The 144,179-nt window shown below is 46.1% G+C and overlaps 4 protein-coding genes across 4 annotated transcripts; all 4 read left to right on the forward strand.

Annotated features, from left to right (window-relative positions):
- Positions 1–4,197: 4,197 nt before the first annotated feature.
- PASD1 (PAS domain containing repressor 1) lies at positions 4,198–70,480 on the forward strand (the record flags this gene model as incomplete). Its single annotated transcript, XM_082646923.1, has 11 exons — positions 4,198–4,229; positions 5,172–5,326; positions 8,632–8,720; positions 10,460–10,549; positions 18,008–18,107; positions 18,486–18,599; positions 58,377–58,558; positions 65,674–65,856; positions 66,209–66,406; positions 68,394–68,558; positions 70,355–70,480. The coding sequence occupies 11 exons, from the start codon at positions 4,198–4,200 to the stop codon at positions 70,478–70,480; spliced, it is 1,434 nt and encodes a 477-aa protein (XP_082503049.1).
- Positions 70,481–93,722: 23,242 nt separating this feature from the next.
- Positions 93,723–98,355, forward strand: PRRG3 (proline rich and Gla domain 3; the record flags this gene model as incomplete). Its single annotated transcript, XM_082680992.1, has 4 exons — positions 93,723–93,842; positions 96,139–96,176; positions 97,272–97,432; positions 97,828–98,355. Exons 2-4 carry the CDS (start codon positions 96,170–96,172, stop codon positions 98,353–98,355), a joined length of 696 nt encoding a protein of 231 aa, XP_082537118.1. The 5' UTR covers positions 93,723–93,842; positions 96,139–96,169.
- Positions 98,356–113,903: 15,548 nt separating this feature from the next.
- FATE1 (fetal and adult testis expressed 1) lies at positions 113,904–119,930 on the forward strand (the record flags this gene model as incomplete). The annotated part of the gene is given in 5 exon segments (XM_082646924.1): positions 113,904–113,987; positions 113,991–114,009; positions 115,021–115,139; positions 119,619–119,752; positions 119,840–119,930. Coding segments are annotated over 5 exon segments (447 nt in total).
- Positions 119,931–130,306: 10,376 nt separating this feature from the next.
- On the forward strand, positions 130,307–136,073 carry CNGA2 (cyclic nucleotide gated channel subunit alpha 2; the record flags this gene model as incomplete). Its single annotated transcript, XM_082681678.1, is given in 8 exon segments — positions 130,307–130,416; positions 130,618–130,689; positions 131,227–131,397; positions 132,391–132,442; positions 132,446–132,498; positions 134,278–134,378; positions 134,678–135,532; positions 135,535–136,073. Coding segments are annotated over 8 exon segments (1,953 nt in total).
- Positions 136,074–144,179: the final 8,106 nt, after the last annotated feature.

Raw genomic sequence — 144,179 nt, forward strand, 5'->3', positions numbered from 1 at the left:
GAATATATGAGTTTATATTTTTCATCCAGTATAGGAAAAAGATTGGCCATTATTCAAATATTATTTTTCTTGCCCCTTCTGGGAATCTAGTTACATATATTTTAGATTGCCTGATATTACCCCATACCAAAGCTCTGTTAATTTTTTCAGTCTTTTTCCTACACTCTGCTGGATGAAACTCAAATGACTTCCAGCCATGTGTAAGCTGTGATTGTTATTTAGTTTTGAATTTATGGTATTTGTTCCTGGTAGTTATTCTTTGACTGGTCTTGTAGAGTGTCACCTTGCACAGGCAAGCTTAGTATTCAGCCAAAGATTCAAGAGAATGTGTATTCAGATTTCTGGAGGATTCTACCCCACCCTGATCCCCACAGGTTCTTTCTTTCTGGTGTTCTGCTCCACAAATTCCCTCCATCTTGGCCTTCCTGAACTCTTATTTCTGTCTCCTAATTTTAGTGAGACTGCTGTGCTCTGCTTAGGATTCTGCTCCCTGAACCATGGTCTGGATGTAACTTTAGGTAGGGCTGCTCTCATTTTTGTTCTTATCTCAGTGATCACAGTCTTGAGCTGCCTACTGTACAGTGTATCCAAATAGGTATTTCCTATGATTTGTCCAGTTTCCTAGTTGTTCATGGTAAGAAGACTAGTCCCATATCAGTTATTTTGTGGCCATAAGCAGTAGTCCCTATAAATTTTGGTTGCTATTGTATCTTTAAGAATATTTTCTAATTTTGGTTGCCAGTATATAGAAACAAAATTAATTTTTAAATATTTTTCTTGTATACAGTAACCTTGCTGAACTATTATTTCTAGTAAATTGCAGAATCTCTTGGATTTTCTATGTAGATAATTATAGTATTCATGACTGAGGACAGTTTTATTTTTCCTTTCCAAGAGTAATTCACTTTATTTTTTTATATTAATGCATTCGTTTGTACCTTCAGCACTATATATTAAATATTTTAGCAACCACTCTTGTTTTTTTCCCCTGAATGTAAAGAAATCTTTAATGTTCCACCTTTAAGTATGTTTTTAGTTGATTCCCTTTACTGGGTTAAGAAAGTTCCTGTCTATACCTAATCTGTTAAGAAAAATTTTTAAAGTCATATATGTATGTTGAATTATATCAAATGCATTTTCTGCATCTACTGAGGTGATCACATTCTTTTTCTCTTTTTGTCTGATATGTTGAATTATATTTTTTCTAATGTGAAATTATCCTGGTATTTCTGGAATTAGTCCAAATTTTTAAATACTATGCTGATTTGGGTTTGATAATTTTACTTAGAATTTTGAATATGAATCACAAATAAAATTGGCTTATAACATTTTCCCTTTTTCCCATTTTCCCTTCCCAGTTTCCCTTTTCTGGTTTGGTATAAAGAATATACTAGCATTATAAAATGAGTTGGGTGGGTAGTTTCCCTCTTTATCTGTTTTCTGGCATAATTTGCATGTAATAGGAGATACCTGTTATTTAAATATTTGGAAGCATCCATCTGTGAAAACATTGGGGCTTTTTGTTTGAGTTTGGTTAGGTTGTTATTCTGTGGATACATTTTTAATTACTAAATTTCTTTACATTTATAGGATTTATTCAAATTTTCCTTGTATTATTAAATAGGTTTGGGTAAAATACATTTTTTTCTAGGAAAAACTCCATTCTGTCTCTGTTTCCAAATGTGTGGGCACAGAGTTGATAATACTGCTCTTTTATTCATAGGTATGCATTTTTCATTCCAAAATGTATCTTCTCCCTTATTTCTTGATCTGGTTATAACAATGTTTTTGGAAAATTTTATTTTAGAAACAGATTTTAAAAGTCTATTATATCTTTATTTTTTATTGCATCATTTTTTTGGTCCTATGTTTATTATTTCCTTGCTTCTCCTTTCTTTAGCTTTACCCTTATTTTTACAATTTGTTTTGATGAGTGTTTAGCTCATTTACTTTTATTTTTATTTTCTGATAAGCATTTATGCATATAAATTCCTCAGTACTGCTTTAGGTGCATTTTAATATGTAGTATTCTTGCAGATCCTCAGTTCTGAATATTTTCTGATTTCTAAAGCTATTTAGGAAATGTTGTTGTCGTTGCTATTGTTTTAAGTATTCAAGTGTAGAGCATTTTATATTATCTTTTTATTCTTGATGTCTAATGCAGTTGTATTAGGGCCAGAGCAGATGGTCTGTATGATACTATTCTTTGGTATTGATCTGTTTTATTGCCTAGAATGGCCTAGCTGTCTGTCTTTTGTGTTCTGAAATTTTGCTATGATATTTCTAAATGTGGTTTTATTTTAGTTTATCCAAATTGGGTTGCATTTTACATTCTGGAAAAATTTCAGCTATTGGCTCTTTACTGCCTGTCTCCCATTCTTGCTAGTCTTTTCATATGGAATTCCTATTAGATATATTAGGCCTTTCTATTCTGTCCTTCTTGTTTCATATTTTCCATTTCATTATCTCTCTGTTAAGGCAATATGGTAAATTTCCTCATATCTGTATTTCACTGACTAATTTTCTCATCTGGTTTGTCTTAATATATTGCTTAATCCATTCTTTTGAAATTAAATTCATTGAACATGTCTTTACAGAATTTCTCTTTTATTCTTTTTTACATTACCTGGTCTTTTCCCATATTTTCAGTACCATCTATTTTGTTTTAAATATTTTTAAACAATTATTTTATAATGGCTTTCAGATATTTTAATTATCTGAAGTTCTTGGAGATCTCATACTGCTGGAGGGGAAGGGGGTATATGTGTGTGTCCTAATTCTAGCATATGGTAGATTGGTTTCTTCCTTTCTTTTCTTTTCTTTTTTATTGAAATATGGTTGATTTACAATGTTGTGTTAGTTTCAGGTGTACAACAAAGTGACTCAGTTTATATATATGTGTGTATATATATATTCTTCTCAGATTCATTTTCCTTATAGGTTATTCCAAAATATTGAGTACAGTTCCCTGTGCTATATAGTAGGTCCCTTTTGGCTATCTATTTTATATATAGTAATGCATATATGTTAATCCCAAACTCCTAATTTCTCCCTTGGTAGATTGTTTTCTTATGTATTTTCTAATTTTGGATGGTGAGCTCATCTTCAGCTGGTGCCTTATCTGTGGAAATTCTGTGGAACCTGGCTTTAGAGAGTCTCTCTCAGAATGGGTTTGTCTTTGCTTCTCCTGGAACCCTGAGGTTTACCCAGTCTAATAACACCCCATTTTTTTCCCACCCCGAGAATATGCTGAGACAGACAAACTTTCTTGTTTTCTTCCTTTGTTGGTGGGACAATTCTTTAAATGAAATTGTAGCCCCTGGGAGTCTGGGCTATACCTAGGGATGGGGCGGTGAATTTTAGTTTCAATTCCCTGCTTGGACTCTCCTTCACCAAAGAGGGCATTTAATGCCCAAGCTCCCTTGTTGCATAGCTATGCTTCCCCATCCCCACAGCATCACAGGTTGGTGTACTAACCAGCTTGTTCTCAGGATCTTCCCAGTGTTTGACTCCTGAGCTTTCTTTTACTTCCTTGAGAGCATTTAAAGATGTTTGCCATATTTTAAGAGTTCCTTCTTATTTAACACACATGTATTTGAATGTCATTGGCTTCTATCTTGAGGTTTTGACCTTGAGGTGATGTGCGAGTCTAATTATACAGTCCAAAGGAGAGGACTGTGGTGATTTCAAGGTCATTTTTATATGCCGAGGATTTCTGTGATATCAACGATAAATACAGATTTTTGTCTATTGTGACATGATATTGTAGCTAGATCTGAAGCTTTCAACGTACATCTGTCTTTGTTTCACTGTGTTCTTGAAATCAGTGGAAGTTAAAGGAATCTAAGGGTATGCAATTAAACCTACAAATACTTGACTTTGGGATTAAGTTATGTAGCTTCACAGAGTGTTTTTGTAACTTTTTCAAATATATTCATTTGTAATGTTATTGTGACAGACATTCATCGGGGATCACACAATAAAGCAAGTCTTCAGCATCTACATAACGTATGAGAAGGTTATTGGTATTTAGTGAAATTCTATCTTTAAAAGAAGTAGGCATTCCTTGAGGGAAAAGTGCTATGCAATTGAGAACTTTGATTAGTCTTATTGCTTTATGTGATTCATCATAGACTGATTTCTTAGTAAAATGTGGCTCCACCTTGATTTCAGAATTTTTTGTTACAGCACTGAATAATGGATGAGGACGGGAAAAAGAGAAAGAAGAGGTATGAATTCCTAACTGATATTTCCGTCAAAGCCCTCTCCCCTGCCCTCCGTTCTTATTTCACATCTAGCAAAATTCTCCTTCCTCGGGGAAACCTGACTCACAAAGGGAAATGTGATCTCTCTGGCGGGTGTTCCATAACCCCAGCCCCAACTCTATTATAATACTGTGTACACTACCTATGTCCTGACAGCCTCCCTCATCAAACTGTGTCCTCCATGCCTTGCATAGTGGCTGCCCAGAGCTGACACTGAATAAATGGTTTTATAGTTCCTGATCGGTTGAGAAACCTGTTTGGAGGCCTTGGCTTGCCTAGAGTTGAAATTCATTTACATTTGAGAAGATAAATTACCGTATTTTTCCAGTTTGAGAATCTAAAGTAAATTCCAGTCTACTCAAAAAGTTTTGGTCAGGATTTTTCAGAATGGTCTGTGTTTTTTTAAAGGTAAAAAATAAAATCTCAATTAGCATTTCATTGCTCAGCCTTCTCTCTGAGAAGGAACATTGGCTTTTAGAGAGCCTCTTGAATAATTATAGATCATTTAGAAACAATTGTATTTAATCAGAAGTACTCTTGAAAAAGCAGGTAAGAATATATGGTGGAACAAAGACCCACCATTACATTCAAATTATTTTGGATTTATTTTATATAATTCATAGGCCACTGTGCCAGACACTGTGTGGGCTTTGGTATGGGAGACATGGAGACAGATACCCTCAAGGGCCTCACAGTCTGAGGGAGATGAGATTGGCTTTCATTTCCTTATTTTAATATTCACAGTTTTTGTTGCTCTATGAGTTATCAAGGGACCAGATTTTTGCTCAGATGTTGACATTAACATCTCCCTTTCTCTCTTCTTATTTCTCCCCATCCATTATCCATCTTCTGAATTCCCAGCCCTACCCTTATTATTAATAACCTTGATTGTTTTTTGTCAATTAGGGATGCACCTGACGCATCTGAAAACAAACCGAAGGACCGCGTCAGGAACTTCTTCACAGAACTGCGTGCTCTGCTGCAAAGTCACGGTTATCCTACGAAAGGACGCAAAGCTAAAACATCGCAGAGTGCTGCTGCCCTTTCACAGAAGAATGGAGGTTGGAACTGAGCACCCCGACCCATCCTTATAGCTGTGGGTGGGACAGCTGGGTCTCTCCCTTTACCTCAAACATCTCTGGGAGGGATTAATGACGAGATGATCTCCTGAGGCACCTTCTGATACATGGCTATTTATTTTCTCTCCATTCATAAGTTTGTTATAGTCAATGCTGAAAATATTATTGAGGTTCATGCAAAAGTAGAAAAAGGAAATGAGAATTAGTAGAAGTATTCTGGGCAGTAACAATGCCAATTTCTGTATCTTAGGCACTTGAAGGCATATGATAAATTTTGCTAAGGCAAACAGAGCCCCAAGGGTGTCAAACGGTACCTGTAATATTTAAGTAGATTTAACTCAAAACATCTGAGCAGGTTATACCCATAGCATGTAACCGTGCTGTAAAGAGCTCTTACCTAAAAAAAATTTTCTTGACCAGATGATACCTTCAGCTGTTGCCTTATTTCTGTGTCCTCTTCACAGCAAAGCTTCTTGAAGTGATTGTATAGACCCTGTGTCCACTTCCTCATGCCCCATTCTTTCCTCAACCCACTTCACTGAGGCTGGAGCTCCCACCAATCCAGGACAACTACTTTTGTCGGGAATAGCAGTGGCCTCCACATTGCTGAATTCTTTGGTCCCTTAACTGTCCTCATCTTTCCTGATATTTCAAAAACATTGGACAGGTGACCACTCCCTCCTTCTTGAAGCATTTTTCTCTTGGCTTCCAGGATAACTGCATAACTAGATTCTGGTTTCTCTCCTAACTCATTGGCCATTCCTTCTCTCTCTCTCTCTCCCTCTCTCTCTCTCTCTCTCTCTCTCTCTTTTGCATCCCCTATTTCCCTCTTCAACTTCTAATCATTGATGTGCCCCAGGGCTCAGTCCTAGGACCTTTTCTCTTCAATATCTACACTCATTTTCCAGCCCCTTAATTCGAAGGGCTACCTGGATGTCAATGCCCCCGACTTTTTAAATCTATCTACAGCGCTGACCTCCTCCCTGAGCTCCATACTTGAGAATCATACTCATTATTAAATCAGCAAGAGAGTTTCCTCTGTGACTTCTTTGCTTGGATATCTAACAGGAAAGTTAACATGGCTATTCAGGACCTCTTGATTCCTCTCCACTCAATTGCCTCTCACACCCCCAGCCTTGGTTCTCCCAATTTCAGTAACAGGTACCACCATTCTTCTAGCTGCTCAAGATAAAAATCTAGATGTCATTCTTGTGTCCTCCACCCCCTCAACCAATCCATCAGCAAATCCTTTTGGCTTTACCTCTAAAATATATCTCAAATCCATTCACTCTGCCCACTTCCATAGCCTTGGTGTACCACCCTAATCCAGGCCATCATCATCTGTTCCTTTCAGAGAAGCTTTCCAGCGAGACTCCCTTGCTTCTACTCTTGTTCCCCAGTTTGACCTATCTTTCACAAACAACCATAGTGATCTTTTAAAAACATACATCACTCTCCTGCTTAAAAGCACGTCCTGTTCCACTCAGAATATTGCCAACTCCTTACCATGTACCCTACATAATCTGGTCCTACCCGTCTCTCAGACTTCATTTCCTACTGCTCTATCCCTTGGTCACCCTACAGTAGCCCCTTTGACCTCCTGTCTCCCTTTGTACTTAACTGCTTCCTCTGCCTGAGATGCTTTCTTTGCTCCCAGGTTTTCACATGGCTCTCTTCCTGTCATTACTTACCTTTGCAGCAAGGCCTTCCCTGAGCACCCTGTCGAAATTACTGTGCTTAAAGATATATGAAATGATCAGTTCCATGGTCTCTGTGTTGGTTATCTGTCTCCCCCACTAGTCTGTAAGATACAAAAGCACAGTCACCTTATTTGTCTTGTTTGTGCTCTATCATCAGCCTCTAAAAGATACATAGTAGGAGCCCAGTAAATGTTAGTTAAATAAATGAATGAATGAGGTTCAGCATAATGAGAATTACCCAGTCCCTATTGTGAGTTAAGTACTATGCTGTACACTGGGGTTTTAGTGAAGAATTGGGTATGGTGCCCACCCTAGAAACGAAACAAGAACATGTTCATGGGTAATAGTAAGGTAGAAAAGCATTTTATGGTTGCTTTATAAAATACATTGGCTTTATTTTCTGGCAATATATGGACTCTCTTCTGTCTTTTTTATTTCTTTGTAGGGAGTACAGGAGATGAAAGTCACTAGGTGGAGCTGAAAGTCAATGGGGAAATGACCTCAGAAATCAGCCATGGGAGAGTGACATGGGTTGTTTCCCGAATTTGAGAAGTTGTGACCAGAATTGAGTTTCCAGGCTGGGGCAGTGGTCAGGAAGACTGATTTTGAGGCAGTTGTGCAATTGGCATGGTTTATTTTTCATGTTATTTCTACTCCCCATGTAGTTATACACCCTCTTCTCATTCCCTCTTGAGTGAGGGTTCTGGAGCTGTTCTACTCATGCTTGGCTCCCTTGTTATCCACATCTACTCATAGAAAAGGATATGAGACTCCTACCCACCAAGAAAGCAAGTCTGCTGTCAGAGCTGTCCTTGTCAAAGGATTTAACATTTTGAATAGGGAGCAAAGTTTTATGGGTCTCTAACACTTTTGTGAGGAGAAGAAACGAACGTTTATTGACATACATTAAAATAACTGGAGACTGGAGGGCTGTGTTAGTGAGGTCCCTGAGTTACTGAAGTTAGGGGTGTGGGTGGGATTGAGGGAGGTGGAGAGGGGCAGATGTTGATAGCAAAGTCTCTGAATGAGCACAGGAGCCGGAACACTGCTCAATGGGAAAACCAGAAAACATTGAAGAATGTGTGAGAGATAGAACAGTGTCAGCAGCTTTGGAGAGTTACAAGATATCACTTAAAGATTTTCTAGTTAAGGGCCCTTGCTAAAGCTTAATTCGATGAAACTAAATCATGGAATTCCTTATTTTACCCAGGGATTGAGGAGATTTTAGACGTCTGAATACACCTAGAGCTTTCGACACAGCCTGTACCTTATCTGATATATTATGAATACTGGGTTTTGATAGAATTCAGAAGACTTAAAGAAGTCAAGAAAAGGAAAGAATTGGGGGTTGAAAATCATAATGTTGTTAGAAAGGTCATCATGTAGATCAGTAGAAATTCAGGTGGATGATCTTCAAGGTCTTTTTCAATTCTGAACAATTACAATTACAATTAGTTAGTCTACTTCAGATCCTTCATTAGCACTCAGCATTTTCTCATGAGAGTCTTTTTCATAAAATTATAACTTTGAAAAATCTAATACCCATAAGCTAATCATTTTTTTTTCTTTCTTCCTTTTTCTAAAAAGGCAAAGTCAATCCAGAAGCCTCTAGAGAGAAATCTAATTGGATTCCATCACGTCATAGCTATGAAGATCTCAACCAGATGATACTACAAGTAAGAGGGAGTTTGTTCTTTGATTACTTCATATGTAGAATACGTGCAATAGAAGATAAAGAATAGTGGTTTTTCAAAGTGTGGCTAGGAGACCATGCATTCAGAATTACCTAGGGAGCTTGGTAAAAATACAGGTTCCTGGGACCCACCTTAAACTGTCTGAATCGGAATCTCAATCCTGGTAAGACCAGGAGCCTTCATGTCTAACATGCTGCCCAGATGCTTCTTATGCCAAGTGAACCCACTGATCTTGAGTGACAACAAAAATGAACAACTCTTTCTATAGTTTAGTGTCAAGTTAAGTAATTATCTGGTAGAGTCATTCAGCACAGGTTGCTAGACTCTACTGAATAAGGCTTTTAAGTCCTTATTTTTTCCTCAGTGACATGAGGAAACATGGTCATGGTTTCTATCTCCAATGGAACTGGTAAGTTTCACTGAGTTCAAAGGCCACAGACTAAAGCCCGAATGACCATGGTCTTTCTTTTGAGTCAGACAGACAGAGATATGAATTGTGCCTTTGTCACTTACTCATTATGCATCCTTGAAAGAATTACTATCCCTGATATTTCCAGTATCTGCGCATTTAAAATCTGATTTGCATTTTATTATTTATACTGCCTCTTGTTCATGATGTTTCATTTTTTCCTGTTTGTTAATCATTCATTACAATCTCATGTTATTTGGGAATTTATCTGCATGAATTCTTTGAGGGCTTTAAAATCATTCTCTAGAGATGATTTCAACTTCTTTTTACTAGATATCTGGGGTCAGGACCATGTGAAAGTAAATAATAGGCTTGGAGTGTTGAGGGCTACGCAGATAGTTCTGAATTCCAGCTCCGAATCTGTGCGAGTGTAGGCTTCTGTTTGTAATTCCCAGATGACACTCGTTTTTCTTTTCCTTTTCTAGTCTGAGTGAAAGCTGAGGCAGGATGGGCAGGTTGTGAATCCCCTGGCTTCCTTTGCTGGATAAGATCTTTCTATTTTGTCTGCCGAGAGAGTTACCCTTTGGGAGGCCTGGCTTTATGCAGGAGTCTCTGATTTCACCCCCGACCTTGTGCGGGCCCAGGCTTTGCTTTCTGTCCTCCCAGCTCTATGCCATCAGTGTTGTGTAGATATTCCCAAGGCATATGCAAGCTCCGTTATCCCCTTACCTCTGAATTCTCATGTTCTAGTCATTTCTGATGTCAGATCGTTTCCCTTACTTTACCAGAAGCTTGGCCCTGTTTTGAAATATAAGTTTTAATATATTTTAATCATCATTTTAGGTATTCTCTACCAGGAGGCATTTGTCTGGATATCTAATCCATTATATAGCAGGGAAGTGATGGCAATACCCATATTTATAAATAGATGACTAAACTAACCACAAACGAAAATGCCCTCCAAGATATTCTTACAGTTTTTAAAATTAATTTTGAATTGAATATGAAACAACCTACACACGGAAATGAATCTTCGTAGCTTGTGTTGGAGAGTTTTGTGTTAATTGGGTATACATTGAAATTTGTTTGTCTAAGTGACACATCATTTGATAAACGTCTCATGCTTAAGGTTAAGTAGATTCTGTGTAGGAGGCAGAATAATGGAATTTTAATTAAGTCTGTGCCTGCTTTATTGATATTTAAGGACCACAATACACTTTCAGTGTGTGATTATAATTATGCATTTAGAAATAAAGCTATCATTTTATTATTGTTCCACTATTTAATTACATTATTATTCTCTCTTCATTAGTCATTAGATGGCTTTATGATAATAGTGAGCACAGATGGAGTGATAATTTTCGTGACTGACAACATCTCTTCTCTCCTTGGCCATTTACCAGTAAGTTCTCCCAGCTTTTGGGAAAGGATCATTTGCTTTGTCGTTTAGGGGTTTATTATTTGTTTTCAGCAGCGTATAACTCATCAGAGAAGACATTCTCAATGTTGTCAAAACGCGCACCTGTTTTACTGTCCTCTCCATTGGTTTCAGTTTTAAAGCTATGAAAACAAACTCTGATATAAGGTAATGAAACGGTGTGTGTGCGTTGGTGTATGGTTTTTAAACTGCCCCTGAAGGAGAGCTCCAAAGAAGACTCAGGGGATAATCCCCAAGGTGACTACTTTGCAAGACAGCCCTCACAAGATGGATGTGTCTGATTTTGTACATTTCTTGAGTCCACCACATACTGATTAAACAATGAATGTCATGCTTTGGTCATGCTGGCTCATGGCATCCATTTCCAGGTCTGATTTGCTTTTTGTTTCTTTATATTGAAGAGCAAATCCTGATCTCATTTGGAAAAAAAATTAGAAATGATTGCCTAATTTAGAAATGTTGTAAATATTGCTGGAGAGACCTACACATGAGTTATAGTCAGAGTCTCTGATGTTCAAATTAGTCACTCATTCCTGAGCCCTTTGGTGTCACTATATCCCTCTCAGGAAAGCTTTCTATATCTTCCTAGCACCATTGACTTAGAATATATGACTTCCTAAAATTTTTCTGGATCTTCAGGCTGGACACCTACCAGATATATCACTTAAACATGAAAGTACTGCATACCTTCATATTGCATGCATGCCTGTGTGTGAAGAGGGGCTGTGTAGAGTACATCCACCACCACCACTCCTGAATCTGTCACTTGGCTGGTTGTGTTAAACACATCTGGATTGTTGCTTTCATTGCATATTTCTCACTCCACAGAGTTGTCTTAAGAACTTGACCCACAGATCTATAGCACTCAAGTTTGAAACACATAAATGAATAGAAGTTTTGTTAAATTATTATTTAGTTAAGTTAGAAGAAGATTAGGAGCTTATCCCGCTAGTTATGCTGTTCCAGCCGGCATGTTCTACGGCCCACTTGGAAACTCAGAGAGCTTTTCTGCTCTTTTCTTTTTATTTAAAGGTACTAAGGTCCATTTCTTTATTTCTCATTCTCTTACCTTTCTTTTAGAAAGCAGTTTGGATTTCGAAATTCAGCTTATATTTATAGAATAACAGAACAGCTGAATAAAATGCAAATATTAGAGATATTCATTGCATTGGACCTCAGAGGAGTTATATCATAGGAGAATGGTCTTATTAAATGCACATTAAAAGAAAGAATGTAGGAGTATAATCCATTACACATTAAATTTTGTTATAGTGAAGACCAGAAAACTACCCAAATTCTTGAGGTATTTGACATTACTTAAACCAAATTTGCCATTGACTGAGACTGGAGACTTTTCCCTGAGGATCCTCACATGAAGATTTTTCACAGCAATGGTGTTAGTTATATAATTTTCCTCGATTCCTTATGTATTTTGGTTCAGAGTTTTCACTCTTAAGAGACTCTTTCACCCTTCAACATTTGAAGTAACACACAGACACACATACACACACACACACACACACACACACACATAGTCACCCTAAGGTAGAGGTGTCTGGGACATGGGTTTGAACTGTTAATCTTAAACCATGGACTTGATAATCTGAGACTGGTGTACTTAAAAATAAAGCTATAACTGTTATTGATTCATCTGTACATAAACGTTAAGTGGGAATGAGTTTATATATTCTTTTAAAACAGGCTTGAAAAGGACTATACCTGAGGCACAATTTCACACTTTTCCTCATTAAATCCTAACTTGTAATTTTTAACAACATGCAATTTTTCCCAGGCTTTGATTAAAAATTTCATTTTATAAGTCACTCATCTTATATTTATATGGAAACCAAGCCATTTCTAGAGTATCTGCCTGGCTCCAGGAATCTACAATTTCATTAAAAATCAAGGAACCTCTGTCTGTTGGGCAACTGTCTGTGAGGTGGAAAGAACTTGGTCTTTGGAGTCAAATAATCTGGAGATTAAAATTTAACTCTCACTCACTAACGACATGAGCTTTAGTTTCTCATCTGTCGATAGGGGACAGTATTACTTAGAGAGTGACCGGAGGTGGGATATTACAAATGGTGTGGTTAGTATCACTGATCAGGTGACATTTAGACAGATACTTGAATGGAGTGAGTATGTGAGTCATGCAGATAAGTGTGTTTCAAGTAGAAACAAACGCAAGTGAGAAGTCACTAAGGCAGGAGTATACTTGGTGTGAAAAGCTATGGTAAAGAGGCCACTGGGACGGGAGTGCTGTGAGTAAAAGGTAAAGTGGTAGGAGGTGATGGGGTCAGAGCAGTAACAGAGGTCCACCTTGTTTAGGGCCATTTGCCTTTTCCTCTGAGATGGGAGGACGCTATTTGGAGCAGATGCAAGAAATGATCTGAACTTGTTTTATCAGGATCACTCTGGGTCTTGTATTAAGAATAGGCTATAGGGGTAGGCATGGAAGTGGGGAGTCACTTGGAAAGCTGTTACAATAGTCCAGGCAATAGATGGTGATGGACTGCATTAAGGTGGATGTGGAAGTAGTCAGTGTTTTGTAGGTGAAATAAGTTTTGCAGATGGATTGGATAGGGGTGTGACAAAAAGATGGGAGGAGTCCAAGTTATGATGTTATAAAACACACCATGACTGAAATGATGGCTGTTATCATCATCGTGGTATTAAACTTATGTCTGAAATCTGGCACCACATTTTCCCAATCACTGATGTCATTGATGGTTTTTCCTTTGGAAAAACTTGTAGTCACTGGTAGTAGTAATGTGTAGTTACTTGTATTCACTACCCTCTGTCTTAGCAGCCTGCTTTCCTAGTCACTCTACTTCATCACCTCCTCAAAAAAACATATAATTGTTCTCTTTTATAATTTTTAACCAAAATAAAAATTTAAAATACAGATTTCATCATGGAAAGAGTTTCTCAGGATTGAGTTTTTAAGAGTCTTTAGCAAATTTTAGACATAGGTATATGGCTATTTGGTGATAATTGTGATGAGTTTTGCTTCTCCCTGCGAAGTTTACAGTGTAGTAGAGAATCACTAGCAATGAGTCTTGTTTGATTCAGGGTGCAGTCTGAACCTCGTACAGAAGCTCTTATCCTTCCTGGTGCCCTATACAGTTGAACAGTTTTCTAATGCATGTTTAATGTGGATGTCTCTGCCAGCAAAACGATGCTGCTTGCCTGGATTCTCAGTAAATGTCAAGGAGTGGAGTAAATTCCTTTATTCTTTTTTTGCCATGACTGAGACTCAACTTACTAATATTTTTAGGACAACTAATGGTTATTTTCAAACTTGGCTTTTAAAAAGCCTTAATTTTTCACTGGTATTTATCCTTGCTTCATTAAGCTCTAAGTACCTTGATCTTTCTGCCTTGTGTAATAAGAAGAGCAAATGCCAAAGATTTACGAAAGTAACATGGTGTTGATAATGCTTTCAGATCTCTGCCCTTTATCTAATATATAGCAGGGTCACTGGGATGATCATTACGTCCACTATTTGTAGTTGGTGGTCAGTTATAAGGCATTCATTGTCACTGTCACCTTCCTTAAAGAATGTAGTTAGTTAATAAGAAACTTATTGCCACTATTTCCATCCAAGGAATGTGCACCATCAAAAGACTGCTCACTTGGAATTCTTTTAGGTGACAATGCTATACTTCCTTCTGCCAATGAAAGAACTGGTGAGCCTTAGCATTTTGTACCTCTTGTTAAGGTATTATTTTATACTTTGCATCAGAATTGTCTGTGCATGTGTTGTCTGCCCTCTTGAACTATGCGTTCATTGAAATTAGAATGAACATGTCAGGTTCATTTTTTTAAACTCTCATAAGTTTCAGCAAAAAAATAATAAATTAATTCATGTAGAATGTCCAAAATGCAGAACCTGGCCCAGTAGCAAATTGGCTGCTCTTGGTGCAGATTGGACTCAAGGTAGCTATGTTGTAGTGGAAGGAACAATGGATATGGAATTAGTTGGAGCTGGGTGTGAATCTCATCTCTGAACTTGTGACCTCTCAATAATCGGACAAGCCTTCGTTTCATCATGAATTCAATAGAGGAGAATTCTTCCTCTCACAGGAGTTTAGGTGAGCTGGTTCGTGTGAACATACCTAGCATAATGTTCTGGCATGAAGCAGTTGTTAATCAAGTGTTAGGTGAAGGAATAAATGAGTGGTCTCTACTGACCAGAGGTAACTTGGTTTGGTACCTAAAGTGTATTTTATAACTAAATCAATAAAAGCATTTTTATTGAAAAAGTTAAGTTGAATGAAAAATATCTTTTTCTTTGGGGAAGTCAGTTTCTTACTATGTGACTTTCATTGTCAAAATCTGTTGCCTGGCACTTCTCTGGCGGTCCAGTGGTTAAGACTCCACGCTTCCACTACAGGGGACAAGGGTTCAATCCCTGGTCGGGGAACTAAGATCCCACATGCTGCGTGGTGTGGCCAAGAAAAAGAAATCTATTGCCTGTTAATTTCATGTTTTCTTTGCTAAATTAGTGTTACATTTCTGCCCTGAATTGAGCCAAGACTTTTCTTGATTGAGACAGGATCCATCTGCTAATTTGAGCATTGGCCAACTCGTAGGCTGACTTCTACAAATGGGCCATAAAAATATATTTCTGAATTTTGACTGTAGATTATTAATATTAAAAATTAAAAATTAAAAATCATTTGAATTTGTTGTTCATCAACCAAAGCCATAATTAAGCTACAAAGAGTACTTTGTTTATTATTTTGTTCCTATCACATTAAAAACTCATTACTTAAAGGCTGATATTCAGTTTATTCATGTGTCACCATACTTCAACTACGTGGTACAGTATTTTTCACTCATTCAACTAATGTTTATTGGGTGCTCACTTGTGCCAAGCTGTGTTCTAGGTGTTGGGGATGTAGCAGTGAATAAGACGACCAAAGTCTCTGTTCTAATGCAACTTACATTTTATTGTGGGAGACATAATAAATAGATAAACATATACATGTGACTATGATGTCAGGTAATGATAAGTGGTATGAAAAAAAAGGCAGGAAGAGAATGTCAGGGGATTGATGCTATTTAAAATACTTTTGAGTAGAGACTTCAATGAAGTAAGGGAGAAAGTCATTGCAAATATCTGGGAAAGAGTGTTTCACATTGAATGAAGACCAAGCTTAAGGGCCCCAAGATGACTGTTTGCTTGCTGTATTTGAACATGAGCAAGGAGTTCAGTGTACTTAGAATGCAGTGAGCAAGAGGGAGGGTAGGAGAGGCTAAGGTCAATAGGCAGCAAAGAGCCAGAACATAGAGCTGTCAAGGACGTTGGAAGTATACTTTGGCTTTCACTCTGAATCACTTGGGTAGCCAGTGGAAAATGTTGAGCAGAGGAATAACTTGATCTGACTTATGTTTTAAATTGATGACTCTAGCTGCTCTGTGGAGAATGGAGTGGGAGCAAGGGTGTGGCAAAGATAGATGCAGGGAGACCACTGAAGGCTCGCAGGCTCTAGAGCTCAGGCTCAGTAGTTGTGGTGCACGGGCTTAGTTGCTCCACAGCATGTGGGATCTTCCCAGACCAGGGATTGAACCCGTGTCCCCTGCATTGTCAGGCGGACTCTTAACCACTGCGCCAGCAGGGAAACCCTATTTTGGATGTCTTAAAATTGAAATCCTATAAGACATCCAAGTTTAGTTATCAAGCTGAGTTCAGGGAGAAGTCTGGACTGGAGGTGAGAAGTTGGTAGTCATTAACAGTTAGATGGTATTTGATGAGGTGGAACTGGAAGAGCCCACAAGAGACAGGATAGTAAGAGAAGAGGTCCAATGACCAGACCCTGAGCATTCTTGTGCCAAGTGGCCAGGAAGAGGAGAAAGATCTAGCAAAGAAACTGTGAAGCAGTAGCCTTTGAAGAAAAAGGATATCCATATGTGTATGGTGTCCTGGAAGCCAAGTAAACAAAGTATTTCAAGCATGAAGGAGAGGTCAGTTGTATCAAATGCTGAGATGTTAGGCAAGATGAGGGTTGAAGTTGACTATTGAATTTGGTGATATGGACATCACTGGTAACCAGAAAAGTGGAGTGGTTAGGATAAAAATCTGATTAGTGTGGTTTTAAGGGAGAGTGAGAGGTGAAGAAATGAGAGACATCAAGTATAGTTCCTTTCAATGATTTTTGTTCTAAAGTGGACCAGAGAAGTTAGTTAGAGATGGAGGAGAGGATGTAGTGTCAAGGAAGATTTTGGATTTTTGTGTTGTTTCTGTTTTTAAGATGACAGACATTATAACATCTCTGATTTAGCATTTGTGTGCTAAGGGAAAGACCCAGCAGAAAGGGAAAGCTTGAAGATGTGGGGGATAGGGGGAGAATTTCTGAAATGATGTCCTTGAATAGTCAAGAGAGGATGAAGGACAGTGCAGTAGACTTAGGTAGGAGCTTATTTGGTGCAATAGGAGAGAAAGCAGGTCTCTGGCCACAGGAGCAGATAGGTCGGTAAGATTTGGTGCAGGGAGATATTGACATTTCCTTCTCCCTTTGTTTTTAATTGAAATAAGAAATGAGATCCCAGCTGAATATGAGGAGGGTGGCAGCGGAGGGGACGGTTTCGCAGGTTTGAAGGAGGAGAAGGCAAGAAATAGTCATATTGAAGAGTAGAAGAGTGAATTATCTAGGGAAATGTGGAATGATTTCTAGGCAGAGCTGAGTGCCCATTTAAAATAATACACAGTATGGGTGTGGGGTTTTCTCCATACACATTCAGTTGCTTGGGGGAAGGTACAGGGTAGCTGAAGAGTTGAAATTAAGCAGAGTTGGGACTTTCCCAGGCAAATAAGAGCTCATGGCAGTGATTAGAATGATCGACTATGGCATCTGAACTGGGTAACGAGGGATGTGACAATTTGAAGGAGATAATGTTCAGTGAAAATGGGATGTGAATGGACTGGAGGTCTCAGTGGGTGGGATAATTGTTGGAGAGGTGGGGTACTTGCATGAGTGCACTGGAAAGGTAGGTGGTGATGGTCATAGAACGGGGTAATGTGAATTGGGACTTTAGACTTTAGAAGTCTAACAGGTCTGACTGTAAGATGGCTGACGTGGGGCAGATGATAAGCTTTTTATTTTATTTTATTTCATTATTACTTTTTTTAACATCAACTTTCTGTCTGTATGGATTTGCCTATTCTGGACATTTTCTGTAAATGGAATCATATAATACATAGTCTTTTTTTTTTACATCTTTATTGGAGTCTAATTGCTTTACAATGGTGTGTTAGTTTCTGCTTTATAACAAAGTGAATCAGCTATACATATACATATGTTCCCATATCTCTTCCCTCTTGCATCTCCCTCCCAGATGATAAGCTTAAGTAAGGAGACAGAGGAAGTAAATATAGTAGTACAAATAACAAAATTTATTCCCTCTTTCCTTCTTCAGGATGACATCATGGGTAAAAATTTATTAAGCCTTCTGCCTGATGAAGAGAAACATGAAGTCTACCAAAAGATTTCTGTCAAACTTCCTTTGTCAAGCTCAGGTACAGACTATTTGTTTCAAATAGTAAGTTCTTAGATTTTAAGAGACAGATAACAATCACTTAGAGGAATAATATAGACATTTCACAAATTATATTTCTAGTATTAAAAAATCTCCCCTCTATTAAATCTTGTTCTTAATCATGAACCCTGATTATTTCAGCTTTTGTATAATTGTATTAATGTTCTATAAATTATGTTCTAGCTGATATCCCACTCTACAGATACAACATAGATAACTGTGCAAGTGGTAATGTTCATGAAAAGAAAATAATATTTTTGTAAAATCTAGTCTAAATAAGACAATAATCATATGAAAGAATCCTACAGAATATAGATAAGTACAAATGTAAGCATGTTTTGTATCTGTTTTCTTTTAGCAGAAAAACATATTGATTTTTGCTGTCATTTAAAAAGAGGAGGTGCTGAACATGATAGCAGCCCTGCTTATGAATGTGTGAAATTCATCCTGAGTGTAAAATTTATTTCTAATGGTAAGAAAAACAGTTTTTAATCTTATCTAGATGAAGTTCATGAATTATGCAGCCCTTCATTGGTAATATAAATGCCTTTCTACTGTTGGTACTCTCACACTCTCTCCTACCCCTATGATCACAGGTTTTGATGGACCACAGACATTAATTAGACTTTTAAAAAATTAATAGCAAAATTTACAAGGTGGGGTCATATGGTAACATGGTGGACTGATCTGATAAGGATGGCTCTTTCCTTCTACAAAAACAAGGAAATTATTGTTAAAACATAATCTAAGAAGTTTATTGCATAGCCAATCTTAAAAGAAAGGGAAATCCATGGGTGCTAGAAATTAAAGGATAAAGTATGAGACCTAGTGATAAGAGGGAGCTGATTTTGTGCTGGGCCTAAGTGAGTCTTAAGTCATACATTGGCTCCATTGGCTGGAATCTGGAGTTCTAACACTCATTCAAGGACCAACACATAAAACCTAGAGACTTAAAATGATCAGTAAAATTCTGTCCACTGGCCTAGAGGAAGAGTAAGCTTGTTATCTCTCTCAGAGTTTGAATGGAAAAAAATGTGTCATTTACAGGAAATCAAAACCCAAATCTGTGTGTCTTACATGTGGATATGGGATCTGAATTTGTAATTTTTAAGGCTTCAGGAACCACAAGCTGATAAATTAACATAAACACTGATTTGGGGCCATTAAAAGATCTAGGGCTTGAATCAAAGGTAAATAGCCCAGCAAATATGTGAAAAGATGCTCCAACTCACTAGTAAGCAAAGAATGAAAAATTCAGAGACCAATGAGTAGCACTGTACACGCATCAAAATGTAAACAATTAGGAGTGTGAATAATACCAAATATTGGTGAGGATGTGAGAAATGAAAACACTAATACGGTGTCGAGAGGAATGTAAACTCATGAAGCCATCCTGGAAAACAGAGTGAACTGAAGTCAATTATCTTGTAACTCAGCAATCCTATCGCTGGGTGGAAATATCGCAGAGGCGAAGTCTCAGAGAGATCTGTGTCTAAGGGGACATGTTCTATGTATGTCATAGTGTTGTTCATGGTAGGAGGGAGGAATGATGCACAGCCTAGGTGTGCATCATTAGGGAAATGGACAAGTAAAATCTGGGGAAATACACAATATGGAAAACTTTGTAGTAGTCAAAAGCAATGAACTGTAGATATACATAGTACAACATGGTTAGACCTTAAAACCGTATTGTTGATAGACAAACAGAATGAGATCTATAGCACAATGCACTTTTGTAAATTGTAAAAGCATATAGTACATAGAACCAGACTACACATTTTACAAAGTTATATATTAAATGTGGTAGATGACAGTGGGTACCTGTGGGTGGGAAAGGGACAGAGAAAAGAAAAAAGTAAAAACAAGAGTGGGAATTTTATCTGTGTTCATAATATGCCATGAACTAAGAATATAATTAACTCAGTTCTTTGCCACTGAGGTCTAAAGATATAACAAATGAATGAATGGGTAAATAAATAATGAAAGTTAGCTCACACATGGTCCTCTGATATCTTTGTCACGTGCCTTTGGAAACCAAAGGTCAAATACCTTTAAAAAAACTTGACTACGTGCACACACAAATTATACACACATTTTTGATACCCACATGGTCTATGTAAAGAAGGGGAGCTGAACTATTTTGGAGACTAAAATGTCCATTCACAGGGTAAGAACAGAAGACTGACGGTCACCCTGAACTCATAATTATTTCTCAGTAATTACTTCATGTTTTGGTGGAGATCAGGGTGGGGAGGGTGACTGGGAAGGAAGACAGAAAAAATTGGTGGTTCGGAATTCTGAAAATTGTCAGTGGGTTGGCAAACGGCTCACTGATACGGCAGGTGCCCATCCTCTTGTGTAATCGCCCCACTTTTCTATTAGATTGTCACGTGTGTGTCTCTGTCTCCCTTAGAGCCTGTGGTGTTCTTCCGTAGCTTCTTCCCCAGCCTGTCTGGTGAGTTGTCTGCCAGAAATCTTTCTTTGGAGGATCGGTTTTGTCTGGTGGGGACCGCTTGTGTTCTCAGGATTCAAATTCTAATGGTGAGTATGTTGTGTGTGTGCTTCCCCCATTGTGGCCATGTGGGCTTCCTTTAAAGGGACATGTCCCCTTTGGTCTCTCAGCCACTGCACAGCACTGCTAAAGCACCTGATGTGTGCAGAGGGTTGTGTTAGGATACGTGAATGAGAAAAGATCAGCTCCTGTGTTTCAGAAGTTGAACATCTGAGTGGAGATCTGGACATACCCAGAAGAGATGCACACTCATTGACAAATTGTTTTGATATAATATTAAACAGGTATACAGGGGCTGGGGGTTGGGACATAGTAAGAGAAGTGACCATTTTGGCAGGTGGATAAAGAAAGGCTTCTCTCACCAGGTGAGTTTTGAGGCAGCTCTCCTGCTCGTCCAATGCTCACTTAGTATCTTCCTAATAGAGAACTCACAGTTTCTGTCTCTAAAAAGAAAAATCAGTCCTTGGAATTCATCTGATCAATTCAGGCTAATGAATTATTCACTAAGTAACATACTTAGTAAGCACCTACTATGTGCCAGGTACTGTGCTAGGTGCTGGGGAAACAGGCAATAGACAAGTAATATTGATAAGTGTCATGGAGATGTTAAAACAGAATCTTGTGCTAATGACTGGTGTGGGTAGGGAGTTCAGCAGAGTGGTCAGGGAAGGTCTCTCTCTGATGACCTGTCTTTTGAACAGAGACCACGAATGATGATAAGGTGCCAACCCAGTGAAGACAGGAAGGCAATTCAGGTAGAGGGTTCAGCAGCTGTAAAAGTCATGAGGTAGTAACTAGCTTGGAGAGTTCCAGGAAACAAGGACCAGCATGTGACTAGAAAAAGGTGAAAGAGGGAAGGAGTAGTAGAAAATAAGATACAAGAGGTAGACAGGGGCCAGATTATGTACAGCTTTGAGTGGAAAGTAGGAGGATGGCATGATCTGATTTGTTTTTAAAAGATCAGGTTGGCTCCTGGCTGGGAATGGAGTACAGGGGAACAAGAATGGAAGCAGGTGGAGCTGTGTGAGAGGTGATTGATAGGGATTGGACTAGGACTGCAGTAACACAGATAGAAGCTCACCGATTTGGGTGACATTTTGGAGGTAGAGCCCTAAGTCCTTGCCGATGCACTGGAAGTGGATGGGAGAAGACAGAGAAATGACTCAAGGATGACTCAGCTTTTAGGCCCGAGTAGCTCAGTGGATGGAAGTGCCACCGACTGACTTGAACAAGACTGGGACAGTGTGGATTGGGCAGATGAGGTGGAGGGCATGGGGACAAAATCAAAAGGTCTGTTTGAGCCATGTTAATATTGTGATGATGTTGTAACATACAACACATTCAACTGCCTTACAAGAGAGGCCTCTGGATCCAGGTTTCACATCCTTCCTTACTAGCTACAGGACCTTACCTAAGTCACTTCCATCTTTTAGCCTCAGTTTCTTTTTCTATAAGTGGCGATAATAGCACCTCCTTGAGGGTCGTTGTGAAGTACAAATAAGACAGCACCTCTTATCCTCTTATCAGGTAAGCACTCAGTAAATATGAGCCCTTACAGTCATGATCATTGTCATTATTATCATTATTATTGTTATCATTACGATCCAGAGAGGGCAAAAGACCTGCTTTACTTTTCCTCTCAAGTTTAAAATCTGGGCTTTAACTGACCACATTTCAGAAGCTGTGAAGGACCCCTTTACATTCAATTGTAGAATAGTGATCTATGTCATCATTTTTCCAAATTTAAGACAGTGAGAAAATTGGTCGAGAGAAAAGCAACTGAAGGAAGTTGCTGGGTCTGATGGCCCCACTCAGTATCCCTCTCTGGCAGCTCTCTGGGATTTGAGCTCTCATATCTGCCATGAGAAGGCAGATATCCCATCTAGAGGGTCACCCCCCAAATCTTCCTCCTCTGAGAAAGAAAAATCTCATTTGACACACCACCCTCACCCTAGGCCCCCTCTTAGCACAGGGATCTCTATTTGTGATCTATGCCAGTTTTTCTCTGAGTTTCTGGGATATTTGTTCTATACTAGTGGTCATTTTAGAGAACAAATCTTGTGAGAAAAGAGGGCTTTTTGGAGGAAGGTTTTGTTCACAGGGTGGCTGTGTAACAGTGGAAGGGAAGTGAACTCAAGAGTTCAACTTTGAAATGGACCTACTTTGATCCTGCATGTACTAGCTGTACGTGCTTGACCAAATCATTCTATCTCTAGAATCCTCAGTTTTCACATCTGTAAAATCAAGTGCCTTTCTCACACTGGTATACAGATGAGTTGGATTTTCAAATTTACTACATCCTACACAAATATGTCAGGTATTTTTACTCTATAAGTACATTTCAATTATCTAAAATGCCACTTTTTCTGCAGGACCTTTTCACTGTACAGGAGTCTGGTGAAGATGTTCTGCTGGCCCCGGATTCGGAAGAGGGACATGTACCTGTGGACCACAGGTGAGAGGCTAATGTCGCCATGAGTAATGGAGACGTGCGGCACAGTTTCATCAAACAAAACTGAAACAAGACAAATCACTATGAATATTTTTCCACCAAAATGAAAATTAAAAAAACAAACAACTGAATCCAGATGAGCAATCTACTAGTTTGAATTTCCTTTCCCAGCTAGTATAATTCATATTTTTCTAACTGAATATAAATTCAAGTGATTGGCTTTCTATAAAAGAAATAAAGCAATAAATAGAGCAACCTTAATTGATGCAGACATTTAATTACTTTCAAATTAAGACAATACGTTTACAAACAGACTTGATTGCTTCCTTTTCTTGAAACACTTTAAATGGTAGAAGAACAAATAGGCATTGTGGTAACTGCTATTATGCAGGTGTCCCTCTTTTTTGTGAATCTAATCTATTCTTTAACATTTGTTTGTTAACAAATTTTCACAGAACAAAGTGAGTAATTCCATTATTTTGAGTGGGAAAAACAAAAATGCATTCCTAACCCACAGGAAAATGCCAACTTGCTAGGTATCACTAAAACCCCTTAATACAACTATTTAATAATCTACCAAGAATTTCTACAGAATAGAAATTACTTGTAGTACTATCTAGTCATTGCATATTTGATAAACTCATTAGTAGGTATTTTGTATGTAGTAAGCCATAATAGTAGACACTGCTCAGTGTAGAATATTGAGAATGGATTACATTTTCCTTCTATATTACAGTGTACATGGATATGTAAATAAATAACAAAACAGTACATTAAAGATGAGCACTAGCTGCCAGTAATACTTAGCAAAATAAAATAAACTAGATGATGTTTTGAGAGGCTTCTTCTGATTGAAGGCGTGTTTGTGTGAGGTCTGGTGGGAGGAGGAAGCTGGAGGCTGTGCTGTCTGTTACTCTTTGGTGGGGGGATGAGGTAAGGAAGAAAGAGCTGGTGAAGAAATGAGTTAAACAGGAAATGTCTGAGGTTCATCTGTGTTTGGATCTGAGGAACAGGGGAGAATCTTCCCTTCCTGGCAGGAGAGCTCAGAGGTGTTTGGCTAAGAACCGTTGTCTGAAGCTACACACAGAGCCATGGGATGCAAAACAGAGCTTGAGGTGGCAGTCTGTTTGCATTCCCTTTGCTGGGTGCTCTACAGCTCTTGCTAACACGAGACCGAGTTTGTTAATTGTGTGTTGAGTGTCACATGTCTGCTCGTGCCACCATCACACTCACTTGCCCCAGCGAGATGTTTTATGCAGAATCGCAATTTCTTGTAAATATTCACCATTGTATTTGTGGTTCATAGGAGTTAGGGACATGTGCACCACCAAGCTTAAGACTAATAGCCATTCAACTCTCTTAATGTGCTTTATCATTCCCAATGGTTCTTGTAGTGTGTGCGCTTCTTTGGCCCTCTTAGGCTTACCCATTTCCCTTATTAGTTCCTCTACTTTATTAGAAGACCTTTTACTGAATAAGGTGAGAGAGAGACATCTATAAAACATAACGTGTTTAAGCAGCGTGAACTCTAGGCACTATTCTGTGAGAATACCTGAGGTACAATAGCAGCCTACCATATCCTTTTCACCCAGGAGTACACGACTTAAACATATTCTTGCATGCAACCTAAAACAGATTTGTTTAGTAGGTTTGTGTAGTGAATTTTGTGTAAATTAGCAGGTAATTATGGCAAACCTTCAGAGAGTGAGAGTTCAGAGACAGAGGAGACCTACATTTTATTTTTAAGTAGAACTTAATTGGATGAAAAATATTCTGATGCAGAAAAGAGCCAGTTACTACATCTGTGCCACTTGGTCTTCACACAATACAAGAAAAGTGTTCTCTTAAGGCTTAAAATCATATCCTTTCTAATATAGTAAGAAATTATCATTATTGGGTGAATGCACTACAGTTTTATATATTTTAGTACTTTCATAAAATAGTCCTAGTTTCTTCAAGTATTAGGCAATGGATTGTTTATCATGTAGACAGTAACATGGAAAAATGACACTTAGGAAACAACTGATGGATTTGATGAAGAAAATTCTGTTTAATTCCAGCTCCCTTCTCTTCCCTCTTATATCCCTCTGCTCTCCTCAACACCATGGCCGCTGTCTGAGGTCTATAAAGGAGGGCCCGTCAGCCTCATCCCTGTCTAGCACAGACCTTGACATTGAGCAGGCAGAAATGAACATCTGCTCAGGGACTGATTGATTGATCCTATCAAAATGGTAATCCATTCCATGCCATGAGACCTCGCAAACATAGTGCAGTATTGTTATAGCTCAGTGCAAACCAGTATTGCATTATTTTTTTTCATAGACTTACTCTTTGTCTTCAGGATATTTTCAGATAACAAGAAGAAGAGATTGTGGCATGTTGGACATTAGTTTGTAGGCACCCTGAGCAGTCATTGATAACCTGGCTCCCATTTTACAGTCTGAGGGATGGTTAAAAAAGTAATCAGGCACAAAGGTCATAGGGACCTAGAGCTCCCCAGATGCTTCTGGAAATTTCCTTGGTAATTCTCAATGTTCTTTGAAAGGGAAGAAGCATCCTGCTAAGAGGCTTGAAAGCTTTGTCTGTGCCTATGAAAGAAACACAAAGAGGGGAAGTTAAAATGTTTAAAAGAAAGGGTCTGTTTCCATGTAGGATGTCCTGTCCTTGCATGTTTCAGATTTGAGGCTAAAGAACCTTTCATTTCAGGAGAGGGACTCAGCAGCTGGATTTTCCATTAGAGCTGCAGATGCACTGTAGTAGCAGGTCTTGCTTGAACATAGAAAGAAGTAAGGAACACTTCAGAGTTGGTGACGGGCAGGCACAGAATTGAATACTATGGAGTCCTTTCCCATCTTCCTACTGCTAGAGTTAGAGGAAGCAGCGAGCTACTCTTAGTTTGTATGTGTAAGTGAGACCCAGAGTTCTGTCACAGCATCATCTTAATAGAAATGCATCCTGTACTTTATTCTTCATGATGCGATTTCATGTTTATTGACTTACTCTCCACAAATCAACAACATAGATTTTAGACCCATTGTAAAGATGAGAAAGTGCAGTCGCAGAGGATGTATGATTTTCCCAGAGTCATGCAGTTGGTTAAGCAGTAGAGCTGGAATTGGGACCCAGATTATCCTGGGCTCGTTTCTCTTAGGACATCAGTTTCAGGAGCTGTGGCTGGTATGGGATTCCAAGGAGAAAACTCAAGAAGTCTTTGGGAAGTACTTGATTGGGGATGTTACTGTGAGAAAACTTTTTTTTCTTTAATTTCATCTTAAATGTAGGGAGAGAGAAGAATTAGTAGGAAAGGCGATCACACTGATTAGCCCTAACACTTTTTACAAAGATAGTATCTTTTCACCCAAAGGTAGAGCAGACAGTACTGGAAAATCAAATGGCAGGTATTTCCGACAGTTCTAGTAGCTCTTACCTTTGTTTGCAGTCTTTAGAAACTGCTACAGAGTTGGTCCCCCGGGGGTAGTCTCCACCTATCAGCAACTGCACTGCAAAGAATGTTCCTGGCTAATTCCCCTTTCAGCTTGTTTCAGAGAAGAGTTATCTGTACAAAAGTGTGAGGAGAATTTTGCAAAGATGCACAGTGGTCCTCATTAGTAAGGTTTTGTTGTACGGATCCTTGGTACTATTCTGTACTGACTTCATCCCGTATGTCTGCGTCATCTCGACCAGGGGGAGGGCCCTGTATCTCATTGTATCACACGCCATTTGGTTTGGTTTCTCTAGCACTAGATATTTAGCTTGCCCAGTCTCATCACTCCAGCCCAATGAAACTTATTCATACAGCAAATATTTAGCACCTACTATGTGGGAGTTTCTGTTCTAGGCTCTGAGGATACAGCAGTGAACAAAAATCCTTATCTTCCTGGGAAGCTTATATTCTAGTGGAGGAGAAAGAAAATCAATCAATAGACCAAAATAGGTTAGATGGTGAGGAGGACCGAAGGAAAATATTAAACATTGAAGAGAGATAGGGAAGGTTGTAGGGGAAATTAAATTGTATTAGGTTTTGCCATATGCAATTGACTCTTTTTTTGTTTAAGAGATGGTATGACATTGGCAATTTCCAATGGTCAACATAATAGATAGGGTGGCCAGCTAAGGCCTCGACAAGAAGGTGACTTTTTAGTTAACACCTGAAAGGAGTGGAGGAGCAAGCCTTGTGGATTTGGGAGGAAATATTCCAGACAGAAGGAAGAGCAGATGCAAAGTCCCTGAGGCAGGAGCACATTGGGTATGTTTGAGAAGCCAGTGTGGCTGGAGCAGGCTCAGCAGTGGACGACTAGTAGGAGAGGGGGGCAGAGAGGATTGGAGGATTAGAACCCACAGAACTTGGAGAGGACTCCAGCCAAGCCGGTGAGAGCTGCTTTCCGGGAGGAACTGGGAGCACACCAGCTCGCCCCTGCACTGGTGGAGCAGCCCGGAGACAGCCTTGTTAGTCATCCACCATTGACCAAAACATGGGGTTGGGATTTTTAAAGCTACAATATTTGTTTTTGTTTTTTTCTTAGCTTGGCCAATTACAGGCTGTGTGATCTTAGAGAAGCCTCATTAAGTCTAATGAGATCTATCTGTTTTGATAAGTAAATGAAAACCATATGCTTTGTAAAATACTATACAACGTCAAGTTATTATCAGTTAGGAAGTACTTCCAAATTATAGAATAGTTACAGTTCTTGTTTGAATAGTTAAAATTTAAAACTGTACTCAATCCTGGGAATTCCCTGGTGGTCCAGTGGTTAGGACTCCATGTTTTCACTGCCAAGGGCCCGGGTTCAATCCCTGGGCGGGGAACTAAGATCCCATAAGCCGTGTGGCCAAAAAAGCAAACAAACAAGAAACCAAAAAAACTACTTAATCCTTACTGAGCTATAAAGACATTATTAAGTGCAAAGGGCTACCTGTAAACCCGGCTTACGGACATGATTTGAAGTCTATGTTTGGTGATTTCTTCAATACTCTTACTACTTTTCTGTTAATTTAAGGTTGTTCTCCTTTTCTGTTTCAAGCCAGCATCTTTAAACCTCCATCCTTATGAGACGGTTCTGTATTTATTAACACCCAAATTGTTCCATGAAAAGTGTCTATGCCTCCTCTCTGGGTGGAGGAGGTGTGACCCAGTCTAAAGGTGATGGAATTCTGAGCTTGGAGGCCGCATGCAGTCAGATGATTCTGGGCCCTCACACTCACCTGGGAGGCAGGCTAACCGATAAGGAAAGGAGTTGGGGCTTTCCAGCAGCCTGGTGTCAAAGGAAATAGCCCCTAAGCTATTTAACTTGTCCTATTGTTATGTTCAGGGTCTGGTCCTTAAGAAGGGCAGACATAAAACAAAAGACAGAAGAAGGGGTGCAGTCTCAGGATTCTGGGTTTTAGATTTCATCGTGTTTCTCTGACCTCTAGCCAACTGGTATCCCATCTTCAACTACATAACAAATTATTTTGATCATCTAAAAGCATAAAATCATTAGACAGTCCTATTAGATTTATGATTGATAAGAGCAGTTTCAATGTTAATATTTTTACTTATTTATTCATTTATTTATTTATTTTTGGCTGCGTTGGGTCTTCGTTGCTGCGCGTGGGCTTTCTGTAGTTGCGGCGAGCGGGGACTACTCTTCGTTGCGGTGCGCGGGCTTCTCATTGCTGTGGCTTCTCTTGTTGCAGAGCACAGGCTCTAGGCACGCGGGCTCAGTAGTTGTGGCTCATGGGCTCTAGAGCGCAGGCTCAGTAGTTGTGGCACACGGGCCCAGCCGCTCTGCGGCATGTGGGATCTTCCCAGACCAGGGCGCGAACCCGTGTCCCCTGCATCGGCAGGCGGATTATTAACCACTGTGCCACCAGGTAAGTCCCTCAATCTTAGTATTTTTTGAAAAGCTCAAAGTAAGTTTTGTGCTCCAAACTCATGGAAGCAACCCTGAAATCAGTGAGGGTTTAGACCCTAATGAAAAGAAGTCTAATAAATATCAAAGTTTAGAGAAACCTGGGTTGAATTATCTGAGTATTAGCCTATTTAGGAAAAGTAGTTCTGGAGAAATAGGCTGGCAGCTGCTTGTTCTACTCATACAATTAACAATGTAATATATGTTTTCCTGATGGTATGCATTTGTCATCCTGTAATGAAGATGTCAGGCTGTGTATTAGGTACCTGAAGAAGTGAGATAGGATCCTGCTCTCTTTCAACTTAATACTTTTTGCTTTACCTTTTTTTTAAATTGAAGTATAGTTGATTTACAAGGTTGTGTTAGTTTCAGGTGTACAGCAAAGTGATTCAGTTATGCATATATAGGTATATATTCTTTTTCAGCTTCTTTTTCATTATAGGTTATTACAGTATACTGAGTAGAGTTCCCTCTGCTATACAGTAGGTCCTTGTTGGTTATATATTTTCTATACAGTAGTGTGTATATATTACTCAAACTCCTAATGCGTTACCTTTTTTTAAATCCCAGGATATTCTTTTGCTTTAGCTCCATTAAATATTTTTTTTAACTTTTTATTTGAATCTGACAGGAACTACCATATGCATCCTCCTTTACTCACAACTGTTTACATTTTGTCCCATTTGCTTTATCATTATTCTCTCCTTCTCTTCCCCCTCTGTCCCACTTCTGCCCTCCCTTTCCTGTCTCTCCCGTCTCCTCTCCTCCCCTCACCCCCTTTTCTCCCTTCTCTTCTTTCTCTCTCTCTCCTCCCCTCTGCCTGATTCATTCATTCATTATTTATTCATTTGTCTATTCAGTGGATTTTAATCTTTTGCTATTATTATTTATTTCAATGCTCTGATTGTCCTAGCATCGACCAGTGACAGCCCCTTCAGTCTGGCTCTTGTGTCATTTTGATACTTCACACCATTCTTGGAGCATTCCTTCCTTTCTGGCACTATGTGATGTTCCAGGTTCGTTTTGTACTATCTCCACCTCAGCCATGAAATCAGCTTGTTCTCTAAGACTTAGTCGAAGGGGAATCCTGGCTTCCTTAAGGGCAGCTATTTAGAAACTCTCGGTGCTACTTGTACTCATTGTTACTGATTTGCTACTGCTTATAGGTGCTTTTTGAACTGGGAAACAAATACACACACAATACACATACTGTATACATAGGCATAAAGATCTATATCTATATTTATTTCCACATCTACCCATCTGTATGTATGTATACCTTTGTGTATGTGTCTGTATCAAATAATAACACGCCATGACTTCATACCGATACCTCCAATCCTGAGCCAACACTACAAGGCTCATTCCAGTCTTCCCGTTTCCACTTTTGCAACACTCTTCTCCACTAGTCAGAGAGGCCTGGGCTCATTATCCTCCATATATTTACTTATTTGCTCAAATCAGGAATGCACAGAGAGTAATTGTAGGGTTGCCATGTCATGTCATTGTGAAAAGCAAACCTTCTCAATTAAGTTCATATTACTTACATTTTTTAAGGTGAAATTTACACATAATGAAAGGCACAGATCTTAAGTATATTTGACAAATGCATGAACCCATGGGACCCACATTCCTATCAAGACATACGGTATTTTCAACACACTAGATAGCTGTTTTGTACCCCTTCCCTGTTATCCCTGCACTTAGAGGCAACTCCTGTTCTGATGTTTTTAACCATAGATTAAATTTTCCTTTACTAGAACGTCAGAAAAATGGAACCATATAATATATAGTCTGTTGAGTCTGCCCTTTTAAACTCGGCATAATGTCCCTGAGATGCATCATGTCACATGTATCAGTAGTTCATTCCCTTTTGTTGCTGAGGAATATTCTATTCTATGGATAGACTACAATTTGTTAGGCATTTTTCTTTCAATGAACATTTATGTCTAGTTTGTGGTTACCGTGAATAAAGCTGTAATGAACATTCTTTTACAAGTATGTTTGTGGACACATATTTTCATTTTTAAGTTATTAAACACATTTGTTCAATTATACAGTAAAATTGATCTGTTTTCTCTTGGTGTACAGTTCTATGTTTTCTAACACATGCATCGATTTGTGTAACCATGAACGTAGTCAAGATAAGGACCAGTTCCATCACACCTCCAAAAGTTCCTCGTGCTGTCCCTTTATAGTCAGTCCTATCTCACCTCACCCTTAACCCCCGTCAACCACTAATTTATTCTGCAGCCCTATAGTTTTGTCTTTTTGAGAATATCATATAGAGTCATACAGTATATAATCTTTCAAGATTGGCTTCTTTCCCTTAGCATAATTCCTTTGAGATTCGTCTGAGTTGTTGCATCAATAACTGTGTATTGTTGAGTGGCATTTTGTTGTATGGATGTCTCACAGTTTAGTCATTCACCTGTTGAGGGACATGAGAGTTGTTGATGGGTTTTGGCATTTATTAATAAAGCTGCTGTAAACATTCGTGGACGAGTTTTTGGTGTAGATGTACGTTTTTATTTCACTTTTTCAGGGTATTGAATTATGCTTTTAACTTGCATTCCAGGACTTCCCTGGCAGTCCAGTGGTTAAGACTCCACGCTTCCACTGCAGGGGGCACGGGTTTGATCCCTGGTCGGGGAATTAAGATATTGTATGCCACACGGAGTGGCCAAACAGACAAACAAAGAAACAAAAACACTAACTCGCATTCCACTAATGACTAAAGATGTTGAGTATCTTTTCATCATTTGAATGTTCAAATGTCTTGCCTATTTTCAAAATTATGTTGTTTGTTTTCTTATTATTGAGTTTTGAGAATTCTTTGCGTATTCTGGATACAAGTCTTTTGTCAGATATTTAATGTGCGAGTACTTTCTCTGGTCTGTAGCTTCTTTTTTCATTCTATTAACTGTGTTCTTTTGCACAACCAAAGTTTTTAATTTTGAAGGGGATGGATTCTGCCATGTCATGGTGCCATGTCTAAGAATTAACTGCCAAAGCGAAGGTCACATAGATTTTCTCCTTTTTTTTCTAAAAGTTTTGTAGTTTTATATTTGGGTCTATGATCCATTTTGCATTCATATTTTTATAAAGTGTGAATTTTAGGTTGAAGTTCATATTTTTTAGCATATGGATGTCCGATTGTTCCAAAACCATTTGTTGAAATACGATCTTGTCCCTCTTCTACTCAAAAACTTTCAATGGTTTCCCCTCGCTCTTAGAAGAAAATCCACAGTCCTTTTGTATGATCTGTAAGATATGCTGCTCTCATGCCTGTCTAGTCCTCAGATCTCATTTTGTGCCACACTCCCTCTTATCTATCGTGCTCCAGATGCACTGGCCTCTTGTCCTCTGTGAATTCTCCAAGCTCTTTTCCAATGCAGTGCCTGTGCACATGCTTAGGTCCTCAACCTGAAACACTCTTCAACTCTGCTGTCACGTGGTTGGCATGATGCTCTCCTAGGTCCACCTTGAGTTCTCTTCCCATGGCACCCTGCCCTTTTACTTCGTCATGCTTCTTGCAATTTGTAAATGTATAGTTATCTTTGGACTATTCGTTCATTGTCTGGATTCCCCATGAAACTATAAACTCCACAAGGCTGCATTCTCAGTGTCCAGCACTGTGCCTGCCCTCAAAACTTACTGCCTGGTGTGGAGATGGACAAGTAAACCAGAAACGATAATAAAGTCACCGTTCCATGGAAATGCCATCGAACCCCTTTCACTATACCTCCGTTCTTGTTTTCTGCATGGACTAAAATGTCTTTTCCCTCTGTGTTTTGTATGCTCACACCCTCCTCACCATTCAGGAACCAGTTCATTCCTTCTCTCAGAAGTCCTTCCTGCCACCCAGGTTGGAAGAGCTCTCCCCTCTCTACTTTCTACTTTCCTACTGACACTCTCCACTTTGCCTTGCAATCACAGGGACTGGCTTAGCTCTTCTTCTAGAGAATCAAAAGCTCCAAGAGGGAAGTATCCAAATTACATTCAGCTTGTGTCTCCCTCAGTTCAGAGAATAGGTCATCTTCTCCAGTTAACTCACTTTCTGATTTCTAGGAGACAAGCGTGTGATAGGCTGTGTGTCCACCTGGCCACTAGAAGCTAAGGGGTCTAATTTGCAGGATGAAAAAGGAAAAGAAGGCCCAATTTAAAGTCGTATCTCATATCTACACAACCAACACTTAGGCCACCAGTGCTTTAATAAGCAGCAAAGACACATAAAAAGTTTTTTTTCTTTAACGTGTGTTGGGACTTGACTGATTTCTGTTGCTTTATTTCCACAACCGGCTCAGTACTAGTCCTATAAAAGTGACAGAAGAAACACACGGAAGGTCACCTTTGAGAAATGACTGAGAGAGTGGATTTTAAAGTAGGAAGATTGGGATGCCAAATAAAACAAGGCTGTTTGGCAAAACCTTACCATGAACATATGTCCCCAGGCCCGGCCCTCTGGAGCCACTGGCTGTATTAAAAAGAAGTTGGTCCTGCTCTGTTTTGAGATGTAGAAATGTTATGTGCGTTTCCTTCCTTTGAAGTGCTGTGTCAAGGGAGTCATCTTGACTGAACAGTGATGAACTTCAATTTTTTTTAATTAATTAATTTATTTTTGACTGTGTTGGGTCTTCGTTGCTGCACGTGGGCTTTCTCTAGTTGCGGCGAGCGGGGGCTACTCTTCGGTGTGGTGCGTGGGCTTCTCACTGCGGTGGCTTCTCTTGTTGCAGAGCACAGGCTCTAGGTGTGTGAGCCTCAGTAGTTGTGGCACGTGGGCTCAGTAGTTGTGGCACGTGGGCTCAGTCGTTGTGGCTCGCGGGCTCTAGAGCGCAGGCTCGGTAGTTGTGGCACACAGGCTTAATTGCTCCACGGCATGTGGGATCTTCCCGGATCAGGGCTCGAACCCACGTCCTCTGCACTGCCAGGCGGATTCTTAACCACTGCGCCACCAGGGAAGCCCCGATGAACTTCAATTTCTAAAAAAGTTTTTAGAACATTTCACGCTGGAAGAAATATTTGATAGTAGATCAAACTTTTTGATCATCAAATATTTGATAATATGAAAATAATGACATCTGCAAGTAAATATGGTAGCAGATGAGCTATAAAAACACATCTGAGCTGTCAGTTCTAGTCTTTCAAATACTTTGGTCTCTTGGAGTAGGAGATGCATCCGTATAGAACGCTCTGTCCTCTACTGAAAGGCTTGGCCTAAAAGGCTTATTAGTTAGTGGGAACAGAGCAAACTCTCTTTATATCTTACCACACAGTGCTTAGTATAGTCTCTAGTCTGATTTATGAATTTCTCCTGGAATGAATTTTCCACAAATATATGATGGAGAACTGTGTAGCCTTGACATTCATTCTGCCTATGAATGTCTTTAGTGTTAGCAGCTGGCATCCAGGCTGGGTTCCAGGCATGCTCCAGTGACTCACCAACCAACACTATATGTCACCTTCTCTACATTTGAAAGAGGAGCAGACCACAGAACACTAATCAGATTCCAAAGGTGCCTTCTTATTTGCTTAATATTTCTACACTGTTCAGAAGAGGCCAATAACAGCAATATTCTTTTCAAGATGATACAATCTTGCAAAAAAATATTTTGGTAATTGATGGCCTACCATTATTTTCATAGCAATAGGGTTTTTGTTTGATTGGTGTTTGTCTGTTTTCTCTTGATTCTTTGGCATCAGAACACTTCCCATCATAGATTACTTGCCCTTTGAGGTACAGGGGACATGAGACTAGGATTCTTACCGTGTTGATGATTTGTATTACTTTCAAAGTGTTATGAATGTTATGCATTTCTTGTTTTTCCATTCTGGTGAGGAAATACCACTGAGTGCCATTAGATGTTTTTCCTCTTTTGATGTGTTTGTGGAAAACTGGCGTAACCAAAAAAGCACATTAAAGAAGTTCAAACTGGCCCTTTAGAGAGGGATGTTTTCTATGAAATGGATGGAGTAAGCCTCGGGTGGAAACTTTCCCATTTGGACTCCATCCTTTGTAAAACATCGAAATATATGAGGGTTGGAGCATTTGAGTTTTGTTCCTTTTTAGTTGTGTATGAGTAGTGTTTTAAAGCAAGTCTATTAACATATAACTAAGACAGGGATTGAGTTTTCTTAGCTGTGTGATAAAAGTAATTACCTACCAGATAATGTTAAAAGCGGCTCCATATTTTAAATAGTTTAAACTCAGCATTTTGTTTTAAATCTTCATAATCTAATATGTAAAACCATCTGGACTATTCTATATAAGTTCAGTTATATATCAGCTTAGATATATTAGCTTCGGATCAGATATGTATCAGCACACACAAACAGTACGATTTTTAAAGCCTCAGGAATCTATGTCCATGGCTTGAGCAGGAAGAATAGAAGGTGCTATTGGTAAAGTACATTTGGCTTGCAGACCTGATGTCATCCTCTAATGGGCACCAATCCTCTCTGCACTTTTTGGTCAGGGAGCAGTGAGGGATGTGGTGCTCATAGTAGGGAGTCTGAGAGAAGAGCCGAGTATTTCCCAAGCCATCTTATTTCATTTTCTGCCTATCCCCCAACACACACACACACACACACACACACACACACACACACACACACACACACACACACACACACACCCCAAACATTCTCCTGCTCTACCCTTTTTGACCCTGGAGTAATGGGTCAGAAAATGCATATTCTTTTTGCCAGAGCTTGAACCTAAAAGCTGCCAGAGCCTTTAATATCTGATAGTGAACAGTATGAATTTCTCTACTGAAGAAGAGTCTGGTAGATTCAGATAATACACTCCTTCTATTCAGAATATCTGAATAAAATATCATATTTTGCCCCTCCCATCAAAAAAAGAAAGAAAGAAAAACTTTTTGAGACTGAAAATGATCATTTAATCTAAAAATATTTCCGGAAGCAGCCACTCAGAAAGTGTTTATATATTCAAATGCTAAAATGTTTTTTTTTTTAAAGGGAGGGTAGATTTGTTGTCTGTTTGTTAGCAGGAAACTATAATCTTTAACAATTTCAGATCCTTCAAGATCTTTCCCAAGTGAGAATAGACGGGGCTTCTTTGATGGGACTCTTGAGTTTTTCACTGGCTTCCATAGTCATTGGGGGGGAAAGAAATCTTTTACCTACTTGTGTTTTTTGAAATTGTGATATGTTTATTCAGTGTCTTTCATTTGGGAGAAGTCATGACCAGCTCCAGGTGAATTCGTCAAAAACACGTTCTTAAAAAGCTTTCTGCTAAATGGTCAATTTGTCCAGTGGCCAAATTGCCAAAAATTAATTTATCCAAAAATAATCCATAGAATGACCAATGTAAAAAATTTACCCAAATTTATTGATTCATCAAAAAGCATGTCTTAAGAAATACTCTTCCAGATTGTATTTCAAAGATTGAAAACATTTTTCTGAAAGGGACCAGATAGTAAATATTTTAGGCTTTATAGACTACATAAAGTCTCTATAGCATATTCTTTGTTTGTTTTACAACCTTTTTAAAAAGTAAACATCATTCTTACCTCGTACAAAACCAAGCTGCTGCCAGTTTTGGCTCACAGGCTGGGCCCTTATATATTCAAATAATTTGTATTTTTTCATATGAATGTTATTCTCAATTATATGCAATGACTACATTATTGAGTATATTCAATGGCTATATCCTTGTGTTGATCTAAAACAAATAGACTGCCAGATGCTTCTCCAGCAAAGATGTGTTTATTTGGGATCAGCACTGAATTGCAATTCAGGGTCTGCAACCATGACTAGCCACATGCAAGTCCCTGCATATCAAGGAAAGGGGAGCACATTTCTAGAGAGGAAAAGGAAGTTGGGAGGCCATAGTAAACATAGTCCATGGCTTCTCATTGGCTGAGTCCGTGCCAGGAGCCTTTCTCTTCCTGTTAGGCTCTGTTATTGTCACAGGGCATGACAGGTCTCCTTTCTGGTCTCCCAGTTCTATTTAACTGAGACTTCTGTTTATTAAGTTTTTACATTCTCTGAAAGCATTGCTGATCAAGAGTCATTTTTTTTAGTTTCAGCTACTTTTTGTCCCTCAACGTCAGGAAGGACCTTTCCTGGGTGTAGTGTCTCACGTCAGAGGGAAAGTGCACAGAGTGGACACATTAATTTATTAGTAATGTTAAACCTATTAACATTTGAGTAATAAAGATGGGTAAGAGGGAGAACTCTCAGACGCTTTTTATCTGAAGTCCATATGTTATCAAGATCATAGATATTGAAGATCATCCAAAGCCTTATGCCATCATCAAAGGTTTGGCAACAAATTTCCAACAGGCCTGGTCTGGATATCTTGGGAAAGCTGTGACATCAGATGTTGTATACTTCAGTTCTGGTAAATCTTTACTTTCAGGTCACCAGATGATGTGCACGTTCAGTCAGGGTTTGATGTTTTCTTTAGGTGTGTCACGTGAATCCAAGAGTCTGTTCCTTTCAGTCTGGTGGCACAAGGGTTGGTTAGCAGTACTTCATAGAGGCCTTTCCAGCAAGGCTGAAGAAAGTTCTTCTGGAGTTGTCTTTTCTAATAGATAAAATCTCCACATTGCAAAGTATAACGCTTAAGATCTTCATTTCCCAAAGGTGCATGGTAAAACGATTGCTTGAACAAAACATGGATATTTTTAATGGAAACAACTAGGCCTTTGCAATTTTGGAATCTCTCTCCTTTTATCCATTGTGAGTTAGAAGAAGCAAGAGCCAAGTGCATTGGGTGTCCTGTGACTATCTCAAAGGGTGAGAGTTTATATTTCCAAAAGGGATGGATGTGAGATTTAGAAAGACCAGCAGCAGTGCTTGTGGCCAAGGTATTTAGAGAGCCTCTGCACATTTTGCCAATTGAGTCTTAATAATGCTATTAGTGCATTGGACTAAACCAAAAGATGGAAGGTGGTAAGCACAGTGAAAGTGTTGTAAAACCAGCCAAACAGCACAGACTTGTCAAAGCACCTGGCCAGTAAAATGGGTTCTCCAATCACTATGAAGTTCAAGAGGAGTTTTCCAGGTAAGGATAATCTTTTCCAAAAGAACATACACCACCGAGATAGGAGTAGCCTATCTTCAAGGGAAGGCTTTAGTCCAGTGTGAAAACATACAGACCATGCCTAAAACATGTTTATATCCATCAGATGGAGAAAGTTGTGTGAAATCCATTTGCCAGACCTCGAATGGTCCGTTAGGCAGTTTAAAATGTCCAGGAGCAGTACGAACAGACTTCCCTGGGTTGGACTTAGAACAAGTGGGATAAGTGAGGTGTAGGCACTTTTTGTGACCTTATTGATGTTTCTCCACCAATATTGGTGCATGAAGACTTATCATTTTGTTATTAGACCAGTTATTTAATCCATGTACAGTGGTGAGAAGTGGGAATTTTAGAGTCTCCAGTAGGACTGGGTCATTATTTGGTCCAAACCCAGAGCTTTCTCTTTTTATCAAACCAACAACTGTTGAATTTCCAATCTTGTCTTTCCTTTTCTGAGGCCAATTTTGGGGCTTCTCTAGCCAGTTTTTCTAAATTATCATTTGGGAAAATATCCCTTTGAACCATGACAGAGGTTTGGCTGCTGTTGGTCCCTTGAACGGCAGCAGTCCTTGCAGAAATATCAGCAAGCTGATTTCTCTTAGCTTCCAGAGAGTCAAGTTCAGAAAAAGCCCCGGAATCTTAATAATAGCTAAACTGACAGGTAAAAGTATTGCAGTGACTGTGATGGCTCTAAGGCAAGGGGTGTATTCCTGTGACTCAGGGTCCACTTGCTGTGGGTTAATGGTCATCCCATGTTTTGGGGGTGAGTTCCCCAAGGGCATTCCCTTCCTTTTCATGTAAAACAAGGAAAAAAGGGGGTCTGGTAATTGGGATGCCCAAGGGCAGGTGGATTCATCAGACTCTAAGGCTTTGAAGGCTGTGCCATCCAGTTCATCCCATAAAATTGTGTCGGGGTTGTTACTGTTTAGTAAAACATCCAGAGGTTTGACCGTAAGAGAGAAATCTGGAATTCAATTTCGGCAATAACCGACCAGCCTGTGAAAACCTCACAGTTGGTGCTTAGTTTGGGGTTTGAGGAAGCTTAGGACACCATGAAGTCTAGCTGGATCTAGGTGTGACCCTTGTTCTGATATGAGATGGCCTAAATATCAAACTGGGCAAACTGTAATTTTTCTCTGGCACCTTATGTACCTTTAAGGCTAAAAGCTTTACAAGTGGATGGCGTCTTCCTGTGAGGAGGCTTGAGAAGGAGAATAAAGAAGCAAATCATCCACGTAGTGCAATGAAGTAGATCCTCTAAGGAAATTCATATCATCCAGGTCAGCCTTCAGGATCTGTGAGACATAAGGACTCTCAGTGAAACCCTGAGGTGTTACTGTCCGGGTGAATTGTTTCTCTTTCCCAGTGAAGGCAAAAAGGTATCGGCTAGCTTCATCAACTGGGACACTAAAGAATGCACTGCATAAATCGATTATAGTAAAGAATTTACTTCTGGTAGGAATGTATGTTAGTAATGTATGAGGCTTAGGAACAACAGGGTGTCAAGGGATAACAGTGTAGTTTATTGCTGGGAGATCCTGGACAAACCTCCACCCTCAGCCCTTAAGTTTTCTCACTGGTAAAATGGGAGTGTTCCAGGGCCTAGAACAAGGGATAATAATGAGGCCTTGAGCCTTGTAAGCTTCTATTATGGTCTCTATGCCTTCGTGGAATTCTTTACTTATAGGATATTGGTTAATTCTGAGAAGAGGTTTTGAGGGGTCTATTTTAATTTTGATGGGAGGTGTGCTGTGAATTTTGCTAACATCAGGTGGAGATTTTACCCATAAAGAAAGTGGTAGCTGATTCAAGAGGGATAAATGATCAGTGTTTCCAGAATCTATTTTATTATCATCAGAGATGAAAAATAAAAGATGCCAAAGGGTCACGTAATTCATCTGGTGAGTTACTTTGATGACTGCTGTCAATTTCTAGAATTATTTCCCCCTTTTGTGAGACAGAAATTCTAGCATGATACTTCCCTAAGAAGTCTCAGCCTAGTAAATGGACAGGAGCAGAGGAACTCAGGAGAAAAGAGTATACATCTCTCAAAGGGCCTAAACAAAAGGGAATAAATTCAGAGACAGGAACCTCTTGAGGTTCATTAGAGATGCCCCTATTTGAATTGTTTTAGTACTCTGAAGCAGGGGCTGTTTTACAGCAGTGGAGTTGAGCACTGACAGTGTGGCTCCAGTGTCAATTAGGACTGGAAGAGATTCACTCCACATCTGGAGAAATAGTTCTCAAAGATGATTGAAAGGCCTCCCTTTTTTTTTTTTTTTTTTGTGCAGTACGTGGGCCTCTCACTGTTGTGGCCTCTCCCGTTGCAGAGCACAGGCTCCGGATGCGCAGGCTCAGCGGCCATGGCTCACGGGCCCAGCCACTCCGCGGCACGTGGGATCCTCCCGGACTGGGGCACAAACCCGTGTCCCCTGCATCGGCAGGCGAACTCTCAACCACTGCGCCACCAGGGCAGTCCCAAAGGCCTCCCTCTTAATGGGATTAGGAAGAGCCCCTGTAGTTCCTCAGAGCCCATCACTGGGGGTTAGGAGAGCATTGAAAAGGCTGGTTAGAGGGCTAAAGGTGCCTAAAATGCTTAAATTTGTAACAATCTGTTTTCCAATGTCCTGGCCCTTTGCAGTAATAGCAGAAACTGGGAGGGTTTTGGTTTCATTTAGCGGCCTTTATTTACTTGAGTTGAAGATTAAGAATTTTGGTGGCCTTCCTTTTAGGTGACTTATCTAGAGTGTGAGAGAGCTGGTTTGCCAGATTAATTAAATCTGGAGTGGACATAGTTTTGCATTCCATCCTGGTCCTTCTTACTAGAAGGAAAATGTCTCAGTTCAGTCCATTGATAAACATAGAATTAAAAGCTACCCAGGTGGAATCGACATCTGAAGGAAGACCAGAATTTGTTTTTAATAATCTGAAGTCAGTTATAATATTCATGAACAGGTTTGTTGTATTTTTGTGTTCAAGCCTGAATTTTGTTCCAATAAACAGGCTTTAGCAAAGCCCTGGGAATTGCTCACAAAGTTGCCTAGTGATTGCCTGAGCCTGATCATATAATAAGTCAGTGGGTTGGTCTCCCCATTGTAATTCTAGAGACCTTTCAAGATTTTCCCCATTAGTGGTTTTCATCTAGTGCTGGGCCTGGCCTTCACAGACAAACATATGAACTAGCTCATGTAAGCAGAGAAACCACGTTGATAAGTTTGAATGACTATATTAAATTTTCAGAAAATCTGTGAGGATCTTTGGTTACTTTGGGAAAGCCTTTGACTATGGCTTGCAGTTCCGCTTTAGTCCAAGGAATATGAGAAATAAATGGTTTAAGCCTTTGTATCCTCAGAAGGCTTAACTTCAAAGGGACAGGTCCTGACAAGTTCAGAGGAGAAGAGAGTGGAGAGAGTTTCAGAGAAAAGGGAAAGTTTGGTGGGAGAATTCGTATGGGAGATTTGAAGGTGTAGAGGAGGCATAGGTGGCGTAGAAGGGAAGGAGGAAGATGGTGCTGGAAGTGAGGCTATGAGGAAGTGAGGGAGAGAGACAAGATGGTGCCAAGGCAGAACCTAAGACAAAGAAACCAAGGAAGAAGAGTCTGAGGTTTAGGGAGCCATTTGATCTGTCCATAATCCTTTGTTTGCCTCAGTTAATCTTAAAATCTTATTTTGCAGAGAGGCAATTTTAGACTCCTAATAATATTGGGAAGCCTCAAAATACCAATCGAAGTCAGCATTCCACTCAGTCCTGGAAAAGTTTTGAGCTACTGTAGTCCAATTCAGTTTTAAGGAAATTAAGTGTGGGGATTTCAAAAGTTCCCCGTCATGGCCATGGATATTCTAAATTGCCTTTGGTCAGGTCAGTGCATTTAGTTAGAAATGTGCATGAGGAAGGACCAAATGTTTTTCAACATAAAACGGGCCAGAGTCCCTGTCGGCGGGGGGTGCCCACAAAATACTTAGATAACTGGGACCCATTTCCTAGAGGTTTTTCCTGTAAAGAACAGTTTTCAAACAGCTTAAACAGCTTACAGCACAAATGGCTCAATGCATACAGCTTGCAAGCGAATCCCAGCCAATCTTAAGGAAATAGCTTGGTTTTGCAGGAGCCACGCTGAAGTTTCTTTTAAAAGCCAGTCTCCAGAAGACAGCCCTTTCAAAGGAGTAGGCTGAAGGCTGAACTGGCACAGTTTTATTTGAAGCAGCCCCTTCCTGATGGAATTGGGCCAAAAGCATTTTCAGCCAGCTCTGGTTGAAGCGATCTGATCTCAAGATCAGACCTAAGTGCCAAATGAATACCCGTATACAGAACAAGGCCTTTACCAGAAAAATGAAACCTTAATATAGATACCGAATAAAGCCTGGAGAGCTTCAGACGCAAAGAGGGTGTGAACCCAGATCCAGGAGAAAGACATACCTTCAAACTCCAGGGTTGGTGAGAAAAACAGTGAACAACAATGGGCTCAGTGTAGGTACCACACCGGCTTGCTCACCAGTCCTGGAGCCGTTGTGAGTATTCTCTGGTCCCTGCAAGGGCAAGCAAAGTGTTGACCTGAGACAACTAGACAGCCAGATGTTTCTCCAGCAAAGATGCATTTGTTTGGGATCAGCAGAGAATTGCAATTTGGAGTCTGCAACTATGGCTAGCCACTTAGAAACCCCTGCACGGCAAGGGAAGGAGAACCCTTTTATAGAGGGGAAAAGGGAGTTGGGGGGGGCTACAGTAAACAAAGAGTCCATGGCTTTTCTTTGGTTGAGTCCTTGCCAGGAAATAAAAGGAGTCTTTCTTCTTCCTGTTGTGCTCTGTTGTTGTCACAGGGTGTGAGTGCGCCCCCTTCTTGTCTCCCAACTCTACCTAAATGACCTTTCTGTTTATTAATTTTTTACAGACCTTATACATTATTCACCTTATGGAGCTTTATTTTCCTCATCTGTAAAGTGGGAATTAAAACAAAACACATACCACTGACTTACTTTAGGATCCAAAAAGATAATATGTGTAAGATACCTACCACATGATAGGAACTCAGTAAATGATGGTATCTCCCCTGCCAGTCAGAGGTGAGATTGGTGGTGGGTAAGGAGCAGGGTTAGTTAACAGTTACCTTACGATAACTGAAGGTGATGGATGAGCACTCACTTCAAGTTACTGATTTTCTGAACTGATCAAAATCATCTCCTTTGCCTATCTGCCTTTGGATAAGGTTCCTGAAATAAACTAGTTCAGTCTTCAGATCATCTAAGTCTATTAAGATGACATTTTCCAATGATTTCTTTACTGAAAGAAGCTATATTGAAAGAGAAGAAATATTTAAAAAGCAGAGTAGTTATTTTTCAATAGGGGGGATCAGTTTGTACATTCATTCAGGGGTTATTGACAAGAATGAATTGTATGCAGAGCCCTGTAGCCATAAAACACCCCTCTTCATCCCTCCATCCCTGCCCAAAGGAGAGTACTGGTCTAGGTGGTGGATAGCAATATCAACTCTTGATCCCAGTCTGCTTACATGAGCACTGGAGAGTCTGCTTCTTGGCTCTGAAGGAATAAATGATAGCACATGCAGAATTCATCTCTGAGGAACACATTTTCTCGAGAAGAGAATTAAAATCGTAAAAGAAACATTTTGAAGCAAATTACAGTCTTATACGTCTTAAATCATATATTTAAGTGGAGAAGAAACTTAGAGGAATGGAGCGATCAAAGGGAGAATGGCTAATGAGGGCGTTTGAGAGGCTCATGTTGGATGGTACAGATTACCAAGCACTTTTTTCCAAACACTATTTTATCTTTACAAGACACCTACAAGATGTGTATTATGAGTCTCACTTTAAGCACTGGGAAACTGGGGCTCAGGGAAGTTGAGGCTTGCTCTAGGTCTCACAGCTAGGAAGTGTCAGAGCTGAAGTTTGAGCCCAAGTGTGTGTGACCCCCAAATTCTCTCCATCTTCCATGGCAACTCTGACATACTAGGCACAATGGTGGGGGCTGGGGAAAACAGGAGGCCATTTCAGGCATGATCCCTAAGGAACCACTTAAGTGCATAGTGACTCTTGGGGACAGGTAGGCTCCGGAGATGCTAGTACTAATGCAGTTGCCAGAGATGGCTGAGATGCAGTTGGGCCTGAAGGAAAAAAGGATACCTACAACATGACTCAAGATGTCACATTTCAGACATGGGGTGGTAGTGGGTTTCCTCTGTGAGCCTATGGAGTAGCTTTGGTTAGAATTATCTTAAAAATTAGCTCCTTAAACTTTGGTCACAGCCTGTAACCAAGAAATGGAAATCTGGTTTTCCTTTCTTCCATCGCTTCAGATTAGATCATCTCGGCTGTAAATTAAACAAGCAGAGACATTTAGGATTATATTTTTACTGTCATCAGTTTCCTGACTCTGTGCCACAACTGTTCAAAACACACCTTAGTTTGTGCCTCATTGACGTATGAAAGGACAGTATTCATTGGGGCGTCTTTTTCATATTTACAGTTTCATTTATATAGCAAGTAGAAGTAGATGCTTTTCTGAGCCAAGAACAACCTTCCATTAAAGTAATTCAGCAGCGTTGACTACTTAACCAATGAATTTCAAACCTTGGGGAAAGATTCAAAAAGAGTAAAAAACATTAAGGGCCCAATTTAAGAGTAACATTTTGAGATTTTACATAATGAGACAGAGGTACTTTTCTTCGTAAAATTAGAAACTGTTCTTTTCATGTAAATATAGCTAGGAAAGTGTTCTTTGATCGTTTTCTTTCTTTTTGAAAATTAACTGATGCAATTTGTAAAAGGAAAGTTCTGTTTGTATCCATTCCTAACCAAAGACCAGCAGTGGATGTGACTGCAAACCCTCTATTTTATACATGCATAGACTGGTTAGGTATGAAAGACTCCTCAATACTTTTCATTAACAATGTATGTGTTTATTGGTTATTTGTACATTCTGATTTTAAGTCGAATATTTGCCGTCTATATTGACATATAGAGGAGTATGAAATGTAAATTCATGGAAGAATTTGGAAAACTTTGCTTTTCTTTATTTTATATTTTCAGTATTCAAGCCAGTGGATTTAAAGCAAAACCTAATTGCTTCATAATGTTTTCTTGTCAAAGTTAGCGTCTTGTCCAGTAACACCCACTGCATCCTTTGATATAACACTGTTCAATAGAACATTTTTTGATGACAGAAATGCTCTTTAATCTGTTCTGTTTAATACAGTAGCCACTGGCCACATGTAGCTATGGAGCACTTAAAATATGTCTGCTGTGACTGAAAAACTAAATTTTAAATTTTATTTAATTTTGATTTTAATTTAGCCACATGTAGTTAGTGGATACCATATTAGACATTCATTCACATGCTGTTTATCTCAGGCATAAAGATATTTAGTATTTAGAAGTCAATATGGAGTCATTTAATTGCTCTTAAGGAACAGATGGAAGCCTCAGCTGGTCCTTGAAAATAATTGTGTCAAGCTGCGCAGGCCTGGGATGAGGAATGTGCAAATATTTTAATGAACTAACTGGTCAGTTTGTTTATTCCTTTATGCACTCAGCAGATATTCATGAAAACACCTAGTAAATGCTCTTCACTGTGGTAGGTGCTGGGGATACAAGAGGTTCAAAGGAAGCACACCACCTTCAAGAAATACACCAGGTAGAAAAGGCAGACAGAAAGTAATAACAAACTTTCATACAAATCAGAAGAGAGTTGAGAAAGAGGGAAAAGTCAAAGATAACTACCATACGACCCAGCAATCCCACTACTGGGCATATACCCTGACAAAACCATAATTCAAAAAGAGTCATGTACCAAAATGTTCATTGCAGCTCTATTTACAATAGCCAGGACATGGAAGCAACCTAAGTGTCCATCATAGGATGAATGGATAAAGAAGATGTGGTACATGTATACAATGGAATATTACTCAGCCATGAAAAGGAACGAAATTGAGTTATTTGCAGTGAGGTGGATGGAGCTAGAGTCTGTCATACAGAGTGAAGTAAGTCAGAAAGAGAAAAATATTGTATATTAACACATATATGTGGAATGTAGAAAAACGGTACAGATGAACTGGTTTGCAAGGCAGAAATAGAGACACAGATGTAGAGAACAAACGTATGGACACCAAGGGGGGAAGGTGGCTGGGGGGTTGGTGGTGGGATGAATTGGGAGATTGGGATTGACATATATACACTAATATGTATAAAATAGATAACTAAGCAGAACCTGCTGTATAAAAAATAAAGAAATAAAGTTCAAAACTTCAAAAAAGAAAACTTCATTCTAATGAGGGTCCAGATGATTTACTTTATTATAGATACGGTGCAGAACAACTTTCTCTGTAGGAAAAGTGACACGTCAAAGATTGATGATGTTATGTATTAAGAAAAATAGATTTTTTTTTCTTATTTGAACTGTTAAAAACCAAAATTTAACTGAGTAAATTTGAAAATCGAATTGGCTTTATTAGGCGATTCATGAATTGGGCAGCGTCCCATCTAGCAACGGGAAGAGTGCTCCAAGGGGTTGTACAGAATGGAAGGTTTTTATAGGAAGAGGGGTGGGGCCAGGGAGTTATTAGCAAAAGAAAAGAAAGGATTATTTTTAGGCCAGGACATCTTTTGGGGGAGAAGAGTAATGTCAAGGGTTTAATCCTGCAGGTTGCCTCTTCTTCCCTTGGGGGATAGAGAGGACCCATGTGACAGATTACTTAATTGGTGCTGACCAGGAAATTCCAGACTGTAATTAAGATTACATTTGTGGTAAAGGTTGAAACTAAAGTTAGGTAGGTATTAAATCTGGGTTTGGTATCATGGACTTTAGCGCAAGCGATGCCATTTGGGGCCTATGGTTTTTCTCTTCAACAGACCCTCATTTTTATTGTATTATAGAGAATTTAGATTTAAATGGCAAGTGAGATGTGTTTACCATCTGTCTTTTCACTTATTTATAGAAGTGTTCAAGGCCAAAGAAGCAGCTCTGGAATGGAACTTCTGCATGCTGAACCTGATGCTCCTGCCTCAGAAGTACGTGCACTGAGTACATAGAGTAAACGCTTGGACTCTTATTCCCATAATGTTGATTCTTTTGTTAATGTGTGTTGCCAAGGTGGGGGAAGAAAACAAATTTCCCTCTACACTTCTAGGTTCTTGGCTGAGATACCCCTGTAATAAAAAGACAGGATTAACAGGAGAAAAACAAACAGATGTTTAATAACATGTACATCTCCTTGTATACGTGGGAGAGACCCCGGAATACTGCATAACTCTCCAAAATTGCTCAAGCTACCAGCTTAAAGGCCATTTTCAGCTAAAGATAAAAGAAGATGTTGGGGGCGGGGAGTCAGTTGTGGGGAAGCTTGTTATGCAGATTTGAGTCCTGGCTTTCTGCATTGATAAGAGCTCCTAGAAATTTCAACTCATCCCTTTCTTCCCGGTGCAAAGAGGAAGACACACTTACAAATGGAAGTATCTCTTACAGTAGAGTAACTTCTGTTGGTTTTCAGAGCTTCTCCTCTGTCTGCTGTTTCTTAAACATAACCAGCTCAAAATAATCCTTATGCCAAGGAGGCATAATTTGGGGTGGCAAATTCAGCTTCCCTTGTCCTACATAGGTTTTAATTTCAAGAAATATCCCATATGGGCATAGCACTTGAGCAGTGTTACACAGTTGCCTTTTTGTAGCCATTTCTTATTGGGAGCCAGTAATGGCCATGCTTAGAATGATCCCTGTAGTAGCTTTAAAAAGAATTAAGCTGTGCTCTATGTCAGACATTGTTCAAGGTCTTTTTGACTTGTGAGTGCATTTCGAAATGAGAGGTTAGTGACCTGCCTGCTACTGTAGGCTATATGAGTAGAATCATGAGATGGCAGAGTCATCTGCCCATTATGGGCAGAACCCAATTCCTAATTAATCTGGATTGTCCTCCATCCTTTCCTTTTCTTTTTTATAAACTTATCTATTTATTTATTTTTGGCTGTGTTGGGTCTTCGTTGCTGTGCACGGGCTTTCTCTAGTTGTGGCGAGCCAAGGCTACTCTTTGTGGTTGTGCTCGGGCTTCTCACTGCGGTGGCTTCTCCTGTTGTGGAGCACGGGCTCTAGGCACGCGAGCTTCAGTCGTTGTGGCACGTGGGCTCAGTAGTTGTGGCTCGCGGGCTCTAGAGCGCAGGCTCAGTAATTGTGGCGCATGGGCCTAGTTGCTCCGCGACATGTGGGATCTTCCTGGACCAGGGCTCAAACCCGTGTCCCCTGCATTGGCAGGCGTATTCTTAACCACTGCACCACCAGGGAAGTCCTGCCTCCATCTTTTTCTTAAGCCATTCAATGTATCATCCAATTATCCACTCACCAGACGTTCATCTAGAGAATCCTATAGGGATACACATTAATAGAAATATGACACCTGGTTCTGCCCTCAATGATCTAAATTCTAGTCTGGGAGATAAGATCAAACTGCAAGAAAAACAGATATAGAAGAACAGAAAAAGCATCCTAGGAAACCTTCCCAATGGATAGTCTCACCTTACCTGTCACTCCATGGGTGCATGTAACATATCTGCTAGGCTGGTTCGCTGCGGTGGTGACAGTACTACAGAGAGAAAAGACGACCTAGACATCAGAAGATAAGGGTTCAATTCCTGATTCAGCCATTTACCAATTATGTGACTGGGGGAATGTTATTTTACCATGGGGAGCCTCAGTTTCATTATCTGTAAAATGGGAGTGGTGGTAATCTCTGCCAGGCTACCTCATAAAGATATATGATAATGCTCAAAGGAACCTCGTTTGTTAATATATTGTCTGTATTCATGCAATAGAATGAAACTTCTGTGAGAGCAAGGGTACTCTTGTTCATCAGCATATCACCAAATACCTTGAACAGGGCTGGCCACACATAGTAGGTGCTCATAATAAATATTAGATGCACAAATGAATACTGTATGTTAAAGCACTCTATTATTTTTATAGCACTCTTTAAATGTCTGGTAAAGGGATTTCAAGAACAGTATCAACAGGTTGGATGTGTAGACTCTCACTTTGGTTTTCAGGCTTCCATGTGATTTTGCTTGAAAGGATTTTCATGTTCCGTGGACTATGCAGGTATTTAAGTTCTTCTGTAACATGGAGATGCTGTGAACACATATTTTCAGTATGAAGTGCTGATTTTTCTATTGTATTTTCCAACTCTTGCTCATTCAACAAGCTACTTCTGTGTAGATAAAATTTTCTCCCTTCTGGAGACGTACCTCTGCTTAACCTAGCATTCTGTTCAAGACAGTAGGAAACAGTGAGGAAATGAGGTAGAAGAAGGTTAATTTAAATAGAGCAGTGCTCTGTTTACACACAAACTAATTTTCAGCTATGCTAGGAAAAAAGGCCAAGGCATCCATATAGCTCTGGCCATCAATCTGACATCTACACAGCTGACAGCCAGACTTCATCAGTCAGTCAACAAATATTTACCCAGGATCTGTAGTGTGCTATGTGTGAAGAATCCATTCCTTCAACTTAATGTTCTGAGGAAAGTTGGATTAAAAAAATTCTCACTTTATAAAATTTATAAAACCTAAGTAATTTTAACATTGAAAGGTAAGTTTTTTAAAAAAAATTCATAATCTTATCACAATGGCATAGTTGCTATTTAATTTTGCTAATTTCCATTCAGTATCAGTCTACCATCACATCTGTTTTTTACTTAGTTATAATGATAGCTTGCCTAATACTCCATTCCCTTTGGCTTTCACTTATCACTAAATTCTACCTATGTACAGTCCCAAATTTAATCATTTCAGTAACTGTACAATATACTATGGAATTGAGGGACTTCTGTTTCCAATCAAGATGGAGTGACAGGACTAGATTGACTTTCCTGCCCAAAATAGCCAAAAATAAAAGACAAAAATATATGAAATAACAGTTTTCAAGATAATGGACATCAGGCAATAAAGGACAGGGACTCTTAAGAGATGGGAAACGAAAGGTCTTGCCTTAGTTATAGGGAAAAATTAGCCCTAGGCTAACTATTGCTCTGGTTCTGACTATCACATCATTAAGGCAAGACCAAAGGGATCAAATCAAGTAATTTAACTACATTCCAGAACAAAGATGAAGAATGTTTATAGGATGCAAAATTATCCAATACCCCCAGAAGGTAAAATTAACAATATTTGGCATTCAGTCAAAGATTACCAGGCATTCAAAAAAAGCAATAGTAATATGTAACTCTTCTTGAAGAGAAAGCCCAATCGATAGGAACTCACGCAGATCAAACACAGGTTTTAGAATTAGTGGACAGGAATATTAACATATGTGTTACGTATGTTCAGAATTTTAAGTAGGGACGTGGAAGATGGGGAAAAATCTCAAGTTGAAATTTGAGCAATGAAAACAACACCAGATGGGACTGATGGCAGATTAAACATTGCAGATTTAGTAGATTGGAGGATTTAAAGACAAAGCAATAGAAATTCTCCAAAATCAAACACAAAGAGAAAAAAGTTTTAAAAGAACAAGAAAAAAGAAAAGAGCATCAATTAGCTGTTAGAAACTCTTCAAGTGGCCAAATATATGTGTAAATGGAGTCTCCGAAGTGTAGAGGGAAGTACAGAAATATTTGAAATAATAATGGCCAGAGAATTGTCCATGTTTGATAAAAGCTATAAATCCAGAGATTCAAGGATCTCAACTAAACCTAAGCAAAAGAAACATGAGGAAAACCACACAAAGCATACACTGGCCCCTGCCAGGGATCATCATATTTTGATCTGTCAGCTGTTACTATGGACAATGCTGTATTCAAAAAAGGCATGTTCTGTTGAGAACAGCTGTTAACTGGCAAGGAGTTGAGAACAAGGCGATGTATTGAGAACAAAGTTCTTTCCACAAAACCACCACCTCACCATTTGAACAGCAGTGGCTTTAAGTAGTAGCATCAATGCCAATCCAAAGCAAATTCTTCCTAATTGACTCTGTCCCAAATACTTTATTTTAAATGATGAGTTTAGGTGACTTGTGTTGCCAGCTTCTGACATTCTGTCATCCATCCCTAGAGATCTGTTGTTCCTGGACGGTGTTGCACTACGCAGGCATTGTGGCAAAATTGGAGCTTGTACATTATCAGGTTGCTTTTTCACTCAAATCCATTGTACCTGGAGCTGGTAGACTGTTCTTTAGAAGGAGCTGACTTTGAGCATGTACCAGGGGCTGGGTGGGGCAGGAGAGCCATAGTATATATCAGACTCAGAAGCACTCTGCCCAAGCTGATTATGTGTTAATGAGGAGGACAGGACAAACCTGAGTTAGGGAGCAATCATGAAAGCATCTGCCATTGATTTTACACCTACTGTGTGCTAAGCACTTAATCATGTGTTCATTCAACAGATACTTATTGTATCCAGAAAGTGGTCTAAGAAGGTCAGCCCTAACTCAATCTAGGGGTGTCCGGAGTGGGGGGCGTGACATGGTACTTAGGATTAAGTTTTATTGAGGACTTACGTGTCAAGCATTGGACTAGGTGCTTGACCCCCACAGTAACTCTACAAGGCGTTATTATTCCAGTTTTACAGATGGTGAATCTTGGATTCTTGCTATTGAAAAACTTGCCCAAAGTTACATAATAAGTGGCAGAGCCCAGATTAAAACCAAGGCCTGTCTGGTCCCAATATCTATGCTCTTCCTACACAGTGAAGCATCTGCCTTCAAATCAAAGCTCTTTGTTTTCTCATATTGTCCTATTCTTTGTTTCATGACTTCCTTTTCTTTATATTTTTGAGCATTTTAAACATACCTAGTTTTAAAGGCCATTTTAGATTCATTTATTAATTCATTGACCAAATATTTATTCAACACCTACTTTGTAACATACACTGTTTTAGGTGAGGGGAGTAGATACATCAGTTAACAAAACTGAAAAATTCCTGTTCTAGAGGAGCTTACATTCCAACAGGAGGAGATAGACTTAGATAAACAAGATAAGTATAGTAAATAAACAAATCATATATTAGAAGGTGAGAAGAGCTATTGAAGAAAGTAGAGTAGGAAGCAAAGGATTGGAAATGCAACAGATGGGGGAGTGCAGTGTTAAGTATGAGCAAAGATTGAAGGAGGTGAGAAAGCTAGCCATGAAGATATCTGGGGGAAAATTCAAGAAGAGGGAAAACCAGTGCAAGGCCTTGAGGTGGAAGCGTGCCTGGTATTTAGAGGAATAGCTGGAGCAGAGTGAGCAAAAGTGAGAGTAGGTACGGATGAAGTCAGAGATGTCATGGCAGTTGGGTCAAGTAGGGCCTTGGAAGCCATTGTATGGATTTTGGATTTTACTCTAAATGAAATCGGGAGCCATTGGAGAGTTATGAGCAGAATGATGTGATATGTTTGGTTTATTAAAAAGAGTCACTATGTTGAGAATAGGCTGTGGGGAGCAGAGGCAAGAGTGGAAACTGGGAGCCTAGTTAGGAGGTTGTCTCAGCAGTCCAAGTGAGAGATGATGATGATGGCTTGCACCAGGGTAGTAACAGTGGAAATTGTGAGAAGTGGTCTCTTTGTAGATATATTTTGAAGATAGAGCCCTTGGATTTGCTGACATCGGATGAAATGTGTGTGAGAGAGAGAGAAGTTAGGGATGACTTTAAGGTGCTTGACCTGAGCAACTGGAAGGATGGTATTGCATTAACTTTGAAAACAGTGGGAAGAATTCGCAGGCTTAGGAGTGTTTGTTGGGAGGTGTAATACAGGGTCTCAGTTTTGAAAATGTTTGAGAAGCCTACTACATAGTTAATTGGAAATGCAGAGCTGGCCTGGAGATAAGGATATGGGAATCATCAACATGGATGGGTCTTAAAGCTAAAAACTTGGATGAAGTGACCAAGGGAGGAAGTAAAGATATAGATAAGGACGAAGGACTAAGCTTGGAGCACCCCCAACGTTAAGAGATCAGAGAGAAGAGAAGGACTCAGCCTTGAGACTTGAGAGGGAGAGACCAGTGAGGTAAGAGGTAAGCCAAGTGAAGAAAGTATTTCCAGGAGGAGGGAATGATGACAGTGCCAAACACTGCTGATAGATTAGGTAGGTTGATGACTCAGAAGTGACCATTAGATTTAGGACCTGGAAGCCATTGCTGACTCGGAGAAAAGTTTTGATGGAGTATAGATGGGGGCAGGGAGATAACATCTGATTGAGTAGGTTTAAGAGAAGATAGTGGAATTGGAGATGTTGAGGACTTCCCTTTGAGAAGTTTTGCTCTCAAGGGAATCACATAAACAGAGCAGTAGGTGGAGAAGTGGTGGGATCCAGAGAGAATTTTTAAAATTTATTTTTATCTTGCTTTGGCTTAGTTTTATTTTATGTATTTATTTATTTTGCCACACTGTGTGGCCTGTGGGATCCTAGTTCCCCGACCAGGAATCGATCCCAGGCCCTTGGCAGTGAAAGCATCGGGTCCTAACCACTGGACCACCAGGGAATTCTCCAGAGAGAATTTTTTTTACCCTATTTTTAAAGAAAATTTATTTTATTGCCGTAAGAGTCATAACATGAGATATACCCTCTTAACAAATTTTAAGTATACATTATTGTTGACTATAGGTACAATGTTGTCCAGTAGACCTCTACTCTCTAGAGCTTATTCATCGTGCTTTTGATCATTCCTATGACTTTTAATTTATTTCTGTCCTTTTTTTTTAAAGGAGTGCATTTGTAAAATTCTATTCTATTTTACCTAGGGTTTTCCCCATGGCTATTCAATCTGTCATCTTGACTGGAAGCCCTATGGCACTTTTTTTTTTCCAAAAAGTAAAATGCAAGCATCTCTTAAAAATTAGGCAGAACACTTTTGACATTAAGCTAATCAAGGGGAAAATGTGAAAATTGGGGGACATACTTCTGGAGTGCCACCCCCACAATGTACACTCCCTTCTAGGTCACAAGAGCATCAGGTATTGGAGGCTGCCTTGGAAGCCTGCTCTGTGTCTAGCCTCAAAGGCCATGCTTCTCTTTAAAATCCTTTAGTGTATTGTTCATGGAAACTGTTATGGAGTAAAAGTGAATCCAAAACTCCTCTTGAACTTGTAAAAGCTTATCGATTGCCTTCCTGCCCCCATGTATGCATGTTCATTTCATCTTTCTTTTTAGCTTCTAGCTGCCTCTCTTGAAAGACTATCTTCAGGCCTTCGTCCTAAATTGTATTTTAAACTGGAATCTTTTAGCTTTCAAAATAGTTTCTTTGCGTTGTTTTTTCCCAAGCCATTTTCTATTACTGCACATGATTCCATCAGTTGAGATCATTTAAGCTCACTGCATTTATGTTGATGGGCTAAAAATTATGAATGCACAAAAATGGACATCTTAACACCCAAGTATATACATTTCTATTGAAAATCATCCAGGAAGCAAGGAGCTAGTGATTAAATTGACATATGGCTATGATAAAGAGCAGAAGCAAGAAGACACAGAAAGAGAGGTCATATCCTATCTCAATGAATACCACCCCAGCAGAATATCTTTCTAAATAATGAAAAGATTGCCACATCCCCAGAAACATATTGCTTATCTTGAAGAGTACAAAACACAATGTACTTGAACAGTGAAGTTGCACAATTTCCTGAAGTTCAAATGCTGGGATTTGATCTGGATGAAAGTGCTCCAACAAACAGCTTCCTTAAGGAAAAATGAGCATGAGTCTATGTCTTAATCCAGTCCCAAACAAACAAACACACAAACAAACAATTTTTTGGCAGAGATGTACAAGATTTCACTGATAAACCAGTTACTTAAATTTCATATGAGCAGTGAGCCCCAGCCTATTCAGAAAGGATCCAGTTGTTACGGAAATGGAAGTGCATCACTAAATGGGAATATAATGTATATGGTTTAAAGTAAAAAATGGCTTAAAGTGAGGTACTAGGGTTAGGGAGAGTGGTGCTGAATTTGAAGTCACTGGATTATATCACTCACTCTGCTCCTAACTTGCTGTATGACCTTCTCCTCTTTGACACTATCAAATGGGGAAGTTGCACTAGAAGCTCCCCAGGGCCACTTCCATCTCTCTGCTACTATATATTAAAGGTACTTTTGCTACTAATACTTTCACCTTTAATTTGTGTAAAAAACATGAAGTGGTTAAACAGCCCCCCAATCATCCTCTCCTTTCTCTAAGCCTAGCCTGTACATGCAGGACCTCTAGAAAAATGGCCCCATCAGTGGGGGTAGTTCTCCTACAGCCTTCCCACTTCTCTGAACCGGCATGCTACCAGCACCTCTGCAGTGCATATATATATATATAGCCACGGCCTTTGGTTGGCACACAGTTTTCTTATGCTTGTGCTTTTAGCACATCTATACTGTATTTCTCTTCTGAGTTTTGACGTTGGATAGCATGTGGCACCCATAATCTTTTTTTGTTGTTATCTTCCAGCAATTTTTTTCAAGTACGTGTTTCATGATGGTTTTGTGTTAGGTATTCAATTTATTGAAACAATCTTAGAAATGAAGTGAAACGCATCAAAGTTTGTGTTCTGCCAGTTTCTTGTTGTTTTATATATCTTTGTCACCAAATTGAAATGTCATCTTCTCCATCCCTTTTGGAAATTCCTAGGGTCGAGTTAATGTTGTAATGGTTGACCAGTATGGATCACAAGAATCTGCTCGTGTCATTAAAAGAAAGTCTTTTACATATTATGACTCCAGCACATCCACCTTGGAAACCATACCTGAACCACCAGGTGGGTACATTTGGACATTTGGATGGGGACTCTCAGAAGAAAAATAGTGGCCTACAGAGTAGTTACAGTTTTTCAAATGAAGATAATGTTCTATTTATAATGGTGTGAAATTGCAAGAGTGATTTCTAACTTTCTTCATCTTCTGTAAATTTTTTGAGATGATGATTTGAGAGCAGTGAAAATGAATATCTTATCAATGGTTCAAGTGCTTCGGAATGGTATTATTCTCTCCCACTTAATTTTTTAAAGTTTTTATTGAAATATAATATGTGGAATCTAAAAAAATGATACAAATTAACTTATTTACAAAACAGAAATAGACTCACAGACATAGAAAACAAACTTATGATTACCAAAGGGGACTGGGGGGAGAGAGAAATTAGGAGTATGGGATTAACTGATAAGACACCACTGTATATAAAATAGATAACAAGGACCTACTATATAGCATAGAGAACTATACTCAGTATCTTGCAATAACCTATAATGGAAAAGAATCTGTATATATACATATACATATACATATGTATATATATATTATATACATATAAATTATATATATATATATATATGTGTAACTGAGTCACTTTGCTTTACACCTGAAACTAACAAAACATTGTAAATCTCCCGTTTAATTTTAATCTATAGATTGGTGCTAGATCTCAGTCCTAGGAGGAGTAGCATCTTATCTTCTCATACTTGTGCAGCCTCTTCTGCTATGGTATAGTAGTTGCAGTCCAAGGAAACCTCTTGTTTTTTAAAAACTGTACTATAAAAAGAATTCTTAGTAAAGGGCGAAGTGATGGTCTCTCAAAAACAATGATACTTACTACAGGAGTTTCAATATTAAAGACATTTCATAAATATAATTGTATAAAAAATACGAAACTTAAAGCAGTGGTGGATACATAATGCAAATCACGTCCTCCAATTAGCTGACCTTATCATACTTGTATTGTGGAATGTCCACATATAGAAGTAATGCTTCTATTTTTGAAATATTCTAGTTAACAGTTCTTCCATTATTGCTGTCAATCTCAAAGCTTTGTTTAAAAAATCCTTTCAAAACAAAACGGGGACAAAGTCCATGAACCCATTATTGTGATTTCAAAAATGTATAAGAGCAATTTACTTTACGCACAGTAAAATCCACTCTTTGGGGTGTGCAGTTCTTGACAAAGGCAAAGAGTCATACATCCATCACCACAGTACCAAACAGAACAGTTATGTCACCCCCCCAAATTCCTTTGTTCCACCTCTTTGAACTCAAACTCTGTCCCCCATCCTCTGGCAACTATTGATCTGCATTCTATCTCTGCTTTCCTTTTATCAGAATGTCATGTAAATGGAATCATACAATGTCTAGCCTTTTTTGGTCTGGCTTTGTTAAAAAAAATAAATTTCAGATTCATACATGTGTGAGTCAATGGTTCATTCCTTTTTTCTTGCTGAGTAGTACTTAATCTTATGAATGCACTACAGTGTTTTCTGTGTGTGTGGTTTTTTTTTTTAACTCATTCATCTGAAGAAGGACATCTGGGTTGTTTCCAAGTTTTTGGTGATTATAAATAAAGCTACTGTAAACATTTGCATAGAGGATTTTTGTGTGCCTATATATTTTTAATTCATTTGGGTAAATTCCTGGGAGTGGGACTACTGGGTCATATGGGAAGTGCGTGTGAAGAGAACTGCCAAACTCTTTTCTGAAATGACTCTATAATTTTGCATTATTCAAATAATGTTCTCCACTTTGCTTTTTGTGGCTGCCGAAGGAAAGTCATGTCACAACACCTCCAAGAGCGCCTTCAGGCACTCCCAAGATCCCACATTCTGGGGAACCTAGTTTTATAGAAGTGATTTATGACTAGGTTTGATTTGGTTTTATCAGTTGGAAGGTACCAAATTCCAGAGGCAGAGCCAAAAGAACTTTTATAAAGAAAAGACACTTAACACGAATGGGTTGGGTGCCTGCTTATGCTTGGATGGATGGAGGTAAAGTGAGACATTCCCTTCTTTTACTTAATTTTCAAATACGGACAGATTTTTTAAACAATTTTTTAAAAATTAATTAATTAATTTAATTTTGGCTGTGCTGGGTCTTCGTTGCTGCACGTGGGCTTTCTCTAGTTGTGGCGAGCAGGGGCCGCTCTTTGTTGTGCACGGGCTTCTCATTGCAGTGGCTTCTCTTGTGTGGATGGAGCACAGGCTCTACGTGCACAGACTTCAGTAGTTGCAGCACGTGGGCTCATTAGTTGTGGCACACAGGCCCAGTAGTTGTGGCTCGCGGGCTCTAGAGCGCTGGCTCAGTAGTTGCGGCACACAGGCTTAGTTGCTCCATGGCATGTGGGATCTTCCTGGACCAGGGCTCGAACCCATGTCCCCTGCATTGGCAGGCGGATTCTTAACCACTGCGCCACCAGAAAAGTCCCTCAAATGTGAACAGATTTTTAAGTAGTGTTCTGTATTACTCCTGGTACCTGGCACACCTAATCATTAATATGGAATAAAACTGGACTTTCCTGTTTTTATAATTTATAACAGGAAATAAACAGAGAAATTTGTGTAATCTGTTTGATAGTGTTAGTACTTTTGCTTTTTTCATCATGAATTCCACTGTCTTTTCTTCCTCAGCACCATTATCTTTGCCGAGCTTTGAAGTCAAAACTGAGGTGGAACATGTGGAGCAGATGGACCACATGGGTGAGATGGAGCAGGTGGATGAGGAGAAAGAGGTGGACAAGGTGGACCAGGTACCCCAGGAGGACCGGGAGACCATCTCGTTCCCCAGTGTCACTGCTGACGTCGGAAATCAGGTATCTCTGGGAGCCTTGCTCCACATATTCGTCTGTACCACTAACCTGCAAAGCCCCGGATTTCCACTCTTGTGCTCAATTTCACTTTGCAAAAAGCATGCTCTTTGTTTTTTTAAACTGTATCACCGTTTCTGTTGTACTGGATTTTCTGATGCAGCTGAGAATCCAATGGGCTGTAGCCAACAGGGAGATTGGAGGTTCTCTAAGACCAAATCCTGTTCTCCTCTTAATGTGAAATATGCAGAGACACTTTGTGCTTGAGAGAAAGTTCGAGCCAAATAGGAAGCTTAAATACTAAGAAAGGGCACTATTTTTAAGAGCTGTGCTCGTCACCCGTGAGGGGATGCTAACTATCCCATGGGAGGATGACTTTCCTGCCTACCCATACCAGCACTGCCTACCCATACCAACACTTCCCCACCACGAGCTAGGTTTCCACAATGGAATTGTTATTAGGTTAGAAGCATCCCTTTCAGAATGTTAGATATATCCAACCTCCAACTGTCAGCACCAATGTATGGTTCAAGGCCAAATCAAAACAGTTGGATTAACTATTCTGTTGCTCTTCTACCCCCAAATTTGTGTACATAATCACAAATTTGGAGGATCATCTTTTATATTAGACAGGATTATTATAATCAGGATTGGCAGCCAAGATAATGAGTTTATGGTCTGTTATGTGGAATTGTATGCATTAATTACCAAGCCTTAGACGAGGCTCTTCATTCCTAATGCCAAAGGCATCCTTTTCTAATGAGAAGAAATGAGGGCTGGAAAATAGTTGTTTGAGTTTGGCCCCAGTACTGTGACCTTGGCACATCCCTGAGCCTCAGTTTCTCCAACTTGAAATGGTCTGCTTGCCTTGAAGGGATTTTTAGACTGCTATGAAAATTCTTTGAACTATTTAAAAGAAAATTTCTGTAGAAATACATTTGTCTTTATGTCTCTATCATGCTAAAAAGTTGTGGTTCCCCTTTCACTGTTGATAGGTTTCTCTTCTCCTTCGAATTAATTTATATTTAAACTTTAAATATAACTTTACTTTAAAATAGTCAAAATAACCAGCAATGCGTGTGTGTAGCCTGGCTCTGCACGTGATAGTGTAATAGGCTTGTTTCTGGGTGCCATGGGTTGACAGACTGGAGTGTACCCAGAAGATTGAGAGCAGGGTGGAGAGGGGCTGGAAAATGTCACATTGTCTTTAGTGGAAAGCACTGGAGAAGGGAGACTGGGACGGACAGCACAGCTTCATCCAAATAGCTGCAGGGCCGTCCTGCTCCTTAAGTGGAAGATATGTCTCCAATGGATCAAACTATGGCAAAGAGCGAGCAGCTCAGGGTGGGCAACTTTCTTGCTCCCTTCAAGGAAGTCCTTCTAGATGGGTTAGGTTCCCCCTCCAGGTGGTGAACCGCCTCCCCTTCAATGGAAAGGTTTGAGCCAAGGCTTGGTAGCTCGTCTGCCAGGGACAGCAGAGAAAAGATTCCTACCTGGAGAAGTGAGGGTAGGTGTGATGACCTGTAACGTTTGTCTCTTCCAGTCCTGAGTTAAGAGATTTTCTTTTGTCTAATGAATGCCTGCTTTCTTAGAGGAAGATATGCACTATATTGTGAAAGAAGGACAATTGGGCAATTTTCAATGGATTAAAAATAACATATAATTTTTTACTCCAAATGAGAAAAAAACAACTTGAATCTCTTTAATAACTCAGCTATATGTTTCCACTAACCATAAATAGGTTGAAGGACCACAGTATATCTTCTTTTTGTCTTTAGTGATTGCCATGTGTGTGTACCTTTTTCTCATCATTAATATGGGGATTGTGGATTGGCACTGTGACTCTCTCGTCTTGTTATACACACAGTGTCTAGCACAGATCAAGGCAAGCAACAGTTGTTTCTAGGTCCTACTTACAGCTCTGACAGCTCTTTTCCAAGAATCTCACCTCTTTGCTGTCTCCCTCAGCCAGTCAGTTGAGAAGTCCTATCCGCTTCCTTAATTTCTCTAAAATGTGTCCCTGCATTTGGACTTTTAAATTTTCTTTTTTTTTACTTCCAGTTTTATTGAGATGCAGTTGGCATTCAGCACTGTAAAAGTTTGTGTGCAGCATGAGTTGACTTACATGCATCATGAAATAATTACCACAATAAATGTAGTGAACATCCATCATCTCACATAGATACACAATTAAGGAAATAGAAAAAAACTTTTTCCTTGTAATAAGAGGCCTTAGGATTTACTCTCCTAACAGTTTTCATATATAACAGACAGCAGTGTTCATTATATTCATCATGTTGTACATTCCATCTTAGAACTTATTTATCTTTGACTTGGAGTTTGTATCTTTTGACTGCCTTCATCCAGTTTCCCCACCCACCCCCTTACCCACCTGTGATAACCACAGATCTGTTTTCTTTTTCTACGAGTTTGTTTCTTTGTTTGTTTTTGAAGTGTAATAGACCTACAACACTATGTTAGTTCCTGGTACACAACACAGTGATTTGATATTTCTATACATTTCAAAATGATCACCACGATAAGTCTAGTTACCATCTGTCACCATAGAAATATATAATTATTGACTGTGTTCCCCACACTGTACTTTTCATACCCGTGACTCATGTATTTTGCAGGTGGAAGTTTGTACTTCTTAGTCTCCTCACCTTCTCCTCTAATCCCCCACTCCCCTCCCCTCTGGAAACCAACTGTTTGTTTTCTGTATCTATGACTCTGTTTCAGTTTTGTCTTTATTTGTTCATTTGTTTTGGTTTTTAGATTCCACATTTAGTGAAATCAATGTATTGGTGTCTCTCTGTCCTGACTTATTTAACTTAGCTTTATACACTGTAGGCCCATCCACGTTGCTGCAAATGGCAAAATTTCATTCTTTTTTAAGGCTGAGTAATATTCCAGTTGTATATATGCTGCATCTTTATTCATTTATCTATCAATGGGCACTTAGGTTGCTTCCATATCTTGGCTATTGGAAATAATGCTGCAATGAACATAGAGGTACCTATATCTTTTCTAATTACTGTGTTTCTTTCTTTCGGATAAGTACCCAGGAATGGAATTTCTGGATCTTATGGTAGTTTCATTTTTAATTTTTTGAGGAATCTCCATACTGTTTTCCGTAGTGGCTGCACCAGTATACATTCCCACCAACAGTGCAGGAGGGTTCCCTTCTCTCCACACCCTCACCAACACTTTGACTATTTGTTGTCTTTTTGATGATAGCCATTCTCACAGGTGTGAGGTGGTAGCTCATTGTGGTTTTGATTTGCATTTCCCTGAAAATTAGTGATGCTGAGCATATTTTCATGTGCCTGTTGGCGATCTGTATGTTTTCTTTGGAAAAATATCTATTCATATCCTCTGCCCATTTGGGGGTTGTTTGTTTGCTGTTTTTTTTTTAACATCTTTATTGGAGTATAATTGCTGTATAATGGTGTGTCAGTTTCTGCTGTATAACAAAGTGAATCAGCTATACATATACATATATCCCCATATCTCCTCCCTCTTATGTCTCCCTCCCACCATCCCTATCGCACCCCTCTAGGTGGTCACAAAGCACCAAGCCAATCTCCCTGTGCTATGCGGCTGCTTCCCACTAGCTATCTGTTTAACATTTGGTAGTGTATATATGTACATGCCACTCTCTCACTTCGTCCCAGATTACCCTTCCCCCTCCCCGTGTCCTCAATTCCATTCTCTACATCTGCGTCTTTATTCCTGTCCTGCCCCTAGGTTCTTCAGAACCATTTTTTTTTAAGATTCCATATATATGTGTTAGCATACGGTATTTGTCTTTCTCTTTCTGACTTACTTCACTCTGTATGACAGACTCTAGGTCCATCCACCTCACTACAAATAACTCAATTTCGTTTCTCTTTATGGCTAAGTAATATTCCATTGTATATACGTGCCACATCTTCTTTATCCATTCATCTGTTGATGGACACTTAGGTTGCTTCCATGTCCTGGCTCTTGTAAATAGAGCTGCAGTGAACATTGTGGTCCATGTCTCTTTTTGAATTATGGTTTTCTCAGGGATTATGCCCAGTAGTGGGATTGCTGGGTCATATGCTAGTTCTATTTTCAGTTTTTTAAGGAACTTCCATAGGGACTGTATCAATTTACATTCCCACCAACAGTGCAGGAGGGTTCCCTTTTCTCCACACCTTCTCCAGCATTTATTGTTTGTAGATTTTTTGATGTTGAATTGTATCAGTTCTTTGTATATTTTGGATATTAACCCCTTACCAGATATATCTTTTGCAAATATTTTTCTCCCGTTTGGTTGGTGGCCTTTTCATTTTGTTGATAGTTTCCTTTGCATTGCAAAGGCTTTTTAGTTGGATGTAGTCCCATTGGTTTACTTTTCCTTTTGTTTCCCTTGCCTGGGGAGACATATCCAAAAAAAAAATTACTAAAGACTGATGTCAAAGAGCATACTGCCTATGTTTTCTTCTAGAAGTTTTATGGTTTCAGGCCTTACATTTAACTCTTTAATCCATTTTGAATTTATTTTTATACAAGTTGTGATATTCTTTGGCATGTTGCTGTACAGTTTTCCCAACACCATTTATTGAAGAGAATGTTTTCTCTCTGTTGTATATTCTTGCCAACTTTGTTGTAGATTAATTGCCCATATGAGTGTGGGTCCATTTCAGAGCTCTGTATTCTGTTCCATTGATCTATATGTCTGTTTTTGTGCCAGTACTATTCTGTTTTGATTACAGTAGCTTTGTAGTGTAGTCTGAAGTCAGGGAGCATGATACCTCCAGCTTTGTTCTTATTTCTCAAGATTATCTTGGCTCTTCAGCATCTTTCGTGTTTTCATACAAATTTTAGAATTATTCTAGTTCTGTGAAAATGCCATTGGTATTTTGATAGAGATTACATTGAATCTGTACATTGCCTTGGGTAATATGGTCATTTTAACAACATTAATTCTTCCTATCCATGAGTACAGTATAGCTTTCCATCTATTCATGGCATCTTCAGTTTTTTTCACCAGTATCCTATAGTTTTCAGCATATAGGTCTTTAACCTCCTTAGGTTTATTCCTAGGTATTTTATTCTTTTTGATGCAGTTGTAAATGGGATTATTTCATTAATTTCTCTTTCTGATAGTTTGTTGTTAATGTATACCAATGCAACAGATTTCTGTATATTAATTTCGTACCCTCAACTTTACCGAATTCATTTATAAGTTCTGGTAGTTTTTTGGTGATGTCTTTAGACTAGGTCCTGACAGGGAAATCTATGGGGCTACGGTGGTCCTGGAGCTGGTGTCTGCCTGCCAGTGGGCAGGGCTGGGGCCCAGGGGGTCTTGAGGCCAGTGCCAGCTCCTGGTGGACAGGTCCATGTTCTGAGCCCTCTGGTGGATGGGGTCAGGTCTTGGGGTAGCTGGGAGCTCAGGTGGTCCTAAGGCAGCAAGCCTGCTGGTGGTTGGGGTCTGAGTCCCTATCTGGCTATTGGTTTGGCCTGAGGCGTCCCAGAAGTGGCACCTATAGACTGTTGGGCCAGGGCTAGGCTGGGTCCTGGGGCTAATAAGCTAGAGGGAGGTCTCCAAAATGGCTCTTGCCAGCACCAGTGTCCTTGTGCCAGAACCCCATGGCTGCCACCAGTTTCTGTGTCCCAAGAGTGACCTACATTTGCCTGCTGCCTCTCTGGGAGATTCTCCAAGATCAGCAGGTGGGTCTGACCCAGGCTCCTATCCAATTACTGCTTCTGCCCTGGGTATCAGAGTGTGTGAGAGTTTGTGTGCATCCTTTAAGAGTGGAATCCCTATTTCCTATGCCCCCTGGCTCTCCTGAAAGTAAGCCCCACTGTCCTTCAAAGCAAAATCTTCTGGGAGCTCATCTTCCCAGGGCAGGACCCCCAGCCTGGGGAGTCTGATGTGGGGCTCAGACCTCTCACTCCTTGGGGAGAACCTCTGCAGTTGTAATTATCCTCCTGTCTGTGGGTCACCCACCCTTGGGGTATGGGTCTTGACTATCCTGTGACTCCATCCCTGCCACCCATCTCTTTATGGTTACTTCTTTATATATGTAGCTGTAGAAGATCTTTTCTGCTGGTCTTCAAGTCTTCTGATCAACAGTTGAGCTCAGTGTCTTCCTACTCTGCCATCTTGGACACTCCCCTGACCCTTCCTTTCTGTTTCCTGTTTCTGATCTGTTTTAGGCCCCTGTTATCTCTACCTTGAATTACCTCTACAGCCTCCTAACTAGCTTCTCTCTGACTCTAAACTTACTTCCTCCTGTCAGTTCATCTTCCACACAGCTGCCAGAAGGCATGTTGTACAACACTGATGTGAGCATGTTACTTCCCCAATCAGATTTGTGTTTTAGAACACTCCTCCTGGCAGCAGTGCAAGGTGGCTGATGAATAAAATTCAAGTTCCCCGGCCACCTAAATGTGTATGGTTTGCACAATGCTCTTTTCCTGGCTTCCCTTCCACGTGTGATTTGCCTCATCCCTCCTTTCCAGCCAATCCGAAGCATTAGTTTGTCCCCCAACACATTCTCTAATTTTATCAAGCTTTACATTTGTTTATTTCCAGATCTGAGGCTGGTACTCAAGTTAAAATTAGATTTCTAGGGCCAAGCAGAAAGTATTCCACCAAGTACTATGGTTGTGTATGGACAGTACCTACTTGATCGGGGACTGTGAAAATCGGATCTGTGAATTCTGTACAGTGCTTAGACGAGTGCCTGGAATAAAGGAAGTGCCAGTTGAGCATCCTTCTTCTTCCTGCATTGCTAGCAGAGGCATCGATAAGTGTTTCCCCGTGTCTCATTTGTGAGCTGACCTGCTTCACTCTGACTCTTTCACTAAGGACTTTGGGAAGGTTACTTCATGTCTCTGGGCCAATTCCACAGCTTTATGTTTAGGGGGAAAATTAGACTAAATGATCCCCGTAATCCACTTCTGATATAGAATTTCTGGATTCCCTAACCATTTCTTTAAACTTTCTAGTAGTGAATGAAATCAGGGTTGGAGTGTCACTTTTCTCATTCTCAGTCTTTCAAAACTTGGAAATAAAACAATATGGTAGAATTTGGAGAACCCAATGGCCCTGTGTATGAACCATAAGTGATTCCTTCACACAGTCACTACACCCACCGCCGTCCGTCATATGGTACGTCAACAGATGGGAGGAGGAGCTGATGAAGAGGTTCCGGGAGCAGCTGGAGGAGAGGACGCAGATGCTGCGGGGTGAGATCTGGAACCAGAACCACGCGCTGGAAATGTTGAAGGAGCAGCTCCAGTCAATGCAGGATTCCAAGTTGCAGGTCAGAGGCCAGTTCTATGTAAGTGGCGGAAGGGAGAGGAGAAAGGGACCTTGACAGTCTTCAAGGAGTTAGTCAATAGGGCCTGCTAATAGCAACAGCTGCTGCCTCCAGGGCAGCATGGGACATCTGGAATGATCTTCAGCAGGGACTTACGGCTTTGCTCCTTTTCTCTTGGCTGCAAGAGCTGGGATGGGCCCAGCCAGGCCCTGGCAGTGGCAGATATGGCTCATGTACAGCCAAGGCTTCCTGTGGGCTGGCCTGTAGGCAGTCTTGCTCCATGACCAGCATGTCTTGTGCCCTAAGGAAAGCTGTGGCCTCTGAATAAGACCTTTGTGGTACTGCGTCCTTACAGATTCAGCCATCTACCTCACGCCACATTCGCAGTCCTGAGCCCCAGCCTTTGGAGCCAGTGCCCAAGAAACAATGCATTGGGCCGATGCATAGGTCCCTCCCAGACTGCAAGGGGGCCAGGCATTTCTGTGGTTCCTGTTCATCCTACTCCTTCCGATTCCCTGAGGAGCTTCAGCAGCCCTGTGACGCCTCTTCCCAGGTATGGAAAGCCTGTTTCATCTGTGTAGCTGAAAGGGGATTTCATTTTCATGAAAATGTGGGCTCAGCTGTTTCTCCTTGAGGGGCCAGTGGCTACCCAGTTGGCTGCAATTCGTTTGCCTGAGATAAAAATATATCCTGGCCAGCCAGACCTGGACACACATGCACATGTGCGTGTACATATGTGCTGCACCGCAGATTCTCACAGCCGGGAGCACGACTGCAGCTCGTGCCCAAACAAGCAGACAGTCACCCGAGAGGCGGCATTGCTGTTGTCTTCCACCCTTGGGAGAATGGAGTGTTTGTGTTCCATTTCTGAGAGGCTCTGTTATCTCTTTTCTTTTGACACAGCAGCCCGCTCAGGAGCTGGTGCAATACCTCCCACAGCAGGCGGGGCTGCAGGAGCAGTCACAGCAGCATAATGTTACTGTGGAAAACCGTGTGCTGCAAATACTCGTGCCAAGCCAACCTAACGTCTCCTTGCCCCTCGATAACACCCATATGTTTACGTCGATGCAGCACATCACGGTTCCTGTCCAATTAGAAGCTGAGCAACAGCCCTCCAGCAGCTATCATGGTGAAAACCCTGGGGGCCAGGAAGGCAGGAGTCATGGGTAAGAAGTGCATGGAATGGTAATAAGGGCTGAGGTCACTGCTCTCCCCTCGTGGCTGGACACCATACCTGAAACCATGGGCGACTTGCCCACGGGCACCCAAAGTCCCCTCATCCCAAGCAGTGTGCTCCCCCTCATCCTGCTCTGCGGCCACTGAACCCCGCCTCCACAGGCGTGGCGCATAGCCGAGCACGCCTTGATGGAACAGAGGCATCTCCATGAAAATAAAAGGACTAGATCAGGACGTCTCCAAGCTAGGGAATGAGCATGCCACTCTTGAAATCACTTGACTTCACGCACCCAAGCCCAGCCTCACAGCACAGGGTGTCTATAGTTAAGTCTTGAGTGTCCCCAGGTGAATGACTCCTGGCTCCTAGCTTCCTTCTTCCACTTCCCTGGGATCCGGTGGTCACAGTAGACCAGGTGAAGAGGTCTCCAGGGCACTGACGATCTCTATGGGGGAAGCAAGTGTGAAAGAGTTGCTAGATTGCCATTGGATGCCTAAAGAGCCAAGAACACAGAAGGACCAAGTCCTGGGAGGCAGTCTGAGCACACGAACACATTTTCTGCTCAGGGATAAAATTTTTGGCTCCAAATGCCAGAGAAAGAAGGTTCTGCTCAACAGTGAAGGGTTGTGTAGCACATTCTTGGCACCCAATAACTAGTTTTGAATGAATGCCAGTTCTCTGAGCAGGTCTCCCAGAGCCCTCTGGATTTTCTTCTGCGTTCCTTTAGGATCAGTGTCCCTGACACGTGGGGTGCGTTAGTGCCATGTTTCCCACTGGCCTGATCATCCGAATCAACCTGAAGAGGTTGTTAACAGTACAGATTCAGAGTTTTGGATGATGCTCAAAAATCTCTGTTTATCACACGACCTCCAGGTTTAGGGTGATAGAGGGAGCCCCAGACTTAGAGAAGGAAAACAGGCCTTGCAAGCTCCTCTCGGCCATGAGCTCCTTCAGTGACGAAGGGCACGTTCCTGAATTCGGGGTAGGTGAAGCGACACAAGGCCACAGAAGTTACCATCGTGGAAGAACCAGGACTGTCCAAGTAATAGAAATAAAACCACTTGATATAAATGACTGATTTTTCTTAATATTTACATTCGCTTTACTTTGGCAAATTGAGACTTATTCGGGCCAAAGTGAGAGTCCAAGCAAATGAATCCTGATTCAGCCACTCGAAGCATGTTCCTTGAGCACCTAGTGATGAGCAAGACAGTGTCTCCTGGGCCATCGTTCCTAGACCCGTGTCACTGTAACATGTTTCTTCTCTTACAGTTTTCTTCTTGAGGACCAGCAGGGGCCCTGCCTGAGTCCATTGCTCCTGGCACATAACCCAAGCTCTGAGATGATTTCTACCGTCATCCCTCAGTGTCAGATAAGTTCTGACTCAAACTTAGTCATGCTGCAGATCCCAGAGGATTCCAACCAACTTTGTCAACAGCCAGAAGACCCACAGCATCACCTTTACTTCCAAGTTGAAACTTGGCCTTCCAGTGAGCAGGCCTCCCTGCAGGACCAAGTTACTTGGGTTCAGGTATACACCCCCTTCTCCTCTGCCCCCCGGCCCAGGTCAGGAAGTTCTGCACCGAGGCTGGACCCTTCCCCATATGTTCCGTGTGTGAAATCCACACTTCAAAGCTCAAAGAAATCTGAGGGTGGGTACCCACATGGGGTAGCAGTCACGGCTGAGCAAAAATATTCTCTAGGCTTCCATGGAAAAGTGAGCTGTCCTCGGCGATATTAAAGGCAATCTGATTTGGAAACCTCTCACAAATATGTTTCCTGGGCAAAATGAGTCCTGCCATATGCTGAGCTCAATGCCCCAGCCCAGACCCCTTTCTGAACTTCCGGATCTTTAGTTGTGCTACAAAATCCAAGGCCTGGTGTGGCATGTTCCCTGGTACTGATAATAAACCAGGAGTCCTTCCACTGAATGAATGTGCAAGGTATCCATCCATGGGGTGCCCCGTATTTGGCAGGGCAGACCCCACCTTGGGGACCATCTGTCTTGGCTGTGTTGCTAGGGCAGTGGCGGGAGCTGGTCCAGATGGCAGTCACATAGCAGGTTTTACTTCCCGGGGACACTCCCAGCAGGCCCCTTGGGGACCACAGACTCTCCATCTGACTAACAGCATTTACAAAGGGTGTTTGTCGGGATTCTGGCTTTAGAGATCTTAATAGAACTTAACCTCTTAAAAAAAACTAACAACAAGGGAAAAAAAACAGTAAACTAAGGCAGAATGAAGGGGATTGGATATTTTAAATGGCTATGATTAACTTCACATAGACCTCTTGACCAGCTGGGCCACCAGCCCTCCAGAAAGTTGGTCCATTAGAGGGACTGCCCACACGAAGACATCAGATGGTCAGTGGGTCCTGTGGTTCAGTTAGCAAGCCAGGCTCTGGTGAGAGCCTTCCTCATGCCTGCTCTCAAGGCACTTACCCTCTGGACGGGCCCTGAGAGGCAGAGCAGGCTGAGCAGATGTCCCAGGGAAGTGGGGAAGGGAGGACCCCGCAAGGTTGCACAGATGGGAGAATGCAGTGGACCAGCCAAAGGTAGGACTGTGTTGGAGGCCCCCTGTCCACGAGACTTCAGGGGCTCCCCACACCCTGCTCGGGTTCGTCTTCTCCAAGCTCTGGACCCTCCCTCTCCCCGGGTCCCCAGACACCTTTGGCTTTCTGCCCCTAGCGCAGCCCTGCTCTTTCTGTCTCCTCTACCTTCTCCTCCACCCTCTTGAATTCCACTTGTTGAAATCTTATATCACCTTCAAAACCCAGCCCAAGGGGTCCCTCTTTCTCCAGCAGAAAAGATTCGCACAGCCCACTCCTTGGAACACCATCTGTGTGTCTGTCCCGCCTGCCCTGTCCACAGCCCAGAGTGGGTTGTTACCTCTCCCTGTCTCATTGCTCAAGTGAGCCTGGTAGCTGCCAGTCAGGCTCAGTGTGGAAGTCACCTAGCCTGAGCAGAATGGTGAGGGCCAAAGGTAGGGGCAGGGAGAGACCTTCTAAGGCCTCGGCTGGCCATGGCTGGTAGGGAACTGGACCGGGAGGGCCAGACACGGGGCCCAGTAGCCTTAGGCATTCAGACAAGTTTGGGAGAGCCCAGGACTGCTTCTGCTGGTCTTTAAGGCAAGATGCCATTGGGAGAGAGAAACAGGGGTGATCCCATTTCCTTAGCTCCAACTTCTGCCGGCACCTTGCAGGCTTGTGTTCCAAAGACCTGCTTCTCACTGGCTTGCTGACTCGGACTAAAGGGATTCTCCCACCGCTGCAAAATGGGCCCAGGCACTCTAGCAAAGGACTCCACTTTGTCCCCCTTTTTCCCGGCAGGTACCAACCCCTGAGACAGAAGTCCAGGGCTCTTCAGGTCTACAGATTATCCAAGACGACACGGAACACGGGCCAGGCCAAATCTGCTACTTCATGTCTGCAGCGCCGTCCAACTCGTACGAGTAGCAGCGCCACATATACTTTCCTCTCTAGCCTCGAGAGAAGAAGGGGAGACGAGATGCTGAGGCCTGCATGACAAGGGGACCTCCAAGGCGCACAGAGTTCCCTGGAGTAAGGGGTAGGGGGTGGGGTGGATCCTTTATTTTCTTTTCTGACAAGTTCTTTTTGTAATTGTTACTTGAGCACAACCTGTTCTTTGAAATCATGCTACAGAGGCAGCCTGTGATCCCTAGCGTGTGCTGCCCAGCCTCGCAGACACCGATTCTACCATGGGCAGGCAGGCTGCGGAGTCTGCTCAGGGTAGAAGAGCCTTTTGATGACAAGAAGTATTTTCCAGCATGGTTTGCAATCTAGTTGGAGCTGTTCCGTATCAGGCTGTGAAAATTCCGAGGCCTTGGCCTTGACGATCAAGGTCGGCACTTCCTCCACAGTCAAGCTGGGGAAATGCATGGAGAACAGCAATCCAACTGTGGAAAAAGCTGAAACCAGGTCAAAAGTTTTATGCTAAAGTACTCACGGCTTTGCTGCTTAATAAAAATTGTGTTTTACTACAACTCTCTGTGAACTTATAACTGACTTTTGGAACCTAGAAATGGTACCTGCCTTCCTGAGTGGCTGTGTGCCCAAGTCTTCTGGGTAGCTGAGGCCCAACACAGTTGGCCTGGGGCTACCCACTCTGTGTTGACTGTGCCAATGCCTAATACAGCCCGTGAGAGGTGAGCCTGGTTGCTCGAGGGCACAGTGCCCATTTGCTTTGTGTGCAGGTTCCTCCTCTTCTTTCTGGCAGGAGTACTTCCTGGAGGAAGAGTGATTTGCTCTCCGTCAAGCACCAAGGAGAGCATCTTCCCAGCTGTCTGCACAGAGGCGGGGAAGCAGGGGTGGGGGGGGGGCTTGGATAACCTAGCCTGAAGTCATCATGTGCCTTGAATGTCAAGTCTTAAAGTAATGAACCATTGCAGGAAGAAGGCAAAGGAAGCTCCAGTCCCCAGTGGCAAGTTACAATAAAGGGGACAGTGAGGCCACATACCCACAGGAGAAGCTTGACACCCCCCAGGTAGCCTGATCTCTACCAGGGTGCTGTGGACTGAATGGGTCCCCCTCAATTCACATGTTAAAGCTCTACCGCCAATAGGACGGTATTTGGAGGTGGGGCCTTTGGGAGGTGATTAGCTTTAGATGAGGTCGTGGGGGTGGTGCCCTTATAGTGGAATTAGTGCTCTTAGAAGAAGAGACACAGAGAGCTTGCTCCCTCTCTCACCTTGTATGCACAAAGAGGCAGTCACATCAGCTCACAGCAAGATGGTGGCTACCTACGAGCCAATAGAAGAGGTCTCAGAATAAAACCTACCTTGCTATCACCTTGATCTTGGTCACCTTGACAGCCTCTAGAACTGTGAGAAATAAAAATCTGCTGCTGAAGCCACCCCCACCCCCCGGCTGTAGTATTTTGTTGTGGCAGCCTAAGCTTCGCAGCCATTGGGAAGAAGCAGCTGCAGGCCCAGTCACTTGTCAGAGTGCCTCCTTGGTACGTTCAGGTACAGCTCCCATTGTGTCAGCACGTGCAGAGCATTTCCAAGAACCAGTTCTCTTGGGCTGCCCCACAGAGATGGAAGCAAAGGTTAGGGTCATTCTTGGTACCCTCTTTGACTTTGGATGGGTAGAGGTGGAAGTGGCTGGTGTTCTGGGATGTTGGCAGGGACTCTGTCGCCTCCTTGTCTCGGGAGGCCATGGGACCACCATACCCCCTCCTGCCCGACACTACAGGAAGGACCACATATGTACATGGCCACGCCACGCTTGTTAAAGAGAGTGATGAGAGATCACAAGGCAGCAAGAGGCACTGCTTTGCTGGCATGCAGAGTGGCCCAGGCTCGGGGTCAAGAACTACCTCTAGACCGTGGGGTGGCGGGGCGGGGCATTCGGGCAGGCAGGCTCCTTGCAGCTACTCAGCTGGTAGCATTCCAACCTTGGGGACAGCTCGGGGGCAGCTCACAGGCTGACTCTGCAGCGTCAGTAGTCTCCCTAGCCAGATCTGGTGTTTCTAACAGAAGGATTTGGTCCTGCTCTGTTTTTTCCCTTTACATGGAAAGGAGAGGCGGTCAGGCAGGCCCTAGAGTAGTGCAGTCCCGAGACACACAGCTGATGCCACTCTCTACCGTGGACAAGTTGCTGAAGCTCTCTGGCCTTTGTTTCTCCATCAGAAAAAAAGGAGAGAGGTGGAGACAGTGCCTTTCCTACGTAGCTCCCGGAGGAGATGGTGATCAGTGGCTTTGTAGAGCCTTCAGGAGAGGCACTATAAAAGCTGACTAGGCGGGATGCATTCAGTCGGGGTTACTGTTTGAATTCCAGGCTTCACCACCCTCTGGATTTCAGACAAGGCTCTGCCTCAATCACCAGCTTAACTCCCGGCTCAGCCCCCAAGCCAGGTTGCCAGAGGGTCAGAGGGGCCAGCTGCCCAGTTCTGCGGTTTTCCAAGGATCCCCACAGGAGTAACTATGAGGCTGCCCCATCTCAGAATGGGGAAAGTTGAGGGCACAGGGGCTAAAAGCCCAGAACCAGTGCTCATGTGCTGGCGAGTCCCATCGTGAGTTTGGATACGACTGAAGTCAAAGCGTGGTGAATGTGTTCTCTCAGTCAGTTCCGGGCCCAGCCCCTGCTCCGAGGCATTCTTGGTACTCCTGGCCGAGACCTTAGACTTGGCTGCCTGGGCAGACCAGTGCCTTTAACTGGGATCAGTCTGTACTTTCTTTTCGCTTATCTTCCCAGGCACAGCCCTAGAGTGTCTCCTGATGATTGTAGCCCGGAAGAAAGTTGTCAGCCCTCAGGCTCTGGGAGAAGCAGGGCTGACCAGGCCAAGAGATGCCAGTGTCCTCAAGAGGGTCAGGGGTGGCTTTAGCAACAAAGAAATGAGAAACTGGTGACACTTGCACGCACTCCAGATCATGAACTGAGTGAGGGGTGGGTTCTGTCCCAGCCTTGCCCAGGGCAGGAGAGAAGTCTGGGCATGACTTGTGTCAAGAAGACTGGTCATGGGACAAGCTTCCAAGGCCACAGTTCCATCCGGAATAGCTGTGGCTGTCCCCATGGTCTGTGCTAAACTGCTCCAGGAGGTTCTGGGGACTCTGCAGCCCAAACCACAAGTGGACGCTACACCCGGAGCTACTCAGGACAAACGTTTTCTGTCCATCACGCTCCCTCCTGGTCCCACGGGCCACACGCACACGGTGCACAGCTCACACAGCCACCTCGCCTTTACTCTCAGACTCTGCAGATGAATGAGACCAGACCCTTCCAGCAGCCCTAGAGCAAGCAGATCCCCAGGAAGGGGACGCCCACTCCTAGCACCCCAGCCTCGGCCACCCGGGTCCCCTTCCTCGGTGGCCTCAGAGAGGCAGCAGCGTTCAGCCGCAGGCCCTGAGCACCGTGACCCACATAGCACTCGATGGCTGGGCACGTGGCCTGGGACACGAGGGCTGCTATCCCCAGAGTTTCCTGGCCTTGCTGCATGCGTCTGCTGGACAGCCTTGCCCTCACCCCAGCTGCCTGGCCCACACCAGCTTCGTCCTTGGGGGAGGGAGGGGCGGAGAGACAGAGTGCCCAGAGCATCACGATCTTGTGGGCACGGGGCTCCTACAGCAGAAGTGGGCCCAGACACAGTCCAGGATCCCAGAACTTAGCCTGCCTTCCCTCGACACTGGCACCAGCAGCCCCAAGTTGCAAAGTGGGCAGCCCCTCGCAAGGAGGTCAGCAAGGTGGACCCTGACCCAGAGCATCATTGCCTTACCGTTACCCCACAGGACCTCAAGGTGGCTTGCTGAGGATTTCTTTACCCCTCTAGCACGAAGCCGAATTGGCATCCCCTGTCTGCAAAATTATGGGGGTTGCATTTCTCTGGGGGTTGATAGGGCGGAGGAAGTTGGAGGAACACGACAGAGCTGCCCCTGCTGCCACACGTGGCAGACCTTCCAGACACAGCTGCCATGACCCCCGCCCCCATCAGCTCTCCCCCAGGTGGGCAGCACAAGGTCCTCACTGAGTAATATTCCAAGCACAGACTTTAACGGCTGAATATTCATGTGGTTTCTATGTCATCAAATATTTATAAATGTTCCTATTCCCAAACGACTTTGGTAATAAAGAAGGAAGAGTCATTGAAACGCCAGCCCTGAGCCATGCTCTTCCTTGCCTGCATCGGCAGGACACAGCACAGCACCGGCCAAGGCCCTCCATAGTGTCTCGAGTGTTCCAAGTACTTTGAAGGCAATGAAAGTGAAGGCGGCCTCTGAACGTTCTGGGCTGTGAGTGTTGTCCACTTCGGCCAAAATCCCTGGGAAGGAAAGATTGAGGGAGAAAGGTCAGGCAGAAGAGAAGGGGCTGAGGTGGGCCTGGGGCCGCAAATTCCATCCCCATCTCTCAAAACGGGCCCCGACAAATATAACAAAGACTCCAGTTTGTAGCTAGGACCCAATTAAATGTTCCATAGGGCATGGGAAATCATTGGCCTGTTCTGTTTTCACGACTAAGCAAGACAGTGTTGAATGGCTCTCCATTGCTTATCAAATAAAGCCCGAGTTCTCAGCCTGGCGTGGCCCGGCCTCACCCTTCCTCCACAACTGCACGACCCTCTGCCCGTCACACACTGCCCCTGGCCTCGTGGAACCGCTGGGTTGGACACAAGCCAGGGCTTTCCTGCCCTCATGGATTCGTCTCTCTTCTCTACACCTGGAACGCGCTCCCCTCCCGTCTCTGCATTTCCGAGCTTTGCCCGTGAGGCAGAGCCTGGCCGGAAGGCTCTCTCTGCTCCCCTGTCCTCCTGTCCCTGCTCAGCGGGCAGAGAAGCTGGGGCCCCCAGAGCACAATACCTGGCGGACCGAGCCTTCTCTCTACACGTGTTCCAATGAGTATCTTCAGCCAAGGTCCTTTCAGTTACCTGGAGAACGTTTCACAAAGAAAAGCAGCTGCTTGAGGCAGGATCTTCGAGTGACAAGCCACGCTGGTGAGGCCCACGAGCCTTCTCGGGCAAACTCCCAGCAGGCCGTCCCTGGGGCCAAAAGGCAGCCCACCTTCTACTGAGCTCAGGTGTAAGTTTTCTTAAGCTCCTGAACATTAGCCTGCCAGCTTGCCGCCCTTCCTCAGGCTTCGTCCTCAGGCAGGGACTCAGAGATGAGGGCGGGCAGAACCTGCCGTGGGGCCACAGTCTTGGCCCCTGAATCACCATTTTCCAATGGGACTCAGCGGAGGGCTTGGTGGATGAGAGAGCCGGGAGGAAGTCGTGAAGCGCGAAGCATTGCCCTGAGTTGGCACGTCCCTTTGTGGCCCAGGCGAGGCAGGAATACTGCAGGGAGATGGGGGTGGGGTGGGGAGAGAGGAGTGCAGGGTGGGGTGGCAGTGACAACTAAATGCCAAGAAACTCCCGGAGCCGTGGATGTTTCCTGCCCAGATGGAGGCCCTGACCCCAAAGGTCAAAGGGTAATTAACCACACAGTCACCTTGTTGATGAAACAAAACCCACACCCCTGGAGAATCAAAACATGTCAAAGGCATGGAGGCAAAGGTCAACAGACAGGACAGACAAATTGTAGTATTTAGTACTGCGCATGCAAGTGTTTGTGCAATCTATTTAGAGGTTAGCCTGCCAGCCTGGGGGGAGGGCAGGTGGGAGAGGGGCTGGAAGTTCAGCTGAACTGGGGTGTGATTTCAGCTGATAACAGGGTGCAGGTCTCCGGGAAAGAGCTGGGCTCACGGGGAGATTTACACCCAGAACCTTGGAGCACGTGGTCCACCAGAAAAGCCAGACTTCGTGCATAGAGGGGCGTCTATGGACAGCAGGGCACCCGGAAAGGACAGCAGCTCCCTGGCAGCCACCCTTGAGGCCCACCTCCACCTCGACTACTGCACTTCCCCCTCCCCAGCTCCTAGCCCCCACTTGGGAAATGACCATGGCTCCCAAACCCCAGTACCCCACCCTGTTTTCCCCGCTGGCCACTGAACCCTTCGATCCAACTGCATATGGGACGTCTCCCTGTGGATGTCTCCTGGGCACCTCAATGTCAATGCAGCCAAAAACCGGCTCTTCAGCATCTCCGGAAAACAGCTCCCCTCTCAGGGACAGGCACATCCATCCTCTCAGTTACCCACGCCAGGAGTCAGACATTGGTGCCACTAACGCACAGTAGGGGGCAGGGAAAGTGTGAATGAATGAGGGAGTGAATGGATGAACAGATGACTGGATAGTTGACGTTGTCTTGTGTTCCCAACATGAGCTGGGCACACAGGAGGCATCAGGGAAGATGTATTGAGCAATGGGCTTCTCCTCTCCTCCAGAAACTTCCCAGGCCCCCGCTTCAGCAAAACACCTTTCCAGGTTCTGGGTACGTAGCTCTAGGGTCCTTCTAGGGTCCCTCTAGGTCAGGGGCAGCATGTGACGCTATTTCCCATGGTACTAGTCTCAGAGGGAAGGTGGGATGGCTCCACAGGGCCAACACATAGGTTGGGCTTCTTGGTACCAGTTTTCTGTACCTTAGGGTGCCCAAGAACACCTAGTATGTGATTGCATTTCCCAGAGCCCAGACATGAACCAGGAGCGCAGGACAGGAACGCACGAAGGAGGTTCCTTTATCTCTGTCTTAGGGCTCATGGTTTCTTCAGTTCCTGCCCCACACACTCCACCACCAGCCACCTGGTGGTGCCTACAGTAGACTCCAGCTTGGGTAGGCAGCATCATTTACCTCCAGGGCCTTGGGAGGCATAGAGCAGGCAGGAGGGCCCCTGGACCTCTGGCCACCCAGCCCCCAAACTTTAGGCGGGGCTTGGTCAGACTCATTTCTTGTCGTCTCTTGCCCCCTGGCGTATGGTCGCAGTATTGCCGCTCCCCAGTGGGCTCCCTTGTGACCAATTCAATTAATATTTCCTGAGCGCCTACATTGGGCCAGGCTCTACGCTGGACAGAATGCTACTCTCAAGATTTCAGTCCAGCCCTTGGTCAGCTCCCTGGTATATCTCGCTTCTGTACTCTCCAAACGCCCTCGGAGCCATGATCCATCATATCATCACTCCCTGTCCCCTCTTTCCCTCTTTCCCAATTGACTGGCAAATCCCCAACCTTGGATGAACCCAACTATTTGTACTCTGTGCGCCTGCACTTAAAGCATCTCTGTGCTGCTAGAGAGAATCACACAAGCTGGCGGGTTGTACAGCCCTATAGATTTATGGTCTCCAGCCTCACCCGGGCACACCTCACTGTGCAGAAGGACTTCTGTGTTTTGTGTTTTTCCAGTCCATTCTCAGAATGGTGATTTGCTCTCTCCTCCAAGTCCCCATGTCTTTCCACTTCCCTCCTGCTTGCCTTGTCCATATTCAATTTAGAAATGAGAACATATGGAATGGAAATTCTCTCACCATACCATCACCAAGCATATTAACCTGCCTTCCTCTATAACCAACATTTCCTCCTCTCCTCGAGCTAAAACAGTGGACATCTCCCTTCTCTTTTCTAAGGCTGATGCCTTCTCTGTACTCTAGATCCCATCCCCTCCCACTTGCCGCTCTGTCCAGCATCACTGGATTCCCTCTCTCTACTCAACTAGTCCCCTCACCATGCAAACGTGCTGTCATCGTTCCTGTCTTAAAAAAAAAAAAATCATCTCTCGACTCCCACCTCCTTCCCCAGAAGGTGCCACATTTTTTTCCTTCCTTTACAGGCACTTGTCTGCAGGTACTGTCTTCAATTCCTCTCTCTTCCCAGTGTAGTCATCAACACACTTGAATTCAGCCTCAGCTGCCCCCACTCCACTGAAATTTCTCTTACCATGGTCGCCTATGAACTCCATGTTGCCAAGTTCACCCTTCATTTCTCTGCCCTAGTGTTACTCTGGCTCTCAGCAGTGTTGATTCACTGGACAACATTTCCTGTTAAACACTCCCTTCTCTAAGATTCTAGGACACCTCACTTCTGTTTACCCCACCTACTACCTCACTGGCTCTTCCTTCTCACTCTCCTTTGCTGGTTCTTCCTCCCGACTCCTAAACTTGGGTCTTGGATTTTTCCCTACCTCCTTTCACACACTACGTGATCACATCCAGTCCCATAACTTTAAATCACACACACACCACACACACACACACACACACCACATTTCTTCACCGAACCAGACTCATATATGCAACTGCCCCATAGTCTTCCCTCTTTCAGTAGCTGGAACCCCTCGTTCCCCCAGTTCTATAAGGCAGCAATCTGATGTTATGGGCTGAGCTGTGTCCTCCAAATATTCATATGTTGAAGCTCTGACCGCCAGGACCTCAGAATGTGACCTTATTTGGAAATAAGGTCATTGCAGATGTAATTAGTTAAGCTGAGGTCATACTGGGGTAGGCAGGCCCTCATCAACTATGACTGTGTCCTTATACAAAGAGGAAATTAGAGCACAGACATACAGAGAGAGAACATGTGAAGATGAAGGCAGAGATCAGGGTGTTGCTTCTACAAGCCCAGGAACACTCAAGATGGCCGGTAAGCAATTAGAAGCTGGGAGAGAGGCCTGGAACACGTTCTCCCTCATGGCCCTTAGAAGGAACCAACCCTGCCCACACCTTGATCTTGGACTCCAGCTCCCAGAACTGGGAGACAATACATTTCTTATTTAAACCACTGTTGTGGACTGAATTATGTACCCCCCCCCCTCCAAATCCATATGTTGAAGCCCCAACCCACAATGGGACTCTTTTTGGAGAGGAGGTCTTTAGGGAAGTAATTAAGGTTAAATGAGGTTGTAAGGGTGGGGGACTAATCCAATAAGCCTGGTATCCTTAGAGGAAGAGGAAAGGACACCAGAGATTCCTCTCTCACTGCGCTCACACAGAGGAAAGGCCATGTGAGGACACAGGGAAAAGGTTATCATCTGCAAGTAAGGAAGAGGGCTCTCAGCAAGAACCAGATTTGCCACAGCACCTTGATCTTGGACTTCCCAACCTCCGGAACCATGAGAAAATAGATGCCTATTGTTTAAGCCCTGCAAGCCTGGTACTAATGCTCTTGGGATCAGCCTTAACTACTTTCGTTTTCTAAACTCTCTATATCCACTCAATAGCCACGTCTTGTTGGCTCGACTGCCAAAATCCATCTGCTGCTCCTCACCTGCGAACTGCCCACCACCGTCTCTCCCGTGCCTCACTGCTAAGACTTCCTCACTGGTCTCCTTACTTCCATTCTTGCTTCTTACAGTCCATTCCCTACACCACTTCCAGAGTGGTCTTTATATAATGTAAAGCTGATCACATCACTTGCTTACTTCAAACCCTCCAATGCATTCCATTGTACTTAGAGAGATTGTGAGCCGCTTGCAAATTCCTCTAGGGTCCCTGCCCTCTCTTTGAACTCCTCTCCTGTCTCTGCCCCACCCTTGCTCACCAGGCCCCAACCACGCCAGCCTCCCTTTTGGCCCTTGAACATCAAGCACTTGCCAGAAATGCTTATCAGCTAATACCCCCTTACGTGGCTCACTCCACCTCTCCCTTTAGGTCTCAGTTTAAATAGCTCCTCCTCAAAGCGGAAGTTGCAACTGTGAGTGGGATCTGTTTCCATTATATTTTCTAGCTGGTTATTGCTGATTAATAAAAAAGTTGGGTGTTTTGGGTAAAACTGTCTTGTAACCATCCGCCTTGCTAAAAAGATTTCTTAGTTAATCATCTTTAGCTTTCCAAGCAAGCAATCATAGAATTTGCTCTTAATGATGCACCTTTGCCATGTATCGTTTTCCATATGTATGCCTCTTGTTTCTTGCTCTAATGTTACTATATTATTTTAACTATAATCCTCTCCCCTCTCATAAATGCTCCTAACAGCACTAATTAGATCCATGTGTACTTAGATATTATTTTGTTGAATAAATAAGTGAATCAATGGACTTAAACATATTGAATAAATAACTATTTGCCTTCTGCCCCGCTTCTGAACTGCAAGTATCATAGAGTGGGCTCAAGGCTGATTTCCCACTCTCTCCAGAGCCCAGGAAACAGGGTGGACAAGCATTAGATGTATATTGAAAAAAAAAGTGGAAGACGTGGAGATGCTCTAATGGAAGCATGTAGTAGTTTGTTGAGTGGAGGTAACAACGATGACAAGACCCTTTCTAGCTAGAAGGGGAGTCCAGGTGCAGGCCTCTACTGGATCTCAGCTCCAAATGAGTGTCACCGGTTGGAAAAGGGGGGCTGGTGGACATTACAGGGAGAAGAAACCTCCACAGCAAAGGCCTGGGAAATTTATTTTTTTCCTGAAACTATAAAGCCATAAAAAAAAAACCTAAGAAAAAAATGTATGAAATATCTTTCTGATCCCTGGATGGATGAGGTTTTCTATGTTTAAAAGAAATAGAATCACAAAGGGACAACAAGAAGATATGCAACAATAAAAGGCAAGCGAGAGTGTAAATACGTACAAAGGGCATATGTTCATCAAGGAGAAAAAAAGGAAGATTGCAGCCAAAAAATGAGAACATACAGATAATTCACGGTAAAGAAAAGGAGAATGGTGAAAGAAAGTGGGAAACATTGAGCATGATAGAAATGTAAAATAAAACTATGAAAATTTTTTAAAATTTATTTATTTATTTATTCTTGCTGTGTTGGGTCTTCGTTTCTGTGCGAGGGCTTTCTCTAGTTGCGGCAAGTGGGGGCCACTCTTCATCGCGTTGCGCGGGCCTCTCACTGTCGCGGCCTCTCTTGTTGCGGAGCACAGGCTCCAGACGCGCAGGCTCAGTAGTTGTGGCTCACGGGCCTATTTGCTCCGCGGCATGTGGGATCTTCCCAGACCAGGGCTCGAACTCGTGTCCCCTGCATTGGCAGGCAGACTCTCAACCACTGCGCCACCAGGGAAGCCCATAACTATGAAATATTTTAATAAACTTTGCAAAGAAAATTAAACTACCATATTTTTTTTTTTGCTGGCAAAAGCAAGGTGAAATGAATACTTTTACACACTGGGATTTGGACCAACCTTGTTGTATAGCAACTCAGCTCTTCAGGATCAGACCCTGTAAAAGTTTATATTTTTAACCAATAATTTTACTGCTAGGGACCCATAATTCTACTTTTTTTTTTTTTTTTTTTGGCCATGCCTCGCGGCTTGTGGGATCTCAGTTCCCCAAGCAGGGACTGAACCCGGACCACGGCAGTGAAAGCCCAGAATCCTAACCTCTAGGCCACCAGGGAACTCCCCATAATTCTACTTTTAAGAAACAGATGCATATTCTCATTTACATGAGGACGCAATGACCAAGAGACCCTTAAAAGCAGAGGCTGGGTAGAATCTGCCTTTAATCCACACCTTCCCTTATTCACAAGAAGCACTCAGTGGTTATTTATTGAGCTAAATTAAGCTGAAAAACGAATAGAAGTCTAAAAAATAGACTCCTCGTTCTGTGTTAGCTACCTCCTACTCATTTGAAAATTCACCAAAACTTAACTGCTAGGAGTGTCCCCCAACTAATTCGAGCATGGATGAATCAGAGAGATCAGCAGACTTGACACACCATTCCTAATGCCAGATCCATAGGCGATGCTTGACAATCTAGGTCACTCACTTTTCTTCCTCCTCATGTAAAAAAAAGAAAAGATGCATATCTATATTTTTAAAGAAAGATATTCATTTGCAGCATCATTTACAATAATGAAAACTAGAAAAAACCTAGGCCTCCAATTCCCTGAGGAATGGTTAGGTACATTTTGAAACCTCCATGCAATGAAATTGTATTCATTTAAAAATATGGCAAATCGACAAAAGTTATTTAATAAAATTCAACTTCTATTTCGGATTAAAATAACAAATACTAGTGAACTAGGACTAAAAGGATTCTTCCTCAACATGATATATTAAATGTATCTGAACCAATGGTAAATGAAACATTGGTATGCATAGTGAATCCCCAGAGGGGTTGCCATGAAGGCCAAGCTCAGGACATTGCAGTGGGATCAGAACAAGAAACAAATGGGAGGCATATTGGAAAGAAAGAGATATATTTATCATCATTTTCAAATTCTATGATCACCTACTTGGAAAACTACACCTGATTAAGAAACGTTTTTAGTCAGACAGATGGATACAAGAGAATTTTACAAAAATCAGCACCTTTCTCATAAACCAGTAATAACTAGCCAGAAAAAAGATTCCATTCACTAGTGCAACAAATATATATACATTACATATTATATAATACATGCTAATATATTATATGTTATGTAAAATGTATAATATATACAATAGAATAGATATAACATACAACATATGTTAACATATATGTTATATATTTATACACACTCTACATAAAATATTAAAACATACGTAGGACATATAAGAACAAACTTGAAAACCTTACTGAGGAACATGACATAAGATTTAGGAAAATAAAGAGAAATACCATGAGCTTGATTGAAAAGATTTATATTGTAAAGTTATCAGTTTTCTCCAAATTTAATGCATAAATTTAATGCAGTTACAACCATGATATCGATGCTATTATTTTTCTTTCGTAACTTTATGAAACCATTCCAGAGTTTTGATAGAAGAGTAAATAAGCAATAATGAAATTATGGGGGGAGAGAAGTAGATATGATTGGGCGCAGAGGGTAAGAGGGTACTTGCCCCAGCCTATATTAGCAGGTGTGTTAGAGCTACACTGGTCTTAACAGTGTGTGGCTGACATAGGAGGAGATGGACTAGACCAGAAACGGAGCCAAGGATATATAAGAAGGGCATGGCAGGACTGGCACCTCAATCAGTGTGGCGTAGCTGTGGCTTCAGACTTGCTTTAGAGATGAATCTTCAGGGTGGCTCTCTGGTCAGTAGTGGGGGGTGAATCTTGAAGGCTGAGGGAATATTAACTGTCTATATCAAATATATGCTGGGGAGGGGAGGTTAATTAACATAGCTATTATAGGGGCTCAAGTCCCCTAAGCCACCCTTTCTCTCCAACCCAGATGGAGAAATGACGATGTTTTACAAACAGATTAAACAATTAGAAAAAATACAGCTAATCCCTAGCTTAAGTATTAAACCAAATTCAATTCTGGACAGATTAAAAATTGACATGTTAAGTAATGAAAACGTAGAAATGGTGGCATGAGTCATTTTTGGAAAAAAAATGTTGAGGGTGGAGAAGGCCTTTGCAAGCATGAAAGCAAAAGGAGAACATGGTCAAATGCCAAGGATGAGTGTACCAGTGAGGCCACAACAGCGTTGTTTCCAATGCAAAGAGAGCAATGGGAATTGGAATCAGAAAGAAGTGGGAAATCGGGAAGCTTTGGTTCAGTCATACGCTTTGTCAATGCAAGGGATGCCCACAAAGTCATGAGATCTTGTCAAGGGGAAAAAGCAGTGGAAGAAAGCACACAGAGGGATAAATCCCAAATACTAAAATGATTCTCACCAGGCGGTGGGATTATAGGTGATTTTTAACTTTCTATTTTATACACGTATGTTTGCCTTAACTTTTTTTTTTTTTTTTTTGTGGTACGCGGACCTCTCACTGCCGTGGCCTCTCCCGTTGTGGAGCACAGGCTCCGGACGCGCAGGCTCAGCGGCCATGGCTCACGGGCCCAGCCGCTCCGCGGCATGTGGGATCTTCCCGGACCGGGGCACGAACCCGCGTCCCCTGCATCGGCAGGCGGACTCTCAACCACTGCGCCACCAGGGAAGCCCTGCCTTAACGTTTTTATAATGTGCATACTATGACTTGTATAATCAGATAAAAACCAAAGTAAATCATAAACCAAATGATGTAGATTTGGATTTATAGAGTGAAAAACAGGACGGCGATATATACAAAGTTTAATAATGGCTTTGTCTGTGAGTGGTTCTTTCTAAAATTGCCGCAATGGGAGCATATTATTTTTATAATCAGAACTAAGAAAAATATGTACATTTTCTGGGCTAGATGGTAGGAAATGAGATGAGAGAGGCAAGAAGCCAGGGGTTGGGAAGGAGCCCAGAGTGGGGAGAGGCGGCCTCACCTGAACTTATCTTCTCCCACTGCTCCACACTGAGCTCCTGTCACCTCCTCGTGGCCTTAGTTCCACAAGGATCAGGTGACCGGCAGCACAAGACATGGAGCGCTGTGTTTGGAGGAGACAATTCCATACTGAAGCCAAGCGGTCGTGTAGCTTGAAACTGCGCCCTGAGGTGGGGAGGGGCATGGTGGAAGGTCCTATCTCTCACCACAACCAGGAAAGTGGATGAGAGACTCCTTTCATTTCCAGGAACCAATGGCCATGGGGACCTGGTGGAGAGGCGGTGCCGAGGTAGTTAATCAAATGTGACCAGCTAGATGAACTACATTCCCCGAGCAGCAGTCCAACGTGGACTAGCCTCTGGAAATCATAAAGCCTGTTTTAGGGCTTACAGGCTTTTCTTTTTTTAAAACCAAAACATTATTTAAAGAAAGGCCACCTCCCCAATATTCCTGATGACTCAGAGGACAATGGTGTGTGGGAAAACAGTGCCGTCAGCAAGTCTCAGTCAAAAGGTGATTCAGGAGAGCTGGCCTCAGAAGCAAGTTTACTTTAATTAATTTTACTTATATTTTCCTTTTTCTGTAAACACCAGAGAGATCTATGATAAAAATAAATGTCTGATGACGTCTAAAATAGCTCTCTCAGTAAGTACAAAATAAAAATTGTGTGTGCTAAGAAAGCATTGTATCGTGTCCTAATGGGCGGCATGGCTTAATTGCTAGCTCGTGCAATTGGTGTCATCTTAGATTTGATGGAATATGGTCTATATTGTGCCTATTTACTAATGCGCTGTCTTCCCTCGCTGTAACGTCTGTGAAGGTGAGGCCTTTAGTTGACTTGGGTCACTGCTGTGCCCTCAGCCTCCAGAACATACCTGTGCATAGTGAGTGCCCAATAAACATTTTCCGTAAACTTTGAACAGAGAATTCCAGGCAGAGTGAACAAGAGGTGCAAACATCCTGAGGCAGGAACAGGCTCCTGGTGCTCCTAGAATAGCAAAGAGGCCACTGTGGCTTGAGCAGCGTGTGGTCTGACCACCACAGTTGTCATTCGACCTCTAGGATCCTTCATCAGCGTCCTCTTCCCTAAAGTGTCTACTGAAGACAAGAGGCTGGTGGCTCGTGGCACCTCTGATTCCTGGTGAACATTCCTATCAAGTCAGTGGCTCCAGGAGGCTCAATCCCTTCTGAAAACATGATTCTGGCTCCCCAGCCCCAATCATCAGAGTCAGGGACAAGGAATGTATTTGGACTTGAATTTGGAGCCCTCAAGCATGGTTGTCGCAACTTGTGTGATCATGGTATCCAGAGAGGAAAGGCGTGTGCTTGCTGGGAACCATGATTGCAGTCACCATGCCCACAGTGTCCAGGAGAGGGCAGCAGGGAAAGTGAAGTGCACGGGGGCTGAGGGCCTTGGGAGCTTATCTGCTTAAGCATCTTTTCCTGACTTAGGCTGTGTGTGTGTGTGTGTGTGCGTGTGTGTATGTCGGGACAAAAGGAGCGTGTGGGTATGATGAGCTATATAATGGCCACCCAGCCCTGGCTTTGGTTCCTCAGCCCTAGACAACCTGGCTAGCCCAGATAACCCTGTTCAGACCCCTCAGGAGCCCTGTCCCAGGTCTTGAGATGCTTTTGCTGGCTCCTAGGCTTTCTGAGGACCTCACGTGCTGGCTCATGTTACAGTCCATCCTCTGGGAGTCCTCTGCTGGGGTGTATGTGTGTGAGAAAGGGGGAGGGCACTTGCCGAGCAGAAAGTCAAGATCAGAGCAGTGTTTCTGAAAGTGTGGCTCACCCGGGCCCCACATGCACATCACAGAGCCACCAGCACGCTGGATATTGGGTAAGCACGCAGACCTCGGGGTCCCCATCAGGCCTATTGTTTCTGTATGGGATACAGAGCAAGCCATGAGAATTGCCATGATTAAAAAGCATCCCAGAGGATTCTTGTGCATCATAGTCTTTGAGAAATACTGGTCTGGGGTTCTACCCCTAGTCAGGGCAGATGGCCAAAGGGAAAATGATTGGTCAGTGAAAGGGAGGAAATTCCACTACCAGGGCAGGAGTGCCAGGGACCTCTCAGCCACTGAGGGATATTTTCTTCCTCTTTACAGAAGGACCGACCTCTAATCTCAGGCAGCTCCTCAGCTGTCCTCAAGCCCCCAGGACCCGCAGACCCTGGCTCCCCAAGGAACACTCTGGGCCACATGGCGGGGAGTTCTCAGAGGCAGTGCGACACCAGCTGCTCTGATCCCCCTAGACCTGCAAGCTCAAGGTCAACAGCCTCTCTTCTTGTCCCACTTCCCCTGCCAGAGTTTGTCAGAATAGCATCAGGACTTGCTGGGACCGTTCCAAAGCCCAGGGTGAGGGTAGTGCTGGTAAAGGTAGCAGATTTCCAGGCTGGATGAAAGAAATCAACCCAGAAGCACCCACTGTGCCAGGCCATTCGCCCAAGACTAGTGTAATTTTGTACTTAACGTTGATTGAGACCCCTTGAACCAGGTGCTGTGCTAAAGTCCTGGCTTGCCCTGTCTCGTTCAGTCTTCACACGGATTTTTGAAACTGAGATCTATTATTATTCCCATTTTTCATATGAGAAACCTGAGGCCTGGAGAGGTAAATTCACTTGCCCAAGGCACCCAGTTAGCAAATAGAAAGGCTGACTTTGAACCTAGATGGTCTGACTCCAGCGCTTGTGCTCCTAGCCAGAAATGGTGGAAGACATGGGGATGCAGGAAGCTTAGAGATGTGTTGTGTGATCAAGGATGAGGTTGTGAGAAGATGCAAGATGAAGTGAGGGGCAGGCAGGGGTACTGAAGGGGATGTAAGTGGTCTAGAATAGGAGCTAGAGTAGGAGCTGGGAGAGGAGGAAGGGAGGGACAGCAGATGGAGTCCAGTCTGAGTGGGAGGATGGGTAGTATTGGAGTGGAGCTCAGGAGCAGATCATGAACCAGCTGACGGTTGGGGAATAGATGAGGGATGTCATCGGGGGCTGTTCTGAGGTCAAGGCCAGGAAGAAGGTGAAGGTCAGTGCTGGGGTTGGAGTGGGGAGACTCTGGGGGAGTGATTGAAGCTCTCTATTGCCACCATGAACTGGCCTGTGGTGAGAACCCCACCAGGCTGGGCTTAGAATCAGTATGAGGTAACAGTCAGTGTTCCTGTCCCCCTTCCCAGCTTTGCACCTCTACCAACTGCCTTGTTAGGTCTTCTCCATGTTTGCTAATTTATTGTCTCTCTCCTCCAACAAGAAAGGAAGCAGGGCAGAAACTTGGTCCATTTGATTCACCTTTATGTCACCAGCAGAAGGTAGAGTGCCTGGAACATAGCAGGTACTCAGTAAATGCTCAGGGGCAAGGCTCAGGGAAGGGATGACGGATTAGCACATGGGGTGTGGCTCTCGCTAGCGTGTAGGTTCAGGAGAGGTGACCTCCAGGACAAGTGAGTTTGAAGGAGGCGTGAGGCTCTGGGAAGAAGTGAAGCTCACAATGAGGTGCCCCTCAGGTTCACAGAGTCCAAGGAATGGAGTGAGGGGTCGGGGAGGAGGTAAGGCTCCAAAGGCTCTGGTCCAAGAGCTGCTTAAATATGTGCCTTCTCAGTGACTTCAACATCCACGTAGATGATTCCACTCCTTGGTCTCTCAGTCCATTGACCGATTCTCCACCAATGCTTTTCCCCTTCTCCCTACGTACCGCAGCCACTTACTCCTCTGGTCATATCCTAATACCTTGCCTTATCTGTCACCATCACCCCTGCGTAATCACCATTACATCCTGCTTTCCGAAAGTCAGCTCATTCCTTTTAGTACTACAAGAACTCCAACAATCCTCCAACTCCAACCACCCACAGGACCCTTCAACCAGTCCCACTGTTTTTTTGTTTGTTTTCACTGTCTTTCACCAGACCTTGACTCTATCTTTACCTTCCCTAATTACACAGCCCAAAATCCACGATCAATCATCATCATTTCTCTCTAGAGTCCACATGAAACTCCTATGTCCCACTGCCATTTCTTTGTACTCAGCTAGCAAAACTCAGCCCTGATAAAATCCAACTTTCCACCTACTCTGGGTCTGCATCCGCGATGTTGAACATGGCTGGAGAAAACCATGCAGACATGCTGAGTAATTTCACTTTAAATTAATGGCCATTAAACCTCAAGTGAGCCCTTAGCACAGCCCAGCAATCATGTTATATTTCCATAGAACATCCAGCCTCTCTATCTCCCAGAAGACCATTTCAAGCCTTCTCTCCTCAAACTGCTGACACCCCTCTCCCACCCTCACTCCCAGCTGGTAGCCTGGCTTCCTGTTTCACTGAGAGAATAGGAACCATCAGAAGAGAGCTGCTCTGAGCTCCGCCATCACCTCTCCCACCTACCCACATCCGGGCATCTCTCTCCTGCATCATCAATTTTTCCCTCTTTACTGGCTCGTTAGCACACACACGTTACTGTGGTGTAGTCTCTCCCATATTAAAAAAAAACGCTTTCATCTTGTCCCCACGTATCCCTACAACCACCACTCTCCCACTTCTCTGCTCTCCTTTACAGCACAACTCTTCAAGAGAACGGCCAGTCGTTACTCACTGGCATTTCTCTTTTCCCACTATGGCTTGAAAACATTCTCATCTGCCTTTGTGCCCCCATGTCTCCCTGGAAATTGCTCTTAAACATCACCAATAACCTCCATATTGCTAAGTACAATTCTTTGTCCTCCTCTTACTTGTCCAGACAATAGGACTTGAGGAGTTGATGACTCTCTCCTTCTTGATACACCTTCTTCAGTTGGCTTCACATTCTTCTGGTTTGCCCCTACCCCACTGATCACTCTTTCCCGGTCTCATTTGCTGGCTCCTTCTCAGCTATGACCCTTCTAAATGTTGGCCTGCCCAGGGTTTGGTTCTTGAGTTGCTTTTCTTTTTCTACAATCACTTGCTTGTTGATCTCATCCAATCTCATGACTTTGAATACGGATTAGACTCTAATTATTCTCCTATTATATCTCCAGCCCTGACCTTGCCCTTGAACTCCAGAGTCCTCTGTCCAACCTACTCCACTGCTGTCTTCCTTAATTCAGTTCATGTACCTCCATCCTTCTCGTTCCTCTGACCAAAATCCTGAGAGCTGTCCTTGACTCCTGGCTTTCTGTCATAGCCCAATACCAATCTGTCATCAAATTCTAGGGACTCTACCATCAGAATTGACCCAGAATCGGCCTACCTCTCACCACCTCCACTGCGTCACCACTGTCTCTCACCTGGATTACTTCAATAGTCCCTAAATAGTCTCCCTGCTTCCGTACTTGTCTGTTCACCTCACTCGAACAGTCCAAGTCATTACAAAGGCTTTAAGGCCCTGCATGATCGTTCACCACCCCCATCGTGGCCTCTCTGGCTTCATCCCCTACCGTCTTCCTCTCTCACTTGCCCCACGTCAGCACATTGGCCTCTTGGTTGACACGAGGACATGCGAAAGCCGTGGCATCAGGGCGGAGAGTGTTTACATGCAGTGGGCAGGGAAGACCCCACAGAGAAGATGGCATTTGAGCCAAGACCCTTCTGTATTTCATTTTCATCATCACCCAACATCCTGTATCTTTGACTTCTTTGCTTTTTTGTCTAACCTCCACGAGGGTAGGAATTGTTTGTTTTGTCGGCTTCTGTAATCCCAGGTCCTAGAACAGTACCTGGCACATAGTAGCACTGAACAAATACCTGATGTCTTAGTGTGGCTGCCACAACAGAGTCCCACAGGCTGGGTGGCTTAAAGAAGAGACATTTATTTTCTCACAGATCTGAAGGCCGGAAGTCTGAGGTCAAGGTGTCATCAGGGTTGGTTTATTCAGAGGCCTTACTTCTTGGCTTGTCGATGGCCGCCTTCTCCCTGTGTCCTCACATGCTCTCCCTCTGTGTATGTCTGTGTCCTAATCATCTCTTCCTATAAGGACACCAGTCAGATTGGAGTAGGAGCCACACGAATGACGTCACTTTACCTTAATTACCTCTGTAAGGTTCCTGTCTCCAAATACGGACACATTCTGAGGGGATTAGAACTTCAACATATGAGTTTGGGGGGATGCAACTCAGTCCAGAATACTTGCTTGATTTGTTGATCAGTGTACAGAGATGGATTAAGACTCTTCTGGAGTAAGGACCAGTGTTCAGACTCAGGAATGGGGTGAAGGTCAGTGAGGACATAAGAGGATGGGGGTCAACAGGGCTTATAGGAGGGTTCAATCCTGGGCTGGACGATGGTAGGGTAGAGAGTGAGGCGCCAGGATTGAATGAGGCTGGAAGAGGGTACTTCTCTCAGTCAAAGGGAGAGGCCACGTGGAGGAATTTGATGGAGTCAGTGCACTTGAGGGGTGAGGACAGGAGAGACTGGCCAATGTCGGCAGAAAGCAGGAGGGGAGGAGTCAAAGAGTTGCAGCCTTCCCCAGCCAGTCCTTGGGAGTGCCTGTAGCCATCTTGAGGGGTGGCAGAAAACCCTCTAAGGGAGCCAAAATCTGGAGGAAGCCAGGACTCAGGCTCCCCACAGGGAGGATTCAGGGGCCAGAGCTGCTGGTGGTGTTGGGAACAATATCTTGGTGGTAAGTTGAAGGCTGACCGCCACTCCAGCTTCTCATAGAAGCCCAGCCTCTCCTGCCTCAGCTCTGCAAGCGTCTACTAAAGCCTGCTGTGGACGAGGCTCTCTGTTGGATGCTAGGGACACTCGAAGAGGCAAGGTCCCCGGCCTCGAGATAGAAGAGGCAAGTGTGCAACACAAGTGAGAAACCAAATGAACACAACGCAGCTGGAGGCAGGCAAAATCCAGCATGCGTCACGCTCATACTTAAGCACCAGGAACACTTGACGTGACTGTCCCATTTGCGCTCTTCCTCGCGTTTGAGGCAGGTACTATTATCATCACTCCTATTTGACAGATGAGGAAACTGAGATGCAGACAGGTTAAGCCACTTGCTGAGTATCAGAGAGCTGATCTGGGGTACCGCCAAGAGTTGAAGCAGGCAGTGTGCTGCAGAGGCACTGCTATTGTTCCTTCCTGCCCTTGGCATCCACAGAAGCCCGCACGTTTATAGTCTCTGCCGACAGAGAGCTGAGAATAGAACAGTCAACACAGGTGGGGGTGGAGAATCCCACAAGACCTCAAGAGTAGAGATGACATCTGAGATGTCATTTGGGAAGAATGAATACAAACGCACAGAGGCTGACGGTGGGAGGAAAGGCATCCTGGGCAGAGAGGGAACTAGAATTAGACTGGCTTTGCTGGAGCCAGAAGCTTAGCTGGGGATGCCAGAAGGCGGTGGAATCCATGGACCCTCACCTCACCCTGAAAGCTACATAAAGTCATCTGTGAACACAGCGGATGTTAAGATCAGGATGGGACAGGGTGGTGGACTAGGAGACCCAGGAAGTCAGTTCCTGAAGAGCCTCAGACCATTTCCCCCACCAATCAGGGCCCAGGATCTCACCCTCTGATCTGAGGGTGCTTTGAAAAGATACATAGCCCTTTGGGCCCCAAAGGAGCTCCATTCTCAATCCCAGGTGAACTTGATTTTTTCTGTGGAAGCCCACCCCACAGGCCAGGGGTCCGGCCCTGCTGCCTTCTTCATTGGGGAGGGTTCAGATGGTCTGTGCTGGGCAAAGAAGGCTCCTGCCGCCTTGGAAGAGCAAGCAAGCCAGGGGAGGACTCTGCGAACAGGAGGCAGGGGTGGAGAGGAAAGCACCACTGGGAGTGGGGAAAGGGGAGGAAGATGGGGAGCTGGGCCCTGGCCAAGGCTGCTTTCTGCCAGCCCAGAGCTGAACTGGAAGCTGCTGGGGTGATGGAAGCTTTCCCTCCCTATTTTCACCAAACCAAGGGTGGTGGGCAAGTTGCTATTTCTCTGCCTGGAATGGGGGGTGGAGGTAGTTCGGGTGACGCCTTCCAGGCTCATTCTGCCCCAAAACACCAAATTAGGGAGGTGGGCTTGTCAACTCCCATGCTGGGCTGGGCTCCAGAAGCGCAGAGAACAAAAAGAGCCCCGAAAACCCAGCAGGCCGCACAGGGCCCCTCGTGGGAGGCTTTGGCAGACCGAGACCCTGAGCTCCCCTGGAACCGTCCTGCCCTCTCTTAGCAGTCCACCTCTTCCCGCGGTTCTCCCACGACTAGTGTCATCCTTCTGCTACCAGCGTCTTGTCCTGTCATGCTGAACCTCCCACATCGCGGCCTCCTGAGGGCCCCACCCCCACCCAGCGCTCCCCTTGCAGGCCCAGAAGATTCCATCCTCTCCCATTTCTACGCGTCAAGAGTTTCCCAAGCCCATTTCTTCCACTACTTCGCTGCAGCCCCGCGAGGGCGGCAGGATGCTCCCCATTTCCCAGATTTGACCAGAGAAAAGACTGCCGTCCTGGGACAGGGTCGGGGGGAGGTAAGTGACGAAGCCAAGGTCACCCAGTCATTGGCTGAACGCGGCCTCGACCCGGCCCTTCTTCTGCAGGCCCGCTGGCACGCTGACGAGGAAGGCCCGGGCTGCGGGCCCCCGCCCCTCTTTTCTCGGCTGGTAGTCGGGGGCGGGCCCGCCGGAATGACAGGTGAGCCGGGGTGGGGGACAGTTGGGGGGGTTGGGCTGCGCGGGGACGCCTGGCGCGCTGGCTTTGGGTGCGGCTGCCCGAGCCCGCTGCAGCGCCGGGCTTCCGAGGGCCCACGCCCGGGGGCACGACGGGGCCCGCGCCTTCGGCCGAGGGTCCCGGGATCGCCCCGGGCCCGCCGGCCAGGCCCCGCCCCCCGGCGGCAAGGGCGGGGGCAGGGGCGGCGCTGGCGGAGTGGGGCGCGGGCGCGCGGTGCTCGGTGCGCGCCACCGCCCCTCCGGCCCAGCTCGCCGGCCCGCCCTCCCTACCCCCTCGGCCCGCTCTCGTCGCCCCCTACTCCTTCTACTCTCCTCGGCCCGGCGGCCCGGCGCGCGGTGCGGCGCGACGATCGCGGCCTGGCGCCCGGGGCGCGGTGGTCGTGGCGCTCGAGGGTGGCGCGCAAGGCGCGGGGCGCGAGGCCAGACCTGGCGCGGCGGGGTGTGGGGGGCGGGCAGCGGCGGAGCCCCCAGAGGAGAGCAGGGCCAGGGGGGTACCGAGGTATGGGTAGGGCCTGGGCGTCCGGCTGCGAGGGGCGGGAGCTCCAGGCGCATTTCGGCCCTGGCCGGGCTGAGCCACGGGGCGCCCGGGGCGGTGGGAGGGCAGCGGGGCGGGGAGGGAGGGTGGGAGGAGACGGCTGGGCCGGGCCGGGGGGCTTGGCCGACGGGGAGCAGGTGGGCGGGGACAGGGGCCCTGCTGGAAGAGGCGCAGCAGCGAGGTGGCGGGCTGCGTGCGCAAACAGGGCTGCCGCCTCCTGGGCCCGGAGAACGGTGAGGCCGCTGGGGTTGGGCGCCCCAGCCCCGAGGGCACGGTGCCGCGTCCAGGGCCACTGAGCTGGGCGCTGGGCCCTGTTGGGGGAGGATCTGGAGGCCCGGTCGGGCCAGGGCGCTGGGGGTTCACCAGCAGACCCAGTTGCTGGGCCAGAAGCAGGAGTTCTTGGGCAGGGCTCTGGTGGCGGGCACTGGTGGCGGGCACTGGTGGCGGGCGACGGTGGGCGAGCACGGGCACTTTCAGGGCTGGCATGAGTGGAAGGGGGACGAGGAGGGCCCAGAGTTTGAGTTGGAGCGTAATTTGGGAGTACCGTGTCATCGGGTGGGTTGATGAGTCATGAGATTTGGAGATCACAGAAGCCTTTCCTAGTGATCAGTTCTGAGTGAGGGAAATGAAAAGGGCTGGGATTTGGAGAAACGTTTCTGAGGCCACGTCTTGGGACACTAGATGCTCAGATGGCTGCCAGTCCCCATGCGAGGGACTTTGGGAGTGATGTCCCAGAGTGGTGGGACGGGTCAGCTGCAGCCTGGCGGGGGTGGGGGTGGGGGTTAAGGAAGGTCTTTGTGGTGGCCAGTCCCTGCCTTCCTTCCTTTCCAGGCCGTCAGGATTCAGCTGTGTTCCTGTGGGGAGTGGGTTAAAAATTCCTCCGGCCTCCACTCAGCCTTACAGTATCCACCAGGGGCAGGAGGGACATATACATGCGTGACTGCAGCAGTATTCTCTGTCGTGGAGCCCTCGCGCTTCCTCACTGTTGCCATAGTAACGGCCTATTGATGGTGTATTTATAGGGGAAGAAGCAGGCGCTAAATTTTGGGGAAGGAGGGGGAGGAGGCCTTAGGGCAGCAGCAGTAGTGAGGGTGGCCACAGAATTGTTAATGGAGTGGGCCATGCCTGGGAGCTGTTTGGAGGAGTTCCTGGCATGTCTGAAGCTTAAAAATGAACTAATGACTTATGCAGGTGTCAGGATAACACAGTCTGGCCTATGATACGTGTGGGTGTGCATGCACCACAGTCGGGTGTGTTTGGGATAAGACATAGCTATAGGGAAGCTGTTACGTAATTTCTCCACAGAAAAAATCTAAATGCAGTTCTCATCGATAAGCAATGACACATGTATTTTTCTGTCATCACTTAGTATTAAAGCCTTTGCTCATTCTTTTCAAACCCTGACACAACAGCTCCATTTTTCTTCAATCAAAAACCTTGCTGTCAGGCATGCCACACCCACCCCCTAGACACGTGACTGGCATTGGCCTTAGGGGAACCTCAGAGATCCATAATTGAAGCAGGATTTTGAGATAATATTACATCTTCTCTCTCATAAACAAACACTTGGGGTCAACTTTTCTCACAATGGCAGGCCCATCTGTTGACAAATTCCCACGCTGATAGTTTCGGGTGGGATAGTTGTGGGGTGCAAAAGAGAAAGGCTCCCTTAACACAGTGTTTCCATAGACAGATGTTACGTTTGCTAGTTTTCCTTGAGTTTTAATTTTATTTATGATTACTATTCTGCCTGTTTGCCAAAAGGATTAGAGGGTATAGTTTAAATATACATAAGATTGAAAGCATAAGTAGAAAAGTGGATACTGTGTCACAGGGGCGAACGCATAAGTGTTTAACAGCTGGGCTTCCAGGGCGCCTGTCCTTCACGGTTAATGTTAATACTGAACTTCCTGGCAGCCTAGGCAAAAAGGGTTACACCGTTCCTGTGTCTTACATCCAGTTAGTCATAAAACCAGAGCTTCTGCTTGGGAGGGGAGCAGTGGGGTGATTGCTCCCAGATGTGGACGGCTTGGCCAGTGCTCTGGAATATGTGCATGAGTGGGAGTGTACGTTGCTGCCGTGTTGTTTAATGCAAAGAGAAGAGAGATGAGTCTGTTTCAGGAGATCCTTGCCACCCTGTCTGTGGAAGATGAACACAGCGGGTCATCTGGGCTTGGGCCATGACTTTGGAGATGGTTGTTGTTGCCCCTTGTCTCTGAGGTCTTTTCCAGCTCAAAAGTGCAGAGATTCATCGAGGAGAGTGAGGAAGGCGGAACCTCAGCCTGTAGGAGTTTTTCTTTTTTGAAAAGAAACCCTCAACCCTTAGGTCTAGACTCTGAGTGTGTTCTTGGAAAAGGATGAGAGCGGCAGGGCTGTAAGTGGCTGCGCAGAGGATGATGTGCTCCATGGGGCGCTGCTTTGCCCTTTGACCCGGCCAGTGTGGGTGGGAGTCACATCCCAGGACCAAGAGGGTGCCCTGTAGGTTTCGGGGTGTGATTTCACCATGACTCTGCTTTTCTCCTTTGTCAGGGAAGTGAGACACTGGATCTGAGGGAGCGCCATGGCAGGTGAGTTTTTCCGGGCCCAGGCTGGCGGGGAGAAGAGCCATGCCTAGGGGCTCATGGGAAAGGGGCAAGTCTAACTATCAAGTCCTTTCCAGCTTTCCTCTCCCTGGGGGTTTTCCTGTGGCCCCTGTCCAGTTGGCTGGCTCACATCTTTACCCTCTCAACTCTTTGACTCCCTTCTGGAGCACGTGCTCCCTTGGAGATGCGCAGCTCCCCAGGCCACTCTGAGAGAAACTAATATGGCAGGCCATGGAGCCTGGGGAGGGGTGCCTGCCTGGGCACCAAGAGGGGCTGCTTGACAGGAGGACTAGGAAGTCCCACCTCGAGGGGAGTACCAGGAGCAGATGTCACCTCTTCTTTCATCCTCTAAAGTCTCAGCTCAGGCTCATGGGGGTGCCAGTCGGCTCAGCTGGAGCTGGGGTTCCCCTTGAGAATAAGTAGATACGGTTCCCACTCCATGACATTTCTGATGGATGCATCTGTGCCCAGTCTCCAAAAGCCTAGATTCTCCATCTAGACCCTGCTACCCCGCTTCCCAGAGGCGTTCTCCGGTTCACATGCATCCAGCCTTCCGATCTACCGCAGCCTGGGTTTGTACCAGACTGTCTGGGGCAAGACTATCGATGCCAGGCCACCTGACGGCACAGGTGTCCATTCAGGTGGAGGGACACCACCCTGGCAGCGTCTTCTGGGGCTCTTTGGTGTTGGCTACAGCGTCAGCCTCAAAGGGGAATACATTCTTATGATAAGGGCCCTGATTGTCTCTTTTTGAGGCAAGGCAGAAGATACTAGGTACTTTTTCACCGAAACACTCAAAATCTGTCATGTCCATGGTTCCCATGCAACATGCACTTCACTCTCAGAAGGGCCCCATTCTCCTCCAGAGTCTTGTCGGGTCCATGGTATTCTAGGCAGATACACTGTGGCGTCACAGAAAGTCAGCCCTTCCATCCCTTTTACGTGTCTGGGGTGGTGTCCTGCCTGCTGGCTCTGTCTTGCTTCCCTCCGTAATGGTGCCCCTGTGCCTGGGCTGAGTCTGGTCGGCAGGAGCCTCTGGGCCCCTCCCCATTCCAGACCTCAGTGTGACTCTCTCCTCAGTGTTTCTGGAGGCCAAGAATGCCCATTCGGTCCTGAAACGGTTCCCTCGTGCCAATGAATTCCTGGAGGAGCTGCGCCAGGGGACCATCGAGCGGGAGTGCATGGAGGAGATCTGCAGCTACGAGGAGGTCAAGGAGGTGTTTGAGGACAAGGAGAAAACGGCATGTACCACCCTGGGGCTGGGTGCCGGGAGCACAGATATAGCCTCAGGATTAAGCAGAGTGGGCCCTGGGGATCTCAGACGAATTGGAAGCAATGAAGGGAATCCAGCCGAGTCCAGGCCAGGGCCACTGGGACCACAGAAGAACAGATCACCTGTCCTTAGAGTCCCATCTGCCTGACTCTGGGGGGCTCCTGACTTGTGAGTGGTGTCCTTTGTCCTCGGGGCATTCCACAGCCTCTTTGATGGCTCTCAGAGGCTAGTGAGACAGGGCGGGGCGGGGGCAGCCGCAGACCCCGCTGAACGTAAACCCAGACCTGCTGAAGGGCTCTGAGCTCCATCTGGGATCCGAGCGCTTACGTGTAAGTGTCAGCCGCCTTCCTCCTTCGTTTGCAGATGGAGTTCTGGAAAGGGTACCCGAATGCAGTCTATTCAGTCCGAGACCCTGCGCAGAGCTCAGATGCCATGTACGTGGTGGTGCCCCTTCTGGGGGTGGCGTTGCTGATCGTCATTGCCTTGTTCATCATCTGGCGGTGTCAGCTGCAGAAGGCCACCCGTCATCACCCCTCATATGCTCAGAACCGGTACTTAGCGAGTCGCGCGGGGCACAGCCTGCCCCGGGTCATGGTCTACCGGGGCACCGTGCACAGCCAGGGGGAGGCCTCTGGGCACCGGGAGGCAGGGAGCCCCCCGCAGGTGGTGCTGGGGCCTAGTCGCGGGGGTAGAACCACGGTCCGCCTCGAGAGCACCCTCTACCTTCCCGAGCTGTCCCTCTCCAGGCTGTCCAGTGCCACCCCTCCCCCGTCCTATGAGGAGGTGACTGCTCCCCAGGAGAGCAGCAGCGAGGAAGCGAGCGTCTCTTACAGTGACCCGCCCCCAAAGTATGAGGAGATAGTGGCCGCCAACCCTGACTCAGACAAGTAGTAGGACTCGTGTCCTGTCCAGTGTGAAAGTCTCGTTCAGGGGCCTCCTGTTTTCTTTTTAACTTTTTTAAGACTGTGCCACCACAAAACAGCCTTAGCCTCCTTGTTGCCAAATAATTTCCTATCCGTGTATTTGTAGGAAGTCGGTTGTCAAAGACAGGTGGAGGGGGTAGGGATCATAAGCATATATATCACCTCTGAGGAGAGCCGCAGGCCAGAGAGCCCAGCTCCTCCAGAAGCCCTCACGCCCCTGCCATCCTGTCCTCCTGTCAGGGACTGGCTTCTCTTATGCCAAAGGAATCACCCTGTTGAATTGATTGTGGCCAGAACGTCCACAGGCTCGGGCCCGGGGGCCACGCAGCTGGCCAAAGACCTGTTTGTCTGAAGCCTCGCCACAGAGATGAGGGAGAGAAGCCAGCCCTTCAGCGCCCTTTTCCCTCACTAGCCCTGTGCTTTCTGTCCTTGCTCACGTTTGGCAAGGACAAGGACAGAACAGAAACGAAAAGAGTAATAACGCAACGAGACACAATAAAACAAAACGATATCACCTGGGCCACTCATAGGGGTTCAAGGGAAATCAGTCACGCAGGTCATCTGTGACACTCCCCTCCCCCGACACTCACCCCACACTCCCGACCAGGTTCAAAGGAGTGTCTGGAGTCACCTGGAAGGATGACGGGGTGCGTGAAGGACGAGGGACAGGGCCTGGCCGACAGAGCTGCCTCCTTCAGACTGGGGACGTTGCCATCTGGAGGGCAGCTCTGATCCTACTGTGCTTGGCCTCCCCTAGACCCTGGCTCTCCAGGCACGTGTACCAGCTGTGCTAAAGCCGCTACCCATTGGCACGAGCCCTATCAGAGCCTCGGGAAAACGGACGCTGCTGACCCTGCCTGTGGAGCCCATGGCCTTTGAACGGGCGGGGTCCAGGCTAGGGCAGAGAGCTGAAGTTTTCTCCTTGTGAGGTTGGCCCGTAGGATGATTAAACCCACAAACTGGGCTTCCTCGGCACTGTGCTCTCTGGCTGTGAACTTTTAGGCTACTGCCCTTTTCGTGAGTGGGTGTGTTGAGATGAACTTGAATTTCAGATGGCTGATTTCTTCTTAATGATGGGGCCCACCTGGGGAGAAGATCCAAAAGTGTCCCTTTTTAGAAATTTCTCTGTGGGGGAGATGGGGAAGCTCGTGACCTGGGGTTGACGGCCCATCAATGATTTGCTCTGTCATTAGCAGATGCTGGTCCACTGTTAGTAACCCCTTTCTGTGGCCCAGGAGCTGCCCACCTCTCCATTTCAGTGAGGCTTCGGGCCGCAGCGGGGCAGAGGTGACCCGCCCTTTAACTGTCAGTGACCGCGCAAGAGACACTGTCAACACTGCCTCCCTACCCTTCCATCTTCATCCTCCTGGCCTCAGCACCAAACCGTTTTTCCTCTGTGGTGCTTTAAAAAATGTAGCAAATTTTTGTGGGGCCCCAAAGAGTGCACAGCCAGGGTCTATTGGCAACCACAGCAGTTTAAAACCCACTGAGAAGACAAGCTTCTCTCTGTCTAAACCGCTCTCCAAGGCAGGCCTCAGGCCTCGTTCTTTGAATGCGGCCCTGCCTAGAGGCCACAGATGACTTCTGGAGGCCCCTCCAGTCCTGGGCACTCACCCAGGAACACGCTTCAAACGAGGAGGCTTAGTGTTCTTACCCCAGCGAGGCCACCAGCTTGGACAACACAACCCTGTGGCCGGGGTTTTCCATCCTTACCCCTACCTCACAGGCCTCCTGGAGGCTGACTGAGCTAATGCCTGTGTAGTGCTTGAGACACCGGGAAGCCAGTGCAGTTTGCCCTTAGGAAGGTTCTTCTAGAAATATGTAGGTTATAAGGGACCAGTTCTAGTGGAGGCCTTTGTAGGACTCTGAAGTCAAGTCTCAACCTGGGGAGTCAGTCTCCTGCGAGTTGGACCGTTCCGCACCCCTGCTTCCCTTCCGCGAGAGCTCCCTGATGCCAGAGGTGCTGACCAGGTGGCATTCCACCTTTCCTTCCTTCCTCTTTTCCTCCCTCTGGGCCTCCAGCACCGCACTCCTGCCCTTTCTCACGAAGGCATTTGGGGCCTAGAAAGCCCCTGCTTTGTCCATGAGGGATGCTGGGGTCCATCCTATTCAGCCATGTTGGAGGACCCGGGGCAGCCTGAGGCTCCGGGGCCGGTCCCTGCCATCCCAGCCTTTCCTCGGGGGCCGTGCCTGCGTGTGACCCGGGAGCACGGGAGAGAGCCAGGCGTGGGCCCCACTCACCAGAGCCAGAGGGAGGTTGCCCGGGACTGCCTGTTCCCTTTGGCCCCCGTCGAGCCCCTCCCTGCTGAGCTGCTTGCTGTTTGCAGCTGGCTGGAGGTGGGAGCGGGTGGGATGCAGGAGCCCGGCCCGTTGGAGGGCGGCCTGCATCCTGCAGGCGCCGAGCTCTCCGGTCCAGGTGCTTTGCAGCGTTCTTCCACGTGGGGTTGCCACCGTGGTCTCTGGGACGTTTTTCGCAGTATATCATAGAAAAAAAGATTGTACACCATGGTCATAACTCCTCGCGGTGCACATTTGGCTTTTACGAATGCCCTGTACATATCTTTTCAAACTCTGTCTTTGTATGGTTGTTGATTTGATACAACGCTTCATCTGCGGTAGCCACATTTTCATTGTTTTTGGACTTTGCGTGTGTGTGTGTGTGTGTGTGTGTGTGTGTATACACGTGTGAACGTTGCCTTTTCTCACATGCTTATCTGAAACAATAGCCGGCGTGTGGCTATATTTGTACCAGGAGGGTTCCGGTCTGAAGGGAGGAATGTCACCTCCCAGGGCTAGGCAGCCTGAGGACAGGACCCTGAGTCAGGAAAGCCAAGATTAGCTGTTGGAGCAAGCCCGCCAGAGTTGCCGCCTTCTGCCCTCCTTCACAAAAGGTCTTGGATGAAGATGAAGCAGCTCTATCCTGTGGGCCTCCCCACTGTGGGACCCCCCCCACACGCCCTTTTGGAGCAGTGCCCCCAGCCTTGGCTTCTGTTCTGTGGGTATCAGCAGCTGAAGGAAATCTGAGCACTCCTGGGCCTTTTTGTTTTTTATTTTTATTTTTGGTGGAAAGATGTGTGACTGTTGACTTTGGGAATGGCAGGGCTGGTTATTTAGATAATTTTCACTTAAAAGAAAACAGAAAAGCCTTTGACAAATTCCTTGGAATGTGACTGTCACATGTTTTCAACCAAAATCTTTTAAAGACTTTTCCAAACAAGCATCACAATCTTGTCCCTCCCCTGCTACTCCCCATCACCCGGGGGTTTTCAAAACAAAAGCACAACAGGAAGTGGAGTGCGCAGGTGCCCAGTGTGTGCAGCCCTGCACAGCTGTGACGTGCCCTGGCTGACGGACACGGAACACTGCGCCGTCTGACCCGGAGGCCAGGGCCCTCCTCTTCTACTTGCGAATCCCACTGCCACTAGTGTGAGTTCCTTAGGGTGCTTCGGAAAATAGGAATCTGCCCAATTTGTTGGACTCTGTGTTTTTGGTAGCTTGAAGATGACGGATCCGGGTCAGGAAAGCATCTTTTTGCTAAGGAGTTAGAGCCACATGGTTCTTCTCTGGCTGGGGGGTTGATCTTTTCACAACCAAATGGCATCCCACAAGAAGAACTGAAAACAACACTGCCTCTAGATTGTTCCTTTGTCGGGGTGGGGGGAGGGAGAGAGGGAGATTATTAAGAGAAACTCTTACCTACACTGTCTGTTTCTAGGAGTGTGCGTATGTGTGCTTTGTGTCATGCGTGTGCCCTCACGTTCAAGGCTGAGATGGAGAGCTGACAAGAACGCAGCCCCATCTCAGGATTGCACCGATTCAGAAACAAGCACATCCTCCCCACTGAACTCTACTCATTCTAATCAGTATAATTAGCTAATTTAAAAGTACTTGAATCAGACTGCCTGCAACTATGGTAAAAGCCCATTAATTCGAAGCCCACTAATTCAAAACTTAGAGAAAATCACAACTTAAGATAATTCGTGGTATCTGCGATTCTCACTCCGTAGAAATATTCAAGATATTCTTCCCTTCAGGTCGTTTTCAGGGTCATATGTGTAAGAGGGATCTAGTTTAAAACGAGTACCTTTTTCAAGTAAAAGGTTCAAGATAGTACGGATCCCTTCACCGTGCCTTCGGCAGTTCTCATTTGTCGGGCTCTTCGTGTACAGGATGAACTCTGGTTCTCTGTCTACTGTGGGAATGTTGGGTATGGCGGCTTTTCATTCTCCTCCTTTATTTGCTCTACGAATAAAATAGTTTGTGAACTAAACTGCAATTTAAAGTAATATAACTGTATATCTTGCTAAATAGTCTGTAAAGCAGATGTTTCGCTGTAAGACCGGCCGCTCCCATCATTCGCCCCCAAATATTCAAACATATCGAGCTTTTCCTTTCACAGGCTGTGGGCGGTGAGTCTCTCTGGAGCAAGAATTTTCCTGACAAAGATATCCTAACAGCGCAGCACACCCCCTCGGGCTCAGTGCCTCAACAGTTGTCCCACTGTACTGAGCTATGTGACCGTTGCCCAGTGCCTGCCCTTCGCCCGCCCCCAGCCCAAGTATTAACACAGATATTCAAGATTGGGACAAATCCCACAGCTGCTTATGCCTCCCAATCTGTCTCCCCTTACGGATGCCACTTTCCCAGGCCTGAACACACCTGCTCTTTCACTCTGTGGTCGTGAATTTGTGACAGTGGAAACCCTGATATGTGCAACTGAGCTTATAGACAAGATTACTGTGAAATGGATTAATTTTGGTACCACTTTAAACTGTGCTCGTAATTCATGTGTTGACCCATGTCAGCTGGGAAATCTGTACATTCAGTAATATGTCAGGATTTCACTGGAGCCTGGGGGCAACAAACAAACGTACTTCTGATTTCTTTCTCTCTCTCTCTTTTTGTAATTGTTGGGTTTAGCTGTTAAGTTTGTCTCTTTCTGTACCAGAAGATAATGAATAATAATAAAGAGCAAATGGTAGTCATTTGTGTTCTGTCCTCACCCATCTTGGATCCCTGCTGACTCTCAAACTTCCATGGGGCATGGATGGTTGTGGGCCAAACTTGTTTTTCCGAAAGTCAGGCTGTAGATAAGGAAACAGCCCAAACCAGTTTAGAAGCAGGAAGCAGAGAAGTCCTGGTTCCTAAAGTTTGACCCATACGTGTAAGATGATCTGCTGACCCATCCCGCTGGGATGAGGTTAGTAAGGTCTGTCACAAATCATGTTAACAAGTTCCCTGTCACCTGATCCCTGGTTACTAATAGAGGTGTCCTTTACTAGAAAAGATGTCCTGCTTGCTTTCAGCGCTGGGGGAGGGATGGAAAGGAGAAATTTCTCTGTGCCCTACATAGGGGGGACATAATACTCAAGTTTTGCCCTGGCTCAGCTTCCTGAATTCTGAGGATGGCAGGAGTACAAGACTGTCCAGAGGGCGATGATGCCTTAGCCTCCCCTTGGAGGAAGTGTGGTCTTAGCCCCGAGCACTCCCAGCTGTTGCGGTGGAGTGAGGTATGGCCATGGGAAGTTGTTGGTGAAAGTTGTGCCCATCCCCAGTAATGAAAGTAATCCACCCTTTAATAGGAAAAGTCATGGCAGTGATGAGACAATGGCAGTGAAATTCAGGGCCTCTTTCAAGGATTGAACGTGGAGGCTCAATGCCAAGAATGACAGCCAGAGGCCTTAGGTTCTATTCTTATCCCGAGCTGGCTTATTGAGTGATGCCAAGCTTCTGGAGATGCTGGAAAGTCAAATGAAGACTCTTCAGGCAGACTCCAGCGCACACAGATGGGATCATGTTATGAACATAGGTTTTGAACTTTAGGCTCTTTTTGTTAGAAACTAGCACTCTAGGCAGCCGCTTAGGGTTCCAGCCTAGTCCATGCAAGGGAGCTAATACATGAGGTCTTGGGAAGGTGGGACCCCTCTTTTCACCCTTCCCCCAGACCCCATCCTGTACCATGGCCACACCCTTACAGCAGTTGGCTTGAGATCTCACAGAATGAAGGGACTGAAGGGCAGTGGAGAGGAGCCACGAGCTGTGCTTGGAAATGATCAAAGCCAGAATTTATTGAGCACTTAGTGTACGCCAGGCCCTGTAGATGCATTAACTGAGATGATCCTCCCAATAAACCCGTGACATCTGAGGGAAGCAAGGCCCGAAAGGCACGCCATTCGACCAAGGCCTCATCATGTGAACCCCAGTCTGTCCAGATCGTCCCAGCGCAGGCCACTCATATGGCATGGCTGGTCTCCTTTGGAGATCACTTTGCTTCTGTTTTCTTGTTGACTGCTCATCCTCCCAGCACACCCCCCGCCGCTTCCTGCCCAACTGTTAATTCCACAAGGGCAGAGACCATGTATAACTTTTTTTTTTCTCACCACTTCTTCCCCAGAACTCAGCACAAAGGCCTGCAGACTGGATGGTTTAAATGACAGAAGTGTATTGTTTCCCATTTCTAGAGGCTGGAAGTCTGAGATCGAGGTGTCGGCAGGGTTGGTTTCTCCTGAGGCCTCTCTCCTTGGCTTGTAGGTGGCCGTCTTCTCCCTGTGTTTTCATGGGGTCTTCCCCGTGTACATGTCTGTATCTTAATCTCCTCTTCTTATAAGGATACCAGTCATATTGGATCAGGGACCACCCTATTGACCTCATTAACCTTAATTACCTCTTTGAAGACCCTACCTCTCTATATAATCGCATTCTGAGGTACTGGAGGTCAGTATTTCAACATATGGACTTGTGGAGGGGGGACACTCTATTCATGGCAGGGGGAGTCTTTGTTGCCCCTTCTCCCAACCCTGAGCACATCATACACACTCTGGAAAAGCTTGGGGGTGGACATCATGACTTCTCTGAGATGCCGACACAGACAGGGGCACCTTGCCATTCTCAAACCGTGCCCCAGAGCAGATTCTTACTTGCCACAGATGGATGGGCCTGGGACAGCTGCTGAAGGCCCCCACAGGGCAGGTGGGGTTGGGAGAGGCGAAGTGGGCTTCAGAATGGTTTTCCCAGGGTCTCTCTGTGGAGAGTGATGGGAGAACCCAAAGCCTGAAGCATAGACAAAATATTTGTGCCCTCTCAAATTTTTTTAATAGACAAAACATGTTGTTTTCATGAATCACAAGCCTAGCAGCTCCAGTAACAGTGGCTTTCAACAATTTCTCTGAAGAGCTCAAACTGTGTAATGGATTCAGTTTCACCGGGCTTTATGTGCTATAAAAATAGAGGCTATAGAGGCTGGGTAACGTTCATATCAGGCTGGTTACACTTAATCACAGAAGCACAGTGGGTGGGCTGGTTGATGCCAGCATCCCAGAGTCCTGGGGCTGACCGGGCATAGAGGGAGGGGTGCTGGCAGAGCACTGTGTCCCCCAACCTGGGGGTGTCCCTGCTTCCACCCAGGCCATGGGGCTCTGGAAGGGCCCTACCTGTTTGGAGCTCTGGGCCTAGCTTGGTCGGGGAGGCATGAGGCAAGCCATAGCCACAGAGCATGTGGAACTTTCTGCTAGGTGGGAGCCGGGGGCTGCCAGAGAAAGCCTTCCTGAAGAAGCCATATCCAACCTAAAGCTTGAAGGATGAGTAGGAATCAGTCAGGCAAAAAGAATAGAAGACAATTAAACCAGGCAGAGGGAGAACATGTGAAGAGACCTGGAGGCCAGCAAGGCCATCATGTTTTTAAGGCAACAGGAGAAGCCAGGGTAGCAGAAGGGGAAAGACTTGTGCCAGATGAGACTGCAAAAGGTAGAGGGAAGTCAGTCCATGTAGGGCTCCCCAAGCCACACTCAGTATTGTAGTCTTTAATGATAGTGGGAGCAAGAGGCCATGACCACGCCTATTATACTGGCAACAATCTCTCTGCCTGCTGTATGGAGAACGGGCTCAACACGATCAAAGAGATAAGGTAGGAGGCTATGGCAGTCATCCAGGCAAGAGATGGTGATGGGATTGGCTAGGTTGGTGAGAGAGGAGACGGACAGAAGTAAATCACGGAGAAGATGTTTCTTCAAACACTGAATTACATGTTTAAGAGGTTGTATGAGGGTTCTCCAGACACAGAACCCATATGAGATATATTGATAGATATAGAGATATAAATATATATCTCTATAGATATCTATCTCTATATAGATATAGAGATAGATATAGAAAGAGATGGATGTATTGTAAGGAATCGCCTCAGGCAATTGCAATTATGGAGCCTGGGAAGTCCCACAATATGCCCTCTGCTAGCTGGAGTCCCAGGAAAGCCAGTGGTGTGAGTTCCAGTTTCAAAGGCAGGGGAAGATCAATGTACCAGCTGAAGTAGTCAGAGAGAGGGGCAGAGGAAGCAAATTTCCCCTTCTTCTGCCTTTGGTTCTATTCATAGCCCTTAATGGGTTGTATGATGCCCACTTACATTGGGGAAGGCCATGTGCATTACTCAGTTCACCAATTCAGATGTTGATATCACCCAGAGCACCATCACAGACACATCTAGAAATCATGTTTAGCTAAATATCGGGGCACCCTGTAGTCCAGTCAAGTTGACACAAAAGATTAACCATCGCAGAAGGAACAGAACCATGCATAGTCACTGACTGGGTTGGGAGGGGATTGGGAGGAGTCCCACATGACTCTCAGCTTTGGGGGCTCAGACAGTGGGTTAGATGGTGGGACCATTCTCCACGAAGGTAGAATAGGTTCACTTCCCCTGGAGGAAGAGTAGGCTGCGGGGAGGATGTTGAGTATGTGGTGTGGAGCGTGTCTGAGGGGGACTAAAGAGGGAGGACTAGGGTGAAGCATCAGATAGCAGAGTCATTTGTGTTACCACAAAGATGCTAAATGAAGTCTGGGTATGGGCCCAATGGGCCACGAGAGATGACAGACAGGCAGGGGGAACCCACTGGAGTATAGAGTGCTGGAAAGCGGGGGAGGAGAGGGTTTCTAGCAGAAGAGACGAGACAATGATATGAAATACATCCAGGAAATCAAGTAAGATGAGTGAGGTGGGTCCATTGGATCGAGATGCTAGGAGGTCATTGGTGACCTTGGCCTGGGGCACTTTCAGTTGAGTAGTAAGCCAGACTCGAATGAGGAGAGGAATATCTGGGAGGTAAGAGAGTGGAGACAGAGTCTGTGGTGGGGGCAACACTTTCCAGGAGTTGAGAAAGGACATTAGCATGAGTGAGACCAAACCCCATGGGAGGACAGTGGCATGAGGGAGACGAACACCATGGGAGGACAGTTGGGATTTTTTATGTTTGTTTGTTAGTTTACCATTCAGGTCATTTTTGTTCAACAGTTGATGAGTTCCTACCACGAGTCAGGCAGTGCACTAAGTGCAGGGGCGACAGAGAGAGGTGAGCGAAGCCCACAAGGTCTCTGCCCTCATGGAACTGCTATCCTAGAGCTGAGAAAGATGTGGCAATGTTTCTGGGCTGAAGAGAGTCACCCTCGTGAGGGGAGTAGCCGAAGGCCCAGGAGGATGCAGAGATAGGTCACTGATAGAACTGAAGCCGGGGCCCAAGCTCGAGGGCCACCAGCTCTGCCAGCAGTGGACAGTTCATCCTTTGAAACGAACAAGCAGGATGGTCTTGAGAACAGTGTGCAAATCCCACAGCTCCAGCTTCAAGCTCGAACTCTGCTAGGAGCTGAGTGCCTCACATTCCATGGCCCCTTCCCCATCGTTTTCAGGTGGGATCAGCAAGTCACATTGCCTAGGGCCACACAGCCAGTAAATGAGAAGCCATGGTGGGAGGGGTGGCCGAGAGCAGCCAGACTGCTGGCCCCGTCTTCCAAGAGTGAAGGGCAGGGCAGAGTGGGTCAGGGGCTAGAGGATGTTTGCTGGAACTCCCTTGAGCCATTCCTCCCTCAGACCTCCTCCTATTCCCACAAAGACCCTGGGTGGCCAGTCTGAAGACATGGGTTTGCATCTAAGCCCCGCCACTGAACTGGCTAAGTGAACTGGCTCACATCCCGGCTCTCCATGGGCTCCAAATGGTCGATCTGTAAAATGGGGGATACTGGGAAGAGGGTCGGCTTCGTGGATGGGAGAGCTTGTCGTTAGTTTACCGGGACTGTTTCTCACTCACGCAGGGCTCTCCTCTCTGTGTCTTCCCCCAGATCAGAGGCGCTGCGGCTGCGTGTGTTTTTGAGCCGCTCAGCATCTGCACCTTTACAGCAACTTTTTCCACCTCTTCGTTATTGTTGGACATTTTCCTTTGGCCCCCGACTCTCTTGAATTTTACATACACGTCACATTTCAGTCATTGGTTATGGAGACAATTGAAAGCAGATGCAGTGCTCTATGAGGAATCACCTGGCAGGCAGAGCCGAGGACTCTGCAAGCTCAACTTATCCAACCCCATCCCTGGGGAATCAGGAGAGAGGTCCTTCCCCACCCACGACAAGGGTTCCCTGCACCAGAGGCACAACTGACCAATAGGCAAGTGCCTATGCCCTCCGGGTTTCAGAATCTACCGCCAGCTTTGTGTGGAAGGGAGTCATGGGCCAACGGAGAGACAGGAAGGAAGAAGGAACAGCGGGGGCAGCAGCTGCTACACCGAGGTGGGGTGGGGTCTGGGGACAGAGGGCAGGTTTCCTGTCATCATGCTTCGCTCTTGGTCCTGCTCTTGCCCCACCTGTGGGGCAGTCCAAAGTTATCCCTCAGGCCATCAGCCAGGAACAATCACCCTAAACTAGGTGGTTGCAGCTCCCCCTGCCTTGTCCGGGCAGCTGCTCTTCACAGGGGGAAACTTTAGTAGCTGATCTGAAGCGACCCAGAGCATCTCAGCAGCACGGTTCTGCCGGTAGGCTTGTCAGCCGGATCTGGAGCTGTGTCAATGTCTTTAACTCACTTCTGCTGGAGCTGCCCCCTCCCAGACTGGACCAGAGTTCAGGAGGCGTGACCAGCATTTCCACTCAAAGCACGGAAGACTTTTCTATCAACCTGAGTACCCTGGGAAGGCAAAGCTCTAGGGAGCACCCACCACACTCCCAGGGAAGCAGAAGGTGGCAGGATTAAGGGCAGGACCGCCACAAAACAACCCCGTGCTACTGTCGCCACAGACCCATGGACTTCTGGCCCATCTGTTTCTATGTGCCCTCGAGAGCAGGAGCTCCGCGAGGACGGGGACCTCGTACCTAGCCCCAGTGCCTGGCACCCAGCAGCCTTGACTCAAGGTGGTCACTCTGGATGAGAGAAGCCCACATGTGGAAAGCGAGGAGCTTCCTGTAGCCTCCTGCTGATGGCCCTGTCCCCAGGAGGGGTGGGTTCTAAGGGCTCCCCAGGTGGCCCTGCCACTTATTTCCTTCTCTCTGCCCTGGGCCAGCTATAGTCCCTGACGTTTGCTTTCTGTCCTTCCTGTCTTTTTAAGGAATGGAAGGACAGCTGCCAGGCTCTGTGAGTCCCCCTTCCCTTTCCCCTCTGTCTTGGGGAGGGCCCTGGGGCTCCAGGGATGACCTCAGTACCAGCTGCTTCCAGAAGCAGGAAGCAGAATTGTTTACAGGTTCCTAAGTTTCATTAGCAAGTAGAGAGGAAGCTCCCAGATGCTCGGAAGATCTGGGTTTGCAGCCAAAATCAGGCTCACTTACTGGGGCTTGAGACTAGCTGCCTGAGACTGTGCTGTGAACAGAGCTGGGGGGCAGCAGACCATCGCACCCACTAGCTTTGAAAGGCCTCTCCCATAGCACCCCAACATAAGAAAGTGATAAAAAAAACAGCACTGCACTGGATGAAGAGAGGCTGGAATAGCCCTAACACACTTCCCTGAAACCATGAAACAATTGGAAACAAGATTTTAGCCCAATCTTCCATGTGAGATGGGAAACAGCCTCAGAGCAGAGGAAGCAATTTGCTTAAGATGCCCCAGTGTCAGAGGTAGGAGACACTCCCAGGTGTACTGACCCCGGGCCTGGGTTCCCTCTACCTCCCTCTTCTGCTTGCAAGGGAAGTGGGAGCAGGTAGCAGACATGGCTATGAGACCTCAAGCCGGTCAGGAGTCTGAGGAGTGCGTGGCTATCTGAACAGCTGGGAGAGGCCAGTGGTTGGAAGGTATTGGTGGAGGCAAGTGGTCAGGCAGGCAGACAGACAGACAGACACAAGACAGACGAGGGCAGACAGGCAGACAGGCAGGCAACAGCCCGAGGTGAACACTTGCTCTGTGGGGAGGAGGGGGCTGGATGCCCTGTAGATTTCAACACAAACTTGCATGCAATTATCTGGGTTTGTTTGGTCCCCAGTGAAGGCTCTAAGCTCACCATCACCTTCAGGGAAAAAAGATGATATGTTTTCTTTGGAGACGCTTAGCTTGAAGGGAGGGAGAGCTTTCGCCCCCATCCCTTTCTGTTAATAAAACAGCTCCTATTTTAATAAAGATTGAAGCCCTCCAGCAGACAGTTCAGAGGAAAGAAATACAGAAGATCAATAAACATATGAAAAAATGCTCAGGTTTATTCATAATTAAAGCAATATAAATTAAAACAACAACGAGATAGAGATCATGTTTCACCCATCGCAATGATGCCTTTTAGAAAGTTTCATAATATCTTCTATTGACAAGTCTGTGAAGAAACCAGCACTTTCTTCCCCTTGGTGAGGGCCCCTTGGTGCAGCCTCTTCAGAGGGGACATTGTCAATATTGGTCAAAATTGTCAGCGCACGTGCTCTAGAACCCCACAATTCCACCTCTAGGCACCAGCTCCACAAAAACATGTAGACACATGTGCAAAGAGGCATGTCCAGGAATGTTCCCCACTACATTGTTTATAAAAGCAAAAGGCTCTAGACACCCCCCAGATGTCCACGAGCATGTGAATAAACAGGGGTGCAGCCGTGCAGCAAAATACCGCACTGTGTTCAAATGACGTGAGGTAGATTTGTTCTGACAAGGGAGATCCCCAAGGCACATTGTTCACTTCAAAAAGTAAGTTTCAGAACAGCACGTACCTCAGATGTATGATCTCATTTATGTAAAACACTGCAAACATATACACACACACATCTAAGCCAGATGTTCTCTGCACCCCTCCTCCCCACTCCCAGAGTCATCTGTCTAACCTCCATGTGGGAAGACCCTCGGGCTCCCTGGCTCTCTTCTCTGGGATCCTTCCACTGGGGTTTAGGTCTGTTCAGCCCTCCACTCACACTTGGCCATGGACCATCCTCCTGGCCCCCACAAGACTTGCAAGATCACTCTGTACCCACGCTTCTCTAGCTCTTCGGGCCCCTGAGGTTGTCACACCAGACAGTGGGGGATTTGGGGAGTGTTTGGAGTAAGGGTTTGGGGCAATTTCAGAAGGAAATTATGCTGTTGGAGAGAAAAGTTCAGCATGCTAGAGAGACATGGTAAGGGACAAGTTCAAAGTCACACAGCAAATTTAGTCTCCCACAGCCCAGCCATCCTTGGTACCCAATTCAAGAGAGGCAGACAGGCTAAGGTGGTGAAATACCAGGGTTTCTGGGTGGCACTGGGGGCCCTAGGGATTGGGAAGGAAGTCTCCCCACCCTCTCTGCTTGGCTTTAGGTGGTGGGGTCCTTTGCCATCAGGGGTCAGTTCTTCTGCATACACCTGGACCCGGTGACCCAGGGCCCAGGAAGCCCCACACTGGTCAAGGCCAGTTGGTAGTCAGAGGGGAATCTGATCTGAGGTCAATAGTGCAAGGTCATGCCCATACCTATCCAGCTGACTTGACTGCTCTCACAATCAGCCACCCTGTAGGGAAGGGACCGTAAGTTCCATCCATCGTCCAATGGGGAGACTGAGGTCCAAAGACTTGCCCAAGGTCAAGTCTTGAACTCATGTGGAGGATGGGCAGGGCATAGGGTTGCCAGCTAAAATACAGGGTACCCAGTTAAATGTGAATGTCGGATAAACCATGGATAAATTTTTAGTGTATGTAAGTCCCAAATACTGCATACTTACACTAAAAAATTATTTGTTGTTTATTTGAAATTGAAATTCAGTTGGCATCCTAGATTTTTATCTGTTCAATCTGGCAACCCTGGCCTGCCAGAGACGCGCGGCTCCTGCTTCCCAGGCTCCCGAGTCCCACAGAGCACACTTCTCTGCTCCTGAGGTGGCCCTCCAGAAAGCTCGGATTTCATTGCAGCTGCTCTCCTGGAGCTGGACAGGGCTTCTCCCAGGGTCCTCAGGAATGCAGGCAGGGCCTTTGTCAGCTCTGCTCCGGACAGCTTGTTCCCAGAGCTGGACAGGTGGGGCCAGGGAGGGGGTCGGGCAGCCCACATCTTGCCACCCTCTCTAAGCGAGCCCGGCCCCTCCCCTTCCTCTCCTTTGCCCCTTTCCTTCCTCCCTTCCTCTTCCCCTCCCCCCTTTCCTCCTCTCCCTCCCACCTGGTCCCAGCTGTGCTTGCTTTCTTTTGCAAATAACCTCCTCTTCCCCAGGGGCTCTGGGGCTGTTCCCAAGAGCTGAGGGTTCACCTTTGGTGCTTGTATGAGTCGGGGTTCTCCAGAGAAATGGAACCAATAGGATGTATGTGTATGTACACATTTAAGAAATTGGCTCATGCCACTGTGGGGCTAGCAAGGCCAAATTTGCAGGGCAGTTCAGCAGGTTGGAATCTTGGGGAGGGGTTGATGCTGCAGTCTTGAGCAGAATTTCTTCTCTGGGAAACCTCGGTCTTTGCTCTTAATGCCTTCAACTGATTGGAAGAGGCCTACCCACATTATCAAGGATTCATAATGTCCTTTACTTAAAGTCCACCAATTGTAGATATTAACAACAGCTACAAAATGCCTTGATAACAACACCTTGATAACAACATGGAATAACTGGGGGCCTTAGGCTAGCCAAGTGGACACATAAGCCTGACCCTCACAGAGGTTTCATCAGTAGGGAAACTGAGGGAGAATTTGAACTTAGACCAGGGGGGCAGGGCTGGGGACACTTGGGGCTTCGCTGGCCGTAGGCAGGTCCTTCTTCTCCTGCCCGTCCCTCCTTTGGTTCTCATGGCTCTTGTCCAAGCTGACCCAGGGCATCGAAAAGCCATGTCCCCTGTGTGGGAACTCTGGATTGGGGAAGGCAGGGGATGCTCTGCAGAAGGAGTTTTCTTAAGGGTGCTGTGGCCTGGATTATTAGCCAGAGCTGGCCTTGCAGAAGCCATGATGGGATCTAACCCTGCTTTGGCCACTGACTGACTCTGGAGTCCTGTGCTAGTCTGCCTCTATCTAGAAATGATGCCGGGTGGAGCCTACTTGCCCCCCAGTGGGGTCAAATCAGATGACCCGAGAGCCAGGGCAGTTCTCACAGGCAAAGGTTCCGAGTCTTGTCACTTCTCCTAAGTTGCTTACAGAGTAGCAGGGGAGAAGGCCTCGAACCCAGCCAGCAAGATACAGCAGGAACAGAAGGTGCTGGGTCCAAGGCTTAAGCCCATAGAGGGAGTCTGGCTCCACCCCCATGTCCAGGTGTATCTTCCTTGAGTGCCTACCCCTCAAAGAGCTGATTTGCCAAGTGTCTCCTCTGTGCCTTGCTCCCTGTGCATTCTTGGCCACAGCTTACAAGTGGACAACTGGTTATGATGGCAGGAGGACCCCCTAACATCAAAGAAGACACAGAAATGTCCATGGCTGAAGAGCTGGTTCCTGCAAGCCAAGGGCATAGCTAAGAGCACGTGATCCCAGCAGGTGAGGATCCCCTGTAATGTCCCTTTCCTTGGGTGTCTGCACCTGTGCATGTGTGTTGGAAAACGTGTGGGTGTGGCTAGGCAGACACTCATATATGCATGCATGTGTGTTTGCATGTATGTGTGATACATGTGTGTGTCTGTGCCTTGGTGTGCCTACACATATATTTGTGGTTTGAGTGACAGGCAAGTTGGGGGGAAAGGGATTGATGATGTGAGCATTTTGTAACCTGTGAGGGAGGAGGTTGTGACCAACATCCCCCCGCCCCACATCCAAGCCACCAGTGTGTCTATTGCAAAACATTCAGAAAGCTCAATTTATGAGATCAATCAACTCAACTCTCTCTCCTAACCCTCCAAAGCCTTCTTCTGCCCTTTAGAGTAAAATCCAAACTCCTTGCGATGATCTACAAGATCCAAACAAGGTCATCTCCTCAATATACTTCCTGCTGACCCACTCCACTGTGCCTTTATGCCTGTCCTTATAACACCCCAAGAGTGTTTCTTCTTCACATCCTTTGTGCAATGTATTCCCTCTGCCTGGAATGCTCTTTCCCCAGATTTTCCATGGCTGGACTCTTTTTCAGGTCTCTGCCTCAATATTGTTTCTGACTTTTCTAGAAGTAATCCCTTCCTTCTGTTATCCTGTTTTTATCATTTTGGGAGCATGTACGTCTTGATCTGAATCTACACTGGTGGACTATTTTCTGCCCCTCCCCCGTTCTCTCTACACACACAGATGGTCAGTTTCTTGATTCCTGCCATCTTGTCTCTTGGCCATTGCTGGCTTTTTAATAACCTAGTTCAGATATTGACACTCAGTAAATACTTGCTACATTTTGAATAGACGAAGAAACTGAGACCTGGGATGAGCTGGTAGACATCAGTGAATGGGTGTTGAGTGATTCCTAAGAAGTTGGGAGATCCTATCCTTTTTCTGGTGTGTTCTGTGCCCATGAAGCCTTGGTATAGCCTCTATGGTTGTTCCTGGGTCCTCTGTTCTTCACCCTAGAAATGAAGGGGCAGGGTTCCCAGTCCCTGGGTGTTTCTCAGAAGCAACAGAAATTGGATCTAAAGGCTGCTGGCTCTGCTGCAGTTTGGAATATGCCTGCAACCTGGTCCAAGAAAGTGGTACTGTATGGGGCCCTTGAAACTTGGTGGCTGGGTTGGGTTTGGGAGTACCAGCTCTAGTCTGAAGGTAGTAGGTCGAGCAGGGCCAGATGTTGACTTTGGGGGAAGGATGAAACTCCTGTGTACTAGGCAGGCAAACGAGGACAGCAAGGTCCAGCAAGAGGTCAGGGCCATTATTTATTTGGCTGGCAGTTCAACCTAGAGCCCAGAATGCCTGAAGCACACATAGCTTCGGGAGTACATATATACTTTACTGTACAAAAGTCCAGGGTGTGTGAAATGACACTTTCTTTTATTAATAAATGAATAAATATATTTATGTTTATATATGTACATCTATATATGTATATTTTCTCTCTATATATATTTTATATCTATCTATTTCTATAGATAATTATGTATTTCTACATAAAATATATAAAAATAATTATATATAACTATATATAAATATGTAAATATAGATATACATATAAATATATCTATATTTATATCTTAGGGCTGGGACAAGGGTAAGGCAAGTGAAATTCATATGCTCCCTGGTTATTAGGAAATCCAGTCAATTGAATCTGAGTATATTGTGGCCAATCCTTTAAGCTACATTCAATTTGAGTGAGGGAATGTTCTAGAAAAAATGGTGGCTATACTGTTGCAAAGGATACTGGGAAAAGGCAGCCATTTTGGAGAAGAGGAAGACCTGACTGTTCTAGAGAATCACATGAGTCCCTGAGTTCCGTCCTTCTGTAGCCAATCCTTTCAGCTACGTTTGATTTGGGTGAGGGAAAGTTGTAGAAACATGGTGGCTATACTGTTGGAAAGGTTACCGGGGAAAGGCAACTGGGTTGGAAAGGAGGGAGAACTGATGTTCCAGAAAATCACCTGACTTCCATTGTTCTGTAATGAATCTTTTAAGCTACACTCACCATCTGAAGGAATGTTCTAGAGAAAATGGTGGCCACGTTGTTGCATAAAATACTGTGGAAAGGCAGCCATCTTGGGGAGGAGGGAGACCTGACTGTTCTAGGAAACTACTTGAGTCTGGTAGTTCTGTGGCTGATTCTGTTAACTACATTCACCTTGGATGAGGGCAAGTTGCAGGAACATGGTTGTTATACTGTTGCAAAGGTTACTGGGGAAAGGCAACCCCACCTGAGAGGAGGGAGACCTGACTGTTCTAGGGAATGTTACAATAAATGCTGATATTATTCCATCCCCAATGAATAAAGAGAAAGAGAGCTCCCAGGTCACAGACCTCCTGGGAATGAAAATAAGCCAGAACTATTGAACTGGATTCATGTGTCCTAAGGCTGAACTCAAATCAAGATGCTCCAGCAGGTCAGGTTCATGCCCTGACACTGACGCGGGAGGCGGAGGTGCTATAGGGGGATTTAATTAACTTCTGGATTAATTAACGTTACCTCTTAGGACCAGGGGAGTACACCTTTAAAAACTAGAGTCCTTATATTGCATTTGGAAATTAAATTTAGACATTTAGAGTTAAATTTCTCAATTCTACTTATTTACTCATTATTTATTTTTGAGTAAAAAAGTTAATGGAACTCTTACTGCCTCTGAGAGAACCACAACCTGAAAGAACAAAAAATTCATAATACTGTTCTGTTCATTGGGGGAAAAAATGTAATGTGCCTTAAAAAGTGCATGAAGATAAAAATAACAGTTTTGGAAATAATTAACAGAGGGAAGCTGGGACTTGCTGCAGTTCATAGATTTTCCTAATCTCCATCAAATGTAAATAAAAATCCGATGTTTTACAGTGTATATAATTCTAAATAGAGGGTTTCTAACATTAAAATCAAAAGAGTAAAAAGGCAACCCTTTTTGGACAGTTAGACCTGTCATCTGATGGGTGATCATAAGTTATCATTGAGCTTACAGATGTTGTTAAATTAATTCTTATGATATTGATGTGTTAAAATATGTTATCTCAAACAAACAAACAGCACACCCCAGTCACTGATCCTTATTTTGCCTTCAACTCTCTCAAAAAGCTTTTTCTCCTTCTGATCCCAAGATATAGGAAAATCAAGGGGATAGTGTGGAAATTGTTCTAGGAGAAAACTCTCCATCTAATTCCCCATTATAGTCCTGGAGTCTTGTTAACATACACTGTCCTTTTAATGCTATTTTTGAGGTATCTTAGGAAGAAGAAGAAGAAGAAGGAGGAGGAGGAGGAGAAGGAGAAGGAGGAGGAGGAGGACGAGGGGGAGGGGGGAGGGGGAGGAGGAGGAGGAGAAGAGGAGGAGAAGAAGAGGAGGAGAAGAAGAGGAGGGGGAAGAAGAAAATAAAATACTATGGCTCTGAAGTACTACTGTTCACACACACAAAAAAAATCACACACAAAAAAAATCTGTGTGCACTTTTGAGAAAAAGAAATGTTGTCCTACCACAACAAATGGAGCATGGTGGCAAAGTTCTTATGAAAATCCTTTGGAATGCTTTAGACAGAAGATGTTCCATCTTGCACTTTAACATTTTCTAAGGAACAGAGGAGGGCTGCAGGTCTTTCTCAGGTGACAGGTAAGCCTTAGTTGTCTATTTCCTTCTAAGAATGAGGCAAATAGAAGAGGCAGCCCAGAACGCTGAGTCTGGGTGAGGCCTGTCAGATGGCAGGTTCTGCTTTGGCTGTCCTGCCCGGTATCCTTAAGCACTGCGATTCAGAGGGTCCTACTTTGAGGCACCATCACCTCCGCTTTCCCACTCATTTAGTTCAGGTTTGGGCTTGAGGGTAAGTGCCCGGCTGCCTACCAGATGGGATGAGAGCAGTGGGTGACTGTTCCATGTCCAGACCTTCAGTTAGTGCCCCTGTTTTCCACCTCAGTCCTCCTCCACCCTAGCGGCCCTGCAGACTCCAGGTCTGGGTCCTCTCGGAGGGCTGCCTGGAAGGGAGCTCCCTGCTCAGCTGCTCCCCATTTGCTTCCAAGAGCCACGAGCCAAGCAGAGGCCTGCTTTGCTGGGTTTCTTTATCGGCACTTTCTGAATTCCACAATCTTGTTGAGCGCTTTCATTCTTCATTGCCTCTCCCGTTATCTTGTTTCTTACGGGTTTATACTATTTTCCTGTCTTTGCTGTCACTTTAATGGAGTCTTAGGTGGAAGCAGTGTCAAAAAGGAGAGGCATGATAGTGTCATGGTTGAGAGCACAACCTCCGGAGTGAAACGTCCTGGGTTCAATGACTGCTCTGCTACTTACCAGCTGTGTGACTTGGGCAAGTTATTTGCCCTCTGTGTCTCAGTTTTCCTCTTTCAAAATGAAGTGATAGTGATACCCCTTTCGAAGGCTCATGATGACGATTTAATGACTTGGTATTGGCAAGTGCTTAGAGGATGGTCCCTGGCATGTGGTGAGTGTGTGTTAAACAAGCAGCTGGTGAAATAGTTCCTCCTGCACTGGAATCCTAGAGCTGAGATTTGAACCCAGGCAGGTCTGGCGTATTCTGCTTCTCTGGCCCACACTGGCTCTTCAAGACATGAGACCCCTCTGACCCCAGAGCTCTGGGCAAGAGACACCCCCCCCCCAGTCCCAGGAGTCATTAGCAGATGGATCAAAACGAAGGCTGAGGGGATGACTGGGCTCACCCTGGTTTCCCAGTAGCCAGGGTTCTCTCCTGAGCTCCGGCGCTTCCTGTGTGCCCCTGGGAACTGTGGTCACCTCGCTAGGCCTCAATTCCCTTGGCTCTGAAAGTGAGGTTTTCCTCTCCCCTTCAGTGCTTGCTCAGACTCAGCTGATGTCTGCATGTCACAGTGCTGGCAGAGGACAGCTACCCGGGAAAGGAAGGACCGCAGGCCGACAGGCTCACTGTCCAGAGAAGCTGGACACTGTCGCCACCTTACCCACCTGCCTTCATGGCCCTCCTGTGCATCCTGGCAGGCCCGGCCTCAACCCTGTCTTTTCCCTGAGATGCGGGAAGGGAGAAGGGGAGGAGAAAAGGAGGAGGTAGAGGGGATGGCAGAGGATAAGAGAAGTCTATGCAGAAAGAGCGGGCCAAGAGGTCTGAGCGAGGGGTCGCCTGCATTCACGCCAAGTCCAGGTCTCCTCAGGAAGAGACCCCAGCAGGCATGGGTGTGGGCATGGAGGGACATCTTCCCTGGCGGCCCTCTCTGGCCCCTGCGTGTCACCCCATCCTGGGGCCCTCCCTCTGGGGCTGCTCTCCCCACACCTTTCCCGGCTCCCCCCGGCACAGCTGGGATGGGCTGGCTTCTTCCGGACAACGGGAAGGACACCAAGGTCGGGGCGAGGCGGCCGGGCCTGAAAACACAGGCAGCCCCGCCCCCGGGTCCCTCTGGGCCCACCCCAAGCCCCTGGTCTCAGATGCTCTGCTTTCTTCTTGCCCAGAGACACTTTGGCCTCCCAAAGGGCAGCAGAGGCCCTCCCTGTGCTAACGTCCTACTTTTCCCCCCACTGGGGTGCTGTGGGCCTCCCCAGAAGAGACTTGCTCACCAGCTGGCTCCGGTCTCTCTGCAGCTGCCCGTGATCACCGGTCTGCGCGCCGTGGAGGACCAGGGTGCCGCCTGGCGCCACAGGGAAGCCGTGTTCTTCGCCATGCTGTTGCCTACCTGCATCGCCAACCTCTGGCTGTGGAGGCACAGTGGTGCTTCGTGCCGACCCGCCGTGCAACTGGAGCCTTTCCCCCCTCCCCTTCTTCTCTTCTCTCCCTCGGCCACCCCTGCCCATCCTCCTTTCAGCTCTGAGAGAAGCCCTAGCTGCTGGAAGGTGGAGGAAGTGTGGAATCCCAAAGGTCTGAATGGGCTGACATGCAGCCCCTTTGGAGGGTGAGGAGGGTGGCTTCCTCTCCCCACAGTAACACCAGTGGCAGGTAATTCCTGCTTGCCTGTCAGGGCTCCATGGTGACCATCTTAGAGCTAGACCTTGCCTCCGGGCCCTCAGCGTCCCTTCTGTTCCATCCTCGGCAGGGGCTGGGCTGTGTCTTCTCCGTTTTCTTCAATGTTGTGCACAGGACTCTGCGCAGAGAATGTTCTCAATAAAAGTTCAGTGATAGCAGCAAACACTGGTGGCTGAGCTTCTTGCATCCGGGACTCATGTGGGAACAGCCCCTCTAGACAATGACCTTGGTTCCCTCTTCCCAGCCCCTTCCTCCCTCCCCGTTGCCAGACCAGTCGGGGGCCTCCTTATGGGCAGGGTTTGGCAAGGTCCTTCCTGTGCTGCTCCCACCAGCGACAGCTTATGGGGAAGCGGTTCTGCAGCAGTAGCTCGTCCTGGTCGGGTGTTACAGGAACTCAATCAGAGGAATCTCCTGAACAGGAACAGAAACTTTTCCATTTGTTCGGGAGGAAATTGAGTCCCAGAGAGGGGAAACACGGCCCCGGGGTCATCTAGCAAGACTGAGACAGGGTTGGGTCTAGCATGGGGTCTCCTGAACCCATCTAGGGTCTAGGGCTCAGCCTGCCTCCTACAGACTGGTCGGGGACCAGCCCCGACTCGGCTCTGGAGGCTGGATGGGAGGCCACACAGAGGGCCTTTGAACCCTTCTCCCCTGTGTCCACAGCCCTTTAACATTCACCTCATACAGGACAGATTGCTGGGTAGGGCAGTGGGACTTGACCTAAGAGGGCAGGAGTGTCACTGCTTGGGGCCTGGCCTCAGGGCGAATGTACTGGGCTGCAGGAGGCCTTCAGAAGAGCTGCTTCTCTTTCCCTGGGACCAAAGGATAAACACACATTTCTCAGGGGCAAGGACCTAGATCATTACATTGTCATTGGCTTTAGAGGCTAAACGGACCTTACCCAAGGCCCCAAGTGTCTGTCAAGGCTTCTCCATCTATAAAGGTGAGAGAGAGTGTTGGTTACTAGATATAAAATAAACATGACCCTGTGTGTGTGTGTGTGTGTGTGTGTGTGTGAGAGAGAGAGAGAGAGAGAGAGAGAGAGAGAGAGAGAGAGAGAGAAAGAGAGCACACGTGAGGAGGGATGGTGAGAGGGAGAGAGACTTGAGTCCTTGAGCCTGCTCTGCCCCTGCCCCGCCCCTCTCTGGCCCTCAGTGGGCTCCACACAATGAGGGAGTTCCTGAGCCTCCGGGGCCTGTGGTACTTCTGAGAGCAGGGTGTGGGTCTCCTGTCAGCCCTGTGCCATCCAGTGCACATTGCTGCTGGAGCTCGGGCTCTGCTGAGAGCAGAAGCAAGAACATTTGGTGAAGAAACAGTTGGAAGATTCCCTCTCTGGTCCCAGAGAAGAGAGGGTACTGGGGTGCCAGAGGAAGACCCCTGCAGAGTGGGGAGAAGGCAGTGCCCGGACACAAGCGCTTCTAGTCAGGAGAGCCAAGAGGCCCAGGGAGGACCCCGCCAAATGGGCCCTGGAGCCCCAGGAATCCCCTGAGGACCTGGAGAAAGGCCGGGCTGCCTCTTTGCAGGCCACCCGTCCATCCCCCCACCCTCAGGTGCCTCTCCTGAAGCTGCTCCTTTCTTCTGCTCCAACCCGGCCATGCAGGGGTGTTCAGAGGAAGGGACGGCTTCTGAGGGGCTGGGCAAGGTCTACCCTCTGGGACGTGGGAGTGCGTGTGTGTGAACGAGCACAGACATGTTTGCAGAAAAATCTGCTTGAAAATATGTTGTGAAACAAAGGTTCACCCTTGGGAGCGCTTTAGCTGAGGTGCAGACAAACAGTGTGGAGGCCGCTGGAGAAACGCCGCCTCCTGGGCCGTGAGCAAAGGTGGAGCCCTGGCCTGGGCCCTGGCTGCCCCTCCACCCCTGGTGCTGTGACTGCTCGCTGCTCCTAGCCCTGCCTGCCCGCTCCATGCCCAGACGCCTCCAGAGGGCGGAGCCCGAGCTGTTCCTTGCTGGCCCCTCCACAGGGCTCCACGGCTGGCGGGATGGCCTCTGCCCAGGGTCCCAGCAAGCAACCCTGGCCTAATTGCCTCCTGAAGGGAGGTCTGGGTCTTGCCCCCTTTCCCTTCCCCAACCCTGGCCCCTCTTGGAGGCCAAGTCCAGGGAACCCTGGAGGGGAAGGAATGGATTCCCCCCAACCCTGCCCCACCTCAGATACCTCTTGTCTCTCCCAGGTTTCCCCCGTAGTTTGCCCTCTGGCCAGGGAGGTAGGCTGGGACTGTGAACGAGGCCGGAGGCAGGTGAATGGGGGCGGTGAGCAGGTGACTCTGGGTCCCCAGACACAAAACCCTGAGCAATATGTGCTCTGTGTAAGGGAGGCCTCCTCGGGGAGCTTGGGAGGGGCTGCCTCTTGGGTCTGGGCAGACAAGCAGCTTCCACACCAGGCAGCCTGGCATCCAACCCTCACCTGCTGGCAGCCTGGGCTGTGCAGGGTCCACAGTGAGAAGGTCAGGCGTCCAGCCAGCGGGCAGTACAACTTCTCCAGTGGGCAAGAGCTGCTCTGGGACTTGCCTCTCCACTCTGCCTCAGCTGTGGGCATGACCTCCTCTGGGCCACGGCTGGCCTCGGGCAGGGTGGGCAGGTCTTTGACTGAGAGCTGAGAGGCTGTGAGCTGCTTGGGGGTTCGGGGACCCCACTGGCCTGGGGACAGGAGCATTGGGAGGTCTCTGCTGGCCGCAGGTGCTGATGAGTCCCCAAGGGCTCGTCTCTGATTGGAAGCTTCTCGGACGGACCAACAGATGCTGACTGTGGCCAAGACATCTTGCCTCTGAAGCCATCTGACTGGTGAGGAAGGGCCGGTGGCCTCCACAGGGTCAGGGTTAGAGCCCGTGAACGTGTGTAGGTCCTAGAGCTGGGCTTGACATGGGCCTTCGTGTGCCTGGTTTGCCAGGGAGCTGAGCGAAAATGGCTGTGTGGGGAGACTTTGTCCCTTGTCAAAGTACACGAATGCAATCTTGGGGACTTTAGGAGCACGGAGGCACTGAGTGTGATGCTAGGCTTGTCTCAAGGCAGCTGAGCCTTTGCTCCAAGACTTTTCCAGCCACCCTCCCTGCCACCCTCCTAGGGGACAACGGAGGGGCCAAGAGCCTGCCTGGCCAGGAGGGGTGGGTGGGAGAGAGGGAGGAGTCTGTGGGCCTCACCACTTGCATCCGCCCCCACTGCCTGCCTGGTCCAGGACATTTCTGGGCATGCGAGCCTCAGAGCACGAGGACCGTGCCACTTGGAGCTCCTTGGATCCCTGCATATGAGGAGTAACGGATGTAGGAGTGGGGTTATATATGGTGCTTCTGCCATAAACCCTGCTGGGATTGTAGCCTCTGCTTTCAGCCCTTCGAGCTGCAGCCTGACCTCCTCAGGACAGCCTCAAAGGAGAGCGCCTGTTGCACGCCTCTCAGGCTTTGGGGGCCAGCACCTTTGCCATATTTTATTTTTTTATTTTTTGAATTTTATTTTATTTACTTTTTGCCATTTTGACAAATGCATCTGCAGTGAAGCCATTAGAGCTTCTGGCTGAGGGAAGATTCCGGAGCCAGCCAGCAGGCCTGGGGCAGGGATAGGCTTCCCATTTTGGCTGTCCAGCTGAGCTTGCCACACATCTCAGCTTGAGCCCAGACCAGCAAGTAGCAGTTCCATCCATGTCAGACTGTGGCCCTCAGTACCACTTGTCAAAGGGAGGCTTCCAGGGTGCGGGCTGCCTTCTCCAGAGGGAGGGTCACTGGGTGCTTGGACTGGGCACATGTGCTTGGAGTTGAGTCCCAACTGTGACTGACAAGGTGTGTACCTGGTGGGCGCTTGGGTGCCATGGTGGCCTCAGAACTGCCAGGACTAGCCGTGTCCACCCCCCACCAGGCTCCAACATGAGATGCTCTCACTGGAGATGAAGCTGAAAATATAGGTCTGCTCAGATCCAGAAGGGGTTTGAATGCCCAAATACAGAGTTTGAAATTTATTATACAGATGAACTTTCAGTCCATTCAACGAGTACCTGACACTATCTTTAGTCCTGGGACACAGCAGGGAACTAGGCGCTCCCGGTCCCTGCTCACATAGATGTAATCATCTTGTGGGGGACAGAAAATAAGCAAATAAATCATTGTGAAGACACGATAAGTCTATGATACAAATGAAGAATGAAAAAGTGAACACGAAACAAGGTGTAGATTTTGGAATGTGCAGAGCAAGTTTAGGGAATTCATTCATTCATTCACACATCTAAAATATATATGTGCTTGCCGTGGGGCTAGGCTCTGGGGATTAATGAGAAAGCGAAACATACAAGTCCCTGTCATGATGAAGTTTATTTCTAGGGTGAGGGCATCTGTCCACAGGTTTTAGAAGCAGGAGTGACAGATAGATCCAGGTGTGGACTGACTGAACTCACCCTGGTGGTGTGGAAGAGGAGAGGACGGGCTGGGGCCAGGCCTAGGGCAGCAGCAGTCAGCATAGACAGAGAAGAAAGTACCAGAGAGAGATTTCAGCAGTACAACCAACAGGATTTGAGAATGGGGAGGGGGTGTCAAGGATTACTCCTACCTTGGTTTCTGGATTGAGCGCAGGTGGGGAGAGATGCGCCTTTCTCAAGGTAAGGCACTGGGGAGATAGGAGCTGGGGCTGGGGTCACAGGGTCATGTCAGTTTGGGACATGTTGAGTCCAGGAGTGGCTTCTCAGTGAGGACAGCAGGGGCTGGGGGGGTGGGCTGCTGTCTCTAGGGTGTCGTCTGTCCTAGGAGGAGCCTCCCCTGGGGTGTGGGCCGACTGTGGCTGATGTCAGATACACTGCCCCAGTCCCATCTTTATCTGTAAACAAATACAGCCTCTGGTGGCAAAAGCAGCCCAACCTTGGAAAGTTTCTGATTTAATGGTGTCCACACTAGAGGCTCCAGCCCCTTGTCAAAGGAGTGACGAAGCACGCTGGTCTGCCAGACCTCTTGGGCAGAGTCCCGTTTCCCGTACGTCCCACTGGAGATTTCATTCATTCAAAAGACAGTGGTCAAGCATCTTTTTCATGGAGATGCTAGCCTCGAGCCTGACCTCAAGGTGGCTGATGATGGCCACAGGCGGACTGGCCTCAAGGAGCCATGCCTGCCCAGTGAGTGCCAGGCCCTCACTCCACCTGCAGAGCCCCTTCCAACTGTCCCTCCAGGCCTGGGGCACAAGGGGTCACTGCAGCTTCGGCTCCACACTCAAAGTCAGCCCTGAGAGCCTGCTGTGCCTGGTGCAGTGCTGACCTACTTCTCCTCTTGGTACTCATGCCCAAGCCCCTGGCTCTGTTCACCTTCCAGGCTGGCCCTGTGGTCGAGTGTGGAGCCAGATTGCTTAGGTGTGACTGTGTAGAATGGGGCTAGTAATAGTATCAGGCTTGCCGGATTTTTGTGAGAATTAAATGAGTGAACTTAGGTCAAGTGTTAGCAGCAGTGGTAGCTGCTCAATGAACGAGAAGTTGCCCCCTACATCCCCACTCCCCATTCTAGCTTCCGCTTGGCTCTCCTTGTCTGTGTCTGCCTGCCTGCCCACCTCCCTGCCACCCATGACGTGCACAACCCTCCCCTTGGCACGGTTCTCTGCCTGCTGCCCAGAACTTTCTCTACTGCAATGGCCAGAATTGCTACTAGCACATGATTTGCAATGTGTGGCAGTATGAAAGGGAGGAGTTAAGGATGACTCTAAGTTTTTTTTTAATTTATTGGATTATCGTTGATGTACAATGTTGTGTTAGTTTCGGGTGTACAGCAAAGTGATTCAGGTATACATATACATATATCCACTCTTTTTCAGATTCTTTTCCCATGCAGGTTATCGCAGAATATTGAGTAGAGTTCCCTGTGCTATATAGTAGGTCCTTGTTGGCTTCTGACTTGACTAACTGGGAGAACAGGATTGCCTTTGTTGAGCTGCTGACGAGTACTGGAGGATAAGGTTTTGAGGGGAAGATCAAGTACTCGGTTTTTGACATATTCAGCCTGAGATTCAACATCCAAGTGGTAACGTCAGGGAGACAAACTGGAGTTCAGGAGAGAGGCTGGGAAGTTGTTATAATTTGCAAGTATACAGTATACATTATACAGTATCAGTATACAGGTGTGTTTAAAGCCAGAAGACTGGATGAAGAAGTGACAAAGAGAGAAAAGATAAGGAATCTACTCAGTCACTGAGCTGAGGACACTGCAAAGTTTAGAATTAGGAAAGAGGAGGAGGTTTCTTCAGAGGACACTAATAAGAAGTGGCCACTGAGGCAGGAGCAGAACCAAGAACATGGAACCCATTATTTCAAGAAGGAGAGAGCGCCTAACTTGTGTCAAATGCTGCTGAGAGAACTTCCCTGGTGGCGCAGTGGTTGAGGGTCCGCCTTCCGATGCAGGGGACACGGGTTCGTGCCCCGGTCCGGGAAGATCCCGCGTGCCGCGGAGCGGCTGGGCCCGTGGGCCCTGGCGGCTGAGCCTGCGCGTCTGGAGTCTGTGCTCTGCGATGGGAGCGGCCACAGCAGTGAGAGGCCCGCGTACAGCAAAAAAAAAAAAAAAAAAAAAAAAAAAAAAAAAAAAATTCTGCTGAGAAACACAATAGATGTGGACAGAGAATTGACTCTGAGGATGACCTGTGTTCCTGGTTTTCTCTTTTATTTTGGGAGCAACACTGAGGTCAGAGACTCTGCCAGACTCACCTTTCTCAGCTCAGCACCTTGCAGAGACCTGGTGCACACCAGGTGCCTTGACCATACGCATGGAATAGACGAATGACTAAAAGCACTGGGCAGCGGTGAGATTTGAACGAGCCACAGACCGGAAGGTAGTAGCTCTGGCTTCGAGCCTTGGTTGTAGTTCCAGCTTGCTCCTTCTCTTCCTGGCCTTAACATCTCTGAAAGAATCGTCATCAGAATGCTTCTAACCAGGGTCCAAGAGACTCCCTGGACCAGGCTGGTGTTTCTAGAAAACTCTTGGGCTGGCTGATCAACTAGTGGACGACGAGAAGGGAGGCCCAGAAGTGCACTACGATTGATGTTGGGCTTTTTACAGAATTAAGGTGCCTGACCTTTGGTTTGTAAGCTTCCCTCCTATCATCTCTCTTCTCTTGGCCAACTACACATCTGCTGTCTTCCTCATGCAGCCTAGCCCTGCCCTCACACTTGCTTCGTTTCTCCAGTGCCTTCCTGCAGCGGCTATTGCAAACTTTCTGGCCTCCTGCAAGGTCCGCATCTACCACTGCCTGATGCCTCTGAAGATGAAACCCCCTCCCATTTTGCTGAGAATGCTGGGGATTGGCATGAGTGAGCTTCTTGCCCTGTCTCTCACTGTTCCCCTACCCCCATCTAACATGTCTGCCTATCACCTCCTTCCCCTCCTGGCCTGTTCATCAGGAACCCCTCCCCTCTGCATTCTTCATAAGTCACCTCTCATCTACTCTGGTACCTGAACCCACCCGTTCTATCCATCTTTCATGAGCTGCAGCCCTAACCGGGGTTGGTCACAAGCACAGATATTTTCACCATCCCTCCTCAAAATCCCTTCCACTTGCTTTACTATCTCCTTTGTGTAAAAGGAGTCTGAAACCCTACAAACAGTCCTCTCTACCAGCACTCCTTGAGGCTGCTCCTGATGAGGTCACCAGCGAGGCCCCTAGCGTTCGAGCAGGGCCACTCCAGCTCTCATCTCAGTGGGAGGAAGGGTAAGCCTCTGCCGGCAGCCCTGCTCTCCTGATGTGACCCTGCAGGCTCCTCCCTCCCTGAGACTCCGTCTCTGGGGGCCTGTCCTCCGCAGTCTCCTCAGGACTCTCCCCTCAGCCTTGCTCTCATGCTGTGGTGGGGTGAGGGGTGACGCTCATCCCCTCTCAGAGCTTTAACTGCCAGCAACCCAGGTGGTGTCCATGTCTCCCTTCCAGTCCAGACCCCAGTGAGTGCTGGGCTGGTCAGAGTCTGCTGCAGCAGGCCTGGAGAGCGACTCTGAAAGCTCGAGACCAGGCCGGGGCCTTGGGGACAGAGGGCAGTGAATGGAAAGATTTTTGACACTTTGTAGGGGGGACTGAGAACAGAGACTGCTTGGAGCAGATGACTGAAGGTTTTTGGCTTGGGTGACTGCGTAGAGGACAGGTCCCTTTCTGAGTTGGGAAATTTGAGGAGAAGCTGATTTGTAGGTGAAAAATGTCAAGGTCAGTTTTAGGTAGGTTGGGTTTGAGGCACCTCAAAGAAGGAGGTGTCCAGCAGGCAGCTGGAGATATGGGTGGGCAGCTTGGAAGAGACGCCTGGGTGGGGACATAATGGTAAGCGAGGTCTGGGACTGGATGAAGTTTCCAGAGCAAACGCGCAGATGGGAAGCAGTGGCCTAGCTGCCTGCGGGCTGGGGATAGCTGCCTGCCCTTGTTCCCTGGTGAGAGGTCTGAGGGGGCATTTCTCGTGAAGGGGCACGTGGGTGGCAGAGCATGCAGGGCAGCCAGACAGAAGGAAGAGCCTCTTCCTGGCAGAGAAGGAGCAGGGATCATGGGAGAGGAATCTGTCTCGGTGCCAGAAGCTTATTGAGGGCATAAATGTTGTCATGTGCCCCCAGAGCTATCCCTCTTGTGGGCTCAGTGCCACTGCTATTGGGGATGATCAGTAAGGAGGGGAGGGGTCCAAGTGGTGGCAGGCAGGGCCAACGCTGGCTCTCTATCAGCAAGAGGCTGTCCCAAGTCCTCGGCCTGGTGTTTGCAGCCTCCCTGGGTGGCCTTAGACTCCTCTGCCCTATTGCTGTCAGCATGGCTCACTCTGTAGTCCGGGTCCACCCTCCCACACCAGTGTCCCCTCCATCCCTGCAGTGAACTTGACCTTCACTGCCCCTCTTCCGCCCCTGCCGTTCATCCCCTGGACAGTGCTCTAATGTGTTCCACTCTGGGCCTGAGTTCCAGCCCCTCTTCCTCTTCAGGCTTCCAGGAGGCCAGCACCGAAACCTGATCAGTGCAAGAGGCCCCAGCTTTGTTTGCATTGCCTGGAACTTTCTGTCTCCATGGTCAGCCACCTCTAGGGTCCAAGCAGGGACTCAGCGATCCAGGTTCCTCTCCCTTGGGTTCCCTCGCTAGCATCCTGGTGCCACAGTCCCACAGAGAGCAACAGGTGAGTGGCTCTGAAGCTGCTTGTTATTACCACTCACTGCAGAGCGCGACTTGCCTGCCATCGCCATGGTGATGACTTCAGAAGCTGGAACAAGCTTGGGGAGGGGGTTGGGATGATGAGCTCCAGCAGTAGGTAATCCGCGGGGTGTGCTCATCATTTCTGACCAAATCTGGTGGGGCATGCCTCAGCAGGGAAGAGCCATCCCGTCCTCCCTGACCCCATGCAAAACACACGGTGGAACACCATCTCCTGTCTCTCTTCTGGATTTTTCCCTCTCAGGATGCTTCTTCTCAGTCCATTTTGTGGATAACTCCTCCTCTGCTCAATTCGTAAATGTTGGGGTTCTCCAGGATCCTTCCTGCGTGGCCTCACCCACTTGTTCTCCCTCATTCCACACGCCCAATCCCTTCCCCCTTGTCTCGGCCTTCACTGGCACCATCTCCTCCAGACTTCTCCCCTCTTGCTCCCCTCTAATCCAGTCTCCACCTAGCAGTCAGAAGGATCTTTCTAGAATATAATGCCATCCTTGTCATGCTCCTGTTCAGCCCTTACAAGGCTCCCCATAGCCCAAAGGAGAGAGTCCTGGTTTGGACCACTGCCTACAGAGCCCATGGGAGCTCTCCCTTCTCTCTTCCGCACTCCTTGCCCCATCCACCGGGCTACCGTTTGTTCCTCAGCTTGGAGGTGCCGGAGAGAATGTGATCAGAGCAGAAAAGAAGGACCTGCAGAGTCACTGCCCCTGGTGAAAAAGTCAGTGAGAGATAGGACTCCCACCTGAGGAGAAGCAGAGAGCTGGGGGTGGGGGCAAGAATTTGGGGTCAGTGGCTAGTTTGGAGGCGCTCAGCAGCTTCAGCCTGTGCCGGACAACAGGAGATGGCTTAAACAGTTTCTCGTTTGGTTTGGTTTCCCTCTGTTAGTTCATATGTCAAGAAGTTCACTGAGGTAAAAGAAAAAACACATCACGCAGTTTAGCACTGTTTGCCTTTGAAATTGCCTATGGGGGTGGGAAGAGCAGCATCTCCTGGGTGCCTGGAACCTGCCATGCTGGCGATGCAGATACCCTTGCCCTGCACTGCCACAGCAATACCCAGGGGAGCTGGGGTTTGCCAAGTGGGCCCTGGCTCTGTTCTCAGTGCTCACCTGAGGCCCTCCCGCCTTATATGGGTGCCAGGGTGTTCTGTGACCTCCCTCTTGGGCCTCTCCCTGGCAGGTGAGGGTCCTGGTTGTGCATGGAAGATGACAGAAAAAGCCAATGGAGTGAAGAGCTCCCTAGCCAATAACCACAGCCATCATGCACCTCCTGCCATCAAGGTCAATGGCGAAGATGACCACAGGACCAGCAACAGGTGAGTCTGCTGAGGCTGGATCATTGCAGAGGTGGCCCTGAGGCTGCGACTTTCTCCCAACTGTGCCTCATTGTCACAGAGTAAATAATCTTTGGCTCAAGGACAGCCTCTAAAAGGACGACGGGAGGGGAGAGTGCTAATAGGAGACAAAAAACAAAGAAACAAACAAGCCCTTGGTCACCCCTGCTCCTTCCTCTGCAGGCCACAGTCTGCGGCCGACGATGACACCTCCTCACAACTACAGAGGCTGCAGAGGAGGGGTGGCTTCTGCAGGTGGGTTTCACCACTGCCCTGCTGCAACCCCTCCGTCCCATGGGGCCTGTCAGATCATGGGGTCCTCTCTGTCCCACAGGGCCTCTCTATCAAGACCTCTGGGAAGTACTGTCAACGCTGTCCTAGCTCAACTTTTTCTCGGGAGGAGGCTCCTGTGAGCAGGCTCGGAGTGGCAGTGCAGGTTTCTCTTCAGACTTGCCTGTGGCACTGTTGGGAGGAGAGATGCTTCCCAGCGGAAGGGTATAGGTAGAGGGCTCCCAGGTCTCCAGCCCAGAGTTGTAGGCCCCATGGGGAACTCAGGAAGCTTGAGCCAACCTTCCTCCTGACCTGTCCTCCCTTAGCATCATCTCCATCTTGCCCCAGAGACCCCCTGTTTGTTCTTCACAATCGACAGAGACGGCACCTCCTACAGGAAGTCTTCCCAGATTAGCCCCTTACCCCTCAGGCTGCTGTGTTGGGAGTCACACCCGAGCGCCATCCTCCTGTCCTCGGCGCAGGTCCTCTCTCCACAGTGTGGTTCTCTTCTCTCCTCTCTAGGATTGCCTGCCTGGTGGGGGTCATCAGAGAGTGGGCCAACAAGAATTTCCACGAGGAGGAGCCCAGACCTGACTCGTTCCTTGAGCGTTTCTGTGGGCCTGAGCTCCAGACCGTGACGACACAGCAAGGAGATGGCAAAGGCGACAAGGACAGCGAGGGTAAGGGCAGCAAGTATAGCTGTCTGGCCTGTGGGACTGGAAGGGCTCCCAAGCATGCGGTCGGAGGGTGTGCTGGGGTTTCTCATAGCACAGCCAGGGGCTGACCAGGGCCTATGCCCTCTCTACCAGCCAGTGGCCCACCTGCCACAGGAGCCCCTGCTGGCTTTTCTCACCTTAGCTGCCTCTTGCCGGCTGTCCTCTTGCTGCTTACCTGAATGTGGGCGGGGAGAGGGCTCAGCCAATGGTGCGCCAGCCCCAGCCTGGGCTCTAGTGGTCAGTAACTACAGAGGAGGGTGCATATAGGGAATGCCGTGGAGGGGATGCCAGTACCGGTGCCCATGTGAGCACAGGGGTGGGTCTCTGAAGAGGCCATGCTGGGGGGCTGCCTGGTGGGAGAAGGCCCAGAAACGACTGAGCGAGACAGAACAAGCGGGGAGGCCAGAGAAGGCGGAGCTGGAGGGTCTGTTCTTTGAGGAATGAGTAGGCGACTGTGGATGTCTGGCCAGTAGGGGAAAAGAGCTCTTGCCAAGGCAGGACACAGCATCTGGGAAAGTGATTTGGGAGCTGGAGGCCGGGGACTAAACAGGGAGTGGGGGCGGGGGCGGGGACAGGAAGCACGTGACACTTCCTTGCTTGGAGTTCCTCTCTCTTCCCCGGAGGGATGTGGGAACCGGCCCTGAGCCCTCATTACCATGCTGTGGACGTCCCTTCCCAGGGCCTGAAGCCTGCCTCAGTGAAAGCACTACCCCTCATGCGCCCTCTGGGCAAGAGACTTCCAGAGGACAGAAGAGCCAGTGGGCCCATGTGGGGTCTCTTCGCCCTCCAAGCTCTACTCAGATGCACAGTGCCAGGTTGTGGCTTCCTGAAAAATGAGGCCCTAAGACAACCCGTCCCTCACACCACATATACCCTTAGGTGTTGCTTTTCCAGGGTCCCCTGGCTACTGGAAGCTGGGCTGGGGCCACACTGGGGAGCCAGTTCCCAAGCCTGGCCTCTGTCTCCTCAGGAAGAAATGTGAACTATTTGTCTTGGACCCAGCTGGGGACTGGTACTACCGCTAGCTATTTGTCATCGCCATGCCTGTCCTCTACAACTGGTGCCTTCTGGTGGCCAGGTGAGCAGGGGGTGGTCTGGGAGGGTGTGGCCAAAGCAACCCAGTCCCAGTTGTGGACACAGAGCTCACCCCAACCCAGCCCTCTTTCTGGATTCCCTGCTTACCAGTGGCCCCTCCCTCTTCCCTATTAACCCCTAGCTCCTTCAACCCCAACCCGATTTAATATGCTGCCAAAAGCTTCATGTCTATCCTTTTCCTGGTGTCTGTAATCTCTTCCTACTTCCTCATCCAAACCGATACTGTCCTAGGTGAGGCCGGCCCCCTCTCTCCCTGGGACAAGTACAAAAGCCCTGCAGCCATTCCTTACAGGCACTCTTGCCCTCTCTAATGCATCTTCCACACTTGCAACTAGCATGATTGATAGAAACTGGGATTTGATGATGTCAGGCCTTCCTCACAAACCTCTCAATGGTCCCTCATTGCCCACAGGATGAAGTTCAAGCGCTCAGCGTGGCCTTCAAGGCCCTCTGGACCTGGCCTTTCTCTCTAGCTCCACCTTCTGGACATACCCCAGCCCCAGCACTCACTATTCTTGGATCAGGACATGCTGTTTCCTCAAGAGAAAATTCCCTTTCCCCATTTTCAACCTATGGAGATTCTTCTTGCAGTCTCAGTTCTGAAGTCATTCTCCACATGTAGCTTTTCCTGACAGTGTTGCCCCCCATCCCCTACCTCAGTCATTCATTCAGCAAGGATTTGACTGAGCACCTACTGGGTGCTAGGCCTAGTGCTCAGGGCTGGGGACAATGTGGTGAAAAAGACACACGTGGTCTCTGCACTCCTGGAGCTCTCAGGCTAGTGGGGGACACTGACAGTGAACATGAACAAACCAATGCCCGAGATGAGTCCAAGGACCAGAGGCAGGGAGCTACTAGAGAAAGGACATTCAGGGTGGACTTCTCTGAGGAGGTGGTACCTTGGCTGAGACCTGAGTGACGAGAGGAAGTCGGCTATTTAGATGCTTCAGGTTGGTGGAGGGAACATTCTGGGAGGAGGGAACAACAAGGTGCCAAGCCCCTGTTTCAGGATGGCCTAGTGTGGCTGGAGGACTGCAGGTGAAGCATCAGACAGGCTTTGTGTGCCAGGGGAGGGGGCTGGGTTTTATTCTAAGTGTAACCAAGTAATCAGAGCTCAGTGCTCCTCCCTTGACTTGTATGCTCACTGAGTCATCATCCAGGGTTCTGTCCCTTCTTCTGCCCTCTCCCGAGGCCCCTACCCATCCAGTCACCAAGTCTCGTCAATTCCTCCTAAAACTCTCCTGCCATCTCCAACCTCTCTTCATTCCCACTGCTTCGAGTCTAAGCCCAGCTACTGCTCTCTCTCTCATCTGGGTTGGCCAGTACTCTGCGTTGGGTTCTCAATAGGTGTGTGTCGAAGAGCCGAGCATGGAAGCTATTCAGCTGTGTATTGTGTGCATTCTTCCAACAACTCGTTTTTCAGTCAACTCACTCTTGTTGAGCACTTGAATCCTGGGCTAAGATGTGCTCTGGGCTAAGATATGGGGCATGCAGTAATGACGAAGAGGTGGTGGTCTCTGTCTTCTTGGAGCTCATAGTCCAGCGGGCAAGACAGACAAGTAATCGTCAGTAGTGATGTCTACATAATAATAAGGGTTGGAGTAGTACTTGCTTGTGAATGTCTTCTTGGCAGCAGACTGACATTGATTCATCAGTGCCTCTGGTGGCCATCCCAAGCCCTGCTCACAGTGTGCAAACAGTTTGGGGACTTCAGGGGGCCTTGGCTAGCTTTATGGTGAAGCCCAGCCCTGTCTTCCTGAAGAGCCTGTGACCTACAGAAAGATTACTGCATAGTATGGCTGGTGCTGGACTACTTCTCAGATGTGGTCTACATCGCAGACCTCTTCATCCGATTGCGCACAGGTAAGTGGATAACTGGGATGTGCAGGCAGGACCATGGCCCATGAGACCAAAGGCTTGGATCCACGTTCTCAGGAAGCCCTCTTGGCATGGTGTTAGCCTCAAATGTTTGTCTGGGACACAGGTTGGTGGTGATTTGGGGGTGATGTCTTAGGGTACTTACGGCCAGCCATGCTCTGAGTTTCCTATACCCCTCCTTGGGAAAGAGAGTTGAGTGATCACTTTGTTCCTTGCTGAATACTAGTCTACCAGGAGGGACAGGCCTGAAGGCAGAGGTGATATGTTGGCTGTGTCTCCATCAGGTTTCCTGGAGCAGGGGCTGCTGGTCAAAGATACCAAGATGTTGCGGGACAACTACATCCACACCCTGCAGTTCAAGCTGGATGTGGCTTCCATCATCCCTACAGACCTGATCTATTTTGCTGTGGGCATCCACAGACCTGAGCTGCGCTTCAACCGCCTGCTACACTTTGCCCGGATGTTTGAGTTCTTTGACCGCACTGAGACACGCACCAGCCACCACAACATCTTCCACATCAGCAACCTGGTCCTCTACATCTTGGTCATCATCTGCTGGAATGCCTGCATCTACTACGCCATCTCCAAGTCCATTGGTTTTGGGGTCGACACCTGGGTTTACTCCAACATCATTGACCCTGAGTATGGCTACCTGTCTAGGAAATGCATCTATTGCCTTTACTGGTCTACACTGACCCTCACCACCATTGGAGTGACACCACCCCCCGTAAAAGATGAGGAGTACCTATTTGTCATCTTTGATTTCCCGATTGGTGTCCTCATCTTTGCCACCATCGTGGGTAACGTGGGCTCCATGATCTCCAACATGAACGCCACCCGGGCTGAGTTCCAGGCCAAGATCGATGCCGTCAAACACTATATGCAGTTCCAAAAGGTCAGCAAGGAGATGGAAGCCAAGGTCATTAGGTGGTTTGACTACCTCTGGACCAATAAGAAGAGTGTGGATGAGCGGGAAGTTCTCAAGAAGCTGCCATCCAAGCTGAGGGCTGAGATAGCCATCAACATCCACCTGTTCACACTCAAGAAAGTGTGCATCTTTCAGGATTGTGAGGCTGGCCTGCTGGTGGAGCTGGTATTAAAGCTCCATCCTCAGGTCTTCAGTCCTGGGGATTACAAGGGGGTATTGGGAAGGAGATGTACATAATCAAGGAAGGAAAATTGGCAGTGGTGGCTGATGATGGTGTCACTCAGTATGCCCTGCTCTTGGCTGGGAGTTGCTTTGGAGAGATCAGTATTCTTAACATTAAAGGCAGCAAAACGGGCAATCGACGCACAGCCAATATCCGAAGCCTTGGCTACTCAGATCTCTTCTGCTTGTCCAAGGATGATCTTATGGAAGCTGTGACGGAGTACCCTGATGCCAAGAGGGTCTTGGAGGAGAGAGGCCGGGAGATCTTGATGAAGGAGGGATTGCTGGATGAGAATGAGGTGGCAGCCAGCATCGAGGCGGATGTGCAGAAGAAGCTAGAACAGCTGGAAACCAACATGGAGACCTTGTACACTCGCTTTCCCTGCCTGCTGGCTGAGTACCCAGGGGCCCAGCAGAAGCTCAGGCAGCGCATCATGGTTTTGGAAACCAAGATGAAGCAGAATAATGAGGATGACTACCTGTCAGATGGAATGAATAGCCCCAAGCCAGCTGCTGCTGAGAAGCCATAATGCCTTGGTCCCAGCTGCCTCTGCAGCCTTGGCCTTGACCCCGGGGGCTAGAAGAGTTGTGTAGGTCCCCACATATATATGCATTACCCCCATGTCCCCTTGATTTCTCCCAGAAGCCTCTCTGTCAGCAGGTTTTTGACTCAATCATCCAGAAGCCCTTCTCCAAGTCCAACTAACAGCCCATCTTGTGCAGGGTGCAGACCGTGTTTGGCTCGGCTTCCAGAAGCTTCAGCCTGTCCAAGTTTAAGGAAGGAAGAGGAGAGCAGCATCTCTCTGGGCTCCTTTGTACCTAGTCACCTCCCACTTTGTTCTTCTCCTTTTTAAAAAATTTCTTTTTAAATTTTTACTGGAATATAGTTGATTTGCAATGTTGTGTTAGTTTCAGGTGTCAGTTATGCATATACATATATCCACTCTTTTTTAGATTCTTTTCCCATATAGGCCATTACAGAGTATTGAGTAGAGTTCCTTGTGCTGTACAGCAGGTTATTGTTGGTTATCTATTTTATATACAGTTCACTTGGTTCTTTTCTAATATGTCTTCTGAATATCTCCATTTCCCTGCATGAGTATGTAGTTCAAGCACTGGCGGCAGACGCTTAGCACTGGTCTCAGTGTCTGTCTTCCAAGGCAGACAAAAGTATGGAGGGGGGCAGGTAGGAGGTGCTCACTCCAAGTCCTGCTCTGTCGATCCGTCTGCCTGTCTGCCAACCAGGACTGCGACCCCTGAGGTCTTCTCTAGACCAGGGGGATGATGATGCTCCTGGTCTCGAGTCCATTCCAGAGCAGGGAGTGAGGAACTAGCAGTGGGCCAGCAGACAATGCTGGAGAAGGTGGTGGGCAGGAGCTCTGGCCATCACCTCTATGCAGAGCATTTCTGAAGAGGCCCTGAGGCTGGTGGTGGGTGGAAGACTCTTCAAGTTAACATCTGCAGTAGAAACACTTACGAGTTAATAAATTCCTTTGAACTATTTGTGGTTATTGCTCCACGCTGCTAATGTTCTCTCCCTTCTTACCTCAAGCCCTCTCTTTTCCCCATATTTCTCTTTTTCCCTTACTCAGGACTCACTCCGCCTGGAATCCCCTCTGCTGTCTTCTGCTGCCTGCCTAAGCCCTACTGGTCCTTCTGGACTCAGCTCAGGTAACAACTTGTTGGAGAAGGCTCCCTTGACTGAACGGGCTCCCACACGAGGCCGTCAATCACCCCCTCTCTAGGCGTCTCTGTCCTGGCTCTTTATGACACTGGGTGGTCCATTTTAATGGATCCAGTTTCCAGACTGTGGGCTCTTTGAGGGCAGGGCCAAGGCAGTCTCCTTCACTGCTCTGTCTGTAGCCTTGGAGACATGCCTGGCACAGAGGAGGAATTTGGAGAATGTTTATTCACTGGGGCAATAAGTGAACACACCAAAACTCCTATGTTTCCATTTGCCAGAAGCCATGTCTTTACAGAAACACCGGCTATGTCTGTGGATTTGGGGAGGCTCTCCTGAAGGCTCAGATACTTGAGTGGGTACCACCAGATGATCAGGAACCCCAAGGACAAGTGCTAATTAGTGGGCAGGAATATCTAGGTGCAGACTCTGATGCCTTTGTGCATACCAGTTCTCTCTCTCTCTATCTCTCTACTAATTGTGGTTCAGTACACATAAAATTTACTATCTTAAATATTTTTAAAATGCACGGTTTGGTAGTGTTAAGTACATTTACATTGTTGTGCAGCCAATCTGCAGAACTCTTCAAACTGTGAAACTGAAATTCTGTCCCCATTAAGTAACAACTCCTCAGTCTCCCTCCCTCCAGCCCTGGCAATCACCATCCTACCTTTTGTCTCTAGATATGTTATATAAGTGGAATCATACAGTATTGGTCCTTTTGTTTGTGACTGTCTGATTTCACTTAGCATAATGTCCTCAAAGTTCATCGTGTTGTAAAAGCTGTCAGAATTTCCTTCCTTTTTAAGGCTGAATAATATTCCATTGTATGGATAGACCACATTTTGTTCATCTACTCATCTGACAATGGACACTTGGGTTATTTCCATCATTTGGCTACTATGAATAAGGCTGCTATGCACATGAGCGTACAAATGTCTGTTCAAGTTCCTGTTGTCACTTTTTTTGAGTATATGCCTAGAAGTGGAGTTGCTGCAGCATATAGCAGTTCTATTTTTGACTTTTTGAGGAAACGCCATACTGTTTTCCACAGTGACTACACCATTTTACATTCCCACTAACAGTGTACAAGGGTTCCATTTCCTCACACTCTCACCAACACTTGTTGTTTACTGCATTTTTTTGACAGTAGTCATCTTAATGGGTGTGAGGTGGTATCTCTTTGCAGTTTTGAGATTCATTTCCCTGATGATTATTGATGTTGAGCATCTCTTTGTATGCTTGTTGGCCATTTGTTTGTCTTCTTTAGAGAAATGTCTATTTAGTTCTTTGCTCAATTTTCAATTGGATTATTTGTTTTTTGTAGTTGTTGAGTAGTAGGAGTTCTTTATATATTCTGGAAATTAACCCAAAACAGACATGTTCTTTGCAAATTCTCCCCATTCCATAGGTTGCATTTTCAGTCTGCTGATCGTGTCCTCTGATGCACAGAAAATTCTAATTTTGTTGTAGTCCAGTTTATTTATTTTTTTCTTTTGTTGCCTGAGTTTTGGTGTCACCATTCATTTTTATTGGGATTCATTCTTCTAGCCAGACTTCTTTTTAAATTTAATGTAATTTCTTGGCCTCTTCCCTAGCTTGTAGTAATAAATCTCAATCAGGGGAAGACTTACTTGGAGAGATCTGGAACATTACCCATGCCTAGGCCCTGATCCCTGAGAGTGGCAGAGGTAGGGAGGCAGCATTCGTGATAGGCCAGTGTTCTGTGTATGCCCTCCCTTTTGGTATGGGACTGGAAGAAAAGGCTTTAATCTCCTTCACTTCCAGAGAGGCTAAGCCACTAAGAGGTAGAAGCCTTGGAGACCAGCCAGCTGCTTGCCCAGACTCTCATGGCTAAGGCTGCGCTAAGGACGTCAGTTTCCACCATGGGCTAGGACCGCAAGTAGATGTTAGTTTTGTAGCCCTAGGATGGCACTGGGCCCAGAGGCAGAGGGATGACTGCATTGAAGAATGTTGCCTTGGTTTCAGCAAGAAATCTGCAGCATTTCTCCCTGGAGCCTGTTTCACCCTCAGTCCAGCACCAACGGGTCCATGACTTTTAGTCCACATCAGTCAGGTGAACATTGTATCTTGGATCTGGTTTTCCCCAGCGCAAAGCAGGTGACACACCTGGGTCACATGGGGAGCCCACCGGTTTGAGACGCAGACTTTAGGGTTCTCAGCTCCCACTCTCTCCTTGGCTTCCCTTTCCCCAGACATCCTCGAGTTCAGTCACTGCTAATTTTTTGTGGTGCCTCGAATGCCTGTGTTCTCTTAGGCTTCTAGGATTTTCCTCATGCTGTTCCCTCTGCATGGATCACTCTTTTCTGCCTTTTCTTCCTCGAAGACTCAGTTCTTCCTTCTCTCAGCCCCACCACAGCCTTCTATGCAAGACTCCCTTGCACACTGGACTGCCAGTCTCTGTTTGGCAATTGGTCTCTTCTCATCTAAGCACAGTTTGTTCATTGAGAAGAGGATGAAGGAGTAACAGCAGGAATATCTGTGAGTGTGTGAATGCGTGTGTGCGTGCACCAATGTTAACTCCTGTGTGGATGCAGCGTGGACGCCTGAGTGAGCACATGGGTGTCATCCTAAGCAGACAGTGCTTATCTCTGCACCCCCCGTCAGCCTGTCCAGCCACCTCCTCAGTTGCTCTCTCGGCAAGAGCATGACTCTCTCCTTCTTGTCACTGGCCGCCAACCCCGCTTCTCTCCCGTAACTGGCTGTAATATAAGAAGTACATTTTCCATTACCGGTTATAGTATTTATTCAGCACAGTCTAATGTTCCCTGCTCTTAATTTAAAAATGGTTACGTTGGAATATTTTTTCTTTTCCTCTGAAAATCCCACCGAAGGTAAATTGCCCTATTTGTATATGGTCATCAAGTTGCATTTCTCTGCACTGGTGAACTTCTATAGGAAACAAGAGCCCTTTCTCCCACCCACCACTTTCCCTCCCCTTTCGGTCTGACCCTCGGTGGCTCCTGCCTGGCTTGCAGACTGCCGGCCCCACCTTGGCCCCGCCTGAGTCCCAGACTCAGCACCATCTATCTGTCCCTCAGTCTGGAGCCTAAAGCTAGTCTGACCTCTTGCCCCTTTCTCCAGGGAGAGGCCAAGGCAGAGGGTCCCCCTCTTCCAGAAACAGGAGCTGGGAAGCCCCCAGTGCACCGGTGCACCGGAACCCGGCCACCAGAGGGCGCTTGGACCTAAGGAAAGGATGGTGGGCTCTGCTCTGTGAACCCCCCATCCCCAAGCAGAGGGCTGAGAAGGGCCCATGGAGGCAGTTCGGTGGCTACTTACAGAGCCTCACTGAGCTGTGGGACCACGTCTCTCTCCCGAATACCCTGCTGTGATCCCTTCAAATGCCCTCAGATGTTCCTGCGTGTCAAAGCCAAATGGCTCAGTTCAAGTCTGTGTATGCTAGATGCCCAGGCTTGGCTGGGTATGGAGGAAATGTCAGGGTTGAACTGCAAGGGGACCTGGTGGTTATTATTTTAATCTGTATTCAGAAAAAATGCTACTAACCCACAAAACACTTGATGTTATGGTTATTATTCCTCAGCATGGAGCTAAAGAAAAATGAGAGCCGATTTAAGGTTGATTTAAAGAAAAGAATTCTGTAAGTAACTATTCCAATGGCCCATGAAGGTGGAGCACGGATGATGGCGAAATATCCAAATACCTAACTGACACCACCATGGCGTTTCACCATGAACACCGGCTCCCTCCCACCCTCCCCGTGTCAGCCATGGCACGTACACCTTTCCAGTTGCTCAGGCCAAACTCTTGGAGTTATCCTGGACTCCTCTCTTTGCTTCATCCACCATATCCAACCATCCAGGAAACACTCTACTTAACTTTCAAAATAAAATCAGAATCCATGCACTTCTCCCGCCTCCACTGGCCTCACCCTGGTCCAGGCTGCCACCAGCTCTCTCCTGGATGGCTGCAGTCATCTCCAGACTGGTATCCTTGTTTCCACCTCGCCTCCCTGCAATCCTCTCCACCCAGCCATCGAGGTTTTTAAAAAATGAAAATCCTATCACATCACTCCTCTGCTTAAAACCTGCTAGTGGTTTTCTATTATTCTTATAATAAAATCCAAACTCAAGACATGGTCTCCAGTTCCCGTGTGTTGTGGCCTTGCCGACTCCTCTCTCCCCCCGCTTCGCCCTACCCCAGGCCCTCCAGTCTCCTTTTAATTCCTTGCACACTCATGCCCAGCTTCTTTCTGTTTTTGTGCCCCTTGCTTTTCCTCTGCCTTGATTCCTCTGCCTTTGGACCTTGCTGTGGCTGGGCCCTTGTCTTCAGGGCTCTGAAGGGGCCCTTGCTGAGATCCACATTGAAAACAGCTCCCACTTGCTCTGTCACGTTCCGTTTGATCACCCTGTTTGATTTTCTTCAGGGCATTCATCACTCTCTCATCATTCTGTATATTTGTTTCCCTGTTTACTGTCTGTTTCAAACCCCATTTGACTGTCCACACCCCGAGGCAGACATTATTGCTGGTCCCCCTCCTGTCGCCAGTACCTCTAGCAGCCATTAGCCATCACAGTGCTATTTACATGCTGAATGCCTGGAACTCTCTGCGGGGCTGGCTCCCTCCTCTCTCTCTCTCTCTCCCTCTCTCTCTCTCTCTCTCTCTCTCTCTCTCTCTCTCTCTCTCTCTCTTGGATTAGATCACATATCCTCAGGCTTTCTCTCTCTCTGCTAACCCTCATATGCCCTGGGCATGCTGCGGCCACATAGACTCATAACCCACCTGAAGCTGCCCCAGAGGGAATTCAGCTTACACCCACTTCCTCCCTCAAATTTCTGCTGCAACATCCTTCTCATCCTTCAAAGTCAGTCCTAATGCCACTTCCCCCCAAAGCTTTCTCTGATCCCTTACAAGCAGTTGTAATGCCCCTGTCCCCATTGCTTATCTGTATTTGTGTCTTTTCTCCTCCTTGCTCCTTGGGGAGAGGTCTGTGTGGAATTCATAATGCCCTCCCCATAGCTGAGGCTACTTGGGCCCGGGGGTGTGGGTGGGGACTTGGCCCCATAGGGCCCCGCTGAAGGCAGAGCTCCACAGCTGAACAGGGAGTGCTCGTAAGCAGGCATGGGGTGCTATCTGGTCCCAGTGGGAGGAACGGCTTGCCATACTGGCTGTGGGTTCAGCTGCAGGTCACCTCCGCCCGGCAGAGACACAGCTGCCAAGGACTAAGTGATTTTGCTTCTTTCCAAGGCAGACATTTCCCTAGAAGGACAAGCCAGTCCTGAGTTAGGGCCCGACACCAAGCCTGCTACAGCTAGCCCCAATCAGAACGGTGACGAAGATGCATTTCGAGCTAAAAGGTTTGCTAAGCACAGGTCCAAAGGGGCTCAGTGCTGTGGCTGGGACTAGGGTCATGTGGAGGTCCTGATATGGGCACTGGCCTGGGAGCCCAGGAACTTGCTGGGGACTTGGAAATTTCTACCTTTGGAGACCTGCAGTACAGCACAGTGAGGAAGTTGAGGAAGAAGACATTATCGTTATTTCCAATCAAATCATCCTTTCTTGGATCCTCCAGGCTTGGAGAGGCTCTGCTCGTTTCCAGAACCTTCCGCCTAGCTGTACTCACATTACTCAAACTGGGCAGTGCTCTAAGGGGGGTCTGAGCAAGCTGCAGTTTTGTCCTCCATGGACAGATTTGTCCTGGAGAAACTGATAGTTGCCTAAGGTCTTGAAGGATGCAGAAGAGCTGTCTGGACAAGCAAGGTGGCATGCCAGGTCCAGGTTCAAGGTGCCAATAGGGGAAGGATACTGAAGAGTAAGGCCAAGGGTCCCAGTCTGTGGCTGGAGTGGAGCATGAACCCAGTGCTCTCTTGGGCTCCGCAGACCCTAGAATTAACTTTGCCTCCCTGGTGGAACTTGGACAAGTTTCTTCCCCTTTTGGGCTTGGTTTCCCACTTATTGTAAGGAACGATTTTCTCAGGGCCCCTTGCAGCCCTTCTGGGGTTGGGAGGAGAATTGATTTGTCTTATTTCCACTTACACCCTTGCATCACTCAAGTTTGTCCAATCGCTAACATCCAGTCAGAACTTCAGAGTTGCCAGTTTCTATGGATCAATGTATTTAATTAGATGGGTTTTCTTTTTTCTCTTTTATTGAATTGAGTAAGCAAATTAAATTGGGCAATTTGTTGTTAGGTCATTTAAATGCCAACTCAGTTTTGTAACCTGGGCTTGTGCCACATCCAAGTCCTTCCAACTTCTTCCCGGAGTGGAAGAATCAGAAGCCAGCTGGAGGAGTGGGTATCCCTGGGATCTGTAGTACTCTTGAGGGTCTGAGTCCCAAGGGCATAGCCCGACTCTCTTTGTTGGTTTAAGAGGTCAAGCTGGGTTAGAGGGGCTTTGGGACTAGTGTTGGATGGGAGCAGTGGTGACACGGTAATAATCAGAAGTTCTTAGCGTTGCCCACGAACAAAGCCCTGCCTTGAATTTGCAGCCTCTGTTTTCCTATCTGTATGACAGGTAAGGTCTCTGGAGACCCTTCTGTTCTGGCTTTTTGGGGCACTCTACTTCTGGGGAGGTGGGAACTGCCCCAGCCCCACCAGGGTACAGCTGGTCCGTCCAGTGCTGAAGGGGACAGCCTTTGGGGCCCAGGTCTTGGAGGCCCAGCGAAGTGGGGTGGGCAGGCGGCCGGGGTCGGGTGAACAGCAGCCTCTGCTTGGGCCAGCATCTTAGAGGTGCCCGCTGGCCAGGCTGCTTCGGGCTCAAGACCGCTCGCCCAGCTGCTGTTCCGCCTCCGGCCACAAAGCAGAGCGGGGCGCTCTCGCGCCGCCAGTGGAGCGGGCCGCGGCGCTTTCCAAGCCCTTGCCAACCCTCCACATCGCGGGAACGCTTTTGCTCCACCTGGACTCCAGGGAGCGGGGGCACCCCAAGGTCTCCGGGCGGGAAGAGGTTTGGGCGCGGAGAGAAGCGCAGCCGTGGG

The sequence above is a fragment of the Grampus griseus genome, assembly GCF_964374135.1.
Source record: "Grampus griseus genome assembly, chromosome: X".
NCBI classification, from domain to species: Eukaryota; Metazoa; Chordata; class Mammalia; order Artiodactyla; family Delphinidae; genus Grampus; species Grampus griseus.